At 34.8% G+C, this 144,179-nt stretch overlaps 4 protein-coding genes across 12 annotated transcripts; 2 read left to right on the plus strand and 2 right to left on the minus strand.

Moving 5' to 3' along the window:
• The first annotated feature begins 53,267 nt into the window (after positions 1–53,267).
• LOC120075353 (melanoma-associated antigen G1-like protein) lies at positions 53,268–64,098 on the plus strand. 2 transcript variants are annotated; one of them, XM_039028660.2, is made up of 7 exons: positions 53,268–53,695; positions 53,887–53,949; positions 54,068–54,314; positions 56,194–56,346; positions 56,631–56,736; positions 56,863–56,977; positions 63,807–64,098. In XM_039028660.2, exons 2-7 carry the CDS (start codon positions 53,902–53,904, stop codon positions 63,840–63,842), a joined length of 705 nt encoding a protein of 234 aa, XP_038884588.1. In that variant the 5' UTR covers positions 53,268–53,695; positions 53,887–53,901; the 3' UTR covers positions 63,843–64,098. The 2 variants fall into 2 exon arrangements, with proteins under 2 accessions (XP_038884588.1, XP_038884587.1); XM_039028659.2 differs by having other exon boundaries at positions 53,299–53,695; positions 56,833–56,977.
• A 626-nt stretch (positions 64,099–64,724) lies between these two features.
• Positions 64,725–67,707, minus strand: APRL4 (APR-like 4). Its single transcript, XM_039028658.2, has 4 exons — positions 67,086–67,707; positions 66,412–66,599; positions 66,199–66,323; positions 64,725–65,649 (listed from the first exon to the last, which is right to left on the minus strand). Exons 1-4 carry the CDS (start codon positions 67,287–67,289, stop codon positions 65,207–65,209), a joined length of 960 nt encoding a protein of 319 aa, XP_038884586.1. The 5' UTR covers positions 67,290–67,707; the 3' UTR covers positions 64,725–65,206.
• A 6,684-nt stretch (positions 67,708–74,391) lies between these two features.
• On the minus strand, positions 74,392–89,449 carry MBD8 (methyl-CPG-binding domain 8). Of its 6 annotated transcripts, none has more exons than XR_005481359.2 (3): positions 88,664–89,402; positions 75,138–75,293; positions 74,392–74,831 (listed from the first exon to the last, which is right to left on the minus strand). XR_005481359.2 is itself a non-coding variant. In XM_039029097.2 (2 exons), exons 1-2 carry the CDS (start codon positions 89,327–89,329, stop codon positions 74,808–74,810), a joined length of 690 nt encoding a protein of 229 aa, XP_038885025.1. In that variant the 5' UTR covers positions 89,330–89,449; the 3' UTR covers positions 74,392–74,807. The 6 variants fall into 6 exon arrangements, 3 of the variants coding, with proteins under 3 accessions (XP_038885025.1, XP_038885026.1, XP_090169161.1); XR_005481361.2 differs by having other exon boundaries at positions 88,624–89,402; XR_005481364.2 differs by lacking the exon at positions 75,138–75,293 and adding an exon at positions 82,811–83,002 and having other exon boundaries at positions 88,624–89,402.
• A 36,580-nt stretch (positions 89,450–126,029) lies between these two features.
• LOC120075326 (uncharacterized) lies at positions 126,030–131,024 on the plus strand. 3 transcript variants are annotated; one of them, XR_005481286.2, is made up of 7 exons: positions 126,062–126,524; positions 126,613–126,748; positions 126,852–126,963; positions 127,265–127,307; positions 128,178–128,421; positions 130,425–130,541; positions 130,749–131,024. XR_005481286.2 is itself a non-coding variant. In XM_039028619.2 (6 exons), the coding sequence occupies exons 1-6, from the start codon at positions 126,321–126,323 to the stop codon at positions 130,823–130,825; spliced, it is 816 nt and encodes a 271-aa protein (XP_038884547.1). In that variant the 5' UTR covers positions 126,030–126,320; the 3' UTR covers positions 130,826–131,024. The 3 variants fall into 3 exon arrangements, 2 of the variants coding, with proteins under 2 accessions (XP_038884547.1, XP_090169162.1); XM_039028619.2 differs by lacking the exon at positions 130,425–130,541 and having other exon boundaries at positions 126,030–126,524; XM_090313036.1 differs by having other exon boundaries at positions 130,425–130,767.
• The last annotated feature ends 13,155 nt before the right edge of the window (positions 131,025–144,179 follow it).

Genomic DNA, 144,179 nt, shown 5'->3' on the forward strand with positions numbered 1-144,179 from the left:
GAAAGCAAGAAAACTTATGACAGGAATACATGGTCATCGCATACGCGCTTAACGTATATTGCATATTCTCCAGTCCAACACATGACCATCGACGCATAGAGATTAACGCATAACAAAAGACGAGATCATTTTTCCTCTCCCTTTTCCTTCCAACAACGCCACGAGAAAATTGGGAAGAGGAATAGGAAAAAAATAAAATTAAGGATATTTTGTTAATGTTTTGTTGACGATGATGTAAAAAAATGGGCAAAGTTAATTGAGATTAAAAATGGGGTAAATTTCATTTGGGACTTTTTTAGGCTTCTATGCAACTAAAATAAAGTCTATATCTAGGGGCTACAGTAGAAAATCCTTACATTATTATTTTTATATTATTTAATAAACTTTATCAAGCTTTTGTTATGAACTATATAACTATTAGAGTCAAAGTGGCATGTTCTTGTTTGTATGTGTGATCTTGACTATAAATATGAAACACCAGGACGATGGAGATATATTTGAACGGATAGTCACGTCTTTTGCTATATTACAACTATATAGGTCAATGTCCACGTGATGAGAAAAGGTTTATCCCTACATGTACGACTGTGATCTACATTCTTTGTGCTTTCAAATGTTATCTTTCTCTTTAGCTAGTTACAATTATTTGGATCAATCAAATAAAAAAAAAAAAAATCTATTTTGTTAAAGATCTTTTTAATTTTTTTCTATGTACTTAAATAGAACTATAAATTTCACGTGCATTAAATGTAGTATGGACTAATTTGGTTAAATTTAAAGATTCAATTTTACTTTTTTTTTCCCCTTAACTTTTATGGAAGTAACAATATAATCTAGTCTTTAACAATAATTTTGTAGCAATTTAGTTAATGAATTTCAATATCTACTAATTTAGTTCAGGCATGTTGGAATGTGTGACAATCTAGACTCTTTCATGAAAATCAATATTAAGATCAAATGAGTTTTTTTTTTTTTTTTAATACGTAGATCTATAAACTAACTAGGGATCTAACATGTTTATAAGCAGTATATTGATTGAGTAATATAAATTGTTTTTAATTTTGCTGGACTTTTTATAAAGAGATTAAACTATTACAATTTTGAAAGTACATCTACTAAGTTGTTGCATACTAAAAATTAAGGACTTGTCGTTACAAATTAAAACTATATGGACTAAATTGTTATAAACTAAAATATAGGGACAAAATTGTTACTTTAATGAAAAGTTTTTTCTTATGTTTTATTAATCACCCTTGAAAATTATATCAACGACAATCACACCTACTACTTTTAAATTTGATATTTTATCTCCATGGTAACTTTTTAACTACAAACAATAGAGAAAATAATGGATGTCAGGAGTTTTGATGTCTGGGAAGTTCTAATGTCTGTGTTTGAATGTGCATAATTGTTATGTTTGAGTTGATATGTCTGTGTTTGGGTGTGCAAAGTTGTTATGTCTGAGTTCATATCTCTGTGTTTGGGTGTGCAGAGTTGTTATGACTGAGTTCATATGTCTATATTTGGGTGTGCAAAGTTGTTATGTCTGAGTTCATAGGTCACCCAAGTTGTTATGTCTGAGTTCATATGTCTGTGTTTGGGTGTGCAGAGTTCATATGTCAGTGCTATCTGGTTCGGTTTTTGTCTTCTATAATAATTTGTCTGTATTAACACTATCTTTTTTAAAAAAAATCTTACAATCCAATTATTGTATCCATCCTATTTGGAATAATACATTGATTGCATTTTTTTTATTCTTGCAAATCTCAAGATATGGTATACAGTTCAATTTTATATTATTCATTCCAAATTTCTCATCAAAGAAAGCCAAATGGTTTTACAAAATAGTGTTAATTTAGACCGGATATGAAATTCATTAAATTCATTCCCCTCAAAATATTTTATATAATTTGATGACCTTATACATAATCATTTTACAACTTACTTAGAAATATTTGCATCCATATCTAAGGGCCACATGCCACGGGACATTTGTACATGTCACAAAAAATCAACAAATATATGATACCTATGGAATAAGAGACTAGGGGAAGTTACAAAAAATAATAATAAACCAACTTGCAAACACCGAGAACGTAATTAGTTAGTCTTATCCAACAAACGCATGTAATACCTTTTCCTTAATGGTGGTGGAATAGCTGGAAAATCGTATGTTTGCTAAATATCATTCACTAACAGATCTATGAGGGTTAACTGATCGTCCTCCTCTAAACCCTCAACTTGGTAGATCTGTTCGATGACCACCTGATACCTCTTGAGCTACAATTCATATTTCTCTTTCTGCCATTATACAAGTTTCTCCATTTTACTTTCCTGCACGTCCATTATTGTGCATACAATGTCAAGCATTTCAGATAGGAAGGGAGTCCTCTTGCATTTCGTTCCTCTCGTATCGTTACTTGGTCTAGTATGCCTACTGATGGGTGTATTTGGGAAAACCCCATCCATCCCATCAACGGTCGATATGTTCATGTCAGGTATACTTTCTTGTTGCTCATTAACCTGTGATCCCAACCGAATATCCTTCAAATGTTCATCTGTTGCAGATGCTTGATCGTATGGGGTTTCACTGCCTTCACCAGTGGCCCTATCTTTTCAAAATACGATTGAAAGCTCATCATAGTGGGGGAATGGTTTGTGTCTCAAACCCTTCACGTTAGGATGGGACTACAAACAGAAACGTATATTATATTAAAACATAATATTATATTAGAAAGAGTTTTCCATTGTAAGATAATAATACTATAATTTGTTATCTTACCCGACCCATACATCGAAAACCTTTTTCTCTACTTCCACATATTTAAATTCGTCGTTGCAACTAAATCCCCTGCATGCATTACTCAGCATCTCAGCGATTGCACAATGTTGTCGCTTTAAAAATCTTACATTGCACTCTATTGTCGACAACCCGATGGAACAACTAGGAATTTTTTCAGTAAGTAGATGTTGTAACTGTTGTAGTAACTAGGCTTGAATGTTCCATTATCAGCTTGCTAACCTGTTTCTACCAAGTGCAGTAGTGACTCCACTAATCATGCATCTTCAATCTTTATCCAAATGTGTTTTGTCATTTTCTCACATCCTGTCATTTAGCTACATACATACATATAATTTAATAAAATAAATTGGGCACAGTTAGATAAACAAAGTTTGAGTATGAATAGCGTAGAACGTGTTTCATCATTTACATGAACCAATTAACACAACATAAATTAAGATAATTCAATACAGTAGATTGTTTGAACCAAAAGATAACATAATCTAAAAGTAGGAGGAAGTTATTCATAGTAAAGCTATTTGAACAAGAAACTTTATACTCATGATGCTTGTTTCTATTCATTAAACATTCACATCGCTAACTCATCCCTGAAATTGGTCCATTCATTGGATGTTTCAATAAATGTATATTTTCATCGTCGAGCTCGTTAGATGTAGAATCTTCATCATTCGTTGTTCCGGACATTATAGTTTGGCCCATCTCCCTTGTCATCAGGTTGTGCAGCAGGCAACATGTCGTTATTGTTCTACATTGGATCTTAATTGGGTAGTAGGACTTCCCACATAGTATCGCCCAACGACCTTTAAGTATGCCAAATGCTATTTCTATGCAGCATGGGTAATAATAACATGGGCATGGTATACACATAATTAGTTGGAAAATTATTTGCTATTGAATCCAGATAGTGCAATCACAAAAGTCTATACCCTTGGGAACGTTCAATCCGTGTGGTCAAGAAATTGCATTCCTAAGCACTCTAGAATCGACTGCAGACCTTTCCCACCCTGGCAGCACAAATATGAACTCACCAGTTGAAGAACAAACAGCAAGCACATTCGTGGCCATCTCACCTTTCCGCATATGATAACGGGGATGACCGCCTGCACTTACATTGACCTTGATGTATGTGCCATCCAATGCACCCGTACAGTTCTGTATGGGATCATACATTGACAAAGGGATAAACAATTCCTAGTTTCATAAAAATCTAGAACTTAATATTTAACTAAGAGTGGAATTCAAATTGTTGTAATACCTTAAACCACTTCCACCTACTATCAGTGCAATTGCTTGTGATAGCCTCTAGTTTTTTCAGCAGTAACTCATGGAGTTATAGTACTGCGGTTAGAACGGATCTAAAATGCCTCAAAACAATTTCTCCAGACCGTGTGAACTGTCGTCCAACTACTCGATTCTTAACGTTGTGCGCCAAAATGTGGAGGAAAATTGTCATCATCTCTTGGACATCAACGCATTGAGTAGGTGCTAGACGACTTGTCGTCCTAAGCCTGTTACAGAGGATGGTGAAAGTTCGTCTATCCAGCCACGTGCTCTCACAACATTAAACGTCATTCTCATAAATAAGCCGAAAGAAGAGTTTAGCTGTCTAATTTGATGTCTAATGTGGGAGGCTTGGTTCTCTATTCTACGATGGTTATTTAGTAATAGGACCAATGTTAGAAATAGTTGTTGTTATGATGTGGTGATGATTGAATGGATAATAAATACTTCTTCATTTTCCATATTTTGGGATAGAAGCCTAAATCCCTAGGATACAAAAGGAAAAATAGTTTTATGAGTGATTTGGTCTGAATTGAAATACATTACTACAACTTCATGAGTTATTCGAGGGTTTAACTAGTAAATTAGTAAATTAATCATCTCATCCTTAAATCCATATAAAAAAAGGTAAGAATTTGTTGGGTTTTATGTCCTAAAACTCGTGGTTTGTAAACAATAGAACTTATTCTGAAAATTCAATAAATTGTTATTGAATAGATGTTTTGCTTATTATAAATCCAATAATCCTAAAAGTCCCTTGACTATTACATGAGTATTTGAACTTTATGTGGAGACATAAAAGTGGATCAGGTTCAAGTAAATAGTCAAAATGATCTATAGTATATGAATAAGGTTGGGTACCTTATTTTGATAACACTACTGGATGCGGCCTACTCTGTAGTTGTTACAAAGAGTTGTAAAGTGCTACAAACGAAGTGATCCTAATTCGTACATGTTATGACATGAGAAGTGGGGGTGTCTTGTGCAAAAGGGTTTGTACTAGATCGGACCACGAAATAAGTCACTCTTACTTTATAAAGTTATTTACTGTTTAAGACTAACTATTTCAAAGTGATGACTTGGGTAGCTTGACCTCAATCCTGAGCTAACTATGAACTCTTGTTTATTCGGAATTATCCTTAGATTTGCATAGGTGAGGGTTGGCTAAACAGCGTCGGCTCAATAAACTCCCATTTCAGGGGTAAGACCGGATAAATAGCTGGGGACATAGGGTGCAAGAAGGAATTCACTCTTACTCACTGTTAGAGGATAGTAGAGAGGTTGTTCCCTTAAGTGCTGATTCTGGGTCTTGAACAAGGGGTCCCACCCTCTTATTTGGCCTGAGAGGGACTCAGATTGTTGATTGGATCACAAATCAATTGTTCATTAGAGGATCAATGGGACTTAAGGAACAAGAGGTAATCTCGGGGGTAAAACAGAGATTTGACCCAGCCATTATTACGAATAATCTGTGAAGGGTTAACTTACTAATCATGGTTATATCGAGTGGACATAATATATCTACAGTGAGGGGAGTTCAGCTATGAGCTTTAGTAGAATGACCCATTAGTTAATGAATGAGGGTTAATTCAGTCTAATGAGTTTAGCCAATTAATCTCGGATCGTTGAAGCCCATGATCTGTAGGTCCGCGAGGTCTCCTATTAGCTCGTAAATGGATTAGCTTTAGAGTAACGTGATAAGTTAATTTGAAACGTTCAAATTATAATTAAAGGAATTAGTAATCATATGATATATAATTACACATTTAATTTTAAGAATTAAACAGAATTGAAAAATTAATATTTAAATATGATTTAAATATATGAAGGTGGACTTGTGTACAATTAATTTAATATTTGATATTAAATTAATAAAAATTATTTAAATTGTTTAAATAATTATTTATTAATTTTATTAGAAAAATTAATTTGTAAAATTAATAATATTGATTTTTTAAATCAAATTGTTTTTCTAAAATCAAATTTGGATTTTGGAAATTGAAAAATATACAAAATGGAAAAATGGTTTTTCCATTATCATCTTCAAGTAGCTCACCCATAACCCACCATCCTAAAGCTTCAAGTACTCCAAGCATGAGCTGCATCTCATGCAACTATCTTCTTTGCATGATGGTCTACAATATAATGAGAAGATTGGAGTGAATTTGAGGCATGCAATCTGTTGAACTTTTGCTGAAAAATTCGTGTGAAAAAGGTGTTCTTCAAGTGGGTTGCTGGTGTGAGTTATCCTCCAAGTTCCCTTGATTCAAGCTTATTTTGAGTCTCACAACTCAATCTAAAGCACCAAGAGAATAGTGGGGAAGATCTTGTGGTGTTCTACAACAAGATTTGGAGAAAGTTGCAGCTGGAAATCGAGATTTCAAGAAGACTACAAAGGTATGACTTGAAACCCATTTATTTCTATATAAGCATGCTTGAGTTTCTGCCAAAATTAATGAATTAGAGTGTTTAATGATCGTTGTTACTTCCGCTGCTTGCTGATATAATCCAAAAATTGATATCAAAGAATCATATAAGCATTCAATTCGGTTTAATTTTGGTGTGGTGAGTGTTTTTCATGAGTTATATAAAAATGCTGCACTGATATGGTTTTATGAGTTTTGGCATTTAATTTGTCTTTGATTTCTCAATTAAGTTTATAATTGGCTCTTGTTTGATGAGCTTATATGTGTTCTCAAGAGTCTGTAATTTATCTAGAGTCATTAGAGTTGAAATTAAGTTGTAATCGAAGAAACAAGTGAAGAAGGCCGAGTTGCAGATTCTAGTTTTTCAGCCTCTATTCATATCATTGTTGAGTTCAGTGCTAGATGATCGTTTAGCTTCGGGAGCTAAATGATATGAAGAAAAGTTAGATGATTGTGTATCTATGGGAGCTAAATGATGCATTGAAGTGCTATGCGATGGCGCTACACGATCGTGTAGTTTTGAGCGGCAGCTGAACGATGCATTGAAGTGCTATACGATAGCATTTCACAATCGTTTACCTTTATACGTGCGCTAAACGATTAAGATGATGGCGCTAAGCGATCATGTAGTATTTTTCTGGTGCTAAATGACGGCCCTGCACGATAGTGCTGGACACTAAGCGATCGTGTAGCATTCTCCGACACTAGACGATGGCACTATACGATAGATGGAAGACACTACACGATCGTGTAGCTTGGTCAGGCGCTATATGTTGGCGCTACACGATCAGGCCAACACTAAACCATCGCTAAGACGATTTTCGTCAATGCTAAACTATGAGCCTTAACGAGATATTGAGCATGGAGCGAGAGCACCTAGTTCGACTGGTTCTCTTGAGATCTGGTCCGGTTTAGCCTTAAAAGGTCTTGGCTAGTCCGGTTTAGACTTAGCTGGTCCAGTTCAGATGGTTCGGGTTCGGTTCAAGCAGTTTGGATTCAGTTTGGAGCAGATCGAGTGGTCCGGAAGCGGTCTTGAAGCTGTTTTGTAATAATTAGGCTTTTATTTGCTTTTTTTTTGTCAAAACTAATACCATATTAGTCCATGTTTAATTATTTATGCATTCGATGTATGTTATAATTAAATAAATCTCGTATGTGCATACAGTATGCCATATAGATTTAAAATCTCACCGTAGAAAACATATTACATGCATTGAAAGTATGTTATAATATATTATAATATACAATATGCATGTTAGGGTTTCTTGTATTGAATATAATTGTTATGTTAAATATTGAATGCCTTTATGTATGTTATGGATGTTTAACATGTCTAAAATTTTGTAAGTTGTTGTAAAATTGGGTTAGATGTTTAAAATCCATAACAAAGAACAGTTGCATGCCCACGTAGGTTAACCACTCGTTTTAATAGTTAAAATAGGTCGTTAAAACTTGTAAAACTAGGGTTACAAAGTCAATCGATATATAATCATGTTGAAGGTTAGGGAACTTAAGTTGACGGTCTACGGAACACCTCCTACCTGGGGATTATGGCTGAATTATTGAGCGTTGGTACCGGTTTTATGAGCATACGTGAACGATGTAAGGTAATAAAACGGGGTTTAAATCCATTTATAAGTGTTACACTTGTTAGATCAACACCAACACGTAGCGGAAGAAATCAGGATCCATAAGCATTCTAATTGATTAATTTTGGCATAAAAGAAATATGCTAAAACAGAATTTGATGGGTTTCATGAACATACCTTGGCCGAACCATTGAAATCTCCATTTTCCAGCTACAAAATTCTTCAAATCCTTGTGTAGACCACCACAAGATCTTTCCTACTATCGTTTTGGTACTCTAGATTGAGTTGTGGACTCAAAATAAGCTGGAATCAAATGGAATATGGAGAAAGGTCACAAAACCAACCCATTAAAGAACACCTTCTTCTCAAGAATTTTTCTGAAAAATTCTATCGGTTCAACAACCATTTCTTCACTCTAATCTCTTCAATATATTGCAGACTATCATGCAAAGAGATGTGCTACATGAGATGCAACTCATGCTTGGAGTAAATCAAGGAAGAGGTAATGGGTTCCTTGTAAGCTAGTTGAAGATGAACTTGAAAAACCCATTTTTCATGTTTATGTAATTTTCAATTTCCAAAATCTAAAATTGATTTTAAAATCATATTTTATTTCTAAAATCAAAATTTATTAATTTTACAAATTAATTTCATAAATTAATTTTCTAATAGAATTAATAAATAATTATTTAAACAATTTAAATAATTCTAATTAATTTAATATCCAATATTAATTTAATTTTTACACAAATTCATCTTCATGTATTTAAATCATATTTAAATATATTTTCTCCAATTCCGTTTGATTCTAATTTGAACGTTTCAAATTAACTTATCACGCTACTCTAGAGCTAATCCATTTCCGAGCTAGTAGGAGGACCTCATGGACCTACAGATCATGAGTACCAACGATCCGAGATTAATCGTCTAAACTCATTAGACCCATCTAACCTCCATTCGTTAACTAATGGGTCACTCCATTAAAGCCCATAGTTGAACTCCCCTCACTATAGATATATTATGTCCACTCGATATAACCATGATTAGTTAGTTAACCCTTCACAGGTTGTTTGTAATAACGGCTGGGTCAAATCTCTATTTTACCCCCAAAATTACCTCTTGTTCCTTAAGTCCCCACTAATCCCCTAATGAACACTTGTTTTGTGATCCAATCAAAAAATCGAGTCCCTCTCATGCCAGAGGGCGGGATCCCTTGTTCAACAGCACTTAAGGGAACAACCTCTCTACTATCCCTAAAGCAGATAGGAGTGAATTCCCTCTTACACCCTATGTCCCCAGCTATCTATCCATTCTTACCCATGAAATGCCAGTCTTATTGAGCCAGTGCTGTTGAGCCAACCCTCACCTATTCAAATCTAAGGACAATCCCGAATAAACAGGATTAATGTCAAGTTACCTAGGTCATCGCTTTGAAATAGCCAGTCTTAAACAGTAAACAATGTTATAAAGTAAGAGTGACTCATTTAGTGGTCCGATCTTGTTCAAACTCTTTTGCACAAGGACACTCTCACTCCTCATGTCTAACATGAATGAATTGGGATCACTTCGTTTGTAGCACTTTACAACTCCTTATAACAACTACAGAGTAGGCCGTATCCAATAATGTTACCAGAATAAGGTACCCAACCTTATCCATGTACTATAGATCATTTTGACTATTTACTCGAAAGTCGAACCTGATCCACCTTTATGTCTCCATATAAAGTTCAAGTACTCATCCAATAGTGTTAAAGAATCGTTGATAGGTATGCTTAATGATGTTCTATGCTCGAAATGATGCGATACTACTGCTAGATATGCGTTAATTATGGATGTTCACGTAGTATGTCATGCGTTGTCACAAGTTTCCCTACGATGGAACCAAGTGTAATTCCACCGCAAGTTTCTCGATGTGATCCGAGGTTGAACTCAGGGACTGTTTTAGGTTATTGTGATATGTTCACGATATATGCGACCAGGTTTTCAATCTTTAAAAATGTGTTTGTACAGGTATATAAATTGCGATAAAATAAAGTAAAGTAGTAAAAATGTGATAATAAAATAAAATACAATAAACCTAAGCTAGATGATACAAGATACAGGCTTCATGTTACAAGATGCTGGGGTCAAGGCTGGCTGTGAAAGTTATGCAAAGACGTGGAATGTGGCGGCAAGTCTTATGAACAGAAAAGAAAGAGAAAGATAAATAATATAAACAACGCAAGTTCCTAATTGCGTTGAAGCTAGAAATACTGTTCCGCTCTTCTCTTGGCGTACACCTTTCAGTGATCGGCCAGCTCTCACATGTCTGTGGTGAAACAGAGAATAACGTAATGAACGCAAGGTTGCTTCCATGTCTGGAAGTACTACTCACTTTAGTTAAGCATTCTTCTAACCTTCTCTTGATAGATCAGAATGGCATTTTCACTTCTACTCTCACAGGTGAAGATGTCTTCTAGCATATCTTAGCTAAACGCATTTTATACCTTTAACATAGATTAAGTACTCATTTGATTCATATTAACTATGAGGGGATTAAAAAAACATCATGGAGAAAATGATTAATGGAGGAATGAAAATAGACAGAGAATGGTATATGAAAGCTATCGAAACATTTAATATATCTATTAAGCGTTTGATACATGGTGTGTGAATGAAAAGATAAAGAGCAAGTGAAATACAACGATGAAAGAGATAGAACAGATACAAACAAGTGCCAATGTCTTGGCACTGATTCAATGGAGATCTGCTTTTCGGATAGGATGGATTTGATGGTAGGGAAAGCTTCCCTCTCAGGCTTTCTCCACCGGTAGCAGAGATCTATGCATAGAGCTTCCGATTGGGTATTCGGCAGATTTAGATCTGAGATTCACCTTTCGGCCTTATCTCATCTTCTTCTCGGATTTCTTCACTTAAGCACTCAGCTCAGCCTTTTCTCTCAACAGTTTAGTAGCACTTAGCCCCGCATCAAGTAGCATAAGTTTTCTCTGAAATTTATGGGGTATTTATAAGTGCAGGTCTTTGACTCCGGCCTTGTGGTCCCCACTAATGGTTATGGTAATTCTGAAGATGGAGGGATATTATTTCTTCTGTTATGCAATCATACTGTCAATTCTGCACAACCGTTAGTTGTATACGTGTTTTAATCCTCCGTTTTTGCATTGCTCAGTTGCCTCTTTCGATCGTGGATTTTCATGCGGTGTTGTTTTTATTACCACATGCGGTTGAAAGTTAGCTCTGGATCGACTGTCGCATTGCGCCGTCATTGCGGTGATCATCTCTTCATTGTTGATTGATGGGCGTAATGTGACAGATATGCGTTGATCAGTTTCTCGTGAGCCTTGAGCGCAAGCGGTGACTATGAACAGAATAGAAAGAGAAAGATAAATAATATAAACAACGCAAGTTCTCAATTACGTTGAAGCTAGAAATATTGTTCCGCTCTTCTCTTGGCGTACACCTTTCAGTGATCGGCCGCTCCCACTTGTCTGTGGTGAAATAGAGAATAACGTAATGAACGCAAGGTTGCTTCCATGTATGGAAGTAGTACTCGCTTTAGTTAACGCATTCTTCTAACCCTGCCTCGATAGATCAGAATGGCATCTTCACTTCTGCTCTCATAGGTGAAGATGCCATCTAGCATGCCTTAGCTAAACGCATTTTATACCTTTAACACAGATTAAGTACTTGTTTGATTCATATTAACTATCAGGGGATTAAAAAGACATCATGGAGAAAATGATTAATGGAGGAACGAAAATAGATAGAGAATGGTATATGAAAGCTATCGAAACATTTAATATATCTATAAGCGTTTGATACATGGTGTGTGAATGAAAAGATAAAGAGAAAGTGAAATACAACGATGAAAGAGATAGAACATATACAAACAAGTGCCAATGTCTTGGCACTGATTCAATGGAGATCTGCTTGCCGGATAGGATGGATTTAATGGTAGGGAAAGCTTTAGTCTTAGGCTTGCTCCACCGGTAGCAGAGATCTATGCACAGAGCTTCCGATCAGTTATTCGGCAGATTAGATCTGAGATTCACCTCTCGACCTTATCTCGTCTTCTTCCTGGATTTCATCACTTAAGCACTTAACTCAGCCTTTTCTCTCAACAGTTTAGCAGCACTTAGCCCCGTATCAAGTAGCATAAGTTTTCTCTGAAATCTATGGGGTATTTATAGGTGCAGGTCTTTGACTCCGGCCTTATGGTCCCCACTCATGGTTATGGTAATTCTGAAGATGGAGGGATATTATTCCTTCTATTATGCAATCAGGCCGTCAATTCTGCACAACCGTTAGTTGTACACGTGTTTCAATCCTCCGCTTTTGCATTGCTCAGTTGCCTCTTTCGATCGTGGATTTGCATGCGGTGTTGTTTTTATTACCGCATGTGGTTGAAAGTTAGCTCTGGATCGACTGTCACATTGCGTCGTCATTGCGGTGATCATCTCTTCATTGCTAATTGACGGGCGCAATGTGACAGAGATTGGTTGATTAGTTTCTTGTGAGCCTTGAGCGCAAGCGGTGACTTGGTTTTTTGTAAAACAGGGTAAAACTCAGCTTGTCTTCCATCTTTATGGCGTTAGTGGGTGTAATTGTGATAATTTATAATTATTGTAATTCTAAGCTAATCTTCATACAATCGGTGCATATTTACTAACTTTTGGACGCAATATCTAGATAAGGTGGCATAAATAACTTGTATTTCTACAAATTATCAAATAGTCAAGGGACTTTTAGGTTTATTGGATTTCTATTCAAGTAATAGATCTATTCAATAAAACCCTTATTGAATTTTCAAAATAAGTTCCATTATTTACATACCACAAGTTTTAGGACATAAAATCCAACAATACTTAGATAAACCACATAGACTTAGGGTTGTTTTTATTAGCCGAAAAAGAACTTAAGTATAAATTTACCTAATTAATAAAACACTTCAGTGGGAGTTCAATAACTTCTATATGATAAAGTTATTAGAAAACTTTAGTGGGAGATTAATAACATATACGATACGTTATTTTTAGCCCTCACGTCCCTAAGAGTTCACAGTATAGATTTAAGCAGTACTTTGTGTCACCCTGGGAGTGCCTCCATACGAAAAGTATTTTTTAGCTTAAATCTAGATTTTGGTGAATAAGGGGAAGTATTTCGAACAGAAATCAAGTATACGATTTCAACTGCCATGTCTCCACATAGTTTACACCGTGAGATTCATATGACGCTTCGTGTCACCCTGGAAGTGACCTCCATATGAAAAACGGATATATAAGTCAATAACAAGGTAAACGGGGGAAGTTGTTCATAGTAAATGGGTGAAGGAAATGTGTCAACATATCATGTGGTCTCTTCCGTTAGTTTGGACCGTGAGATTCCTATGTTGCGTATGTTGATTGCTTTAAGCGGCCCTTTGCTAGTCGATTAACGACGACTATCCCCACAGAGGGTTGTAACATAGAATTTGGAACAACTCAAGCCCCAGAGATGGATAAGATCTCTTAGGTCCATTCCAAACCTTGACTCTCCACTTTGGTAGCATAGTTGGGCCCGACCTCTGACGTCTTAAAACAGAGGGTTACACTTACAGAATTATTAAGTGTTAATAATTTCTGACCAAAAGCGGTACCTAAATGACTATCAATATATAAGTTATTCTGGAGACATTATTTAGTTAATAATGTCTTGCTGTAGTATCGTTGCAAATAAATAATGGTTATGGGTACATTATTGTTACTTTGCTAAAACTTGATTGGATTCACTTATAGAATTTGTTTATAATTTCATAATGACGAGTTCGATAATACAATTATTGAGATCAGATAAACTGTTCAGGGATAATTATGTAACCTGGAAATCAAATTTGAATACTATAATGGTGGTAGACGATTTACGATTTATCTTAACAGAGGATTGTCCTTCCGTTCCAAGCTCTAACACAAATCGAACTGTTCGGGATGCGTATGATAGATGGATCGAGGAAAATGATAAAGCCTGTGCTTATATCTTTGCCAGCATATCTGATGTTTTGGCAAAGAAACATGAAGATATGGGTACTGCCAAAGAGATTATGGAATCTCTACGAGGGATGTTTGGACAATGGTCCTTCACCCTAAGGCATAATGCCATAAAGTACATTTACAACAACCACAGGAAAGAGGGGGCCTCTGTTCGTGAACATGTCCTAGACATGATAGTCCACTTTAATGTGGTGGAAGTAAACGGCGTTGTTGTTTACGAGAGAAGTCAAGTCAGTTTTATTCTATAATCTCTTTCGAAGAGTTTTCTGCAATTCTGTACGAATGCACTGATGAATAAAATTGAATACAATTTGACTACTCTATTGAATGAGCTACAGGCTTACCAGACTATGTTAAGAACAAAGGGTATGTAATCAGAAGTAAACGTTACTACTGCTAAAAAGAGAGGAACGTCCTCCAAACCTAATGTTCCCTGCTCTTCACAAAGTAAGAGTATTCCTGTTAAGAAGGGCAAAGGGAAAGGGAAGAATAAACCCGCTGGAAAGAAAGGCAAGAAAAATGCTGCAGACAAAGGGAAGTGTTTCCACTGCAACGAAGAAGGGCACTGGAAGAGAAACTGCCCTTAGTACCTTGTTGAGAAGAGAGCAGAGAAACTAAACAGGTAAACTAGTGCTTAAGGATCACTTACTCAGCTTAACTAGTGGGAGATGTTGCTGTTTGATGATAACTTTACTCGCTTTTGTTATCTTGAAAAGAACAAAATGTATATATTTTTGTTGTAAATGAAATGTTCATTTTCAGAAATTATGTCTGTTTTGGCAACTTCTGTTAAGAATCAAACTATTAAAACCATCTGCAGATATTTAGATATTTAAAAATGGCTAGATCAAAGTATAGAAAGTTTAAACATTTCTAGATCTGATTGTTAACAAGAGTTGTTAAGACATGTTAGATGCATCTTACTCAAAGAGTTGAGAGTACCTCAATGTAATGGGAGGAAAGTGCGACTTCCTGGTCATTATTGAAAATAAGGTGCATTCCCCATATAGTTTAATAAAAAGCCTACTGTACGCTGACTTGTTTACAATGATTCTCTCAGCTAAAGTGTTTGAGAATCACCTAGTAAGACTAGGAATATCAGGTTAATAACCTAGGGCAAGTGGGTGAAATGTAGGGTATGGGATGCCCTAGTTTATTGTATTTCTTTATAAAACTCAGAAACTCAGTCTTATATTGGACATATAAGTTACCACTGGAGTTTTAGTCCAAGTGGGAGTTTGTTGGGTTTTATGTCCTAAAATTCGTGGTTTGTAAATAATAGAACTTATTCTGAAAATTCAATAAATTGTTATTGAATAGATGTTTTGCTTATTAGAAATCCAATAATCTTAAAAGTCTTTTGACTATTACATGAGTACTTGAACTTTATGTGGAGACATAAAAGTTGATCAGGTTCGAGTAAATAGTCAAACTGATCTATAGTATATGAATAAGGTTAGGTGCCTTATTCTGGTAACACTATTAGATGCGGCCTACTCTGTAGTTGTTACAAAGAGTTGTAAAGTGCTACAAACAAAGTGATCCTAATTCGTACATGTTATGATATGAGGAGTGGGGGCGTCCCGTGCAAAAAGGTTTATACTAGATCGGATCACGAAATAAGTCACTCTTACTTTGTAACGTTGTTTACTGTTTAAGACTGACAATTTCAAAGCGATGACCTAAGTAGCTTAATCTTAATCCTGATCTAACTATGAACTCCTGTTTATTCGGGATTATCCTTAGATTTGCATTGGTGAGGGTTGGCTCAACAACGCCGGCTCAATAAACTCCCATTAAGACTGGATAGATAGCTAGGGATATAGTATTGGGGTTAATGCCATAAAGTCTCATGTTCTGTAGTTTGTAAACAGTTTGTACGAACGCTTATGATGTATAATGTATGATATTTAAGCATGTATGTGGATATTTTATTTGCTTTACCATAAACCAATAAACTAAAATCCCTTGTCTTTATGTAACTTAAGCATGTATGTGGTGACATACAAGTGGATCATGTCTTAAGTGATAACCAAAATGGTCTGTAGTATATGGATATTGGAGGGAAACCTTATCCTGGTAACGCTACGGATGCGGCCCACTTCGTGGAATAGTTACAAATGTTGTGACTTGTCACAGATGGTCTGATGCTAATCATTCATGTAGGGGACATGCAAGCGGGGGCGTCCTATACAAAGAGTTTGTATAAGACCTGACCACGAAGTGTTAACATCTCATCCTATAACCCTGTTCATGACAGAGACTTCACTTCACTAGGATGGCCATAGGTAACATGATCTCAATCATGAGTGAGTTGGGAACTCCTGCCATTGAGGGCGGTCCTGTGATTTGCTTGGGTGCGAGTAGCCAGAGCGTCGACTCAAACCTACCACTTTGGGGATTCGTCTAAGAAACTCAGCTACACAAGATAGAGTTCACTCCTTCCCCGAAGCAGAGGTAAGTAGATAGATTGCTCCCTTAAGGGCTGATCCCGGGGCTTGAATGATGTGGCGCTACACACCTTCTTATGGCCCAAGAGGTGTTCACACATAGTAGGATTATGTTGTATTGTTCATTAGAGGGATCAGTGGTACTTAAGAAGTAAGATGTAACTACAGAGGTAAAATGGTAAATTTGCCCAACTGTACTTATGAGAATCTGTGAAGGGTCATTGTACTGATGATTGGTTATATCCGATGGGCATAGAAATGTATTTGTGGTAAGAAGAGTTCAGCTGTCGATCTTTAGTGGAATGTCTGGCAGTTAACGAGTAGTGGATATCGTGGCTAAAGAGTTTAGTTAGTTATTCACGTACCGTTGGAGCTTTGAGCCATAGGTCCATAAGGTCCCCTTGATAGCTAGGATGAAAGTTGAGAATCAGTTTTTGGGTCAGTTGAAATGTTCAAATTGACAAGGAGTTCGATTATATATGATATAATTGAACTAGTTAATTGTATATGATATAATTAAACTAGTTAATTGTATATGATATAATTGACTTTATGTATAAGATACATTAATTTGAAGGAAATTGGATATAAATATGATTTATATCTAGTGGAGGAAAAATACTATGGTTAATATATGATATTAAACCATAGGTTATGAATATAATGTAATTATATTTATTATTTATTAATTGGACAGTTATGGGATAATTGACCGATGACTCTTCTGTTTTCGTAATTGATGAATAAGATGAAGAATCGTTTTGAGACACTTAAATAGCTCACAGTATGTTACGATTCAAGAAGGTCATTGCTTAGTAAATCAGAGCCTATATGATAGTGCTATTTACTGAACGATCGCTTACACCCGCACGCGTTACTTACTAAACGATCGCTTATCTTTTACTAAAAGATCAGCGCGCTACTTACTAAACGATTAGTGTGCTACTTACTAAACCATTACTTATCTTTTACTAAACGATCGGCGTGCTACTTATTAAACGATCACTTATCTTTTACTAAATGATCGTTTAGCACTCGAGCTTTACTAAACGATCGTATAGACGATCGCTTAGCTTTTTCTACACGATCGTATACTTCACCTAAACGATCAAGCATTTTTTCTATACGATAGACGAGTCTTTCTCCCACAGGCTTAATCGTTGTACATGATCTCTTTTCCTCCTCCCCCCTACCAAATCCGAACAGAGCCCACTCTTTGGATTCTCACTCTGAGAATACTGAAGGTTCCAAGTGGTAGCATCGTCCCTTTTATTTATCTATTCGTGTGGAGACTGTTCATGTAGACGATCGGGGTGTTACTGGACGATTGCTTGCTGGTCTAGAGAGAGCGAGAGGTCGTTCGTGGAGAGAGCGAGATTTCAAGTGAAGAAAAGTCTTCAACTGGTATGTTCTCTCGGTCTCTTATTTATTTATCCTTTAAGCATGCCAATAATTTAGTGTTGTGAATGCATATCTGTATGTTTGAATGTATATGTGAAAATTTTGTCACAATGAATTGGAAAGATTTGCTTCCACTCATAGGTACTCTTGTATAAGAGTTTCTTCAATTGGTATCAGAGCACTCGGATTCAGATATTTCAATTTCATTGTTGCAAATAATTGTATTTACATTCTCGGTGGGTGCAACATGTCTACTCTCTGTTATAATTGTGAAATTGTTTGTGGATGTGTGGACTAATGGAGTTTTTTGGGATGAAACCTCGGTTTGTTAAATTCTTTTACATTTTCAGTTAAGTGTAAAGGCCCTAGTGTTTTTGGGTATAACTAATTGCTATCGAGTCTGTAATTTCAAAGTTAGTTTCAATATTGAGTCATTCGTGAAGAAGTTCGGAGCAAGGGTTGCTGTTCTTCGAGGAAGAAGATGATCAAGTGTTGGTCGGGTCATATAGATGATGGGGTAGATAATCGTTGAGTATCGGATGCTCGGGTTTCATTTAACACGTGCACGCACTAGACGATCGTATAGCTCAGTAAGCCTCATCGCTTAGTTACTGACTATACGATCATGGAATAAATCGTTTACCTTTCACGTGTTAAGCGATCGTCTAGAGGATCAGGCTTCGCGGCCTCGTTGTTGTCTATGCGATCGTTTAGCTTTCGCGCTATCATCTAGTGTACACTACACAATCATTTACCTGGAGACGTTTACTAAACGATGGAGCTTCGCCTGGCGGTTCAAGACTCGGTTTGCTCGGTGGAAAATAGTAATAGATAGAATTTTCATTCTGATTTTGTGTTGGTTCATCTCGGTCCATTAATCTGTGGTTTTATACATGCGATGTATGTTTTTTTTATGTCATATGGTATGCACTTCGAGAAAAATCTCACCTTAGGTTATGCATTGGTCATGCATTTTCTATTTATTATAAGTGTTATGATTTAGAGAAACATGATTTAAATTACGTAAGTGCATGCTCATGCATCACATAATATAACAGTTATATTTATGCCTATTTATTAAGCGTGATATTTATAAGCGTTATGAGTACCTCATTATGTAGCAATGTATGTTTTAGTTTCTTTTATAAAGGTTATAAAATGAAATTAGAACTAAAATCAATAATAAAAGGTTAAAGTGTAGCAAATCTATCTGTAAGGGATCTTTTTGTCTAAGGCGGGTTCTGTCTAGGCTGGGGTATCGAAGGTGACCGCAACGAAACACCCCTACCTAGGAACTTACCTGGAAAGGTGAATTAGATAAATTTGATGCATGCATGCAAGTTAAGGGCATTGCATTAAAGAGTTTACATGTGACTACTTGAACTTGTTTTATTTCAAAGATAGAAGTTGTTTTTAAATGACTTAATAATAATTTAGATTATAATCAGTAGCTGAATTTTCTAGGTTAATGAACCCATAGGTAAAACATTCAGTGACAGGTACTTGGGGCATTTGATGCTTCATTTAAACCTCTCGCGTTTCTCCCTTATTGTCCACACCGTGAGATCTATCCTCAACCTCGTGTCTCCCTAAAGGATGGTGTTTGGATAGGCCAATATCAAGGGTGGATGAAGAGAATGTTCATAGTAAGTGGGAGCGGGGGTGCGACAGCATATCCCACAGTCTCTCTTGTTGGATTAAATAAAGTTTCTGTGCATCGCCTCGAAGCACTCTGGGAATGTCCCTCTATAGGATGACTGTTTTGCGCATTTCTTTATCTGATCTTCTGTAAGAGGATATTGTTACTTAGTCTCTTGTCCTAATCTTCTTTTTCCATACAGTGGGCACATTAGGGCGAGACTATGGGGCCGAAAACGAGGGGTTATACTTACACGAAATTGTTAAGGGTTAACAGTTCTGGACCAAACAAATGGTGGTTGTCAAGTTCAGTTTCAATAGCTAGTTTTGCCTAATGGTTGAAAATGTCTCATCCCAGTGAAGGGACATCTGATTACCCCAATGGTGACGTTTGTCCTGCCTCGTCGGGATATCATTGCAAAATATAAGTCTTATCACTTAGGGTACTTGGAAACTGTTTTTACTAAAACTAATTGGTTAAAATGTGGTTTTTCAAAGTCTTATAAAAGTTTATTCGTTTTTCAGCAATAGATTTAAAAATCGCTACAGCAGCTATTAGTTTATTTAGTGCCGAAAAACTGAATGGCCAAAACTATTCAAGTGGAAAATGACGATACTCATCATCGAGGATCTGAAGTTTGTCCTTACAGAGGACTGTCCTCCTATTCCAACTTAGGACGCTACTCGAAATGTTCAGGGGGCGTATGAGTGATGGACACAAGCAAATGAGAAGGCCCGAACCTATATCTTGGCCAGTCTTAGTGACGTGTTGGCTAAAAAACATGAGTACATGGTCTCAGCACATGAGATCATGGAGTCCCTGCGGGGAATGTTCGGACAGCCGTCTGGACAGCTCAAGCACAAGGCACCTCTGTTCGTGAACACGTGCTTAATATAAATGGTCCACTTTAACGTGGCGGAGATGAATGGGTCTAAAATCGATGAGGGCAGTCTGATTAATATTATCCTGCATTCATTTCCGGGGAGCTTCCTCCACTTTGTTGGCAATACGATTCTTAACAAAGTGGAATATACCCTTACTACTCTCAACGAGTTGCAGACTTACCAATCCTTGCTGAAAAGTAAGGAGAATAGGGGAAATGAGGCAAATGTTGTCTCATCTTCTAAAAAGTTTCATCGAGGTTCGACCTCAAGGACAAAGTCTGCACCTTCAACTTCTAACTCTGGAAAGAAGAAGAAGAAGAAAAGTGGTAAAGGGAAAGGGAAAGCGCCTGCTAACCCGCCACCTGTCGTCCAGAGGAAGTGTCCACCTCCGGTTGAAAAAGGAACATGTTTCCACTGCAACCAGGATAGACACTGAAAGAGGAATTATCCCCGCTATCTGAACGAAAGGAAGGCAGAGGCTAAGGCTAAGGCAGACAAAGGTAAATGTGATTTACTTATGTTAGAAACTTGTTTAGTGGAGAATGATGATTCTGCATGGATAATTGATTCGGGCGCCACTAATCATGTTTGTTCTTCTTTTCAGGGGATTAGATCCTGGTGACAGCTAGAGGCTGGTGAGATGACATTGTGAGTAGGAACCGGGTATGTCGTCTCAGCTGTGGCAGTGGGAGGCATCCAGTTAACTTTACATAATAAGTTTCTTGTATTAAAAGATGTCTTTGTAGTTCCTGAACTGAAAAAGAACCTTATTTTTGTAAAGTGTCTGTTGCAATGCAAATACACTCTTTCTTTTAAATTGAATAAATTGTTTATTCTAAGGATGGTGTTGAAATTTGTACAGCTAAGCTGGAAAATAACTTGTATATGCTAAGACCATTAGCCTTAAGTTCCCTCCATAATATAGAGATGTTTAAATATGTCGTAACTCAATCTAAATATCAACGAGTTTCTCCAAAAGAAAATGCCTAACTTTGGCACCTTCATTAGGGCACATAAATCTCAATAAGATTGAGAGATTGGTGAAGAATGACCTTCTAAGCGAGTTAGAAGAAAATTCTTTACCAGTGTGCAAATCTTACCATGAGGGTAAGATGACAAAAACACCTTTTACGAGAAAAGGTTATCGAGCCAAAGAGCCACTAGAATTAGTACATTTTGACCTTTGCAGTCCTATGAATTTGTGAGCTTGAGGAGGCTATGAGTACTTTATCAGTTTTACTGATGATTACTCTAAATATGGGTATGTTTATCTGATGCAACGAAAGTCTGAATCTTTTGAAAAGTTCAAAGTATTCAAGGCTGAAGTTGAGAATGCTTTGGATAGACAGATTAAAACACTTTGATCAGATCGAGGTGGAGAGTTTTTAGATTCGGGGTTCTAGGACTATTTATTAGGACAAGGAATCATTTTTCAACACTCAACGTTAGGTGCACCTCAGCATAATGGTGTAACAGAGAGGATAAATATAACGTTGTTGGACATGGTTGGTTCGATGATGAGTTACGCTTCCTTATCGGACTCGTTTTGGGGTTTCACAGTGGAGACTAGGTATACATACTCAACTGTGTTCCTTCCAAGAGTGTTGCGAGAACACCTCTAGAGTTGTGGAACGGGCATAAAGCTAGTTTACGTCACTTCCGCAAATGGGGTTACCCAACACATGTGTTTGAGGCAAATCCCAAGAATTAATTTAATATTTGATATTAAATTAATTAAGTTTTATTTAATAATTAATTTATGAAATTAATTAAATTTTCATTTTTAAAATCAAAATAGATTTATAAAATCAAAATTTGATTTTTAGATAAAATTGGAAAAATTTGAAAACAAAAACACAAAATAGAAAAATTGATTTTTCCATTATCCATCACCTAAGTAGCTCACACATGAAGCATTAACATTGCCTTGTCTTCTCCAAGCATGAGCTGCAACTCATGCAACTCTCCTCTTTGTATGTTGATCTACAATATAATGAAGAGATTGGGGTGAAAATCGAGCATGTAATCTATAGTGAATTTTAGAGAAAATTTAGTTTAAAGAATGGCTCTTCAACAAGGTTGTTGCAGTGAGTTTTTCTCCTTCATCCCTTGATTCAAGCTTGTTTTGAGTCCCACAACTCAATCTAGAGCACCAAGAGAATAGTGGGGAAGATCTTGAGGTAGTCTACAATGAGATATGGAGAAGATTGCAGTTGAAGAATGAGCTTTGAAGAAGTTCTACAAGAGGTATGTCTTGAAACCTATTTTTCTGCAGAAGCATGCTTTATACTATGCCAAAATTAGTAAATTTGAATGGTTAGATGATCCTTGTGCTTCTGCTATTGTTGATACAATGCTACAATTGATATCAGAGCATCAAATAAGCATCCAATTCGGTTTAATTTTGGTTTGGTGGGTGTTTTATATGAGAAATATGAAACTGGTGTACTGATATGGTTATCTGAGTTTTGGCAATTTAATTCTCTTTAATTTCTCATTTAAATTTGTAATTGGCTCTTGCTTGATGAGCTTGTGTTCCCAAGAGTCTGTAATTTATTTGGAGTCATTAGAGTTGAAATTAAGCTGTAAATCGAAGAAACAAGCGAAGAAGTCAAGTTGTAGTTCCAGAAAATCAGCCTCTGTTCTTATCGTCGCTGAGGTTCCAGTGGCTAAACGGTAGTCTAGCTCTAGATGCTACACGATGTGAAGAAAAGCTAGATGATCGTATAGCAATGAGCGCTGGTCATTGTGATGTTGAACGCTAGACGATCGTGTACCTGCGAGAGCTAAACGATGCGTTCAATTTGCTATACGATAGCATTAAACGATCGTTTAGTTTTGGCTTGGGAATTAAACGATACATTAAATTTACTATTTCTGCATGTCATATTAGGCCTTTTATTTAGAATTATGAGGGTTGTTAAGTAAAACATGCAACAATTATGTTAGGAATTCAAGAGAAAATGACTTTGCGACGTTCAACATTGAGAATCTTGGCTAACCCATTATTATGCGTTATTATGCAATCAATTGACTATTTTTGTAGCTAACGCAGGAAGTGGATGCAAATGCGGAAGCCAGGCTACCACATAGACGACCGAATGTAGAGAAACTCTCCATTACAAAGGCAAACGCATACGATCAACGTATGGGTGTTGCGGTGATCAGCCGCATGTATCCATCGCATAGGAGTTACGATCGTCAAGCGATTGCGGTCATCGTGTAGAAGTTGCGGTATTAAGCGAATGCGGTCACTACACGATTGCGGCTACACGATAACCATAATAGTGGGATGAATGCAAGGTTGGTGGAATGAACACATCAATGCATATTTGGAGAAAACCAAAAGATAATGTTGATATTTCACTTACCACGCCGTCAGCAGTAAAGACTCAGAAAAGGACCAACGCGCCGCTAATGTCAAAATCAGAGCAGGTCCATTAATGCTGTCAGCGATCAAGCTCTATAAATAGAAGCCGCCGAGCATAATTTCAAAGGATCTAAGTTTCGGCCTTTAGGCAGATCCTTGTGATCCAGACGAATGCGTTAGAAGAAAGCTTAAGAGTTCTTCATCTCCTTCATCCATTCCGAGTGACGACCGGAGCCTTCGCCGGAGTTAGATCTCGAGAGAGTCAGCTCCACCGCCCATCCATGGCACCACCGACAGCCTTACACACATCTGCTGAAGCAAGTCATTGCTTTCAGCTAGTCTTTTCATTTTCTCTTCCTTTCTTATATTGTATCGTATTACATTTTAGATTAAGAAATTAATACATTGCGTGTTCAATGCATTTCTATGTTTCCTTCGATTCCATCTCCATCTTTCTTTACTTAGCATCCTTAGCTTTCATTGCATCACTTAGTGAGATTGCTAGAGTATCGCATACTTAGTCATGCGGATTAGAGATATGAAGCATGTAGCAAACCACGGGGAGGTGTGCGTTGCGTGAGTGTGTGAGAAAACCTTATTTGCTTGGTGTGAAGCTGTAGCAACGTCTGTCTAAGGCGGACGCAACGCTTGTCTATGAGTAAAGTCAGCAACAACTAACTGCTCGAGAGGGTAAGTGATTGGTCGCATTAAGCAATGTATGCTATTGTTCACTAGAGATAGGAACAGTAGTCTAAAATCTAAATCTAAGACTTGGAAGAGTAATCTAAAATCCAAATCTAAGACTCGAGAGAGCGGATTGGACCGCATAAGCAAGAATGGGGAACTTAGGAATAAGCTCCGTTTGCTATTACACAACGTATACACCCTACAGATAGGATATTGCATGTGTCCAAGAAGTAAGATACGGTGGCAGTATGCAGTCATCTCGACCCTTTTGCATACACACCGTATACATCCTAGATTTAGGCTCTAGTGTGTGTAGCATGATCGCATAGCTTGCGTTGGCTGAGATTGCCCTTGCGTTCACTCTTAAGGGTTGCGATGAAGACATCTTCACATTTTATCTATTTTTCATCCATTTACTACGCGTCAACAGTTGTCGTGTCTCTACCTCTCCTTCATACTTCTCATTGCATTGTCTGTTAGTTAGGAGTATGAGTAGTTGTAGCATAAAACCCCCCATCATTCTTTTATTCAACCGTCGCATACACATTACCGCATACGTCTAGCTACAAATCCCTAAGTTCGACCTCGGATCATCCGAGAAACTTGTGTTCGCGTTATACTTGGCGTGAACGCAAGAAAACTTGTGATAGGAACGATGCAGAGCTATACTTGGCGTTAACGCATACATTAAGAACATGCATCGCATATTGCGTTCATGTAATTTTAGTCATCAAGTCTTTGATGGCTAACAATTAATTTTTCGTCACCACTATACGATGGTACTATGCGATCGTTTAGCAACGATGCGCACTAAACGATGCGATGAAGTGTTATGCGATAGTGCTAAGCGATTGTTTAGATGCAGAGCTAAGCGATTGTGTAGACGAAGTGCTAAACGATGCGTTAAAGTTTCTATGCGATGGAACTAAACAAATCACTTACCTACGATGCTGAACGACGTGATGATGTTCTATACGATGGAGCTAAGTGATCGTTTAGCTACGACGAATACTAAAACGTGACATGTAGTGCTAGACGATGGTGTTAAGCGATCGTTTGGTTCTATGCGATAAAACTAAGCGATAGCTATATAATAACTAAGTGATGCAATGAAGAGCTATACGATAGCCCTGAACAATCGCTTACCACGATCGTTTATCTTTGATCGATAGCTAAACGATGCGTTGAGTTGCTATGTGATAGCCCCACGCGATCGTTTACCTCTATGCGGGAGCTAGGCGATGCAATGAGTTGCTATGCAATAGCACAACGCGATCGCATACCTTTGTGCGGCAGCTGGGCGATGCGTTGAATGCTATGCGATGGCATTAAAGATCGTTTACTTTTTACGCGCGCTAAACAATCAAGGATTTACTAAACAATTTGGCAAAATGCGAGACGATGGTCGTCATTGTTAAACGATGAGACTTAGTGAGATGTTGAGCATGTGCAAGGGCTATCGGTTCGATCGGTTCTCTTGTGGTCTGGTCTTGTTCAGCTTCGAATGGTTCTTGGTTGGTCCGGTTTAGACAGTTTAGGTCCGGTTCAAGCTACTTGAGTTCATTTTGGAATGGTACAAGCAGTTCGAAAGCTATTTTGTAATAGTTAGGCTTCTATTTGCTTGTTTTTGCCAAAACTAAAACCATATCAGTCTGTGTTTAATTATTTATACATTTGATGTATGTTATAATTAAATAAATCTTGTATGTGCATATAGTATGCCATTTAGATTTAAAATCCCACCATAGGAAGCATGTAACATACATTGAAAGTATGTTATAATTGTTATAATATATAGTATGCATGTTAGGATTTCTCGTATTTAATAAATGTTATATTAAATGTTGAATGCCTCATGTATGTTGTGGATGTTTGGCATGTCTAAAGTTTTATAAGTTGTTATAAAACTGGGTTAGACATTTAAAATCCATAAACAACAATCACGTAGGTTGACCACCTGTTTTAATTGTTAAAACTTATAAAACATAGGTTACAAACTCAACCGGTATATAATCCTGTCTAAGGATGGGGGTACTTAAGTTGACGATATACGGAACACCTCCTACCTGGGGATTATGGCCGAATTATTGAGCGTTGGTAACCGGTTTTATGAGCATACGTGAGTGATGTGAGGTAATAAAATGGTTTATCACTTAGACATCGTAGGTTAAAATCTAATTATAAAAGTTATACTTAGATAATTCATAGACTTAGGGTTGTTTTATTAGCCGAAAAGAACCTAAGTATAAATCTACCCAAAATAGAACACTTCAGTGGCAGTTTAATCACTTCTATATGATAGAGTTATTAGAAAACTTTAGTGGGAGATTAATAACATATACGATACGTTATTTTTAGCTCTCACATCTCTAAGAGTTCACAATCCAGATTTAAGCGATACTTCGTGTCACCCTGGAAATGACCTCCATTCGGAAAGTATTTTTTAGCTTAAATCTAGATTTTGGTGAATAAGAGGAAGTTGTTCAAATATAAGTCTATTATACGATATATAGATCTCAATTGCCACGTCTCCACATAGTTTACTCCGTGAGATTCATATGACGCTTCGTGTCACCCTAAAAGTGGCCTCCATTCAGAAAGTGTATTGTATGAGTCAATATTAAGGTAAACGGAGGAAGTAGTTCATAGTAAGTGGGTGAAGGATATGTGTCAATTTATCCTACGGTCTCCTCCATTAGTCTAAACCGTGAGATTCCTATGTTGCGCCTGCTGGTTTGCTTTAGGCGAACCTTTTCTAGTTGTTTAGCGATGGCTATCCCCTCGGAGGGTTATAACATAGGATTCAGAACAACAGAGGCTTCAGTAAAATGAATAGGGTCTTATAGTTTTGTCTTGGATGTTGTCTTCTATTTCGGAGGCAAATTCATACCGTCTTATAGGATCTGAAAATGGCGGGTCACTCTTACAAGAATTACTAAGTTGTTAGTAAAGATCTTGGCCGAAAACTATAACCAGATGACTATAGGAATAAGAGTTATTCCGGGGATAGTGTTTGGTCAAATTTTTTTGTTTTAGTGAAGGAATATTTGACTGCCCCACGGTAGCGCATATTCTGACTCACTAAAGTATCGTTGCAATTAAATAATGGTTATGGGTACATTATTACATTTTGCTAAAACTTGACTTTGGATTTAGTTACAATTTGCTAATTAGAATTTGATTGAATTTTATCAGCATGTCGAATTCTAGAATACTCACTTCCAATATTTTTAACAGTAAAATCAAATCAACAAACAAGTTATTAGCGATTGATTATACCAAAAGAGTTTTAACAGAGGATTGTCCTCTATCTCCCAACTTATCTGAAATTATGAATTATGTAGATGAGAATGTTGAATTCGAACAACAAGAGAAATATGATTTACTTGTTATCGAAGCATGTTTAGTGGAAAACAATAAAATCTGGATAATTGATTCAGATGTTGCTAATCATGTTTGTACTATCTCATAGGAAACAAGTTCCTGGAGACAATTGATAGAAGGTGAAACAATCTTTAAGGTAGTGACCGGGGAGATTGTTTCAGCCAAAACAGTGGGAGATATGAAGTTAATTATAGGAGATAAGTACATTTATTTGAAAAATGTATATTATATTCCTTCTATGAAAAGGAATATAATTTCTGTCTCTTGTTTGCTAGAACAAAATTATAAAGTTTATTTCCAAAATGGTGAAGTGTTCATCAAAATGGGAAATAAACAGATTTACTCTGCAAAATTAGAAAATAACTTGTGCATGTTAAAACCAACTGAAGTCAAAGCTATTTTGAACATAGAGATGTTTAAAACTGCTGGGACTTATAAGAAGAGGAAGATTTCTCCAAATGTCTATCTTTGGCACTCGAGACTGGATCACATAAATCTCAACAGGATTGAGAAATTGATTAAGAACAGTCTTGTAAACCTAGCCAAAGAAACCCTAGAGCTGATTCACTCAGACCTTTGTGGGCCTTTAAATGTTAGAGTAAAAGGAAGGTATGAATATTTCATCAGTTTTATAGATGATTATTCTAGGTATGGGCATGTTTACCTAATGCACCAAAAGTCTGAAACTTTTGAAAAGTTCAAAGAGTATAAGGCTGAGGTTGAAAACCAATTAGGTAAAAAGATTAAAACGCTTCGATCGGATTGAGGTGGTGAGTATATGGACATAGAATTCTAGAGCTATTTGATAGAACATGGAATTCAGTCTCAACTCATAGCCCCTGACACACCTCAGTAGAACAGTGTGGCATAAAGAAGAAATAGAACCTTGTTGGACATGGTTCGTTCCATGATGAGTTACGCTAAGTTACCAAATTCTTTTTGGGGACACACAGTTGAGACTGCGGTGTATATTTTGAACATGATTCCCTCGAAAAGTGTTTCTGAAACACTTTATGAGATCTGGAGAGGACGTAGAGGAAATCTATATTACTTCGGGATTTGGGGTTGTCCAGCACATGTGTTGGTGCGAAATCCTAAAAAGTTGGAATACCATTCAAAAGTGTGCCTATTTGTAGGCTACCCAAAGGAAACAAGAGGTGGTCTCTTTTATGATCCTCAGGAAGATAAAGTATTTGTATCAACAAAAGCAACCTTTCTAGAGGAAGATTATATAAAGAACCATCAACCTCGCAGTAAGCTAGATATAGAAGAAATGTCCAAAGAAACGACAAACGTATCAACAAGAGTTGTTGATCGAGCAGGTCCTTCAACAAGAGTTGTTGATAGAGCAGGTCCATCAACAAGAGTTGTTGATGAAACTGATACTTCACACCTTCTCAAGAGTTGAGAATGCCTCGTCGTAGTGGGAGGGTTGTGCAACAACCTTACCGGTACATGGGTTTAACTGAAACTCAAGTCATCATACCAGATGATGGTTTAATGGATCCATTTTCTTTTAATCAAGCAATGAACGATGTGGACAAAGACCAATGGATTAAAGTCATGGACCTTGAAATGGAATCTATGTATTTCAGTTCTATCTGGGATCTTGTAGATCAACTGGAAGGATAAAACCCATCGGTTACAAATGGATCTACAAGAGAAAACGAGACCAAGCTGGTAAGGTACAGGTCTACAAAGCTAGACTGGTGGCAAAAGGATTTACCCAAAGAGAGGGGTTAGATTTTAAAGAAACCTTCTCTCCAGTTGCCATGATAGAGTCTAATATAATACTCTTGTCTATAGCCACATTTTATGATTATGAAATATAGCAAATAGATGTCAAAACAGCTTTTCTGAATGGTTATCTTGAATAGAGTATCTATATATCTCAACTAGAAGGCTTTATACAACAAAGTCAAGAGCAAAAGGTTTGCAAGCTTAATCAATCCATTTATGAATTAAAATAAGCTTCTAGATCCTGGAATATGAGATTTGACGTTGCGATCAAATCTTATGGCTTTGAACAAAATATTGACGAATCCTGTGTCTACAAGAAAATCGTCAACAAAACTGTCGCTTTTCTGGTGTTGTATGTTGATGATATTCTACTCATTGGGAATGAGGTAGAATATCTAGCTAACGTTAAGAGATGTTTGGCTTCACAGTTCCAAATGAAAGATTTGGGAGAAGTACAGTATGTTTTTAGAATCCAAATAGTTCGGAATCGCAAGAACAGAACATTAGCATTATCTCAAGCATCTTATATAGACAAGATGTTGTCTAGATATAAAATGCAAAATTCCAAGAAAGGATCTTTACCTTTCAGGCATGGAATTCACTTGTCTAAGGAGCAGAGTCCTAAGACACCTCAAGAGGTTGAGGAGATGAATCGAATTCCATATCATCTACAGTTGGGAGTTTGATGTATGCAATGCTGTGTACTCGTCCCGATATATGCTATGTCATAGGAATGGTCAGTAGATTTTAATCCAATCCTTGTCATGACCATTAGACTACTGTTAAAAGCATTCTCAAGTATCTTTGAAGAACGAGAGATTATATGCTCGTGTATGGTCCTAAGGATATGATCCTTACTGGATACATTGATTCTGACTTTCAGACTGATATTGATTCGAGGAAATCAACTTCAGGCCAGTATTCATTTTGAATGGAGGAGCAATTGTGTGGAGAAGCATCAAACAGAGTTGTATTGCGGACTCCACAATGGAAGCTGAGTATATAGTTACAAGGAAGGCAGCAAAAGAAGCAGTATGGCTCAGAAAGTTTCTGACAGATTTGGAAGTAGTTCCTAACATGCACTTGCCTGTCACTCTCTATTGTGACAACAGTGGAGCAGTTGTAAATTCAAAGGAACCACGAAGCCATAAAAGGAGAAAGCATATCGAATGAAAGTACCATCTCATCAAGGAGATTGTATACAGAGGAGACGTCATTGTCACTCAGATTGCTACCCAAGACAACTTGGCCGATCCATTTACGAAGGCCCTCTCGGCTAAAGTGTTTGAGGGTCACCTAGTAAGACTAGGTCTACAAGTTTTGTTTCACTAAGGCAAGTGGGAGAATTGATGGGTATTGTGATGCCCTAGTTTATTGTATTTGTACATTTTATTCTCTCCATGTAAACTCAACATTGTATATATTTGTATATATTGATCCACTGGAGTTTTAGTCCAAATGGGAGTATTGTTGGATTTTATGTCCTAAAAACTCGCAGTTTGTAAAATGATAAACATTTTCTATAATCAATATACTTGTTATTGATCTCATAAATTGTATGAAAGTCTAAATCCAATAAATGAAGACCCATGACTATTGTATGACTACTTGAACTTTATGTGGAGACATAAGAGTGGATCGTGTTCGAGTAAATAGTCAAAATGATTTATAGTACATGAATGAGGTTGGGTACCTTATTCTGGTAACACCATTGGATGCGGCCTACTCTGTAATTGTTACAAAGAGTTGTAAAGTGCTACATACGATGTGATCCTAATTCGTACATGTTATGACATAAGGAGTGGGGGCATCCTATGCAAGGACTTTGCATAAGATCAGGACCAAGAAATAAGTCACTCTTATTTTATAACATTGTTTGATGTTTAAGACTGACTATTTCACCTAGATGACCTAGGTAACTCGATCTTAATCCTGAGCTAACTATGGACTCCTGTTTATTCGGGATTGTCCTTAGATTTGCATAGTTGAGAGTTGGCTCAAAAGCGCCAGCTCAATATGACTCCTATTTCAGGGTAAGACTGGATAAATAGCTGGGGACATAGGGTGCAAGACGGAGTTCACGCCTACCTAATTTAATGATAAGAGAAAGGTTGTTCTCTCAAGTACTGAATCCAGGTCTTGACAAGAGGCCCCACCTTCTCACTGAGCTAAGAGAGTTTGGTTTGGCGATTAGATCACAAATTAATTGTTCATCAGAGGATCAGTAGGGACTTGAGGAATAAGACGTAATCTCGGGGGTAAAATAGATATTTGACCCAGCTTTTATTACGAACAACTTGTGAAGAGTCGACTTGTTGATTATGGTTAAATCATGTGGACATAATATATCTACAGTGAGGGGAGTGCAACTATGGGCTTTAGTGGAATGCCCAATTAGTTAACGAATGGGGATTAATTTGGTCTAATGAGTTTAATCGATTAATCTCGGATCGTTTGAGCCCATGATCTGTAGGTCTACGAGGTCTCCCTAGTAGCTCGTAATGGACTAGCTCTAGAATAGCGTGATAAGTTAATTTGAAACGTTTAAATTAGAATTAAAGGAATTAGTAATTATATGAGATATAATTATGTTTAATTTTAGAATTAAACAAAATAGGGGAATTTATATATTTAAATATGATTTAAATATATAAAGATGGATATGTGTTAGAATTAATTTAATATTTGATATTAAATTAATTAAGTTTTATTTAATAATTAATTTATGAAATTAATTAAATTTTTATTTTTAAAATCAAAATAGATTTATAAAATCAAATTTTGATTTTTAGATAAAATTGAAAAAATTAGAAAACAAAAAACACGAAATGGAAAAATGGATTTTTCCATTATCCATCACCTAAGTAGCTCACACATGAAGCATTAACATTGCCTTGTCTTCTCCAAGCATAAGCTGCAACTCATGCAACTATTCTCTTTGCATGTTGATCTGCAATATAATGAAGAGATTGGGGTGAAAATCGGGCATGCAATCTATAGTGAATTTTAGAGAAACTTCAGTTTGAAGAATGGTTCTTCAACAAGGTTGTTGTAGTGAGCTTTTCTCCTTCATCTCTTGATTCAAGCTTGTTTTGAGTCCCAAAACTCAATTTAGAGCACCAAGAGAATAGTGAGGAAGATCTTGAGGTGGTCTACAACAAGATATGGAGAAGATTACAGCTGAAGAAGGAGCTTTGAAGAAGTTCTACAAGAGATATGTCTTGAAACTCATTTTTCTGCAGAAGCATGCTTTATATTATGCTAAAATTAGTGAATTTGAGTGCTTAAATGATCCTTGTGCTTCCGCTGCCATTGATACAATCCTACAGTAAAGTCATGTTACGTGAGCTTTCCAACGAAACTATTGAAACTTCAACAAGAGTTGTTGAAGGACCTGTTTCATCAACCAGAGTTGTTGATGATAGTTCATCTGGTAGGTCGGTTCCACTTCAAGAGTTGAGGGAACCTCGATGCAGTGGGAGGGTTATGAACCCGCCTGATGGCTATCTGGGTTTCACGAAAATCCTAGCTATGGTGGCAGATAGTGACGTCGAGGATCCGTTGTCTTATCAAAAGGCAATGGAAGATGTTGATTGGGATGAATGGTTCAAAGTCATGAATCTCAAGATGGAGTCGATGTACTTCAGCTCAGTATGGGATCTTGTAAATCAGCCTGATGAGGTAAGACCTATAGGTTGTAAATGGATCTACAAGCACAAACAAGGTACTAATGGGAAGGTGCAAACCTTCAAGGCTCAACTTGTGGCAAAAGGTTATACCTAGGTGGAGGGAGTCGACTATGAGGAGGTTTTCTCACCTGTTGCCATGTTAAAGTTGATTCACATCCTCTTGTCCATTGCCGCTTATTAGAATTATGCGATCTGACAAATGGACGTCAAGATGACTTTTTTGAATGGCAATCTTAAGGAGACCATTTACATGATGCAATCCGAAGGCATTGCACAAGGTCAATAGCAAAAAGTTTGCAAACTGAATCGGTCCATTTATGGGCTAAAAAAGGCGTCTAGATCTTGGAATATTCGGTTTGATACTGCAATCAAATCGTATGGCTTTGACCAAAACGTTGCTGAACCTTGTGTTTACAAGAAGATCGTCAACAGTTTAGTAGTTTTCTTAGTGTTGTATGTAGACGATATACTACTCATTGGGAATGATGTAGGTTTATTGACTATAGTTAAGAACTTGCTAACGATCCAATTCCAAATGAAAGATTTGGGAGATGCTCAATTTTTTCTTGGTATACAGATCTTTTGGGATCATAAGATCAAAGTGTTAGTGTTGTCTCAGGCATCGTACATTGACAAGATCTTACTCAAGTACTCGATGCAGGACTCCAAGAGGGGCCTACTGTCATTCAGGAATAGAGTCACTTTGTCTAAGGACTTGTGTCCTAAGACGCCTCAAGAGGTTGAGGAGATGAGACGGGTCCCATATGCATCTGTCATTGGCAGTTTGATGTATGCGATGCTCTGTACTAGGCCGGACATTTGCTATGCTGTGGGAATAGTCAATAGGTATCAGTCTAACTGACCAGGCCAGGGTCACTAGACCGCGGTTAAGAACATCCTCAAGTATCTTTGGAGAACAAGGAACTACATGCTCGTGTATGGGTCTAGGGATTTGATCCTTATTAGATATATGGATTCTGACTTTCTGGCTGATAAGGACTTTTTGGAAGTCCACGTCAGGGTCAGTTTTTACTCTCAACGAAGGAACTGTAGTGTGGCGGAGCACTAAGCATGAGTGCATCGCCGACTCCACGATGGAGGTCGAGTACGAAGCGGCTTGTGAAGCTCTTAAGGAGGCCGTCTGGCTTAGAAAGTTCTTGATAGAGCCAAAAGTTGTTCCATATATGTCTAGGCTCATCACCCTCTATTGTGACAATAGTGGTGCTGTGGCGAACTCTAAGGAGCCCAGAAGTCACAGGCGCGACATACATATAGAGCGGAAGTATCATCTGATCCGCGAGATAGTGCATCAAGGAGACGTAATCATCACAAAGATTGCCCTGGAGCACAACATTGTTGACCCGTTTATGAAGGCTCTCACGGTTATAGTGTTTGAGGGTCACCTTTAAAGCATGGGTCTACAGGACCGCCCGCGACTGGACTAGGGCAAGTGAGAGATTTTATTGTACTGGGTTTTTATGCCTTAGTTTATTATTTTGTACTTGTTTTTGTACACCCCACTTTGCTTTAGGACAAGTGGGAGATTGTTGGGGTTGATGCCTTAAAGTCTCGTGTCCTGTAGTTTGTAAACAGCTTGTACGAACGCTTGTGATGTATAATATATGATATTTACTTCACTTCTTGACTTTGCACATTTGGATGTTTTATTTGCTTTACCACAAACCAATAAACTAAAATCCCTAGTTGTCTTTATATAACTTAAGCATTTATGTGGTGACATACAAGTGGATCATGTCTTAAGTGATAACCAAAATGGTCTATAGTATATGGATATATGAGGAAAACCTTATCCTGGTAACGCTACGGATACGGCCCGCTTTGTGGAATAGTTACAAGTGTTGTGACTTGTCACAGATGGTCTAATCCTGATCATTTGTATAGGAGATATGCGAGTAGGGGCGTCCTATACAAAGGGTTTGTATAAGACCTGACCATGAAGTATTAACATCTCGTCATATAACCCCGTTCATGATAGAGACTTCACTTCACTAAAATGACCGTAGGTAACATTACCTTAATTCTAAGTAAGTTGGGAACTCCTGCCATTGAGGGCGGTCCTTTGATTTGCTTGGGTGCGAGTGGCCAGAGCTCTGACTCAAACTTACCACTTTGGGGATGCGTTTGATTTGGGAGCTAGGAACTCAACTACATAAGATGGAGTTCACTTCTTTCCCGAAGCATGGGTAAGTAGATAGATTGCTCCCTTAAGGGCTAATCCCGAGTCTTGAACGATGCAGCGCCACAAACCTTTTTATGGCTCGAGAGGTGTTCATACATAGTAGGACTATGTTGTATTGTTCATTAGAGGGATCAGTGGTACTTAAAGAGTAATATGTAACTATAGAGGCAAAATGGTAAATTGGCCCAGTTGTACTTATGAGCATCTGTGAAGGGTCATCATATTGGTGATTGGTTATATTCAATAAACATAGAAATATATCTGTGGTAAGAAGAGTTCAGTTGTCGGTCTTTAGTGGAATGTCTGGTAGTTAACGAATGGTGGATATCGTGGCTAAAGAGTTTAGTCAGTTATTCACGTACCGTTGGAGCTTCCAGCCATAGGTCCATAAAGTCCCCTTGGTAGCTTGGACACAAGTTGAGAATCAATTTTTGGGTCAATTTGAAATGTTCAAATTGACAAGAGGGAGTTCGATTATATATGATATAATTGAACTAGTTAATTATATATGATATAATTTACTTTATATATGAAATACATTAATTTGGAGGAATTTGGATATAAATATGATTTATATCTAATGGAGGAAAAATACTATGGTTAATATATGATATTAAACCATGGGTTATAAATATAATGTGATTATATTTATTATTTATTAATTGGACGGTTATAGGATAATTGGTCGGTGCCTCTCTTGTTTTCGTAACTAATGAGCAAAATGAAGAATCGTTTTGAGACGCTTAAATAGCTCACAATGTGTTGCGATTCAAGAAGGTCATCATTTAGTAAATCAGAGCCTATACGATAGTGTTGTTTACTGAACGATCGTTTACACCCGCATGCGCTACTTACTAAACGATCGCTTATCTTTTACTAAATGATCGTTTAGTGCTCGAGCTTTACTAAACGATCGTATAGACGATCACTTTGCTTTTCCTACACGATTGTATACTTCACCTAAATGATCAAGCATTTTGTCTATATGATAGACGAGTCTTTCTCCCACTTGCTTGATCGTTGTATACGATCTCTTTTCCTCATCCCCTCTACCAAATATAAACAGAACCCACTCTTTGAATTCTCACTCCAATAATACTGAGGGTTCCAAGTGGTGGTGTCATCCCTTTTCTTCATCTGTTCGTGTGGAGACTGTTCGTGCAGACGACCGAGGTGTTACTAGATGATTACTTGCTGGTCTAGAGAGAGCGAGAGGTATTTCGTGGAGAGAGCGAGATTTCAAGTGAAGAAAAGTCTTCAACTGGTATGTTCTCTCGATCTCTTATTTATTTATCCTTTAAGCATGCCAGTAATTTAGCATTGTGAATGCATATGTGTATGTTTGAATGTATATGTGGAAATTCTGTCACAATGAATTGGAAAGATCCACTTCCGCTCATAGGTACTCTTGTATAAGAGTTCCTTCACATAGGGTATAAGAAGGAATTCACTCCTACCCGTTGTTAGGGATAGTAGAGAGGTTGTTCCCTTAAGTGCTGATTATAAGTCCTGAACAAGGGGCCCCACCCTCTCATTTGGTCCAGAGGGACTCAAGTTGTTGATTGGATCATAAATCAATTGTTCATTAGATGATCAGTGGGACTTAAAGAACAAGAGGTAATCTTTGGGGTATAACAGAGATCTGACCCAGTCGTTATTATAAACAACCTGTGAAGGGTTAACTTACTAATCATGGTTATATCGAATGGACATAATATATCTACAGTTAGGGGAGTTCAACTATAGGCTTTAGTGGAGCGACCCATTAGTTAACAAATGAGTGTTAATTTGATCTAATGAGTTTAGCCAATTAATCTCGGATCGTTGGAGTCCATGATTTGTAGGTCCACGAGGTCCCCCTACTAGCTCGTAAATGGATTAGGTTTAGAGTAGCGTGATAAGTTAATTTGAAACGTTCAAATTAGAATTAAAGGAATTAATAATTATATGAGATATAATTACACGTTTAATTTTAAGAATTAAACGGAATTAGAAAATTAATATTTAAATATGATTTAAATATATGAAGGTAGATTTGTGTAAAATTAATTTAATATTTGATATTAAATTAATTAGAATTGTTTAAATTGTTTAAATAATTATTTATTAATTTTATTAGAAAATTTAATTTATGAAATTAATTTGTAAGATCAATAATATTGATTTTTTAAATCAAATTATTTTTCTCGAATTTGGATTTTGGAAATTGAAAAATACACAAAATAGAAAAATGATTTTTCCATTATCATCTTCAAGTAGCTCACCCGTAACCCACCATCCTAAAGCTTCAATTACTCCAAGCATGAGCCGTATCTAATGTAACTATCTTCTTTGCATGATGGTTTACAATATAATGAGAAGATTGGAGTAAATTTGAGACATGCAATCTGTTGAATTTTTGCTGAAAAATTCGTCTGAAGAAAGTGTTTTTCAAGTGGGTTGTTGTTGTGAGTTATCCTTCAAGTTCTCTTGATTCAAGCTTATTTTGAGTTCCACAACTCAATCTAGAGCACCAATAGAATAATGGAGAAGATCTTGTGGTGTTCTACAACAAGATTGGGAGACAGTTGCAGTTAGAAATCGAGATTTCAAGAAGACTACGAAGGTATGACTTGAAACCGATTTATTTCTGTATAAGCATGCTTTAGTTTCTGCCAAAATTAATTAATTAGAGTGCTTAATGTTCCCTGCTTGTTGATACAATCCAATAGAATTTACATTGGAATTATATTTAAAATCTATGATTTAAATGAAATTTAAAAAACAAAGAGTATCAAATAACATGGTCTTTTATGATTTATATTAAAAACCTATGATTTAAATGAAATCTATTTATTTATTATTATTATTATTATTTTCATAAGTTGGTCAAAGGTCTTTTTTATTTATTTTTAGTACTTTTCATAGGTTGGTCAAAGGTATGTGAAAGTTATTACATAAGTATTCGTTTCAATAATTACTAAAATAAATTGTTTCAAATAAATTGTTTCAAAGATTTTCATGAGTATTCGTTTCAAAGATTAATTACTAAAATAAATAAATAAATAATTTTAATTAAACATGATTATATTAATTGTTTGAAAGTTGTTGCGTTAGTTGGTAAGAGGTTTTCATAAGTTGTTGCATTATATTAGTTACTACACATGAATAAATTAATTAATTAATTAATTAGAATATTGATAATCGACCATAATTTATATATTAATGATTTATATTAAAATAATTTAAAATGATTACATTAATATTTTATATTAAAATAATTAAAAAGGGTTATATTAATTACTGGAATTTATTAAGTCTAAGTAATATATTTATATTTATTAATTAATTAAGCTATATTTTTATTGTTCGATCTTCCGAAAAAAAAAAAAAATCTCACACTTTTGCAAGGTAACTTAGGTAACTTCAATATTAATAAGCATGTAAACATTAAAAATAAGTGAAGACAATACAAATACTAAAAAAAAAATACACAAAAACATGTCAAACAGTTCATGTAATATATCCATTGTAGAAGTAACACACCAAAATTAATAACATCAAAAAATACAATTGAAATGAAATATAGGGGAATACAAAAAAAAGTAACACACCAACCTCAAACTAATTGAATATTCTATAATAGTTTGGGCTGCATAACAAAACGATAGAAAGAAGTTAGAGAAAATCTAGAAATACTTAAAATGTAGGAAGAAAACTAGTTCGAATAGAGAAGTACCTATGTTAATTCTATGAAGTACGATATGGATGAAGTCCACAGGTTGCCGAATTAAAACACAATGAGGCACCCTACCACCCTACCAAACAACCAAAAGTTAGAAACTTAATAATATGAAATAACATAACCAAAAATTATAAAGTAAAGGAGGATAAACCGAAGCTAAACAATTCACCGGATTGATAAAATAAATCTTGGACAATGGAGGTTCTCAACAAATAAAGAAGGACCAATGTTGTTATATAGCGAAAGTAAAGGGAGAGAGGTGATTATTGAACATTAATAACAGCCCCACAAATATTTTTTTTAAAAAAAAGTGTGACCAACCTCAGAATGTTAAATCTACACCATGGATAAATGAACTGAAATCGAGTTAATAAATTGCTTGAGTCCTTAATGAAGTGGTTGAATGGGTAGTGGAAATACGCAAATGAAATAAAATCAGCAAACAATCAGAACACTCATTAATAAAATCAGCAAACAATCAGAACAGTCATTACTAAAGTTGGTGGACAATTTAATAAATGAAGTAACTAATAATGCATAATATTGAAAACATGCAAAAAAAATAATAATAAATAAGACTAACATTCAAGGTTCACTGGGGTATTAGGATTATAACAACACGGAACAATATTAAAAAAGAAACAATAGGTTGCATGTTTAGAAAAAATTAAAATTAAACATGACTGGAAAATCAAAACAAGGCATAAGATTGAAAACGAAAAATTGAAATTAAACATGGCTGGAAAATCAAAACATGGCAAGATTAAAATTGAAATTGAAAATATAAAGAGAAACACACAAAACAAGACAGAATATTAAAAACGAAACAAGAAACAAAACAGTCTCATTAATAAGTTGTATGTTTAGAAAAATTAAACATGGTTGGAAAATCAAAACAAGACATGAAATTGAAAACGAAAATTTGAAATTAAACATCGTTGGAATATCAAACATGGCAAGATTAAAAATGAAACTAAAAATTTGAAGAGAACAAGACACAATATTAAAAACGAAATAAGAAACAGAACAATCTCATCAGTAGGTTGCATGTTTAGAAAAATTAAACATGCTTGGTATTAGATATAAAACTGATTAATTAGATATTAGTCACATTATTATGTTATTCAAGTTTCTATTATGCCCTTTATGGTCATTTTACATCATTATATGATATATAATTATATCTTCATCAAGGAATAAAAAGTATAGAGTTCAATTCTGCTATGATCAAGTATGAACATGTAATGCCCCAAAATTTTTTTGTAATGTAATTTCACTAATTTATATTAACTTATGGCATTTTGGAATTTTGAAAATTTAAAGTGTAGTTGTTGAAATTTAGTTGTTGCGAAGAGAATGTTTTAATTTAATTGTTTATCGGGGGCCTATTGTGGAAATTGGACTTTTATGCCACCCAAAATTTTTTATTTGAAATTAATGTCGAGAATTAATTTCATTGTGGAAGGGAACAAGTTAAAATATTTTGAATTGAAGATTTAAAGGGAAAGAGAGATTAAAAACAAAATTGGAAGGGAAAGAATAAAATAATATAAAATGAGATATGATAAAATAAAATAAAGTATTTTATTTTATTTTATATATTATTATTATTATTATTTATAAAAAAGAATCCTTTCATCTATGCCACCCTCACGTGCAACCCCCCCCCTGATTCCATCTCTCTCTCACGTCTCTCTCCTCTCTGCAACTCACGCCGCTCTCCTTCACGTTGTACGCCCAGCAACCGTCGATATTGTGCCGGTCTTCGACCTCTACCGCTCGCTAGATCTCCTTGTTGCTCGTCCTCCCTCGCCATCAATCGAGCTGCCTCCGCATGACCCACGCATCCGCCCAGCCTTGCCGGCGCCCCTCCCTCGCCGTACGCGTTTGTGTTCAAGCAATCGCCAGTTGCCGCGCCCTCTGTGCGTCGACCTCATTAGATCCGCCATTGCCATCCACGTTTGTCCAGCGCCGTCTAGGCCCTGCCGCCGTCTTGGGTGTCGTCGGATCCGTATGGGTAAGTTTGTGCTATTTCAATAGGATCTATTGGCCATGGTATTTCTCTTCAATCTATTTATGCGCTCTTTTCTGGATTTTAAGGTCGAGGTTTAGGAGAAGTTGAGAAGTTAAAGTGGTGCTGTCAAGGAGAGTTAGGAGTGGTTCCATCTTTTGGGTAAGATTTTTGCTGTTTGGGTTTGTTTTCAGTTGATTCTTGATTGCCCGTTTACTTTTGGCACCAATCGGTTGAGACACTTATATTTTAACTTTAGATTTGAATTCTTGAAGGTATTGAGGTGGTGCTAAGTAAAGTTGGAATTGTTTTAGCGGATTTAATGCACCTTGTACATCACACCTTGGGTGAGTTTACCCGAATTTATTTGCCAATATTTGGAGTATGTGTGATTAGGCCTTGGTTTTAATTTTAAGCTTGGTTGTGTTCTTATGTAAGAGTCGTTACTTGGAGTTGCTAATTTCGCTTGGTTTTCTGATTTTATCTGTGGATTTTCGATTAAGGTAAGTAATCTTACTACTGGAACTGCCCACGGGCCAGGCACTAGATGTATGTTAGCATGACAAATTGATATTAGGACAGAATGATAGCATGACAGACTGATAGTATGACTGACCGATAGTATAATCGATATATGTTTCCGTATGAGGCTCTGAAAGTTTAAGTGTGCATATAAACACTTGAATGCTAGCATGAGATGATATATTATTCCATGAGATTGTATTTGATCTATGATGATGAAATGTTTATGTATGTTATAGAACCATGATGATGGGATGTATATGTATGTTATAGAACCATGATGATGGGATGTATATGTATGTTATAGAACCATGATGATGAGACGTATATGTATGTTATAGAACATGATGATGAGACGTATATGTATGTTATAGAACCATGATATGATACTTGTGATGTTGAGGTCGTGATAGTGTCCTCACCGATTGGTTAGATGCCCACTAGAGGTTGTGTGTCATTCGGGATTCACTAGAGGTGGTGGTTTTCTTTGGGATCCACCAGAGATTGTGTTTCCTTCGGGATTCACTAGAGGTGGTGCTTTCCTTCGGGATTCACCAAAGGTTGTGTTTCCTTCGAGATTCACTAGAGATGGTGGTTTCCTTCGGGATCCACCAGAAGTTGTATTTTCTTTGGGATTCACTAGAGGTGGTACTTTCCTTCGGGATTCACCAAAGGTTGTAGGTCCTATGGGACTTACTATAGGTAGTGGGTATAACCTATGGGACTTACTATAGGTAGTGGGTATACTTAACTACAGTAGGATAAAAAACCAGTTATTCATGTATGAATCGCATAAGGACTAGAGGAGTTTATATGTTCCACCAGAGGTAGGAATCTAGCGGACATAGATGTTTAGCCTGACCCCAGTAGTGGGGTTACTTACTGAGTATTTTATACTCATCATTTCTCATATTATTTTATGTAAGGATAGAGATGCACCAACGACTGACAAGAAGAATCCTTGAATGAGCCACCGGGGACTAGTTTACATGCTTCCACTCATATTTTAATATTTCTTTTATGTTCTACATTTTCAGTTTTGAGATTCGAGACTACCGTTTTAGTTTTGTTTTCAGACTTATTTGTTCCTTTCATGATTTATAGGTACCCTATCTTTTGACTTTAAATATTTGAATTTAATGCAAATTTTTTTAGTTATCCCATTTTTATTTAACATTTATTTCATTATAAAAAGAATGTTGTTTTAACTTACATGCATGCATGCGTTGTAATGGCTTAACTTGAGTCCTAAGGGGTCGGGTCGTTATAGGACAAATATGATCGAGTATGATCGAGTATAATCAAGTATGAATGATCGAGTATGTTCAAGCATGATCTGTTGGGGTTAATGCCCTAAAGTCCTGTGTTCTATAGTTTGTAAACAGTTTGTACTCTTAACGTTCTATACAAAGAATTTGTATAAGACCTGACCACGAAATGTTAACGTCTCGTCATATAACCCCGTTCATGACAAAGACTTCATCTCACTAGGATGACCATAGGTAACATGACCTCAATTCTGAGTGAATTGTGAACTCCTGCCATCGAGGGCGGTTCTTTGATTTGCTTGGGTGCAAGTGGCCAGAGCGCCGACTCAAACCTACCACTTTGGGGATTCGTCTGATTTGGGAGCTAGGAACTCAATTACACAAGATGGAGTTCACTCCTTCCCCGAAGTAGGGGTAAGTAGATAGATTACTCCTTTAAGGGTTAATCCCGAGGCTTAAACAATGTGGCGCCACACACCATCTTATGGCTCGAGAGGTGTTCACACATAGTAGGACTATGTTGTATTGTTCATTAGAGGAATCAGTGATGCTTAAGGAGTAAGATGTAACTACAGGGGCAAAACAGTAAATTGGCCCAGCTGTACTTACGAGCATCTGTGAAGGGTCATCATACTGATGATTGGTTATATCCAATGGACATAAAAATATATATATGGTAAGAAGAGTTCAGTTGTCGGTCTTTAGTGGAATGCCTAACACTTAAGGATGGTGGATATTGTGGCTAAAGAGTTTAGTCAGTTATTCACGTACCGTTGGAGCTTCAAGCCATAGGTTCATAAGGTCCCCTTGGTAGCTTGGATACAAGTTGAGAATCAGTTTTTGGGTCAGTTTGAAATGTTCAAATTGACAAGAGGGAGTTCGATTATATATGATATAATTAAACTAGTTAATTATAGATGATATAATTGATTTTATATATGAGATACATTGATTTGGAGAAAATTGGATATAAATATTGAAGGATCTCTTAACGAAGAGCATCCATGAGTGCGTCAGATCTTTCCAATTTCACCGTGACTGAAATACACCATATACATTCGAACATACAGTTATGCAATTATACAGTAATTAACGGCATGCTTTGAACATTAAAAAGTAAGGGAAAAAGTTCTCATACCAGTTGAAGACGCTCTTCAAGCTTTGGAACTCAACGCAGCGGAAGACCTCTACCCGATCTACTATCGCCCAGCAAATATGTCAGTTGCAGCAGCACGATCAACCACGAACAAATGAACGCAGCAGGGACGAAACCACCAGAAAGGAGCCTTTGGTATTCTTAGAGTGAGAACCCAAAGTGTGGTCTTTGGTGAGTTTGGTAGAGGTAGGAGGAAGTACTAATTGTGTAGACGATAAGCAAGTGGGAGAGAATAGGAAGTTATTGCATAACAAGATGCTTATCATTTAGAAGAAACTACACGATCGTGTAGGTTTTACTGAACGATCATTTAGGAAAAGGTAGACGATCGTTTAGCAAACACGACACACTATACGATCATTTAGAAAAGCTATCCGATTGTTTAGGAACTAGTGTGCGATCGTTTAAGCGTTGAGCGACTATCATATAGGCTCTCGACTTATGCGATCGTTTACGTTTCCACACCAACGCCAAAACTTTCTGATCTTTTTTCGAACTTTTTCAAACTCAGCAAAATGGAAAAAAAAAATCATTTTTATTCTTCGGTTACAATAACTAACGCGGTTTTTCCCACTAACGCACGTCCGAGAGAGTTTTTAGGTTAATTATCATATAATTAACCATTTAAATTATTAATAAATATAATCATTTTATGTTTTTTACCCTATAGTTTGATATCACATATCTACTATAGTAATTTCTCCACAACTTGATATAAATCATATTTATATCTAATTTCCTCCAAAATAACGTATCTCATATATTTAGCCAATTATATCATATATAATTAAACCAGTCCAATTATATCATATATAATCGAACTTCTTCTTTTCAATTTGAACATTTCAAATTAACCCAAATACTGATTCTCGACTTTATCCAAGCTACCCAAGGGACCTAATGGACCTGTGGCTCGAAGCTCCAATGGTCCGTGAATAGCTAACTAAACTCTTTAGCCATGAGATCCACCATCTGTTAACTGTCAGCATTCCACTAAAGACCAACAGCTGAACTCTTCTTACCACAGATATATTTTTGTATCCATCGAATATAACCAATCATTAGTACAATAAGTACAGTCAGGCCAAATTACCATCTTGCCTCTGTAGTTACATCTCACTCCTTAAGTACCACTGATTCCTTTAATGAACAACACAACATAGTCCAACTATGTGTGAACACCTCTCGAGCTAAGAGAATGTGTGTGGTGCCACATCGTTCAAGCCCTGAAATCAGCCCTTAATGGAGCTATCTATCTACTTATCCCTACCTTGAGGAAGGTGTGAATTCCATCTTGTGTAACTGAGTTCCCAGCTCCTAAATCAGACGAATCCCCAAATGGTAAGTTTGAATCGGCGATCTGGCCACTTGCACCCATACAAATTAAAGGACCACCCTCAATGGCAGGAGTTCCCAACTCACTCAAGATTAAGGTCATGTTACCTATAGTCATCCTAGTGAAGTGAAGTATCTGTCATGAACGGTGTTATATAACGAGACGTTAATACTTCGTGGTCAGGTAAACTCTTTGTATAGGACGCCCTCACTCGCATGTCCCCAACACGAATGATCAGGATCAAATCATCTGTGACAAGTCACAACACTTGTGACCATTCCACAAAGCAGGTCGCTTCTGTAGCGCGGGATAAGGTTTCCCTCCTATATCCATACAATATAGACCATTTTGGTTATCACTCAAGACATGATACACTTGTATGGCACCACATACATGCTTGAGCTACATATAGATAACCAGGGATTTTTTAAGTTTATTGATTTGTAGTAAAGCAAATAAAACATGCAATTGAGAAAAATACAAGATGTGAAGTAAAATATCATATATTATACAACACAAGCGTTCGTACAAACTGTTTACAAACTACAGGACACGAGACTTTAGGGCATCAACCCCAACAATTATGATTTATATCTAGTTGAGGAAAAATACCATGGTTAATATATGATATTAAACCATAGGTTATGAATATAATGTGATTATATTTATTGTTTATTAATTGAACAGTTATGGGATAATTGGCTGGCGTCTCTTCTGTTTTCGTAACTGATGAGTAAGATGAAGAATCGTTTTGAGATGCTTAAATAGCTCATGGTGTGTTGCGATTATAGAAAGTTATCGCTTCGTAAATCAAAGCCTATACGATAGTGTTGTTTACTGAACGATCGCTTACACCCGTGTGCGCTACTTACTAAACGATCGCTTATCTTTTACTAAACGATCGTTTAACGCTCAAGCTTTACTAAACTATCGTATAGACGATCTCTTAGCTTTTCCTACACAATCGTATACTTCACCTAAATGATCGAGCATTTTGTCTATTGTTGTAAGGAGAATTATTAGGGATGGGGTTGCGCATGCAATCATGCGTTAGACATGGCTTAAGCTATGCGTTTACGCCCATGCGTCAGAGGTTATGTGTTTGAATAAAAATGTGTTAATCTAGTGTGCAATGACCATGCATTCCTATCACAAGTTTTCTTATGCTCGCGCAAAGTATAACGCGAATGCAAGTTTCTCAGGTAATCTAAGGTCGAACACAGGGACTTGTCACTCAATAATGCTTGTGAAGCAATGCGTTTGAGGCGATGAAAAGAAAAATAAAAAGAAGAAGTTTAATGGATTTACACACTACTCCTACTCCTATCTAAACAGATTAAGCAATAGAAGACTTGCAATGAGAATAGATAGATACACAACAACCATAACGCATAGTGATGTTTATTATCTTAAATCGCTCGAGTAATCCTAGCTCGTCACACTAACGCATTGCACACCTCTCGGTAGTCAGCCGTATGACTATATCTCTATAGTGCATGGTTGCGTCGAACATGAGAGTGTGCCTATCTCTAGGAACAATGCATCTTTGCTTTAGTGCATTCCATCTCTTACCTTCTCAGGCAGTTAGACGCGACTATTTATCTTATAGACAAGCAATGCAACAGCCCATAGACAAGCATTGCTACAGCCTTTCACCAAGCAAAGAGAATTAACTTACTATACTCGCACAACGCACACCTCTTAGTGGGTTGCTACATGCGTCCTATCTCTAGGTTACACGATTAAGTATGCGATCTCCTTTGATAAATAAATGATGAAGGTAAATGATGATAAAGATAAAGATGATGAAGAAGATGGCATTGAAGGAATCAAGAGATGCATTGATTACAAAATGTCTTAATATCTTAAGCTAAAATGTAATACAATACAGAGGATAGAAGAGAAATGAAGGACTCTGCGTCAAGTCTGCTGGTGGTACCATGGATGAATGGTGAAGATGTCTCTCTCGAGCTCTATCTCCGGCAAAATCTCTGGTCGTCACTCGATCTGGTATGTGGAGGTGAAGAATTCTCACTGAAAATCTTGCTCGAGCTCTCACTTGTGATTGTAAACCTCTTCCTTGAGGCAGAAGTTTAGATGCCTTGAAATGAAGGTCGAAGGGGCTATTTATAGGGTTTAAACGCCGACAGCTATCATGATTGCGTTATGTCTCACTGTTGCCTTTGTCGCGGTATGAGCAATGTCACATCGTCTTATCTTGTTGATACTCCCAAGGTATGCGTCTGAGCTTGATTCAGCTAAAGTATCAATGCGTTCTACCCATATTGCGATTGTCCTTCTATTATACTTGTCATTCCGTGGCTGCAATCTCCAACTGATTACCGCATTCGCTTGATCACCGCAATTTTCATGTGATGGACGCATTCGATCACTGCAACTTCCATGCGATGGACGCATTTGATCACCGCATGCATTCGTCTATGTGATAACTCGGTTTTTAGCGCATGCATTTGTCTGCGATTGTTTATTTCCAACGAATGCGTTTGATTCCTGCAATAGTTACAAAAATAAACACTTTGACACGGAGTAACGCATAATATTGGGGTCAGTGAGGATTTAGGTGTTAATCGATGTAAAACTCAATTTTTCGCAAATTCCAAGTATTATCACTGCATTTTCTACTTATTGGTCCTCATAATTCTAAATAAAAGGCTTATAATAACTGACATTTCTGTTAGTTATCATCTATACGATAGACGAGTCTTTCTCCCACTTGCTTGATTGTTGTATACGATCTCTTTTCCTCCTCCCCTCTACCAAATCCGAACAGAGCCCACTATTTGGATTCTCACTCCGAGAATACTGAGGGTTCCAAATGGTGGTGTCGTCCCTTTACTTCATCTGTTCATGTGGAGACTATTTGTGGTAGACGATTAGGTGTTGCTGAACGATAGTTTGTCGTTCCAGTGAAAACGAGATTTGCTATGAAGAGAGTCTTCAACTGATAAGTTTACTTGTTCTCCTATTTATTTATCTCTAAGCATATCGGTGATTTAGTATTAGATGCATATCTGTATGTGTGAATGTAGAAGTGCCAATTGTGTTACAATGCTTTTGGAAAGATCTGTTTCCGTTGCGAAGTACTCTTGTATAAGAGTTCTTTCATGATCGAATATGAATGATCGAGTATGATCAAGTAATTCTTTCTCTGATATTTCATCTTCTACAATTCTAATAGCTGAAAAATCAAAACAAGGTGTGGAATTAAAATTTTAGGAGAAAGACTCATCATTGACCGATCTAAGGTTTAGAAAATAAACCTAAAGTAGACAACGTTCTCTCCCACCAAGCTGCAATTTCTTCAACCAGTCCCTGCCATGCTTTAACGATCGACAACCAAAGAAACACTGAGGACCAAAAACAAACCATACAATGGGTTATAGGTAAACGGAGGACCGTCAAAGCGGCAAGGACATGGTTGAGGAAAAGATTAAAGCGGGAAGGGGGAACAGGGAAAACATCAGATCTGTGAGAAAACAACAGGTTTGTGAAGAAAACAACATATCTATGAAGAACACAATAGATCTGTGAAGGAAAATGAAATGGTGACATACGATATGTGTGAGAGAGAAACGTGGTTAAGGACAAGGTTGAGGAGAAGGTCGAAGCAGCTAGGGTTTCAAAGGATGGTTGAGAGAATAGTTGAGAGAGGCATGAGAGAGGACTATCGATATGCGTGAAGTGGAAGGGAAATGAAACGTGGCATGCGATACGTAGGGGAAAATGAAACGGTGAGATATGAAACACATAAGGACAATTGGCCCACAAACAATTCAAATTTGTGAGATAGGTTAATGGGCCACCAAACACTAAAATGATATTGAAGGAAATCACAAACGGGGATCTCCATGAGTAGCGAAAGTAGATCATTCCAAATTTTATTCAGAACAAACACAAACAATTACAGTCTTATATGGAAACTAACAAGTTATGCATAAACCAAAATTACAACATGTTACAAGAAAACAAAAGGGATAGAGTATGCATACCTTTGAAAAACCATTCTTCAAGTATCCCTAGACCGATCTCCATTGCGTCTATACGATTCTCTCGAATGCAACAAACAGAACACGAACTCCTCGAATGTCCGAATGCTCATCGAACCCAATCGAGTCCAACTCGATCCACGAACTAAGTTAGAACACCACCACAAGTGTTAATTTGATATTCTCGGTGTGATAATCCATGAGTTGTGGGCTCTGTATGATCTTGGCTTGAGGAAGATTGGAGGTATGCGATTGAGTAGATGATCGAGTAAGTGGGAGATATGAACATTGTCTATCGCATAGACGATGTACTTGATCGTTTAGTAAACAGAAGCCTATCGCATAGACTTTGCCACTCGATCGTGTAGCGACAATAAAAAAAGTAACTATCGTATAGTAAACTCAGCTCGATCGTCTAGACTCTCAACGACCATCGCTTAGTAAAAACTCTTTTTACTTGATAGCCTATTTCCGTGAGAACTTTTTGAATTAATCAACTTCTAAATTTTGGAAAATAATTTTCCTTTTATCTCACGGTTACCATGAAACTTCCAATAACCTCACATTCAATCGGTTATTAGAGAAAAAGAATTAATATCATATAATTAATTTAAATATGATAACCAACTTATCATATTATATTTATAACCTATAGTTTTAATATTTCATCATATGAAACATATAAACCATTGTTCTTTATCTATTTTATGGTACTTAATGTAAATCACATTTATATTAATTCCTCCATCTAATGTATCTCATACATCACACCAATCATAATTGAACTTCCTTTTGTTAATTTGAAATTTCGAACTAATCCAAAATATGATTCTCAGCTTAAACCCATTGAGCTATCAAGGGGACCTCATGGACCTGTAGCTTGAAGCTCCAATCATACATGAATAACTGACTAAACTCTTTAGTCATGAGATTCAACATCGGTTAACTGTCGGGCACTCTACTAAAGACCGACAGCTGCACTCTTCGCACTATAGATATATTTCTGTATCCATATAACCAATCAACAGTACAACAGCCCTTCACAAATCGCTCGTAAGTACAACTGGGCCAATTTACCATTTTGCTTTTGTAGTTACATCTAACTCCTTAAGTACCACTGATTCCTCTAATGAACAATAAGTCATAGTCTTACTATGACTGAGTCCTCTCTTCTAAAAAGAGAGTGTGGCCACTATATTCAAGACCCGGAATCGACCCTTAAGGGAGCAATTTATCTACTTACCCCTACTTCGGGGAAGGAGTGAATTTCGTCTTGTGTAACTAAGTTTCCAGCTCCCCAATCAGAATAATCCCCAAAAAGGTAAACTTGTTGAGTTGGCAATCTGGTCACTCTCACCCATACTAATCAAAGGATCGCTCTCATACGTAGGAGTTTCCAAAACACTCAGGATCAAGGTCATGTCACCTATGGTCATTTTAATGAAATGTAAATCTCAATTATCAACGATGTTATATAAAGAGACTAATCATCTCGTGGTTCGGTCTTATACAAACTCTTTGTACAGGACACCCCTGCTCGCATGTCTCCACATGAATGATCAAAATCAAACCATTTGTAGCACTTTACAACACTTGTAAACATCTACAAAGCGGGTCGTATCTATAGTATCACAAGGATAATGTATCCCTTCTCCATTCTTATACTACAGACCATTTAGGTTATTACTTAAGGCATGATCCACTTGTATGTCTCACATACATGCTTAAGTTACATGAAATAATCACGGATATTAGTTTATTAGATATGAGTACATGCAAATAAAAGAATACTTATTTTATTAATAACAATGTGTGTACATAAAGTTTACAAACTACGAGACCAATGGGAGAATTAGGACACCGATCCCAACAGATATATCAACCCATGTTGTATCATCTCATGTTGGGTCCCAAACAGTCCGTAATATGTTTGATAACTATTCTTGTTTCATGTCTCTTGAAAAAGGAAACAAGATGAAACAAGAACAAAAACTTGTTTGATAACTATTCTTGTTTATCTTTTATTGTATTTTTTTCTTTACATTCCCCCCCCCCCCCATATTTCATAGTTTAAATATAATATTCTAATTATATAAAATAAAATATATATAGCCATTAAAATATAAAAAATAATTATCAAATACACATAAGTCCCGATGTAAAATTAATAACTATAATACAATTGTTTCATCATTCATATATTTCTAAAATTTGATTTACAATATTATTTATTATTCAAGTCATTTCTTTTAAATTTTAAATGATGTAGACTCAAATATAACTTAATTATATTGTTATGTAAATGTTATGGTTGTAAAAATATTAAAATGAGCCTAATTGAATATCTTAGTAAACAAAATTCATATATTGCAAAATTATAATTGGTTTCCTATGTAAGAAAAATGTAAAAAAAAAATTACATTACAAAATTCAAAATTCAAAAAGTATCTATATATAAATATTGAAAAGGGAAATTATTTTAAACGACAAAACTGTTGAAAATATTTATAAATAATGGCAAAATATCACAGTTATCTGCAATAGACTACCATCTGTGTTTGTCATAATACAGATAGACACAAATACTAGTATATCGTAGTCTATTGCAGATAGACAGGAAAATTTTGCTATATTCGTAAGTATCTTGGTTCATTTTCTTATATTTGAAGACAACCTTATTGAAAATTTGAATTTTAAAAATCAAAATAAATCTAAATATTTGAAAATTCAAAATTAAATGTGCTATATTTGTAAATATTTTAGTTCATTTTTCTATATTTGAAAACAACTCCATTGAAAATTTGAAATTTGAAAACCAAAATAATATATAAATTTAAATATTCGAAGTTCAAAATTAAAAATTAAATTAACATGTAGATATAAAAAAAAATTAAAGAAAAAGCAAATAAAAAAAATATAAAAAAAATATAGAGAAAAATGAAATAGAAAGAAAGAAAAATAAAATAAAAAAATCTCACGTAAGATTTGATCCCAAAACTATCAAGTTAAAGAAGTATTATGGACAAGCTTCCTCACCAACTAATCAATTCTACACTTTGATACATTTTAGAAACAACTTTAAATAAAATAGAATCAGAACAAGACGTACTTTTTGTAGTTCCTCAATTTTGGCCCAATTTTTAGGAATTTTTCTCAAATTTGAGGAACAAGAAAGTTATCCAACAGGTCAAGTTATTTTAAAAAAATGAGAAACAAAAATAGGAAATAGGAAACAATAATGTTATCAAACGGGTCCTAAAAAGCGAGTGTTATAGTAACCTCCTAGATCATATGAAAAAATCAAATTTCTAAATTAAGAAGAATGAGTACATTTAAATCATCATCAAATTAAGCTCACATTTGCCCATATAATGATTTTAGTTTATATTTTTTCCTTTTCACATGATGTCAAAATCTAGACAAGACGACTCACTTGACCTTCACATATTTTCGATGATAAATTTATGTACACGATCTCTTATTTATAGAGACGTGGACCTAGGATTCCAAATTTCCGATTCTAAAAGGTATTAGGGAGTACTAATTCAAGTATGGGCCGAGATCATGGCCTACGAGAAGCGAGTCTTGATGGGAGGAAAGGAGATTGTTATTTCGATTTTATCTTTAACAACTATCCCAAATTTATGATTTTTGATCCAAAAATAACTCACAACATATAATTTTCATATGATACAAATTCATGGTGGACTGACACAGAGTATGACTCGATTGATATGAAACTATGGATGTCAAAATTTGAAATTCGATATCACCCCACACTTCGTTGCAGGCATTTAGGTCATTTTTCATACTGAAGACAAGTCCTATTAATATTTATAGAGAGAGGGGAAAAAAAGCGCTCACTGCCTGCAGCACAAAACCAGGTCGGACTTCGAAGTGCGCGGGAACATGCCGATTACTGAAAGGGAGAGACTTTAGGGGTTTCCGAAGAATCTCCAAATATCTTACCTCATTTTCGCCGGAAAATGCACCGAAGAAGGTCATTCATTTGAAAGATTCGTGTTCTCTCCCGTTGCTGCTTGGAGCGCTTACATTCTTCTCTCGTCTTATCGTCGCTGAAATTAGTTCAGTTTTGTTACCGGTAGTCTCTTATTCCATCAATACAACCTATTAGAATCATTTTTTGTCCTTGATCTAGTACGACCCTGTTGATATATATACACATTTAATGATTTTGGAAATCCACCGTTGTTTCTGTCATGACTTTATTTCATGATTTTTATTTGTATGTTTTCCTTTGATCTCGAATTGATTTTGAATTTATTTATGAAGGAAAACTGCTGTAGTATGGCAAGTGCAGGAGAATACCTTTCTCAAATGGACATTTCAGAAGAGGTATGAGATTATCCTCTCTGCTTTCTGCCGTACATTTTCCCGTTTCTGAGGGCCCTCCTCTTCGTTTTGCCTCCGGAATGTTGATATTTCTGATTCCTAGAACACTTCTAATTAACAGGAAAAGGACAAGCTCGTAGCGGAAGCTATACGCTATATCATATTCAAAACTCATCAAAGTTCTGGGTGTCCAATCAAAAGGGAAGAACTTACTCAGCTGGTAACGAAAAATTATCGGAATCGGGGATTGCCGGCTGTTGTGATTGACGAGGCTAAAAAGAAGCTGTCGAGCATTTTTGGTTATGAGTTGAGGGAACTTCAAAGAACGCGGCTTTCATCCACTGGCCAAGCGCATTCTTCCCAACAAAGTAAGAAATGATCGAACTTATTATATTATTTCTCTGATAATTGCGGTTGAGATTGTCAAGCGTTGGTGTGATTTCACTAAATTACTGTTCTTCCGACTCTAATGCGTTCAGGTCACCTTACTGCAATTATAACAATCTTTTTTCTTTCTTTCTTTCTTCCTTTTTTTTTTTTTTTTTTTTTTTTTTTTGCAACCATGACTTTTGCAAGTCACCACATGTTTCTTTTAACAAACAGGATATTGGTTCAGTCTCGTTTCGAGTCAAAGCTAAAACCATACAATATTTTCAAAATGAGATGTCTTTTTGCAACTTTAGCAAGTAATGATCTTTTGACTGGAACAAGATGTCCTTATGGTTATGTCCATGTGGGTGAGAAATACCTCTCTCTTCTAAGTAATGATCTTGTTATTACTCCTGTCCATGCCATGGGATGTGCACATGCTCTATATTAAGTGTGGTTCAATGATTAGTTTATACCTTATGCTACACACTCAATCTTAAAAACCAAATATCAAAATATCAAAATATCAAAATATTCAAATTTAATCTCCTCCCAGATACTTTATGTGCCTAGGTTGCTTAAACTGTTCGTAAATTCTTCAAAATAGACATCTGACCTTTCTGACATACAATCCTCTTCATTCATTGCATCCCAATACAAGAACTGGAACATGAGAGTTGGAATTTTTTACCATGAAATTCATTGTTATGGGTTGTAGAAAGTCGTGAATTCAGTGGATGTGTAAACTTTTGAATGGGGTTATTAGATTACAAATTTTCTTAGTTGCTCAATAAGCTCTGATTTCATCCAAGGAGTTACTGTTTGTTTAAATGGAAAAAAAGGACCTTTTGTTACTCGGAACACGTGTCAAAATATACCTATTGTAAAGGCTGCCAATCTTCCATCAACTTGCTGCCCATTTCCTATCTTTCTAACATCTGAAATAGCCATCACAAAATTTCAGCTGCTGAAATTACTCCTTACCCCCTTAACTGGCCATTTTATATTTCTTTGGCGCCTCTATAAAGCTCACTACAGTGTAGAAGTACCTTCCTCTAGGATTTCTGTAGCTTTTGTATACATGGACCTCGGAGGATACCTCAACCACATTCTCTTTGAATGTGCCTTTTCTCAGAGTTGTTGGGCTCTAATGCTTAATACCTATAACATCAACCGAGTGTTCTTCGATTCTTGGAAGGAAAATGTTCATCAGCTCCTTTGTGGCATTAGATGGAATTTGAATGTCTTCTTATTGTGGGCTAATGCTGTCAAAGCATTACTTTACGAGTTATGGATGGCAAGAAACCATTGTATTTTTCAGAATTCTTCTCAAAGCTCATCCTATATCCATGGTTCAGTTCATTTAAAGTCCTCTTCATGGTGCTCCCTATCAAAGGAGTTCGAAGATTTCACCATTCATGATATTTTTTGTAATTGGCAGGCTTTTATTTTTCCTTCATAACTATGTTTTCTATAAGTCCTGCGTTTGTTCTAACTTCCTGTTTCGCTATTTAGTTCTTGTATTTCTTTTGGTCACTTGTTAGCTTCTTTATATCTTAGAGCATTGGTCTCTTTTCATCATCTTAATGAAAGTTGAGTGTTCTTTTCTTAAAAAAAAAAACATGGACCTTGGAGTGTTGTATACTTCATAATCACGGCTAGCCCTTGGTATTCTAATCTATATATTATTTCCATCAGTTATGGCTTGTGTTGTAGTGTAGCTTTTGTCTTCATAGATCTTCATCCATTATCTTTTGTATGCCTCATGGCTAGCCATTAATAGTCTAGTTTTCTGATTACTTCCATTTGGCATGGCTCGCTACAGCGCTGTTTCATTATTGGATCTCACTTTTAACCCGTCACTACACATTTCTTTAGATGTTGCAGATGCAAAATCCTATGTTCTCATAAGCAAGCTTCCTGCTGATATTTACAGAAGGTATGTTGAGGATGTAAATACAGCACACATGACTGGTTTTACTTTTGTTGTAGTCAGTATTGTACATCTTGCCGGTGGCAAAATTCCTGAAGGTATGCTTTCTTAACCCGATGCATACTTTGTAGCTTTGAAAGTGATAGAAGGATAGCTTATGCTTGAAATGGATTTCATTCATAAACTTATTATTTTGTCTAGTTCTGGAGATACCGATTTAGTAAAATACCTGCAAAACACGTTGCTTATCAGATAGTGACGATACATTTATGTACAATTGATCAACTCAAAATATTTCAAAGAATTTCTTAGGGCAAGAGTTCTGATTTTTTGCTTCTCTTTCATCATTTGTTTTATGATGGAACGTGGCAATACTCTGCAGAAAGCCTTTGGCATCACTTGAGACGAATGGGGTTGTCTGAAAGTGATGAAAACCATCCGGTCCTTGGAAACATTAAGCATGCAGCTGAGTTGGTTGTCCAGCAAAGGTCAGTAGGCCCTGTATTATATGATAGGGAACTGCACTTGAGAAATTGTGAAGTAATTTGATGATCATTGAAGGTACAGGAAAAACTGGTTTACAGGTGCCTTTTTACTCTTGCCCTGCTTTGTAGATATCTGCAGAAGGTCAAAGTAAATGCTCCTGAAGGCAATATTACGTTCTACGAGCTTGCTGAGAGAGCTATAGACGGACCAGTTAGTGAAAAGATTAAAGAATATGTAGCACAGGTATGCAGCTTGTAGATTGAAAATAAAGGTTCTTGAGTGGTTAATAAGTCATAGAAAAATTTCCTCATTTTAAGATATTCTTTATTTTCTATTGAAAAATAAAGGGTAGAAGAGAAAACACCAAGGTTACGTGGAAAACCCTAGGTTAGGGAGAAAAAACCACGACAAGATTTTTTTTTTTTTTTTTTTTTTATTAATTTTTTATACACACTACACACAGTACAAGTACAGATATAAATAGCCATAGGTCAGAAACCTAAGACTGTAGACACCAAGTAAAAGACTAAAATGCCCTTAGGGCTAAACAACATTTTGCAACACTCCCCCTCAAGTTGGGGTGCAGATATCAATAAGACCCAACTTGTTAACATAGGTGTCAAAAGTCTGTCTCGGTAACCCGTTGATGAGCACATCCGCAATCTGTTGACTAAACGGAACATAGGGAATGCAGATACTATCGTTATCCAGTTTCTCTTTGATGAAGTGTCGGTCGATCTCAACATGTTTGGTTCTGTTTTGTTGGGCAAGATTGTTAGCAATATTAATAGCAACCTTATTATCGCAATAAAGTCTCATAGGGTCATGACTTTCCTGATGAAGATCTACCATAACATTTTTCAACCAAATTTCTTCACAAATTTCCAAACTCAAGCTCTATATTCTACTTCGGCATTGCTTCTAGCCATGACACCTTGCTTCTTACTCCGCCAGGTAACTAAATTTCCTCACACAAATGTACAATATCTCGAGATGGACTTTCTATCAGTAATAGAACCAGTCTAGTCTGAATCTGTGTAGGCCTCAATGCATCTTTTGTCATGTTTTTTGAACACGAAGCCTTTTCCAGGAGTAGACTTCAAATATCTCAGAATCCGTGTAACTGCTTCCACGTGTCTTTCAGAAGGAGCCTGCATAAACTGACTGACCAAACTAACTGCATACGATATATCAGGCCTGGTACGTGAAAGATAGATCAGCTTCCCCACAAGACATTGATATCTTTCCTTGTTAACAGGAACATCTTCTACAAATTCTACCAGATTGCTATTGACTTCCACCGGCGTATCTACAAGTTTGCACCCGGTCATTCTAGTTTCTTTCAACAAGTCCAACGTAATTTCCTCTGAGACACAGAGATCTCTTCCTTTGATCTTGCTACTTCCATTCCAAGGAAATATCTCAATCCACCAAGATCTTTAATCTCGAACTCATCTGCCATCCTTTGTTTCAACCTGCCAGTCTCCGTTGAATCATCCCTTGACAAGATGATATCGTCAACATAGACAATTAGAATAGCTACCTTTCTTGGTGTCGACCTCTTAGTGAACAAGATGTGATCAGAATGCCCTTGAACAAACCTTTGGAACTTAACAAAGGTAGTGAACCAGGTTCTAGGAGACTGCTTTAGGCCATACAGAGACTTCTTTAATTTGCAAACTTGATTACCAAACCGTGCTTCAAAACCTGGAGGTGGGTTCATATAGACCTCTTCTTCTAACTCACCATTCAGAAACACATTTTTCACATCAAATTGATATAAGGGCCAGTCTTGATTAACGACAACCGAGAGAAGAATACGAATCGTGTTAAGTTTTGCCATAGGTGAGAAGGTTTCTAAGTAATCCACCCCATATGTTTGAGTGAACCCTTTTGCAACCAACCTGTCCTTATATCTATCGAGAGTCCCATCAGACTTATATTTGACAGTGAACACCCACTTGCACCCGATTATTTTGTGACCTTTTGGAAGAACGACCAGATCTCACGTTCTGTTTGTCTCAAGTGCCCGCATTTCCTCCATAATTGCGGCTCGTCATTCAGAAACTTTCAAAGCCCTGTGCACATCGCTTGGAATCATCACGGTATCCAGACTAGTAGTGAAGACCTTAAATCTCGAAGACAAGTTACTGTAGGACAAGAAGCTTTTCATAGAGTGCTTGGTGTAGGATCTCGTCCCCTTCCGTAAGGCAATCGGTAAATCTGTACCCGACTGTTGCACATTTTCAGTTCCCTGTATATCACCTGGTAATTCACTACCACCATCGATCTTGACTTTATCAGAGTTCACTACATCACCTTCAACACATTCATTATCATCAAGAATAGAGGTACCTTGAGTTGGTTCCAGTTCTGACTCTTGGGCAACTTCCGGTGGAGCAACAGGGGGAACTATTTCGGGAACTATTTCCTTTCGGAGATTCTTCCTATAGTAGGTTATCCAGGGCAATTGTTTCGTAGGAAGGACAGGGTCATTTGTTTCAGGGATAGGCTCAGGAAACAGATCTATAGGAAAAGAGTAGGTGGATGTGTTAGCCTCTTCACTAGTGGTCTCCCCGTGAAGAGGACTAACGGGAAAAAAAGGTTTGTCCTCTAGAAAGGTGGCATCCATGGTGACAAAATACTTTCGAGAGGAAGGCTGAAAACACATGTAGCCCCGTTGATGAAGTGGATACCCAACAAACACACACTTTTGGGCCCGAGGTGCAGACTTACTTTGATGAGGACCATGATTATGAACAAAAACGGTACAGCCAAACACCCTAAGGGGAACATTTGGGAAGAGGCGAGTGGACGAGAAAGACTCTTTAAAATACTCTAGGGGGTTTGGAATTTGAGCACACGAGAGGGCATTCGATTGATGAGATGAGCTGCAGTAAGTACAACATCTCCCCATAGATACGAGGGTAAGGATGCAGGTATCATGAGAGATCGGGCTACTTCAATAAGGTGGTGGTTTTTTCGCTCTGCCACCCCATTCTGTTGAGGGGTATAAGCACAGGAATTCTGGTGGACGATGCCTTTAGAGTTTTAAAACTCACGAAGAGACTGATTAATAAACTCACGTCCATTGTCACTTCGAAGAATGACGATTTTGGTATTGAATTGAGTTTCAACGGTAGTGTAAAATTGTTGGAATACCGCCGTCACTTCAGATTTGTTCGTAAGGAGAAACACCCATGTAAGACGGGTGTGATCATCAATAGAGGTGACAAATCACTGTTTACCTGACACAGTTGTGACATTAAACGGACCCCAAACGTCAATATGTATCAAATGGAAAGGTCGGGAAGGTTTATAGGGTTGAGAAGTAAAAGAGGCCCTAGGCTACTTTGCACGAGTACAAACATCACAAGATAAAGACACACATCCACATTACGAAATAAGTGGTGAGACAGGTATTTCATATAATGAAAGCTTGGATGTCCAAGACGAAAGTGTTATAATAAAAAATCAGTTTCAGAAACAGTATGAGAAGATAACAAACTAGTCCTAGATAAACTTCTAGAAGAAGCATCATCGAAAAGGAAATAGAGCCTCCTATTGTGCTGGGTAGTGCCAATCGTCTTCCCTGAACTCAGGTCCTGAAATAAAATATCATCTGGTGAGAAAACAACTTTGCAATTCAAATTTCTGGTTATTTTACTGATTGATAGCAAATTGTAAGATATCTTTGGCACATGTAAAACATTATGCGAAATCAATCCCTGAATTGGAGACAAGTGACCCTTTCCGGCAACGGGGGCAAAAGACCCATCTGTAATTTGTATTCTCTCATTTCCAGCGTTTGGATAATGGGAGAGGAATTAGTCAGATAATCCAGTTAAGTGATCAGTCGCTCCTGAGTCAAGAATCCAAGATTCATCCCCCTCAATAAAGAAACTAAAGGACTGAGAAGTACCTGATTGGACGATATTGTCGGTTCCAATTGTACCTGGATCAACAGGGCTGGTCACCTGGGGAGCACCATCAACCGCTTCACCGATGAAGGCTCGACTGGATTTAGACTTATCATTTGGAGGACACCGCTTGTCATTTGGTGGATGACCGTGTAATTTCCAGCATTGGTCTTTTGTGTGCCTGGTTTCTTACAGTGTTCACAAATTGGAGGGGACTTTCCATTCTGTTTGTCATTCTCAGATCCAGACAACTTGACTCCAAACGCAGCAGAGTCCAAGGTAGTGGTTGCTCTACCATTCATAGCGCTGGTTCTATCCTTTTCTAATATGACTTCTGAGCATACTTCCATAAGGGACGACATCGGTCTGTCCCAAAATCCGGCTCCGGACGGTATCAAATTTCAAGTTCAAGCCAGTCAGGAAATCATAGACACGGTCAACCTCCTCAATCTTCGAATACTGAACTCCGTCGACTGGGCAATCACTTCGCGACACAGATCCATTTCTTGCCACAATAGTGACAATTTATTGAAATGGGACATTACATCAAGAGTCCCCTGCTTGCACTCATGTACTTGTTTCCTCAATGTATAAAGCCGTGAATCGTTCTGTCTCTTCGAATATAGTTTTTGGACAGCTTCCCAAATATCCCGAGCTAACGCTGAATAAAGTAGGAGCTTTCCGATATGAGGTTCCATACTGTTTATCAAAATCGAGCGGAGGAGGGAATCCTCCCCCTTCCACATACGTTCCTGAGGGTCCCTAGGGTTCGGTCTTGGTATCTCCCCGATTAGATACCCGAACTCTGCTGGCCCTTGAGGACCATTTTCACAAATTGAGACCAGGAAAAATAGTTCTGGCCGTTAAGTTTTTCTCCGATGGTTATCCCTGCAAAATTGCCCACAGAACCAGACATAATGTTTGTAATAGGTAAAGTAGGGTAAGCAGTTACTGATGTTTCTAAACATAACGAAAGACCAGAATACACATTTGGATGCAAATCGGTCGGAAGACTTGTCATGGATCTAAAGGCTGCCCCGAGCGCAGAAATCAGCTGCTGCAAATTAGCCAATTGTTGTTGAAATCCCATGGTCCCGCCATAATCCACTGACTCGACTGGAAATGTAGTAGCCATGGGTTGTTTCTGCCCATAAACCTCTGAAAATGTCGTTTCGGATGGCATGGAGGAAGTGACCGACTGAACAAGGAATTGGGCCTGATGAACCAGTTGGACCGAGTTCGATTGGACCAGCTGGACCGGAAATTGGTTTGAAGAACCAGGCAGAAGAACGCCTGGGTAGGTCAAATGGGATACAACTGCAAGCTGTCCGATCAGTGGAAGGCCACGGTACGACTATGCGACGGAGGGAAAGGGGTTGGCTGGATCTGGCCCATCGGCGGCCGACTGATGCTGCACGAACAGCTGGGGCGCGACTACTCCTTCTCCAATCGGTTGCGGCTGGACCTGTAGTGACCCAAGTAGAGATCACAGATATTGGTCGACGACAACCCTGATTTCAGCACTTTGGGAATTTTCCACCGAAGTCTCATCTCCTGCTAGGGTTGACGACTGAACTTCTTCTATCCCATCTACATTCTCATCACCGTGCTCTGATACCATATTGAAAAATAAAGGGTAGAAGAGAAAACACCACGGTTACGTGGAAAACCCTAGGTCAAGGAGAAAAAACCACGATAAGAGTTTTTTATTAATTTTTGATCCACACTACACACTGCACAATATAGGTACAAATATAAATAACCATAGGTCGGAAACTCTAGATTGTTGACACCGAGTAAAAGATTAAAATGCTCTTAACAACATTTTGCAACATTTCTATCTGGAAAAAAAAAATCTTAAACAAGCATGAAAATGAAATGCAAAGTTCCCCTAATCTTTTTACCAAGCCATTTTGGATTACTGGCAAAATATAGACAAGTTTTTTTTGCCTATGAGGGAGGATATGTTTGGTATTGTCCGACAACGGGATTATGGGAATAGGAAATCTTGGAATACAGGAATAGTATGGTTGGAAGCAGTTGGTATATATGAAATGATATTTGCAGAATGTGATTTAAATTTTTAATCATCTATTTCTATTTTAGATATTAACTCATATTATTTTGATTAATATTATTTTGTACAATAAATTTTAAAATGAATAATTTAAAATTTAAAAAATAAGCATAAGTTCTCATAAATTTGCTCTTTTAAATTTATTATTTGTTTACTTTGAGGAAGACTTGAAAGAACACAAGGAATAAAATCTCCATAATCTTATTGCCGAGTCATTTTTGAATGTTGGCCAAAAAGATATACAGGATATCAGTGTATGAAAAATTAGTTTTGCGTAATTTTTTTAATAGCTCGAGAATTGTACATAATGTGGATGGTTGGATAGACGAACCAACGCTATTATGAATGATCGAAAAGTTTTGCATAGTTTCTCAAGTTGCACAAAAGTGTACATAGTGTAGATGGTAGGATGAATAAAATCAATGCTGCTTTGAATCATCCCCACCCGCAAAGATTTGGAGTTTATCTGTCTAAAGTGATAATTATCTGGTTTATGTTAAACTTATAAACACCTATAACCTTATGTTATTCACTTTCTGCTTATATTTTCAAAAGGCTAGTCAAGTTATAAAAACCAAAAAGGTATTTTTAGAAATTTATTATTGGTTTTGGAATTTGAATAAGAATTCAAACCTTTCTTGAGAAAGTTGAAAATAAGATAGTAGGAAATTTAAGGAGTAAACAAGCATAAATTTCAAAAACAGAAAATTGGAAACAAAATTGGTATCAAGTGGGATCTAAAGTTAACCTCATGCAAGCATCAGTTAAGATTGCTGGTGATTTGGGTTTGTAAAGTTGCAAGACATGAGTTATAGTTTTGTCGAATCTATTATGTGCTGTGGCATATTAGCATCACCGACGACCATGAACATTAGATTTTCCAGAAATTTTATGCCTGTTATTTAATTTAATTGAACTTCATGATCTGACAAACGATCTCTGTCAGCAGAGGCAACCTGAGCTGCACCATTAAATTAGAAGATTGCTTTGTTAGGAAAAATTTTATTCAGACATTATCTTATATTATCTTATAAGTATGGCTATGATTTTCCTGATTAGATATTCATGCTTGCAGATTGTGAATACAAATGTTACTGCAGCAGACAGCTAGCCAGTGTCTCAACTTTTCCTCCAGCTAACTTGATAGATCAAATGGATTACTTGCCATTTTGGAACCAAATGTATCTAGTTAATATATGTGCCTAAGGCTTGATGATTCCAATTGAATATGTTGTATTCATTGCATTAAATACTGTTTGTTACTGTTATTTAATATTAGGGTGGAAGAGCCCATCACGGTCGGTATCAGCTGAATGGTTTTGTTCTACATACTTGGATGTGATTGTACATGTGGCTCTATTTGTCCATCCCCTCTTGACTTGACTAACCACAATTTGGTTTAATTTATTGCATCATAAAAGCATCGACATATGGTAAGTTGCTATGAAATTGGTAGTCTAGTACGACTAGGCTAAATCTTAAGACGAATACTGGAGGTTGTAAATTCTTCAGGTGAGGGTGTTCTGTTGAAAGCTGGACGGCTTGTGTCTAGTAATAACCCTCCCATTGAAGTTGAATTTGATGCTCTAGAAGTAGTTAAACTTCTCAATAGAGAGGATAGTTCTTTAGCTAAATTCAAGATCTTCATTGAAGATATATATACTTTTTTTTTGGGTTGAAAATGCTATTAATATTATACATTTTTGTGTAAACAAATCTGCTCCCTCCTCTCATGGGTGTTCATTCTTTAATCTAAAAAGATGTTTTTTGAAATGTTATTTCTTTGTTTGATTTAGAGAATTGGAGTTTGGGAGATTTTGATTGTTTGTCTTGCGCAAAAACCTATTTGATCCAATTTGTCTATGATGAGTTCAAAGGAGACCCACATCAATTGCAAATCCATGAATGGCTAGAGGGCAGATAATTGTTTCTCATACAACAGTTACTGATTACATCTGAACACCATAAGGGTAAATCTTCAATGATGGAACGATTTTGAGGCCTTGAAACAACTCACTTTACAACATTTAGTCGCTAACACTGACGACATTCGAGAACAGAAGTAGATGTAGAATTCGTCCGACAATGTTACAAACACAAGGTTTTGGGCACAATAACCTCCAGTTAGCAGTACAAAGATATGAAAAGAATGAACACTACTTCAGAACCTACCCTACCACAAATGACTGTGGCATTCGCAGCCCCACAAGCAAGAAGTTACACAGAAGGGAGGGAAAGAGTCTGTTGGTTATTCATTCCTATACACAAATTGGTTCAGACATCATTTGCAGATGCGTAACAAATTTTGAACTAAATCCTACAACAAAAAAATAATTTGATTAGGACGCGTATCCATGTTTTACCTTTGTTGACGAGATGTTGAACCCAAAAACTACTCGAGGCTCCAGATGGCATTTTCTGCAGCTCACCACAGTACCATCCCATTAAGTGATTTGATGCACATCGACAACATTCTCACTGGCACACCCGACTACTAGAGCTTGCATCACCGATTGAAACTGTGGCAAAAGACTTGGCCCAAGCCCTGGCATTCATAGCCCCTCCTTGTAAATTGCTTCTCTTGCACGGATCCTTGAAATGGCTGAATAACTGAATTGCTCCTTTCAGGCATGTCAAAGGTCGTTCCCACAAGGTTCCCAATCTCATGTTCCTAAGGTGCCTTCGCCAAACATATCGGGCATAGACTAAAAGAGTTGGAAAGAAAATATACATCAATCTCATTAGCACAAATGCAGTGGCCAGAGCCAAATATGTCTCTTCCCGAAGTAAATTTTCTGGAGACCTTGCCCATGAGAATGGACAATTTTCCTGCTCACTGTTATCATCATGCTTCTCGTGATTCCATACTTGTCCGATTCTATCTGGAGATATTTGATCCAGTGATGCGGTCTGAATGCCTATAATGAACAGGTAAACCACGACCACTAATATCAAACAATAGAACTAACACAGCATACAAAGTTGGGAGGATAGAATGCTATTCTGCATATTGATGCAACATTAATATTTTCAACAACTTGCACCATATGTGGGTGTCAGTAACTACTTATTAAAGTTTTCTTTATTCATCCAATGTCAGTGCCCTAAAATGAAGGGGGCTTCAAAACCACCACAAGGCCTTCTTAAAAAAATCTACTATGAGATTAGCAAAAGCTAAAACATGAAATTTTATCATAAATCAATGCGTCAAAGAAAACATGTCCAAGAATCAAGATTCGATGTACTTTAATTGATATACAGAAAAGATGGAAACATATTATCAGCAACTTAAAATGAATATTAACAACACGTTCCTTAAGTAACTGAACTGTTTCTTACATAAAATGAAATCTGTTAAGCAAAACAATGTAGACAACTTAACGTGAGACTACACAAATTCAATTCTATGAATCCAAGATAAGTATTATTTTCATGGAAGAAAAATTTAGAGGCAGCATAAATCTTACCAGTAACGTCATTATAGAATGCAACAAGAGAAGGGAGAGTTCGAGAACCATAGTAGCGAGCACGCATTGTAGAATTTAAAAGGAAAAGTGTAGGAAAACCATGAACCCCATATTTAGAAAGTATGCTGCAAGGAAATATGGATTATGTACAGATAAGTAAAAAAACACGATCAAACAATGAAAACTTGAAAAAGTGAGAGTTTAATATGAAACCTTGGCCTGACAGCTGATTCTTGGATTGCAAAATGCGGGATAGAAGGATATAATGAGGATAGTATTGAAAAACTCGGCCTAAAGGACTTGGAGAACGGGCACCAAGATGCATAGAAGAGCACTGCGACGTATTCATAACGGTTTTTATGTACCATATTCAGAGCCATTTGTAATGAGGCTTCATCTCCCTTCATCATAGAAAAAAACAAATTGTTAATTATCCTGATAATTATAACAGTCTGCCTCTACCTAAACTTAACACTCCAGCCGTTTTCCAAATTCAATGTGAAGAACACAAATTCCCAATTCTTGTAATTGCACCCAAAAAAAAAAAAAAAAAAAAAAAAAAAAAAAAAAAAGAAAAAGAACCCAAAATTTCAGAAGCAAAAATGCTTAGGATCCATAGTCTTCTAAGCTTTATTCAGTTTTGTGCTCCAAAAACAAACTATCAATAACTTGACTAACAGAGGCAGATAGTCTATAAATCTTCTTATGAATCACAATTCAACCATAAAATTTTCGAAAAGAAAACTGCAAATCGCGTCAAATCCACATCCTAGAGAGTGAGGTAGAAGATACCCTCTACCCTAACACGATGGTCTTAACAACATACAAGTTGGTTCAGATAAGTCCAAAAAACAGAGAACGAAAAGAAAAAGGAGAAAGAAAGTAACCTCAGAAACACCAATAAATTCATAGTGCCCATCCCGACCATGAAAAGGGCAGTTCGAGTTCCAATCCCTAAAGCGAAAGATCGTATCCAGAAAAGATTCAGCAGGGCAGAAGGGAGCTGAATCGGAAACCCTAACCGAGTGGGCGGAACCAAACATCAGGGGAAAGAGAAGAATCCCCATGACCCAGAACCCGGGGGTCCTCATAATAATCACAAGGAACAGAGAAATGGAGGAAGAAAAGTGGAATCAAAAGGGGGAGGGAAGGGGAAAGTGAGAGAAACAGAGAGAGAAGCGCATTCTAATGGGTCAGAAACAAGATCGAGCAGGATCTGATGGGGGGAATGAGCATCTGGGGAAGCCAATTTGGCTGAAAGGAAAAGGAAAAGGAAAAGGAAAGGAATTGAATTGAAAGAGAGGAATTTTGAGGGCTAATGGCATATGGATGGATGGACGGAAGGTGGTGGGTGGAGCGAACCAAAAGATAACGAAGGCGGTGCGCACTGCGCACTGCTTACTTTGGGAAGGACCGTCTCTGATCTGTCTCAACGCGCTCACGCTCCTCTTCCTCTTCATATTATTTTCCCTTTAATTAAATTTTGTATAATAATATTCATAATAAAACATCGTATTTACACCATATATTTCAAAAATATCTTTGATTTTTTTTTTTTTTTTTTTTTTTTTTTTTTTTTTTTTGCAGGGAGTGCTTTTAGTTTTTTTTTTCCTTGACAAATTTATCTTTTTTATTATTTTCATTCTCGATTTTTATATATATTTCTCTATTTTCGAAATTTTTAGAGCTACATTTATTAGGGAGGGTGAAGATGTATTTAATATGATTTTTTCATATTTTCAAATGGAAAGAGAAAATGCATTTATTTATTGAAATTTTTTTCTTTTATTTAATGTAATTGGAGAGAGAATATGCATTTCATGAATTTTTTTATTTTTTTTATTTTTGTTGGTTTTACATATATATATATATATATATATATATTGGATTCATGACTATTTAAAATATACCATAAAACATTTTGTTAGGTATTTGAAAATATTCTAACCAATATATGAAATATATCCCAATATATAAATTATACCACAATATATAAATAATATTGACTTAATGTTCGACAATCGCAGTATAGATCATAAATTTCATTTACATTATATATATCCATTCAAGTAATCAGAAATCCCAACACATCAACATATGTATATATCAAAATACACATAAAATCTAAATAAAAAAAAATAAAAAAAAACTCTCAATTAATTTTTATATTCTAACAAATATGTTGAAACATTGTCAATATACCTTGGAACATATACAAAAATAGGATAAATAAATATTTCAATATACAAAATTAAGATAATATATTGTTTAATCGAATTTCTTTATCATTTATTGCACAGTATATAAATTGCATATTGACTTAATATTCAACATAAATCATAGTAGATATCAAATAAACAACGATATATACCACATTATATAATTCACATATCATGTAAATGAATGCACATTCCTTTGGGGTTTATAACATATATATTTAGGGTTAAAAAAAAGTTCTCCTCGGTCTTGGTGCAGCTATTTTATTAGGCGGCACGAACAAAGTCCATCTTTATCTCTCAATCTCATATAGGGTTTATAACACATAACCCTCCATCTTCATCTCTTATTATTTTTCAGCTATGGCCGCAACGGATCTGTATAGTAGTTGGATCTTGGTGCTCGACACAAAAGAAGGGAGTAAACCGTGAATGGGAGAGAGAATCAACGAGAGGACGACGGATTACCTCATCAACTAGATGTTGATGACGATGGAAAACGGTTGATGAATGAGGACAAACGACTGATTCTGACAGGACGAATGACTGGTGAATGAGGACAAATGGCATGCGACAAACTGGTGAACGAAGGTCGAATTCGACTGGTGAACGACGACGATGGCGGTCGGCCAAATCCAATGGGCGAACGACGATAGTGGAGGGGTATGAAATCGCCGAAAAGAGAAAAGAGAGGAGGAAGAAAGGGGAAATGGAGGAGTCGATGATTTTTCTTTTTTAAAAATAAACATTAATGAGCATGAAGCGCTAAGCCTCCGCATGAATGAGAGCGAATCACAATTTATATATATATATATATATATATAATGTGTGTGTGGGACCAAGGGTTAAATTGTAAATAGCCAAAAAAAATCCAATAAGCCTTTTTTATATATATAAAAAAAGAAATGTTCAATACATTAATGTAATATAGTCTCTATTTTAAGACTTTATGTCGAAACCCATAATTAATAAATAAATAAATAAACTTCCAATTTTGTGAGTCAACGTGTACATGGGTTGGGTTGAGTGTATTTTTTGAACCACCTAAAAAATTAGGATTGATTAGGTTGGCAAAGTCTTCAACCCAACCCAACCATTTAAATTCGGGTTGGGTTGTCAGGTATAACTTTTTTCTTTTGAATTAAAAATATGTAAATTTATCTACAACACATGATTAGTAACTAAAATTTCATAAAAATCAAATGTTAAATACCAAATATCTATGATATTTATTACCAAATTTAAACAAAAACAAATAAAAGAAAAATATCACAAACTAATTAATACAAAGTAATAAACTTTAAATAAATATATATATATAGCCCAATTTTTTCTTTAGCCAATCCGCGACCCAACACAACCCAACCCAACAAAAAATATAAAAAATTTAACCAAACTCAACCCATGAACAAAACTAACCTAACTCAATCCTTATATTTGGGTTGGATAGTTTAGATTGTTCGTGGAGTTATTTGAACACCCTTAATGTCAACCGATGGATAGCTCAACAAACATAAAAATATTCTAGCGAATCAAGAATTTGTGATTCGAATCTCCCAATTTCTTATTGAGCTAAAGAAAAACTTTCAATTTTGTCTTATATATGCGTATTTAGTCTCTTGTTTAAGTTTTGTGTTACTTGAGATATGTTAATATCAGCTTATATCATATATTTATTAACTATAAATTTAGGTTTGATATCTAATGAGACTTTAAAACTTTAATTTTATATCTAGTAGATTTGTGAATTTTAAAAAAATTGAAAGTTTAGAGTTTGTTTCTTAGAGAATTCGAAAAGCATGAGATTTAATAAAAACATAGTTGTATTTCATGTTTTAAGATACTCTATAGTAAATTTAAAAATTGAATTCTAAATTAAATCATTGTTTTAAATGTGTTTGATACTATAATATAAATCATAAAATAGTTGTAGTTGTCCACTAAATATTAGTTGATAATAAACTATTATTAATTTATTTATGAACATGTCTTATGTTAAAAAAAATAGTATAATTATTATTTTACAATATTATATAATTTAAAATACATTATATATTACATGTTTTGATTTTTTTAAAACAAATTGAATTTATAACATAATAGATTGTATTTTTCAATGTTTTTATCTTCATTTAATATAATCATGCATTTTAAATATTAAAACTAAAAAATATTGGATATACTAAAAATATAAAAATATTGTTTTTAAAAATTGCACTGTTTGGATCATAGAAACCATAAACAATTTTCAAAAACAAAATCCGAGTTATTTGCTGGACACATATTTATTGAACTCAATGAATTTGAGAATATAAAAAAGAATTTGGATTGCCAACAAAACACACTCTTATAAATTAAATTTGTAATTTTGAAATTTTAAGAACCAAATAAATCCAAACAAACTTAAGTAAACATATAATTTAACTAATTATTTATCACCCTCGTCTTCCATTTTGTTTTTTATTTTCTTCTTAGTTATATGCAATGATTAAAATATCGATAGATACGTCAAATATATATATATATATATATATATATATTAATTGGACGAGTCATCGATATCGCTAATATTTTCTATAACTGTGCACAAAACATTTATTAATTGCAATATAAATATGAGTACTAATAATAAGATCTATATCTTAATTTGGAAGTAGAAGCAACTTCAATTATTGATTTAGTTTTTTAATAAATTCATTTATTTATAGAAATATTCATCGGTATCGATATATCCTTGAAATTGGAGTCTCAATATCGATATCGACCTCATTTTAATCCTTGGTCATAGGTAAAATTTAAGTTTAACTATAGGTTTAGTTTATGAACTTTCATGTTTGTGTAAAATAAACCATTGAACTATATTAAAAAAAAGTGTTTACTAGGTCATTAAACTTTAAAATTATCAAATAGGATGAAATTTTAATTTTGTGTCGAATAGGGCCCTAACATATTGAACACTTTTTAAAAATAACGTCTCTATTAGACCCAAAATAAGATATTAAGGTCCTATTTGGTAACCATTTTGTTTTTTAAAATTAAGCCTATAAACACACTTTCACCTAAAAAATTCTACATTTGTTATCTACTTTTCACTAATGGTTTAAAAAATCATGCCAAAATTTGAGGATTAAATTTTTTAAAAAAAGTAGATTTTAAAAAGTTGTTTTTGTTGTTAGAATTTGACTAAGAATTTAACCATTGAAGATGAAATTTTCAAAAACAAAAACAAAAAATGAAACGGTTACCAAATGGGGCCTAAACTTTCAATTTTGTGTTCAACAAGTTTGTGACTTTAAAAAAATGCCAAATAGGACAAGGACCATACATAGAATTTAAAATTCAAAGACTTACTATTTCTAAAACTAAAATTCAGGGATATATATATATATATATATATATAAAAGTTGAAAATTCAAACAACTATTAAACTTATTTAATACAAACCTGAAAATTCAGGAAGTAAACTAAAATTTTGCTTAACTGCATATATTTGGCCTTGACGTAATATCAATTTCATCTTTGTAATTTTAAAAGTTTTGGATTTAATTATAGTTTGAGTTTTGTTTAAACTTTTCAATTTGATGTCTATCAATTGGATGGTCTTTTTTTTTTTTTTTTTTTTTTCCTTTTTAATAATATATGTGAAAAGGGAGTCAAATCTCTAACATTGATGTCGATAAGTTGCTCATTTTGGCAATTGGATGTTTTAGTTGTATTAATTGATTTGATAATATTCAATTTTGGAAAATACTTGGGTGCAGCTCTGGTGCACCATCTGCGATACTCAATGAAAAATTGATATTTGTCATTTAAAAAAAAATAATTATTTTTTTTTTTTTTTGTATATGTACAAAAAAAAATGAGAGTATAAAACTTAGGTGCAGTAGTATTGCTCTTAAATTTTACAATTTGATGGTTTTTTTAGGTGGATAAACAATGTTGAACCTATGTGCAAGCTCTAGCTATCGAATTTGTAACTTAACCCAAAATGAAAAAAACTTACAAAACAGTTTAGGTTATTTTGATTATAATTTTTATTTTCTATTTTTGAAACATTTCGACAACATGCAGGATGGGGGAGTCCGAACCTCTGACATCAAAATTGATAGTACAACTATCATGCCAGTTGAACTATGCTCATTTTGTTTTAAAAATATTTTTTTTTCTTACGTTGGCCATATCAATTCAACATAATTCAACTAGTTATCAATTTCTTCTAAACTTTGATTTGTATTAATTATTTCATTTTTTAACTCGAACTTTCATAGGAAAATTTGAGCTGAAAGATTGAATCACACCGGATAAGAAAGGCGTTAATTTAAGACCTTATTGCCAATTTATAAATATTTCACTTGATTCGGTTTAAAATAATTAAACTCAATATTACCTTAATAAGATTATTCTTCTACCTAAGTTCCACCAAGGTAGCAAGAAAAAATTATCATGTAATTCTTTCTAATAAGGAGAGAGAAATAGAAGGAGATGTAGGAGATGAGAAACCACTCCTATTAACGAAAAAATAACACTATTAGAAAAGACCTTTGGCGAGTTGGTATCGTCCTCCGTCTAGGATTTGTGCTCCCTCTTTCTAATAAAAAAATAAAAAATAAAAAATACCACTATTCATTTGATTTTAATATATTTTTTTAATGTGATGTTAATCCATGCATTTAAAGAAATCTTCTACAAGTAAAAAAGTCGTGCGATGACCAAAATAAATTCATTAATAAAAGTTAAAAGTTTTAATCATAACATCATTAATTTGAGGTCTTAAATTATATTTAGAAGTATAAACAATGGATTTTGTCTTCTTGAATTTTAGGTAGGATCTTATTTGGTTTCATTATATTTGAAGGGTAGAAGAGGTACACAAAAATATTGTTAAAGGAGTTTGAAATTTGTCAGTACATAAGAGAATGCAATTAAAAGGCTTGCACAATGATAACAATGATGGAAATAATTTCTTAAAAAATAGTGATGGAAGGTTTACCAAGTGTCCAAATATACACTACTCCACTGCTTTGACTTTGGGATTAGGATATTTTCTATTGTGGTTGTGGCAAATCACAAACAACTATGAACACCCTGAGAATATTTTATCTTATTTTTTTGTCACTCTTATCTGAGCATATTATTTGTATTTAGTTTGTTCTTGAAATATTATTTTATTTTCTTTCTCAAAAACAAAAAGAACTATAAAAACCCTTAAGGTAAAACAAAACAAACATCTTTCTATTGACATATCAACATTTTCGTAGATTTAACATTGATATGAAGAGTAAATTGACATTTGCATTAGATCATATAAAATCCATGAAACATGAAAAAAAAAATCAACAATTTAAATATTATTGATATGAATGTAAATATAAAATATTTAACTTTAGTTTAAACAACGTTGAATATTTGCTTACTAATTTAAATATTATTATTATTATTTTTTATACTTATAGTTTTTCCAAAAATATCTATTGACACCAATGTTATATCAATATTTTCATCTATTTTGGACTTCGATATTTCCATGGAAGTATTATAAACCTTAAATATTACCCCAATGTTCAAATTTGAGAGCTCCTGGATATATATATATATATATATTTCAAACTTTCCTTCCTTACATCCTGTTGAGGACACCACAAGAATAGGTAATAATAAAAGCCTTTCGTAAGATTAGAAAATAATAAATATTGGACTTCCATGAAATCAAGTTCATTATCTAAGAATTCAAACCTACAGTTAATTGTTTTCTTTGAATTTAATTGAAAACATAATATCTAAACATAAAAATAATTCATACAAACATACTGATCTAGACATGAGCAACTCCTTGGCAAGATTGACATGAAATTATTAATGAACTTTTATGATACAAGCAGAGAGAACATGAAACCTTTGATGTGAAGGGCTTATGACTCAGCTACATTCAACAATCATATCGTCAAGCAAAATCAAGGGATAATAGCAACAAAGTAAATGAGTTTCCAATGAAATCAATTCAAGCAACTGGGAATAATATTTCGAGTATAAATCTTGTTACAATTGCACCGTCAAATTTTGCTCTAACACTTGAGTAGTTCAAGCAAAGACATAGTCCAACTAAAAATAACTTTGATAAGATTACTAACTATGCACAGTATCTTTCCTACTTGAGTGACAAAATTGTAATCTTAATAACTCCAATAAAGCAGCAAGGTGTGTAAAGAAGAGCCATATCAGCATCGACTCGTGCATAGATCTTGTCTCTCTCTAGCGAGAAAGCAAAAGTTTCCAGCCGATTCTGTCTAGCAAAAGATTCGAGATCATTCTCCTTCATCAGCTAGGTTAATCATAACCAATTATCTAAAAAAATCTATACACTTCAGCTTAGTCTACATCTCTGCCCACGTCTGCCTAAGCTCCTAAAGAACTATGATCCTGCAACGCAATTTAGTTAATTATTAGTAAGGTCGTGGTGGGGTGGGAAATTAGACTAAAATTGGACTGTTAGAATGGATGATACTCATGAAGAAGAATGCTAACACAATCAATTTCTGTTGCCACATGAGAATCTTTTGTTTGTCTTTTTTTTCCCTTACATATATATATATATATATATATATATAATGAACCAAGAAAAAAAGAAAAGAAAAAAGTACTCGGGTATACAAAAAACCAAGACCAATAAAAAAGAGCCCAACAATCAAAGAGATACTCTCAATCTCTCATCAAGTAAAATTAAACCTTTTTGATAATTACAAAAAGTCTTCGTCACAGAGAATCTTGAGAATCTTGAACAGTTTCATTCCTCCACATTAGGGTTTAGTAGTAACCGGTCTTGATGACACAAGAGAGTCTTTGAACAGCTTCATTCCACCACATTATAAATTACGAAGTACCCTGAAAAACTAACCAAACTGTGAATGGGTTCATGTTATCCTAGGTGACCATTTTTGCTTGTGGTAACCATTGTGGAAGTGCTTTCGACTTTTTCACTAATAAATCAATTCGTTAAAATGTTACTAGATAGAAGGAAAAAGTTGTCATGAGTGTCTTGATGTGTAGAGGTATTCTTATAATATAGAAAAAAGTGTCTAAATAATATTGTGGTGATGTTCATGTACAATAGAGTTGGTTAACCAATATCAATAAAGTTTAAATCCTACGCACGGTACATGCAAAAACAAGTAATGGCATCAATGCCATGGATCCTAGAGGAAGCAGAACTCAAGTCTCAAAGACACTCATTTTTGTAATCATATGCTTGCGACAAAACGGATTAATCCACCAAATTGAGCAATTAACAGCAACTAATTCTTTAAGCAACATGAGGCAGCTGACTCTCAATGACAGGCTCAGTTATCATTTCTAGTATACCAATGAACACCATAGATATTATCTGCAAATGCTTTCATAACATCTCTCTAAAGAGTTTCCTTTCATAGCACGGACATCTAAATCCATTTGCTAGCAAGTCCCCAAACTCTTGAGGGAAAAAGCTCCTTACTTAATAATAAAAAGTTGCCTTCGTAACCAAAATAAGACCCATCCCATGCAGAAGCCTCTTATTATCTTCCTGATGCTAATAACCATGGATGAGGTCCAGCTGAAAGCCAAGATGCTTTTGAAGGTCAAGACTTCAAACTATATCAAAAGTTTTGGATGAAATTAGAGTCAAGCATTACCTTGCAGAAAAAAGACAAGGTGTATGTATGCTAGCCAAAACATTCATAATTATCACAATAGTCATAATAAGGAATCTTATTCATGTTCTTACTTCATTCAGCTATAATTTTGGAGAGAGGCAAATAACAGATGGGATGTTTTGACAACACTAATTGGGCTCTAATAGCTATTCTCTCTCCCTTGGAAATCCAAGTCTTCTTCCATTTAGTTCACCAGGCAAATACTTACATCGATCTCATAAGTTTCATACCAAATCCCATTGCTCTTTCGAGAAATACGAGACATCTACTCTATAACACATTCCCAAAATGCAGAGTAGGATGTCTATCAAAAGGGATACCAGAATAATTGAAGATGCTTTTCTTATTTATGACCTAGTACAACAACCCTCCTCGCAGTTATTCTATTCGATATGTTAATGCTAGCTATAGAGAACTTAAGACGATTAATATGCAAACCTGAATTCTTTTGAAATTCTCCTACCATTAACTTCCAATTAGAACATTCTTCCTCCGTAGTGGTATATAAATCACATCATATACTATTATCTGGTCCCAATTTAAATAAAAACAACCACGGGGTGAAAAAGGAAAGGAGGGGAAATGTCAGAAGCATCCATCTTGGATTTCAGCTCTAGTAATAACATATTGTTGGCGAAAATTCAAGTTTTAAAAAAAAAAGAAAAAAAAAAACTTTGGCCGAGAATCTCATGTTGCTTAATTTTGAAATAGGAGTCTCTTTCTTATACTTTCACCTTGAGTTATGGGTTTGAGCCCCAAGGAGTACCCATGTTTTAAAGGGAGTGAGGAGATAGGTAAATATAGGTATGGTGGACATCCCACACGTGCACCACCACCGTCTATCTAGTTGGGCGTGGCGTGGTGTGAAAAAAAAAAAAGAAGGGCATCGGTCAAGTCTTCCATGCATTAGTCATCAAGTAAATGTAACCTCAAGAGGATGAAATTGGGTTATATGGTAAGAAAAATCTCTCACCGACTATTTTGCTATTCAGTTTTGTTCTTTTTTCTTCTTGTGGGTCTATCCAAAAATGGACATGTACGAAGTTTTTGAGAATTTGGGTTCTAGAAGTTTTGGTGTTGCTAAACTTTTGAGGCATAGAGAGACCAAAGAAGCTTGTCACCATGAATTGAACGTGGCTGTAAGGTTGATGAGAATGTAGCAATAGATATTATAAACCATTGATGGCTTCGGCATCCAGTTATATAATTGGTTTTAAGGAGGTTACGACTGCCGTTCGAGACTGTTCGCTGCCATGAAATCCTGTCTGTCGGAGGGTAGCCGGTTCCAACACATATCCATCTTTTGTAGAAAGAATACAACCAATTAGTATAACCTCCACGTATATCCAAAACCTTTTCCCTGCATAACTCAAATTTTCATCAAGCTATAACCTCTGAAGAAAACTCATTCATACATCTATTAATACCATTCAAATAACATAACCATATTATGATAAACACCTAGAAAAGTCTCTATTTCTTTTCTGCAAGAATTCAACAGACTAATTACCGCAGCTAGGAAATTTTAAAACGTATCTGGTTATACTCTACTTCGTATCTTGTCTAATATTTTGAAAATTTGAGTTGGAGGAGCCCAACTCACATTAATTGACATCCACATCACTCCAAAAGAGGGAAAAAAAACCTATTGACAAATTCTAACTTAAGTTTTGTAGAGGTCATTTGGTAACATTTCCACCTATCATTTTCAAAATTTAAAAAACTTGTAAATTTGCTGAGAGTTTTGTTAAATCACAAATTGACCCAAAAGTTTAAGTTGATGTGTGAAAGTAAATTTAATATTATATATAACACTCTACCCTCACTTGTGGGCTTGAAATATGTAGAAGACTAAACAAGAGAAAATCTATATTAATCAGAGAAGAAATAACATTTCTGGTAGAGATGTTCATTTCCCCATGAGGAATGGGGGAGGGAGGGAGTGGGGGGACCGCATGCTAAACAAGGACAGAGGGAATGTATTCCCCAATCCTAATCCTCCTCCCATCGCCAGCCCTCCCCATTTGCCTATTTTTAATTTATTATTATAATTATCATTATGTTATTATTATTATTATGGTATAAATATTATACTTAAATTTTAAGTTTTATTATTCAATGGTTGGATATGTTTTAATTAAATATTTAGATTTAGGTTATATATAAATGAATAATTTGATAAGAAAAATTATTTCATTCTACCAAGAAATTTGAGTAATTTCTTCTTAAATTCAAGTTCTTCCCATTGAATTAATCATTTAAATGAAAACTTCTAGTGAAAAAATAGCTATTTCAATTAGTTGTCAATAGTAGTTATTTTAGTCAATTGTTTTTTTTTCAAAAAGATTAAAAAAAGGAAAAAAATTTCCACAAGAACCTGATCCCTATAAAATTAAATGGCAAGTTTCACAAGAATGGAGAATGAAATAGGGAGCGATGCTAGCCCCGTGGACATCTCTAATTGTAGGGGTTTAAGCATAGAACCTCCTGCTTGGATACCATATCAAATCATTGATTGACCAAAAAGCTTAAATTGATGGGTAAAAATAAATTTAATATTATATTAGTCAAGTTCTAACCCCTTTTTCTCATTTTAATATACTTCCCAAAATTGTATAGAAATTTTGGAAACAAAAAAACATGGGAACTCCCATTTTCTTCCCTTAAAGAAATAAAAATGAAAAGGCACTTAAAAATTGTTTCTTATTTTTTTAAGGAAAAAAAGAACAAAGAAACATAAAGGTATTTCTTGAACCCTTTTTTTGTTCCTTGTCTCCCAAATTTTACATTAAAAAATCAAAGCTTTTTATGAAAAATATTTCTTTTGAAAAAAACCAATCGACTAATAATGTTGAAATATAAATCTTTAGCATTTATTTTGTATTTAATAAGTAAAAACAATTGAATAATGCTTTTACTTATGTTTTTAAAAAATTAGAAACAAAAGAAAAAAAAAACAAAAAAACAATTTTGAAAATGATTATTCAAAATGAAAAACAAAAACAATAATTAATTTATGTAAACTAGCCCAAATACTCACATATATAAATAACTAAATAAAAAAGACAATAATTGATTATGTAACCTGACTAGTTAAGGAAGGCATATACTAAGTATGTTCAAAGGAAGTCCAAAAGTCAACCCTCCCGTACTGATGTTGGTATGTCAATTTTAGAAGCCAAGTAGTCAACGTTGTTTTGCGATTTTGCAAAACCAACGATCAACCAGTCTATTCATCCCACTCAAATGACAATCAATCGATTGATCGGATATATATTATATTAAAAAAAAAAACTAATTTCACATTTTAAATAACCCTAACATTTTCAAGATTGGTGCCCAATACCCTAACTCCACCTTTAGTTTTCTTCCTTCTTTCCTCCTTATCCACCTTTCTCTTCTACTTTCTTTCCTTTCACTTCCATGTCATAGCCACCTTCTCTCTTATATCTGTGAGTATCTAGACCAACTTACATACACTTTGACTAATCTCACAGAACAACCCACCTGATCCTACAACATTTTGGTGTGAAGGAAACTCATAAGATATTAAATCCTAAGTAGATAGCCAACATGGATTGAATCCGTGACCTCTTAACTCTTTATCAATGAGAATCTTTCTCTTCTTTCTCCTTTCTTTCCTTTCTTCTTGTTGCTTTTTATGCGACTGCCACTAAAGTTCAATCAATGTTGTCGCAAATCAACCTATACAAATGGCATATGAAATCAATTGAACTAACCAACCAATTAGTCGACAACATCATGTCACAAAAAACTGGTTTGAGCATCGATTTTAGCTAAATATTGATGTCATCAACCGGTGACATCTCAGTTAAAAGATCAGAGGTTAGAACCCTCATTCCATATATTATTGTACTAAAAAGAAAAAAAAAACCATATTAATTAAGTTATGAAACATATACAATTTCCAAAAATAGAAACAAGAAAGTGTTATTAAACATACACAATTCTAAAAAATTAGAAACAAGAAACGATTGCGAGTAACAATAATATAACTACACGACTAAATAGTTTCTAGTTTCCTATTTTTGAAAATTTAAAAAACTATTTTTGAAAATTTGAAAAACATAAATAAGGGATAATTTTATTGCCTCTTTTTTAAAATAGAAGATGAATAAAAAAATTAAATTAAATATAACATAGTAGTTTTGAAATTTTGCATTAAAAATAATTTTAAAATAGATTCTTAATATTTTAATATAATATTTGAGAGAACACATAACAATTATCAAACGAATCATCGTTTCTTTTTCAATAAAAACTAATTTCCTAACACAATTTTTACTCATTTTACAAAAAAAAAAAAAAAAAAAAAAAAGAAATAGGAAATAAAAACAAAAACAAAAATGTGAAATGAGAAACAAGATCTTGACTGCCGAGGAAGTTACCCACTCCTGACGGTCCCATGCAAACCATCGGGCTAACATCAAGTTCTGTCGACGGTGTTCTGACACAACCATCGACATAACTTCACAAATTCTCACAATATTTAATCCAATACTCATAGGCCGACGGTCCTTCGCGTACCGTCGGGCTAACTCCACAAGGTCCGACGGTCTTCTGACGAGTCCGTCGGCATAACTTCACAAATTCCCACAACATTTAATCCAATACCCATAGGCCAACGGTCCTTCGCGTACCATCGGGCTAACTCCACAAGGTCTGACGGTCTTCTGACGAGACCATCGGCATAACTTCACAAATTCCCACAATATTTAATCCAATACCCATAGGCCAACGGTCCTTCGCGTACCATCGGGCTAACTCCACAAGGTCCGACGGTCTTCTGACACGATTGTTGACATAACTTCACAAATTCCCATAATAGTTAATCCAATACCTATAGGCCGATAGTCCTTCGCGTACCGTCAGGCTAATTCCACAAAGCCCGACGGTCACTCAAATACCGTCAGGCAAATCAAGACATTCCAATAAATCGTTTCATTTATACTTCTTATTTTCTAAAAATCAAACTACTCTCAATGGTTGCTCACCATCGGGAAAATTTAATAATATCCCATATTTTCTTCCATTTTTCTCTTTCATTACATCCCGACGGTGCAGAACCGATTGGAGAAAGGGACTTTTCCTCAACGGTGTTGCTTTGACTGTCGAGATAACAGAAACATTGTTCGATGATCATGATACCGTCAAGATAGCTAAATACGCTCGACGGTTGGTTATTAGACCGTTGGGATAGATGCATTATCCCGACGGTAGTAAAGGACCCGTCGGGTTATTTTTTTCTCCATGGTGAAAACTAAGACCTACTTGTCTAAAAGTTATTTAGGGAGTATTTGGGTCCCCTACTTGTCTTGGGTGGAGTGGATCTCCCATCATAATAGTTGAAATTCCCAAATGTCATAACTCACACTTGGCTACATTCAAATTATTTACAAACTCTCATGATGTTTACTATTTTATAATCATTCTCTCATACCAAAATAGTTTGCATTCCAAACACAAACTACTATAACCCATAGACTATAATAACCAACTCAACGACCTAAACAACTCTTTAGGATTTTGTAGGAGATGTTGAAGTTGTACGAGATAAAGTTTTTTTATCTTCCAATTAGGCATGCCCATTTTCCTCGAGAGTATATCCTCCGCCCAATGCCCTCGTCCTGATCTTGTTAGTTTGCCCCATTATTATTGTTGTTGTTCCATTGTTCCATATTTAAATTTCAAGTTTTATTCTTTTAAGTGATAATTTGATATCTTTGAATCAAATTGTTGAACATTTTGACTTCATATATGGATAATTAGATAATTTGATAGGTTGATTATTTTGTTTCTATTAGAAAGTTTAAAAAATTCTCTTTAAATGGAGATTGATTATGTGAAATTAACCATTTAGATGATTTTTTTTCGTGGAAAATTAACAGTTTGATAAAATAAAATAAAATAAGTTTGGTTTAATTTAATTGTATATTAAGAAAAACAAATAAATAGAGAATAATTCCCCATTGGCAGTCCAATCCCAATAAGGAACCACCGCAAAATTTAACAAGGAATTTTTAAAATTTGCAAGAATGGAGAATAAAATAGGGACGAGGAAGCCATCCTGGTCCCATCCCATCTTGAGCATCTCTACATCTAAGGGTGAACAATAGGTGTTTGATATCAATTTTGGGCTTAATCCAACATCGACCACAACATGTCAATTTCTAGCTACCAATTTTGATCGATTTTGGAGGGGGTGTGATGTCAGTCAACCGATCGCACTAACAATCAGTCGATTTTGGTCTGCTTCTCTTTCATCAAAATGAATGAAAAAAGAAGTTTCGAAGGAGAAAAAACAAAAGAAAGTAGAAGAAGAAACGAAAAAACGCAAAATGATTTTGATTTAGAAATTGGAAAAAGTTGGAAATTCAAAAGTCTGAAAAATTGGGGGGGAAACGACATCTAGTGATATTTTAGCAATATATCCAAGATATTTTGACGATGATCCGCAATATTTTTGTAGTATTTCCACGTTTTTGTAAAGATATCAATGATATATCCATTAAACAATATATTGACAAGTTTGGCAATTTTTCATGGATATTTGGGAAAAAAAGATGTTAGCCCCTTTCTCTCGGATCCATGAATTTAACAAAATTTCAACGGTACATTGTCGAAATTTCGCAATTTTTTCATCATTGAATATACACGCATATTTATACAAATAGATAGATATAGGATTACCTTTTCATCTCAAATTCTTTCCCTTTTTTTTTCCAATCTTCTTTGGTAGCTCGTTTCCTCCATTTATTATCCCCTTCTCTTTTCCTTTCTTCTTTCTCTTTTCTTTGACTTTTTTTTCCCCATTTTCACGTTGGTGTCAACCAAAATTGATCAATTGTCAACGTGGTCGATCAATCAGTGTAACCAACCTCACTGAAATTGATGGCAAGAAATTGACATATCAGTTGCCATTGTTGATTTGAGTCAAAACTCGATGTTGACCAATCGACGATCACCCCCAATATTATAGGAAAGGTTGATTTATACTCCATCGAGATATTTTCTATGGTAAGAAGCACATTAAATAAACAAATTTAACTATGGCCAAGAATAAGTCGACCAACTAGGTTGATGAGAACCAAAGTATCCAATTATTCAGATCGCAAAACGATGTGGCTGATAATTTTCTTATGTTAGATGAAGGAAAAAGAAATTAACTACTATTACTTAATCATTCCTCCAAGAGTTGAAGGCAACCACAGTGTGCCAGCCACATTGAATAATAATGTTCTTCTCGTGGTACCTAATAACATTTCTGCCATATATCCCAATACTATGTCTATCATTCCTCCCCCTTCATACCTAATTCTAAACATGTAATGATAGATACATTATCCGAAAGAAAATTTAAAATTCATGGATTAAGCATAAAGATTTAATATTAGAAAATTTAAGAGGCTATACTATAAATAATCTGTAACAAAAAGGCCATCAACCCAAACTAGAGTTTAAATGTCAATGTCAACCTAAATGTCAAAGACTCAATTGTATGAAAATGTTGATGTTGATAGATATTTCTAAGAAAATATGAAAATAAAAATACATTAAAAATTCATCAAAACTCATAAATTAACAAACATTTCACACTATCAAGATAGTGTTAAAATTATTCGATATTAATAATATGTCAATGTTAGCAATAATTAATTGATATTTTTGTTATATTGGCTCAATTTTTTTTTGATATAATGAAAATGTCAATCCATTGCTAAAGTTGATGGGAATGTGATGTTAAACCCATCGACATGCAAGAATATCAATAAAATTAATCCGCAACAAAAGAACATTAGTTGGTTAAAAAAATATTTCCTTTATTTTATTTAATTTATAATTAATTATTTGAACAAAGAAAATAAATTTTATGGAAGAAGAACAAATAATTAATTCATTGTTTGTCTAAAAAAAATTAATTCATTGACAAATTTACTCCACTTATTCTCATTTAATATAAATCAATTAACTCCCAAATTATTTTTTATGCTTCAAAGAAATATTATTTATACCAATTAATAGAAGTAAATTTTGAATGAAATAATAAATATTATCAAAGATTCTAGTGGAGAAATAACCTACAACATCGAACATAGAAATTTTATTCTCACACATCAATTTCTTAAACAAACTTAAGAGCATGCCTATTAAAATTCGTGTCAATCTGACATTTCTACATTTTCATAGATTCAACATCAACATTTCTATTATATCATGAAAAATCTAAAAAATATAAAATAAACAAACAATAAAATGTACTATCCTAAATATAATATAAATATATATTTACTCACTTATAAAGTATAAAAATTTAATTAAAGTATTTTGAATTTTTCATTTTTAAATTTTTTTCAAAAGTATCCATCAACATCAACATCAACATGGTATCAATATTTTTATGGATAGTTTTGTAAATTTGAGATCTCAATATTTCTGTCGATTAACCTTGAAAGGCTGGGTCTTGTCTAATTTTATAATGGGTGAATAATTTAGCGTGTGGGCTTTTCCTTTTTTGTGTTTTTGTCTTTATTTTTAAGTTACTTTTTTTTTTTTTTTTGCCTTTTGTTATTTTAATGAATTTTTGAGCTTGAATGAAGATGGCCTTGGTGCGTTGTTCGCGTGTCCAATCCGAACATCGCGTCGAATCCTTTTAGAAACCGTTGGACCCCACCCACATTACACACCCACGCTGACACTTGGCATAAAGCAACAATTGCGTACTTCCTACACACTTCGACATCAGCTTTCAAGAAAAGCTTGCAAACGAAAAAAATCTTTAGACCCATTTTTAGTTATTTAAAGATCTTTTTAATGTTATTGACCCAAAAAAACCCATTTTGGTCAATAACATTGTCAATAGCAAGCTTTATACTTAAAAATATTATAAGCTCATTGCTTGCAAAATTTAAAGGGTTACTGGGTCGAACAATGTAAATTCAAATCAACAATCATTTTCTTAAGAACCACAAATCAATGGGTTTTTTTTAAAAAAAAAAAAAAATTAAAATTCTCCTTTTCTCCTAGCTATACCTCTCTCTTTCTTGCTATCGTTCCCTTTTCCCATTCGTTTTCTCCCTATCGCTCTAAACTGAATCCTTCACAGCCATCAAACTCATGAAGTACTAGGAATGTTTTTATCAAAACTTCTTCACGTGCCACCAAAGCCCCGCACAAAATCACTATCCACGACATGTAATTTCTCATCAAAACATTTTTCAACAAAATTTCTAGTTGCTCGGTTGCACTTGAAAGGACCAATATCGATCCTCAAAATGATAGCTTTCATATCGTGCATGTACTTTAACTTCGTAATCTCCATCATTGTAGATCTCAAGAGTTAAAGAGAAAGAGGGAGCAAGAGCTGGAAAAACATCTGCCATGTTCCTCATCTAATGATGCAATTAGGCTAGTGGAAAGTCGACAGTGGTAGTTCAACCATTGTTGGACTCTTCTCGGACGGTTTCAATGCATAGTGTTGTTGATTTGCAGTGCTTTGTCTTGAGTGATCGTAATTTATCAAGTGCTCTATCTAATCATCTCTTAAGTCCAAAGAAAAGGAGAAAAGTGCTCTAACTGATTGACTAAACAACTTTTCAAACTTCACAACTATCAGGACTTCAAAACTCCATTCCCGATGTCAAACACTTCCTAATTGTGTAATGAAAACAACAATTCAACCAATCTCTAGTTTTTGTTGATATGAAGCAGTCTTAAACTAGAAAATATGGAGCTCAACAATATTAACCCTCAAATGATACCCAAGAACCATACAATAATTTTCTTGAAAGAATCCACCATTTCCAAGTCATCTCCTCTCTTTTTAGAATGCTTGTAGTTAGATTCCCAATAAAACTTGTGAAAGTCTGAACTAAGAATAATTGTCGGAATGCACAAAGTCCCATATTGGTTAGAGAGTAAAGTGATCGTGGGTATATAAGCGAGGACAATTATCTTCATTGATATGAAACCTTTTGGGTGGTTTAAAAAACAAAGTTGTTTATATTCAAAATGGACAATATCATACCAATGTGGGCATACTTGGAGATTTGCATTGTCAATATAATAATTGACCCACTCTTCCTGGCTCTATAGGGTGTTTTCGGCAACCTATCATCATTGCATAACATCTTCCTTGTCCAAAGTATTGCTTATTAGTTATTTGCTTCGTATCTCCTGCTTCACGAAGAGATTTCCTGAATGATGAATCCTCCCAGAACTATACCATTGGTACATCGAAATCATCAGTATATTCCCACGTGGAGCCAGTACTTCAGTAAAAATATTGGAGTCTATGGCTCTTAGATCACAAAATTGGGTAACCTTCTTTCTTTCATTCTTTCTTTTTTTAATAAGAAAATCTCTCAGCTACTAGCATTCACTATATTTAAGAATGGACTAATTTGATTGACTGGTTCAGGAATCAGAATTGAGACTTTTGTTTAAACTACATGATAAAGTGGAAACTAAAACTATAGCTCAGATATCATTTTCTTGCATTTTAGACCTCGTTTGACAACCATTTGATTTTTGACAATTAAACCTATAAACATCACTTTCATCGATTGATTTCTATGTTTTATTGTCTACATCTTCTAAGTTTTTTCAAAATCAAACCCAAATTTTGAAGTGAGAAAAAAGTAGTTTTCAAAATCTTGTTTTTGCTTTTGAAAATTGGCTGAGAATTCAAATGTTTGAGTAAGAAGTTGTAAGAACACAAGCACGATTTTCAAAAACTAAAAACCAAATGGAACCTTGATCACTATACTCAATATTTCATGAACGGGTGGAAGGTTTTGGTTGAAATTGTGATATTCTGGAAGAAAATTTGAGCTTCAAATGAGAGCGGATTGAATGTGCAGGACAATTCAAATTTCCACACAGAAGCAATTTTTGCATAAGGAATAAATATGTCTACTTCTGGGTCTCTCTAATATACTTGGAAGATCTTTTCAGGTAAATGGGTGCTCCTTATTCTGTCAAGACTAGGAATTACGAAATTATAGCTTACTTTAGAGGTGAAGAGCTCGAGTGAAGGAAAAACATGGGCACGAGTTCTTGCTACTAATGAAGGCTTTTTTGAGAAGATGATTCCCTTTTAAAAAGGGAAATTTTAAATATGAAAAGATGAAGGCTTCTTGGAAGAGGAGAATTTAGAACCTTAAAATCTTTTTCAACTAAGATTTTTTCTTCATCAGCAAATTATAAATTTTACAATTGTTTTTAACTAATTGTGCAAGGGACCCACAGTCCAATCATCAACAAATTAAAACCCGGTGGTAAAGTAACATAGTGATTATTTACCCCAGGATATTAGGAATGGTAATGAATTAAAAAAACTAATACTCACTCTTTTTTTCCTTTTTTTTTTTTTTATAGGAACTACCTTTGTTAACTAATTTAATTTATATCTTTGAGTGTTTAGGCTAGCTTGCACATACCTAACTGATCTCATTAGATGATACCCTATATTTGATGATGAAGAAAACTTAGAGGATTTGAAATCTTAAATAAGTAGACACTATAGTTTGAACTCATTCTCTTTGAGCCCGTCTAAATGGATACTCCATCTATACAAAAATTAGTATTTTCTTTATATAATAATTTGCTTAGTATCTAACCAAGGCTTGTTAAACCAATTTTAACTTAATATTAATTAATAGCATAGGAACTTAGTTTACTCAAGTGGTGAGGTGTTTTTGATTGTTTAGTGGTGACTTATATTTGTTTTCGAAACGAATTATGGTAACTTCCAACTCTCATGGCATGGTATCCTAAAAATTCAAGCTAACCCATAGTTGGAAAATGCTGGATTCTAACAGCTAACCATCCAATTCACCCAATTGTTAGAACCCAAGAGAGATGAAGGATTCTAATAAAACAAGGAAGGAAATCTGATGCTCGATTTCAAGGAATTTTAACATCAATGAAAAAATGGTTGAATTAAAAGGCAAGCAAATTCAGTAAACTAACAAGTAAAAAATGAAAACACGTCAGACATTTTGCAAACAAATATTACCAAAACATATAAATTCAGACATGAAGAGTCTCAACAAGAACAATAATATAACACAAATGAGAAAATAAATGCATGCACTAGTAATGAGAAGAAAAAAAAAGGAGAAAGGAAAAAAGAAACAAATCAAGAACTGATCATTAGGAAAGAAAATAACAAAAACTGGAAAAAGAAATTCGAAAACCTAAATAAATTGCATAATAGATTATCAACAAAAAGTGTACTTATTTATTAAAAAATGAAAAAAGAAATTGGAAAACCTAAATAAACAACAAACATTTTATTTTTATTATTTAAAAAAATCGAAAATCAAAGTACTGTTATCAAAGCATTTTCTTTCTTTCTATCTTTCTTTCTTTTTCGAGAGAAGTTCAAAAAATTATTTCGATAAACTTGAAAAACAAATAGAAAGCAATTTATATATAAAAAAAAATAAAGTAAAGAAGAATCAATCAAATTTAAAGAATGAACAATAACAGTTTAATCTTACATCTACAGGAAGGTCGAAGCGACCAGGTTCACAGCATTACCATTACGATCTCCTCCTCCTCCTCCTCCGCCGCCGCCGCCGCCGGTTTATCGCATCCGCTTTTGAATTCCGGAGCCGCATTTCCATTACTCTGAGCAAACCGATTGCTATCCTTCCGCGGTCGACCTCTCCGCCGCTTAATCGGGGCGTAACTGCTATCAATAATATCAACAGGAATACTTTGGAAAATAGCGTAGGAAGAATCAGGTACCGATTCGTCGTAAATATGGTTAACAAGTACCAGGTCCTCATCTCCGTCGCCGTAGCTATCGTTGACGGCACAATGAGGATCTCCAACAAAGAGTTGCTTAAATAGAGTAACAATTTGAGCGCTCTCTGTATCAAGGCGGTCAGGGGATTGAGGGCGAATTGTGGAGGAGGATGAAGAGGAAGAAAATTGGGGTTTGCGAGGGGCTAAACGGAGACGAGAATAGGTTTGTTTACGGCTACCAGCGGACTCATTGAAGACAGATCGATCAATTTTGGGGATTAGAACGTCGTCTTCGTTGTTGGATTGGGAGGTTGAAGAAGAAGATGATGAGGATGAGGAGAAACGGGAAAGACAATAGAGCTCGGATTGAGAGAGGAGACGGAGATCTATGATCGGAAGAGGATTCATGCGGAAACTATCGTTGGAAGGGGAAGCAACCATAGTTGTGGAAGCCATGGATATGGCATGAGGTTCTGTAAATTGCGAAAAAAAGGGAGGGAGAGTTCGAGAGGGAGAGGGAAAAGCGAAAAGGAGCAGCGCCACAGTTAAAAGGGAAGAACCGGTTTGAAACTGGGCCTTGGCCCAGTTTATTGCGTGTGGGTCGGCCTTTTTATTTTCTTGAATTTACAAGATGGTCCCTCATCTTTTTTACTTAATTCTCAAATTTTGGTTTTTATTTTTTTAAATTTTTTTTTTAATTTTACCTTTGGCGTATTAAAAATTCTCAATTAAGTATTTTTTTTCTTAAAAAGTAGTTAAAATTAATAAATAAAAAATTGATATGTTAATAAATTATTGTTTTATTAACCTATCTAGACATGTGAACATGTTACTCAGATGTTACTTAATACCTGAAATTTATGTTATTTAATAACGAATCTAATGATTAACTAAGGTTTTTGCTCAAAATAATACATCCATGTGTTGATATGTTAATTAAAAGAATAATATATTGACAATATAGCATATTGTCGGGCAATTTTGATAGTTTTTCTTTTATTATTTAATTGGCAATTTAATACCCAAAATAGATCGAGGAAAAACCCAAAAGATTATGGACTGCTTGACTTATTTATACTTTTTTTCCTTCCTTTAAGGTTTATTAGATCATAAGCATGGAAAGATATTAAAGTCAAACTTACGGTTTGTGAGAAAAGCATAGTGGAAAAATTCGATGGAATTTTCGAGATTTCGATAGACTATAAATATAGGGGAATTTCAATTTTTTTCCATTTCTCGAAATTTCGATATTTTTATAAAAAAAAATTAGATTTTTTAAAATTTTTTCTAGCAATTAACTGTGCTTATTTTCAAGAAACCACATATTTATTTTTTACTTAATTCAAGCTTTTTTTTTCATTAAATTTTTACATCATTTCATCTCAAAATTGAATTCAAAATTGAGAAAAATAACATATACTTATTTTTAACTTCATTCAAACAGTTTTCATTAAATTTTTGCATCATTTCATCTCTATGCATCCCACTCTCATCATACACAAACAAAAATGATTAAAATACTTCAAAAGAGTAGTAAAGTGAATTTGTCATGTGGCAAATAGTGATTGAATAATTTGGTAGGTTGCACAAAGATAGATGTAATCTTCGATACAACTAAATATTTTCCTCTCTAATATTCCTATCATTTTCTCTCGAACTATCCGCTTATATAGTTTTCTTTTTTTCTTTCTTTTCCTTAACGTTGAGTTATATTTAATGTTATGCTTTTTATATCTCTTTTATGTTTAATGTCATGATTTCTATATCATTATTATGTTATGTAAGTTTAATGTTATGATTTTTCATTTTTGTACACATCATTTTATAATAGGTAATTTACAAATATCTCATGTCTTTTAATTTTATAATTAATTATCAGTATTTGATATTGTTTAATTTTATAATTATATTTCTTTTCTTTTTTTAATTATCGATATTCGATATTATTAAACTATGTCTTATTTCACATAAATGTTATTAAAAATGGCAATTGTAGTCTAATTCGACTACAATCAAAGTTTTATTAACTAACTATAAGAATTATCATAAAGTTTTATGAATTTTTCATCCATATAATTATTTTCATATGTATTTTCATAAAATCAGAATTTTAATATTTTTTTCGATATTGATATTTTGAACCTTCCATAATTATTTGTGCGTGGTGGTTTGCTAAAAATGGTGCATCGTCTTCTTTGTTTAGCTTTTTACTCGTTAAGAACACTTCTACAAATTTTGCCAGAGGTTTTATTAAAAAATTACAAAAATCGTTCACGAGAAGGACTAATAATTTTTTTTTTTTGTCAGGTATTCTAATTTGCAGAAGTAGCAATCACTTATTTTGTAAAAATAACAAATGCTAGAGACTTAACGCACACGGAATCTAAACAACCATATGTTTAATATATCAATGATCTACTTGTTCAATTTATTTAATTGAATTGTGTTATTTTATTTACGTATTTAATTTAAAAAAGTTAAAGAATAATAATTAATTGAGTTTTATTATTTTTCATCATTATTAAATTCAATTTAAAATTTCACTTCGTAATTAATTTTAATAGACTAATGCTAAAAACTGAAAGTAGAGGTTAAAAGTGTAAATTTTGAAACTTAAGGACCAAACGCTTAAACCTTAAACTAATGGGGGAAGAAAAATTTAATGTATATCAACACTCTACAAATGAATATCAATTATTAATTAGAGAGCAAATAACGTTGCATAATATTTCTTCGACCACTTGTAAATTTACCAATTGACCCAAAAACTTAAGTCGACGGACAAAGATAAATGTAATATTATACCATCTACCATCATTTTTAAATACGGTTACGATACCTTTGAGGTCACCTATTTTCAAATCGATCTTTAACCACGTGCATAGCAAATTATGAAACATCTACCAGTCAAGTTCAACTGGCACTTTTTTGCTTCAAAACACTTGCCATTAATACTTCTCATGATATTGTTTATAAGTTATACATCTACATGAAATCTTCAAAAGCCAGTATAATTCATTTATATGTCTATTTAATATGCATCTCACCATGTTAAATCAAATTATGTTAATGTGCTTCTTCCAGTGCATGCTAACGTAATAGTTTATGGTGAATTACACAGGGTTGAGGTGATAATACACGACACAACAAATTTCGTCGAATCGTCAATAATGTCGACGACACAACTGAAATGAGATGCTCGAGTTATAGAGAGCGAAGGCGACAATGACAAACGATTTCTAGTGTGCCAAAAACCAATCTTGAAAAGGTTAGCAACCTAATAACAAATTTCAATGATGGAAAAGGCTGAGGAATGAATTAGCCTTGCAATTCATATATGTATTTCATTTTCTGTGTGTGGAATGGGAGAACCTATTGAATAACCTTTAGAGCAAGATGGCATCCAAAAGTTTTTAAAAAGGAGAAAATCTGAGGAAACGTACAGTGGATGTAACCACAAAGTTTATAGAATCATGTAAAGACATTAACAATTTGTAGAAAAAATATAATGGAAAATAATGAAAAGGTTAAATTTTCTTAAAGGTTCAAATCTCCAAAATGTTGTTTATTCTTGATTTTCATATCAACAGTTCACACTAAAACCTTGTATACTTACTAGGAACGGGAATTTGGAGGTGCTTGCTAAAATTAAGGAATGAGAATTGTTGATGCATGTTTCTCGACTCACTTTGGGATTCTGGATGTGTAGACGAGTTGACCTGTAAAACAATTGTCAAGCTACACTCTGATATTTAAGTTAGTAAATGAAGTATTCAGTTCGACTAAATACTTGCATACCTTTGGAGGTGGTTTCATTGGCTTATTCATAAAACTAGCCATCCAACACATAGTTGGGGCTTGCCTTCTGCCAACACAGTGTCAGTGTGGGGAATGTGTTGAGATAACAATCACCTTGACTAACCCATTATCTCGTTCGTGAAAGGGATAGCGTTCAACTCAATTGTCCCAACATTCTAGACCTAACTTTCTTCTTTAGACAATGTGTGAAAACACTTAATCACAATGACCCTAACAAGAACAAAAAATGGATTAATACACGTTAGGATAACAATCAATTATGATAAAACTAATGGACTAATTGATATATAAATTGAACTTAAAAATTAGGCCCATTAATATGTTCAACATTAGACATGGCCCAAAAATAAAAAATTTGTGGTCAATGATTCATGTGATGGAGGAAGAACCACGTAGCTAAAGCACTCAAAAGGGTAAAATCACATTACCCTCATCAGATCTTATTACAAGTAAAAATTTTTAGCTAATTTCTCTTACAAATCTCCACATTGAGCAAAAAACTTTTCATACATTCAATTTTTTCTTGTAGCTTCATTCTTCAGTTGGACAATCTACTATTTTTAATAGATCTAGACAGTATTCGAGTTTGAACCGAAGCACGACTTTAGTCAGAAAATCAGATAAGTTTTCTTCTATCTTCACCTTTTCAATTTTGATTTCGTCATTCTCTACCTCGTCTCTAATAAAGTGTGAACGTATGTTCACATGTTTGGTTCTGTCATGAAATTGAGGATTTTTAGTTAGGCAAATAGCACTCTGATTGTCACATTTAATGCTTACTGTCTTCTGATTGAAACCAAAATCTGATAATAGTCCTTGTAGCCATTTAGCTTCTTTTACAACTTCTGTTAAAGTGATAAATTTTGCTTCTGTGGAAGATAGAGCCACAATAGATTGTAGGTTAGACTTCCAGCTGATAGTATTCCTTCCAAATTGAAAGACAAACACTGTGAGTGACCTTTTTTTATCTAAATCACCAGCAAAGTCTGAGTCAGAGTAGCCTATTAGACTTGGACTAGTTGTCTATATAAAAGGCCCTTCTTTTGAGTGTCCACTAGGTATCTAAATACCCACTTTGTTGCCTCTCAATATGCCTTCTCTGGTTTCCCATATACCTATTCACTAAGTTGGAACAGTGAGCTAAATCAAATATTGTGCATACCATCAAGTATATTAGACTACTTGTGGCACTCGAATAGGAAATTCTCTCCATTACTTTCTTTGTTCTTCAGTAGATGGAGAGTCTTTGGCAAATAGTTTAAAGTGTTGAGCTAGGGGGTGCAAACAGCCTTGGCATTTGTCATATTGAACCTCTTTAATACTTTAGATGTATAGTCTAACTGACATGAGAACAAATCTCCCTTATTTCTGTTTCTGTGGATCTCTATCCCTAGATTTTTTCTTGTAGCCCTTAGGCCTTTCATATCAAATCCCTTGCTCATGTGAGCTTTAATTTTATTTAATTTACCCATATTACTTCCTGCCAATAACATATCACATATATATAGTAGAAGATAGATTTCTCCCTTATTTTCACACTTCTTTATGTAGACACAAGAATCATAGTTGTTTCTTTTGAACTATAGGCTCGATATAAACTCATCAAAACGCTTATACCAACACCTCGAAGACTGTTTAAGCCCATATAGGGAATTTTTCAGCAAACAAACTACATCTTCTGACCCCTTTTTCTTGTAACTTTCAGGCTGAGATATATAGATTGTTTCTTCTAGCTTTCCATGTAGGAAAATTGTTGTCACATCTAGCTGTTTTAGCTCTAGGTTTCTGCAAGCTACAAAGCTAGGAGCACTCTTATAGAAGTATGCTTGAGGAAAAAATGTCATTGCAGTCTAGTCATTCTCTTTGAGTGTACCCCTAGCTACTAGTCTAGCCTTGTATCTCACTCCACCTTCATCTACGTTTTCCAACTTTTTCTTAAATAACCACTTGCAGGACACAACTTTCTATTTAGAATGTAGAGTAGTCAAGGTCCATGTCTCATTTTTATACAAGAAGCTCATTTAACTGTTCATTTCCTTCACTAACTGTTTGCTTTCCTTATTGTTAACTGTTTCTTTATACCTTTTAGGTTCATCATCACAAAGGTTAGCATAAGCAACATAATCATCCTCTTGGTACCTTTGTGACGACCTCCTTTCCCTTCTAGTTCTGTCTCTTGTTAGAGTGTAGTCTGTTAAGTCTTAAGGTTCTTGGGTTTCTGCCTCTGTCTCTGTCTGTTTTTCTTCAGGGTGATCAATTTGAATAGGATTGAAAAGAGTTTGAGGAACATTAGAGAATTCTAACTCAGGGTGGCCTTGAGTCACTGCTCCATCACCAATTTTAGTTGGTTTAGAATCTTTAGAGTCCATATAGAGTACTTCTTCTCTGAATACAACATTCATGCTGATTATACTTCAATTAGATCTTAAACCCTTTAGTTCCTTCTGGATAGCCAATGGACATACATTTCACAGCCCTAGGTTGAACCTTCCCCTGTTTGACATGAATATAGCCCACACCGCCAAAAGGTTTTAGAAAAGATAGGTTAGGAGGGTGGTCTGACCATGCTTCTTCAAGTGTTTTAAAACCAATAGTTGTACATGGACTCCTATTGATAATAAAGTATGTTGTAATTGTTGCCTCTGTCCAAAAAGATTTTGTCACCTTAGCTTCTGACATCATACATCTAACCCTCTCTAGGATAGTTCTATTCATTCTTTTAGTTACTCCATTCCGTTGTGGGATGTAGCCACTGTTTCGTGCCTAGTTATTCCATTCTCAGAACAAAAACAATTAAAATCACACTGCCTAGGAACTCTAGACCATTGTTTGTCCTCAGGTATTTAACTCTACTATTAAATTGATTCTCAATAATAAATTTCCATTGTTTAAACTTATCAAAGGTGTGGTCTTTAGTTTTTAGTAAATACACCCAAACCTTCCTTAAGTAATCATCTATTAAGGAGAAAAGATACCTTGAGCCACTCCATGATTATGTCCTTGCAGGTCCCCACAAATCAACATGTATGTAGCTTAGAATTTCAATGTTTATGTGAGTCCCCTTCACAAACTTGTCTCTTAGACTTCCCATAGATACAATGTTCATAGAAATTCAGCCTCTTAGTACCATTTGACTTGATCAACCCTTGTTTCTATGGCTCTTGAATTCCCCTCCTACTTATATGTGAGAGTCTTCTATGCCACAAATCAATCTCACCCTCTTCACGCTTTTGTGCTACAAGTGTTTAAGCTAACAATGAAACATTTCTCAAAATATAGCCCATTAGACTTCACCCCATTTAAGATAGGTCTTCCATCCTTTGAAAGCTCTAGGCTTCCATTCTTCCCAACAAACACACAACCTTATTCATCAAGCATTCCCATAGAAATCAGATTCCGTCTAAGCTGTGGAACATGCCTTACTTCTTTGAGAAGTATGTCTCTATTGTCTTGGAGTTTAAGCATCACTGAGCCTATTCCAACCACCTTATAGCCATGATTGTCTCCCATGAATACTGTAAAGGAACTCGATTGAAGAGATCCTTGAGCGAAAGCGGATCGTTTAAATTTCATTAATTATTGAAAATAAAATTTGCAGTAAACATATAAATAGATTACAACATGCTTTTTACAAGAAAAATGATTTCAAGATACATTACTTTTGAAGACTTTTTCCTTCACATAATCTCCCTCGAACAGTCACGAACCAACAACTTCTTGAAGATCTTCTTCAAGATTTTCTCGTACCAAACAAACCGGACACAACCACAAAGAGACCTTGGTATTCTCAGGGTGAGAACCCAGGAGTGGTGGGCTCTGACTATTTTGGTTAGGAGGGATAATTTGGGTGGAGAAAGGAGAAGATTGAGAAAGCTCTCAAGAAATCAAGATCACAGAACATTTCTCAATCGTTCAACAAATTACAACGATAAATCGAAGAGGAAGAAGAGAAAATCAATTTTCTTTTATTCCTCTTCCCATAAAATTAATAACCACCCATTAAATGAAGAAAATCAAACATAAGGATTTCCATGAGCAGGGGAAGGATCGTTCCAAATTCCATTCGAAATTGAACATACATAATTATAGTACAAGAAACGAAAACTAATAGGTCATGCAACAACTAAAAATTACAGCATGCTGATAAGATAATCAAGGGATAGAATATACATACCTTTGAAGACTCATTCTTCAAACTCCCTCGATCACTCCAATGCGTCCAAGAACAGCACCTCAGCCCCCGAACACAACGATCGAAACAACAGCACGATCACAACGAACACGAACCCAGAACGGCCTCCAGAACCTCGAAATTAATTGAGTTGAGTGAGGACACCACCACAATGGTTACCTTGGTATTCTTGGTGTGAGAATCCAGGAGTTGTGGGCTCTGTATGGACTTGGTTAGAGGAAGAGACAGGAGGACATGAGGAAATTAATCGAGTTTTTTTTCTATTTTATGGCACTTAATATAAATCATATTTATATTAATTCTCCACTTGATGTATCTCATACATCACACCGATTATATCATATATAATCGAATTTCCTCTTGTCAATTTGAACATTTCAAATCAACCCCAAGAATTGATTCTCAACTTGAATCCATTGAGCTACTAAGGGGACCTTATGAACCTGTAGCTTAAAGCTCTAACGGTACGTGAATAACTGATTAAACTCTTTAGTCACGGGATCCACCATCCGTTAACTATTGGGCACTCCACTAAAGATCGGCAATTGCACTCTTTTCACTACAAATATATTTTAGTCCATATCAACCGGTCAATGTGATAACCCTTCACAAATCGCTCGTAAGTACAGCTGGACTAATAGCTGAACTCTCCTTACCACAGATATATTATGTGTCCATCTTAACCAATGAGCAGTGCGACAACCTTTCACAGGTCGCTCGTAAGTACAGCTGGGCCAATAACCATTGCCCCTGTAGTTACATCTAACTCCTTAAGTACCACTGATTCCTCTAATGAACATAAGTCATAGTCCTACTATGACCGAGTTCTCTCTTCCAAAGAGAGGTTGTGACCACTATGTTCAAGACCCGTAATCAACCCTTAAGGGAGCAATCTATCTACTTACCCTTGCTTCGGGTAAGGAGTGAATTTCATCTTGTGTAACTGATAAAAGTGTTCGTGGGTTGGGTTGGGTTGAAGGACTTTTTAGACCCAACCTAATTGTTCAGGTTCTAAATTTCTTCAATCTAAATAACTTGTTAAAAAATGAACCCAACTCAACCCAATCCAACCATGAAATATTTAGGTTGGGTTGGTTCGGGTTACTCGAGTCATTTATTTAAATTTTTTATAAAAGGAAGTAAAATGTTAATACGTAAAAATTCGATTTAACTATTTTCATATATAAGTTAAGATTAACAACTCAATTTCAATTCATATAATGTATAATCTTTTTTCAAAGTGCAAAAAAAAAAAAAAAAAAAAACTATTTATAAGAGTTGTTGAAGAATAAATTATCCAAAAAACTTATAAAATTAAAGAAAACTAAAATAAATATAGTATATCTAATTGTACATAAGCAATATAATATATATATATATATATATATATATATATATATATATATATAATATATATATATTTTAAAGTTAATAATAAGTTCGGGTTGGTTCGGGTTATTTTAGGTGACCCATGAACCAACGCAACCCATAAAATTTTCATTTATTTGAACCCAACCCAATCCAAACCATTTGGGTTGGGTTGTGTTGATTCGATTTTATGGGCCATCTGGTTTTTTGAACACCCCTAGCAACTGAGTTCCTGACTCCAAAATCAGACAAATCCCCAAAAAGGTAAGCTTGTTGAGTTGGCAATCTGGTCACTCTCACCCATACTAATCAAAAGACCGCCTTAAAGGCAGGAGTTCCCAAAACACTCAGGATTAAGATCATGTCACATATGGTCGTTTAAGTGAGATGTAAGTCTCAATTATCAATGGCGTTATATAAATAGACTATTCATCTCGTGTTCCGGTTTTATACAAACTCTTTATATAGGACACCCCCGCTCGCATGTCTCCACATGAAGGTCAGGATGAACTATCTATAGTAGTTCACAACACTTATAAACCTCTACAAAACAGACGGTATCCGTAGTGTCACCAGGATGATGTATCCCTCCTATATCCTTATACTATAAACCTTTTAGGTTATCACTTAAGGCATGATCCACTTGTATATCTCATTTACATGCTTACATTTACATACAATAATCATAGATCTTTGTTTATTGGATATGAGTAAATGCAAAATAAAATAACTCTTATTTTATTCATAACAATGTGTATAATGTTTACAAACTACGAGACTCCGAGAGAATTAAGACACCAATCCCAACACTAAAGTGGTTGGGGAGAAAAGATGGGGAAGCTATTATTCAAATAATAATAAAATAATATAAATAAATATGATAACTAACTTGTCATATTATATTTATATTAAATTATGTGTTATATCAAATATAACATATAACCTATAATTTTAATATTGTATCACATACAATATAAACTATAGTTTCTTTTCTCTATTTTATAATATTTAATATAAATCATATTTATATTAAATTTAACAACCATGAATCACATTCACAGAAAATATATTTGAATCTCATTCAAATATATATTTCCTCCCATTAAACTATAATGTATCAAATACGTTATGACAATTATATCATATATAATTGAAACAATTTAACTATATCATATATAATTAAATTCCTATATTAATTTGAACAATTCAAATTAACCCAGAAACTGATCTCAACTAAATCCTTTTGAGCTACCAAGGAGAATTTATGGACCTGTAGCTTGAAGCTCCAACGGTACATGAATAATTAATTAAACTCTTCAATTACATTATTCACCATTCGTTAACTATTAGGCACTCCATTAAAGATCGATAGTTGCACTTTTCGTACTACAGATATATTTATGTGTCCATTGGATATAACCAATCAACAGTACGATGACCATGTTGGGATTGGTGTCCTAATTCTCCCGGAGTCTCGTTGTTTTGTAAAGATACACATTGTTTAATGAATAAGATAAGTGTTATTTAATTCTGGCAGTTACTCATATCCAATAAACAAAGCTCCTTGGTTATCTTATGTGAACTTAAGCATGTATATGTACTATACAAGTAGATCATGCCTTAAATGATAACCTAAATAGGTCTGTAGTATAAGGATTAAGGTGGGATACCTAATCTTGGTGACACTACGGATACGACCCGCTTTGTAGAGGTTTTCAAGTGTTGTAAACTACTACAGATGGTAGATCCTAACCATTCATGTGGAGACGTGTGAGCGGGGGTGTTTGATACAAAGAGTTTGTATAAGACCTGGACCACCAGATGACTAGACTCTGTATATAATGCCATTGATACTAGAGACATACGTCTCACCTAAACGACCATAGGTGACACGACCTCAATCCTAAGTGTTTTGGGAACCCCTGCCTTTGAGGGTGGTCCTTTGATTAGTATGGGTGAGAGTGACCAGATTGCCAATTCAACATACCTACCTTTTTGGGGACTTGTCTGATCTGGGAGCTGGGAACTCAATCCACAATATGGAATTCACTCCTTTCCCGAAGCATGGATAAGTAGAGAGATTGCTCCCTTAAGAGCTGATTTCGAGGCTTGAACATAGTGGCTACAACTTCTCTTTGGAAGAGAAGACTCAGTCATAGTAGGACTATGACTTATGTTCATCAGAGGGATCAGTGGTACTTCAGGAGACAGATGTAACTATAGAAGTATAACGGTTATTGACCCAGCTGTACTTACGAGCGATCTGTGAAGGGTTGTCGGGCTGCTCATTGGTTAAGATGGACACATAATATATCTGTGGTAAAGAAAGTTCAACTATCGTTCTTTAGTGGAGTGCCTGGCAGTTAACAGATGGTGGATCCCATGACTAAAGAGTTTAGTCAGTTATTCACGTACTGTTAGAGCTTCGAGCTACAGGTCTATGGGTCCCCTTGGTAGCTCAATGGATTCAGTTGAGAATCAGTTCTTAGTGTTAATTTGAAATGTTCAAATTGACAAGAGGTATTTTGATTATATATGATATAATCGGTATGATGTATGAGATAAATCTAGTGGAGGATTGATGTAAATGAGATTTACATTAAGTACCATGGAATAGAAAAAGAACTATGGTTTATATGTTTCATGAGATGAAATATTAAAACTATAAGTTATAAATATAGTATGATAAGTTGGTTATCATTTATATTTATAATAATATTAATTATCGGATAATTAATTGTTTTTCTTTTAAATAACCAAAGTAGTAGGTAGTTATTGAATCATGGTAACCGTGAGTTTAAAAGGAAAATGGTTTTCCTATTTTCAAAAGGTTTTTTTTACAAAAGATTGAAAAAGTTTTGAGTTTTCTCTCCGCGCAAAAGAAACTCACGTAGTCGTCAAGTAAATACGAATTTACTAAATGACGGTTGGGCAAGCTAAACGATCGTGCAGTATTTACTAAACGATCGCATAGTTTTGCTAGATTATCGCTTGCCCTAAGTAAATGATCGTGTAGAGTCTGTAGGCGACAGACCGAGCTAAACAATGAACTAAACGATCGCATAGCTTTTGCTAGACGATCGCTTAGCTTTATCTAAACGATTGGACATCGACTTATACGATAGGTCTCCCCATCTCCCACTTGCCCAATCGTGTATGCGATTAGTGTTTCTTCCATTTGTCTGCCTCATACCAAGTCCGAACAAAGCCCACCCTCTGGATTCTCACACCGAGAATACCAAGGTAGCCTTGTTGGTGGTGTCATACTCAACTCGACACCGTCGAGGTTTTCTGGAGGCCATTCATGTTGCGAAGGAGTTCGTGACCGAGGAGATCTTTGAGGACGAGCACGAAGTGTTCGTGCTGTGTTCATTGCGGTGTTGCAGTCACGTAGATCGGGCGTTCGAGGTTGCTATTGTTCGAGCGTTCATGCGTAACGGAGCGTCGTGACGCTTCTTCAATTGTTCGTACATTCTACTCCTTGTTCATTTGTTGTTCATGCTGTAATTTTTGCATTTGAATTGTATAACCTTTTGTTTGAAGTCAACTGTAAATATATGTTCATTCATGATTGTAATTTGGAATGGTCTTGTTCCGCTGCTCATGGAAATCTCAGTTCCGATTTCCTTCAATTGGTATCAGAGCCAGGTTCTTTGATATTCCAAATTATAGATCTGAATCGAACGCATTTTTCAGTCGCGGTGGGTTTTTGCATTTGTGGTTAACCACTTTCTACATTTGTGGATGAATTTGATGAACGTTTCGGGTTTAAATTGCCTTTTTGTTAAACTTTAGTTTTGACAAAGTGTTAATTGTAAGGGTCCCTGTGTTTTTGGACGAAATTAGCTTTGCAATCAAGTCTGTAATTCGAAAAGTTCGAGTTCGTCGAGTCGTTCGTGATGAAGCTTTGGTGCATGGTGATGCAGTTCTCAACAAAGAAGAAGACCAAGCGTTGGTCGGATAGTGTAGCCTCAGGTAAACGATCGTTGGGATTTAACTAAGCGATCGTTTAGATATTTTTTTCTAGACGATCGTGTAGTATTTCTAATCGATTGTTTAGCCAATGCTAAGCGATGGGGTAAATCATTTACCATATCGTGTGGCGTTGGTTGCGCGATCGCATAGGCACTGGAGGTTGACGATCGTAGTGGGAGCATGCGATGCTCGTCGTTTAGTAGAAGGCGCGCGCTAGACGATCGTGTAGTCAGCAAGCTTCATCGCCTAGTTACTACCTATGCGACCGCGCGTATGCAATACAGAGATGCTAGCTAAGCGATCGCTTAGGCGATGGTGCTTCGCGGCATCGTAGTCGCTTAGACGATCGCGGAAGGTGGGTACTGTGCGGAGTGCGCTAAGCGATCGTGTACTTCAGACTTCATCCCTTAGTAAAGGTACACGATCGTGTAGTAATAACTAAACGATCGTTTGGATTTTTCTAGACGATCATGTAGTAAATGCTAAATGATCGTTTAACTCTGGGAGTACTGGTAAGCGATAGAACGAAGTGTTTGTTATATCGTGTAGACGATCGTGGGTGCTTAGTACATGATGGTTGGAGAAACGATGCTTTGCCCGAGCGGTTCAAGATCCGGTTCGCCTGTTTAAAATAGAGACTCCTTGTCTTTATAATAGTTAGCTTTTCTTTTTGTATTTTAAGGCAATTTTACCCAGTTCATCAACTTTGATTACTTATACATGTGATGTGTGGTGCTTATATACCAAAGTGTTTGTCATATAGTTAAAAACCCACCTTAAGTTGTGCAATTATTCATGCATCATGTATTATAAATGTTATAATATTGCATGAAGAAATTACTTGAAAGCATGTGCATGCATCATGAAATATAAGAGTTATATTTTGCCTGCAGCGAACATTATCATGCATCATCCTCTTATTATAAATGTTATAGTCTAAGGGTGAATGGAAGCATGTCTTGCTTGTTTCATTGCCATTTTATATAAGTGTATATAATAAAGTAGCAATGAATGGACAATGCATTGAGCATGAGACTTAGGCTGTTTATAATCGTTATGAATGCCTTGCATGTGTTAGCTTCGTATTGTGGTGATTGTTTTCGTTAATAAGTGTTATAAAGGAAATTAGAACTAAAATCAATAATTCAGAGTTGCATACGGACTTAGGGTGAACTCAAGTTTTTTAAAAGGGTTTTAAAATTGAATGAGATAGACCTAAGTTCAAATGGTTCTAAAGAGTTTAGTAACCTAGATTAATCATAGGATTAAATTGGTTAGGATAAAAGATTAAATTTTTTGTAAACCTATCTATAAGGGACCGTTTGTCTAAAGTAGTTTCTGGCTAGGTTGGGGTTCTTAAGTTGACGAAAACGTAACACCCCTACCTGGGAACCTACCTGAAAAGGTGAATTAGATAGATTTTCAACAAGCATGCGACGTTTTGGTCAAAGATTCCGTTAAAGAGTTTAATGGATGATGATCAAAAGTTGTTCAACTATCCAAGGTCAATGTTACTCTTGGGAAAAACTAAAAGTCATTTAGTTAACATCCTTAGCCGTGTTTTTTTCTAAGTAAGCAAACCCTAGGTTATAAAATACTCAGTGGGAGGAAGAGACCTATCAGATATGTCTATGATTCCACTCATGTTTCTCCCTGTATGTTCATGCCGTGAGATTCATGCTTGGCCTCGAGATGCCCAGGATGTATCCCCCTTCAGATGGTGTTTGCATGAGTCAATATCAAGGTGGACGGAGAGAGTATTTATAGTAAGTGGGTGAAAAGTGTGTGTCAACACGTCCTATGGTCTTTGTCATTAGTTCACATCGTGAGATCATTTTATACGCCCTTGTGTCGTCTTTGGAGCGTCCTCTTTCAGATGAGTTTTGTGCAGTTGGTTAATATCAAGGTGAACTCCAGAAATGGATAGGGTCGCTTTAGGTTTTGCCCAAATCAGATTTTTTCCTTTCGGATTGGCCTTTTGGGACAGACCTCTAGGGCTTAAAATGGAGGGTCACACTTACGGGAGATTGTTAAGTAAGTTAATGATCTTTTGACCAAATCAATGATGACTTGTCGTTATAGGAACAAAAGTTGTCCTGGTATTAATGACTAGTTGAGAACTTCTCAATTCAGAAGTGGGATAACACACCTCCTTTCAACGAATTTTGTCCTAAACCTTTGAAGCGTCATTGCGAAACTAGATGTCACACGGGGTTCATGTTAGTTTTGCTAAAACCTTATTGGATGTTGTTTTATTTTACAACGGGTATTTGCTTAAAACCTAACGTTGGTCAATGTGTTTTTTTATTTTCAGCAACTCGTTAGTATTTCCGTTTAAAGCTTTTAAAAATGACCAATTATTTACAGTGGAAAGAATCATGTGAAACGAATTTCGTGGCGAACGACCTCGATCCCACTACTCTCCAAAAGAGGAGACAAGACGGTAAATACGATTTATTGGTCTTGGAGACATGTCTGGTAGAGAAAGATGATTCTGCCTGGGTCCTCGATTCAAGTACTACCAATCATGTCAGTCTCTCTTACCAAGGATTCAGTTCCTGGCAAACGTTGCCACAGGGAGAGATGACTGTTCGAGTCGAAACTGGTGACGTTGTTTCAGTTATTACTGTAGGTAGGCTGAAGTTATTTGTTGACAAGAAACGTCTATTACTGGATAATGTTTTTGTAGTACCTCATATTAAGAGGAACTTAATTTCGGTTTCTTGTCTCATTGAACAAGGCTACACCGTCTCCTTTTCTAAGAATAAAGTGTTTATTTTCAAGAATGGAATGGAGATTGGTTATGGTTCAATGGAAAATAACTTATATGTACTAAGGCCGTTAGTCATAAAAGCCTTGTTTAACACTGAAATGTTCAGTATGGCAACAATAGCTAAAATACCAAAGGTTTCTCCAAAGGAAAACGCCCATCTTTGGCATCTTAGGTTAGGTCACGTCAACCTCAATAGGATTGAGAAGTTGGTGAAAAGTGGACTTTTAAAGAGTTTAAAAGAAAACTTCTTGTCGGTATGTGAATCATGCCTCGAAGGCAAGCGTTCGTGCACAATCGTTGAGGACGAGCGTGAAGTGTTCGTGCTGTGTTCGTTGCGGTGTTGAGGTCGTGTAGATCGGGCACTCGAACATTGGCTCGAGGTATTTTCTCTACCCCTTCTTACCCTGAAAAAACAGGGGCACCTTGCGTCCTTGAACCGATAACCATCTTTCGGCTAACCTAGCCTCCTCCGTCCCTCGGGACCAACAAGGGGTAGTACAGGAATATTCACCTGTTGTCCATCGACTACGCCTTTCGGCCTGCAAGTGTTGGATTCAAAGCTGGTGTTAAAGAGTTCGAGGTTGCTGTTGTTCAAGCGTTCGTGCACAATGGAGTGTGGAGACACTTCTTCGATTGTTCGTACATTTTGCCCTTTGTTCATTTATTGTTCATGCTGTAATTTCTGCATTTGAATTGAATAACTGTTTGTTTGAAGTCGACTGTAAATAGATGTTCATTCATGATCGTAATTTGGAATAGTCTTGTTCCACTGCTCATGGAAATCTCAGTTCCGATTTCCTTCAGTATTTTGGTTATATATGATATAATCAATATGATGTATGAGATACATCTAGTGGAGGATTGATGTAAATGAGATACATCTAGTGGAGGATTGATGTAAATGAGATACATCAATATGATGTATGAGATACATCTAGTGGAGGATTGATGTAAATGAGATACATCTAGTCCCTCTATGGTCGCAATCTCTATTTGTTCACTGCGTTCTCCATGCGTTGGATGCATGGGGTTACTGCAACTTCCATGCGACGCATGGGGTTGCCGTCTGCGTTTGTCTTTTGCGGTCGCCTGGCTTCAACGCATGCATTTGTCTGTGATTGCTTATTATCAACACATGCGTTTGATTCCTGCGATAGCAACAAAAATAGACACTTTGGCACAAAATAACGCATAATATTGGGTTAGTGAGGTTTTAGGTGCTTATCGACGTAAAACTCAAATTTTCACAAATTCTAAGTATTATCACTACGTTTTCTACCTGTTAGCTCTCATAATTCTAAATAAAAGGCTTATAATAACTGGCATTTCTGCCAGTTATCAGCTTGTTTCATTGTTGTTTTGTATAAGTGTTATATAAAAGAAGTAGCTATGAATGGACAATGCATTGAGCATGACACTTAGGCTGTTTATAAGTGTTATGAATGCCTTGCATGTGTTAGCTTAGCATTGTGGTGTTGATTTCCGTTTATAAGTGTTATAATGGAAATTAGACCTAAAATTGATAATTCAGAGTTGCATGTGGACTTAGGGTGAATTCAAGTTTTTTAAAAGGGTTTTAAAATTGGATTGAGATAGACATAAGTTCAAGTGGTTCTAAAGAGTTCAGTAACCTAGATTAATCTTTTAAAATCGGTTTAATAGGATTAAATTGGTTAAAATAAAAGATTAAATTTGTGGTAAACCTATCTATAAGAGACCTTTTGTCTAAGACGGGTTCTGGCTAGGCTGGGGTTCTTAAGTTGATGGAAACGTAACATCCCTACCTGGGAACCTACTAGGAAAGGTGAATTAGATATATTTTCAACAAGCATGCGACGATTTGGTCAAAGACTCCGTTAAAGAGTTTAGTGGATGATGATCAAAAGTTGTTTCATTATCCAAGGTAAAAGTTATTCTTGGGCAAACCTAAAAGTCACTTAGTTAAAATCTTTAGCCGTGTTTTTTTCTAAGTAAGCTAAACCCTAGGTTATAAAATATTCAGTGGGACGAAGAGGCATACCTCATATGTCTATGATTCCACTCATGTTTCTTCCTGTATGTTCATACCGTGAAATTCATGCTCGGCCTCGTGGTGCCCTGGATGCATCCCCCTTCGGATGGTATTTGCATGAGTCAATATCAAGGTGGACGGAGAGAGTATTTATAGTAAGTGGGTGGAGGGTGTGTGTCAACACATCCTCAGGTCTCTGTCATTGGTTCACACCGTGAGACCATTCTGTACTCCCTCGTGTCGCCATTGTACGCCCCCCTTCGGATGGGTTTTGTGCAGTTGGTCAAGATCAAGGTGAACTCCAGAAATGGATAGGATCGCTTAAGGTTTTGCCCCAATTATATTTTTTCCTTTCAGATGTGCTTTTTGGGGTGGACCTCTAGGGCTTAAAATGGCAGGTCACACTTACGGGAGATTTTTAAGTAAGTTAATGATCTCTTGCTAAATCAATGATGGCTAGTCGTTATAGGAACAAAAGTTGTTCTGGTATTAATGACTGGTTGAGAACTTCTCAATTCAGATGAGGGATAATTGACCTCCCTTCGATGGCTTTTGTCCTAAACCTTTGAACCGTCATTGCGAAACTAGATGCCACACGGGATTCATGTTAGTTTTGCTAAAACCTTATTGGATGTTGTTTTATTTTACAATTGGTATTTGCTTAAAACCTAACGTAAGTCAACGTGTTTTTCTTTTCAACAACTCGTTAATATTTCCATTTAAAGCTTTTAAAATGACCGAATACTTACAGTGGAAAGAATCGTGTGAAATAAATTTCGTGGCAAATGACCTCGATCCCACTAGTCTCCAAAAGAGGGGACAAGACAGTAAATATGATTTATTGGTCTTAGAGACGTTTTTGGTAGAGAATGACGATTCTGCCTGGATCCTTGATTCATGTGCTACCAATCATGTCAGTTCCTCTTACCAAGGATTCAGTTCATGGCAAACTTTGCCACAGGGAGAGATGACTCTTCGAGTCGATACTGTTGAGGTTTTTTCAGCTGTTGCTGTAGGCAGGCTGAAGTTATTTGTTGACAAGAAATGTTATCTATTACTGGATAATATTTTTGTAGTTGCTCATATTAAGAGGAACTTAATCTCGGTTTCTTGTCTCATTGAACAAGGCTATACTATCTCATTTTCTGAGAATAAAGTGTTTATTTTCAAGAATGGAATGGAGATTGGTTATGGTTCAATGGAAAATAACTTATATGTACTAAGACCATTAGTCATAAAAGCCTTGTTTAACACTGAAATGTTCAGTATGGAAACAACAGCTAAAAGACCAAAGGTTTCTTCTAAGGAAAACGCCCATATTTGACATCTAAGGTTAGGTCATATCAACCGTAATAGGATTGAGAAGTTGGTGAAAAGTGGACTTCTAAAGAGTTTAGAAGAAAACTCCTTACCGGTATGTGAATCATGCCTCGAAGGAAAGATGACCCTGTTAGAGTTAAACAACAAGCAGCAAAAGTATCAAGGATCCATAAGCATTCTAATTCACTAATTTTGGCAAAAACTAAAGCATGTTGTTCATAAAAATGGGTTTTCAGAACATACCTTTGAAGAACTCTTCAAGAAAATTGTCTGTTCAGTTGCTGTCTTCACTTGATATCAACGTGAACCACCTCAAAGCCTTCCCTACTATGCTCTTGGAGCTTTAGGAAGAGTTGGGACTCAAGAACAACTTGTAGATGTGGAGAAACAATGGAGTCTCACAACAGCAAGTTGAAGAAGACAACTTCTTCTTCACCACGATTTTTCTCTCCAAATTCTTTATTCATCTCCATCTCCAACAACTCCAATCTTCTTTATATATCAAGATGAACATGCAAAGAGATAGAGTGCAAGGCTTGTAACTCATGCTTAGAGAATCAAGGTAGAGAAGATGATGGTTTGTGTGTGAGCATAAAGATGATGATAATGGGAAAAAAAATCATTTTTTCCACTTTGTGCCATGCAAAATGATTTTTTCATTTTCCTTTTTAAAATAAAAAATACTTTTAAATCATTTTATTTTAAAAATGGATTTTTTAAAATTAATTAATTTAATATCAAATATTAAATAAATTTTTACACAATAATCATCTTTATATATTTAAATCATATTTAAATATTTTTTCTCTTATTCCGTTTAATTTAAACGTTTCAAATTAATTTCTCAAGCTACCCTAAAGCGTACCCATTTACGAGCTAGCAAGGGGACCTCGCGGACCTAAAGATCATGGGCTCAAACGATCCGAGATTAATCAGCTAAACTCACTAGACTAATCTAACCCCCATTCGTTAATTAATGGGTGATTCCACTAAAGCCCATAGCTGAACTTTCCTCACTGTAGATATATTGTGTCCACTCGATATAATCATGATTAGTAAGTTAACCCTTCATAGGTTGCTCGTAATAATGGTTGGGTCGAATCTCTGTTTTACTCGAAATTACCTCTTATTCCTTAAGTTCCACTGATCCCCTAATGAACAATTGATTTCTGATCCAATCAATAAATCGAATCCCTCTCAGGCCAATGAGAGGGTGAGGCTTCTTGTTCAAGGCCCAGAATCAGCACTTGAAGGAAACAACCTCTATACTAACCCTAATCGGGTACGAGTGAATTCCCTCTTGCACCCTATGTTCCCAGCTATTCATCCGCTATTATCCTTAAAATGGAAAGCTTATTGAGCAGAGACAATTGGTCTACTGCCACCATTTGCAGATCAAAGGATAATCCCGACAAACAAGAGTTTATAGTTAGTTCAGGATCAAGGTTAAGTTACCTAGGTCATCGATTCGAAATTGTCAGTCTTAAATAGTAAATAACGTTATAAAGTAAGAGTGATAGATTTCATGGTCCGATCTTGCACAAAACTCATTTACACAGGACACCCCCACTCCTCATGTCTCAACATACACAAATTAGGATCACTTCGTATGTAGCACTTTACAACTCTTTGTAACAACTACAGAGTAGGCCGCATCCAATAGTGTTACCAGAATAAGATACCTAACGTTATTCATATACTATAGATCATTTTGACTATTTACTCGAACCTGATCCACTTGTATGTCTGCATATAAAGTTCAAGTACTCATATAATAGTCAAGGGACTTAGGTTTATTGGATTTCTAAAAAACAATATATTCAACAACGACTTTATTGAATTCTTAGAATAAGTTCTAATGTTTACAAACCACGAGTTTTAGGACATAAAACCCAACAGATCAACTGACCTTTTACTGGAAAAGGTCACAGAGCCAAGGAAGCCTTGGAGCTTGTACATTCAGACCTCTGTGGTTCAATGAATGTTAGAGCTCAAGGTGGGTATGGATATTTCATCTCTTTCATATATGATTATTCAAGGTACGGGTATATCTTCCTAATGCAATGTAACTCTGAAGCTCTTGACAAGTTCAAGGAGTATAAGGCTGAAGTTGAAAACTTGTTAGGTAAGAAGATAAAAACACTACAATCTGACTGTGGTAGAGAGTATATGGACCTCCAATTCTAGAACTATATGATAGAACATAGAATTGCGTCCCAACTCTCAGCCCCAGGTACACCTTAGCAGAATAGTGTATCTGAAGGAGAAACAGAACCTTGTTAGACATGGTTCGGTCTATGATGAGTTATGCACATCTTCCAGAGTCATTTTGGGGTTATGCAGTGCAGACTGCATGTTATATCCTGAACAACATTCCCTCGAAATGTGTTTCTGAAACACCTTTTAAGTTACGGAGAAGCCATAAAGGTAGTTTACGCCACTTCAGGATTTGGGGCTGTCCGACACATGTGCTAGCAACTAACCCAAAGAAGTTGGAACCGCGTTAGAAGGTTTGCCTCTTCGTAGGCTACCCCAAGGAAACAAGAGGTGGATACTTCTATGATCCAAGTGAGAACGAAATGTTTGTTTCCACAAATGCTATCTTCTTGGAAGAAAACCACATGAGGAATCATCAACCACGAAGTAAGCTCCTTTTACGTGAGATCTCAAGTGAGACTGAGACTGCTGAGGGTTCAAAGAACTTGTTGAACAGGCCGACAGATCAATAAGAGTTGTTAAGGACGGAATGTCTAGTCAACCAACTCGAGAGTTGAGACTGCCTCGACGTAGTGGAAGGGTTATGAACCCATCAAATCGTTACATGGGTTTGACTGAAGCCCAAAACGTCATTACAAATGATGGGGTCGAGGATCCGTTGTCTTTTAAGAAAGAAATGGAGGATGTTGACAAAAATGAATGGGTTAAGGCCATGAACTAGGAAATGGAGTCTATGTACTTCAATAACGTCTGGGAGCTTGTTGATCCACCTAATGGGGTAAGACCTATTGAGTGTAAATGGATCTACAAGCGAAAGAGAGGTGTAGATGGAAAGGTTCAAACCTTTAAAGCTAGACTCGTGGCAAAGGGTTATACCCAGGTCGAAGGAGTTGACTATGAGGAAACTTTCTCACCTGTTGTCATGCTGAAATCTATCAGGATTCTCCTGTCCATAGCCACATTTTATGATTATGAAATATGGCAAATGAACGTTAAAACTGCATTTCTTAATGGTAATCTTGAGGAGACCATCTATATGACTCAACTAGAGGGGTTCGTAGTTCCAAATCAAGAGCCAAGAGTTTGTAAGCTTAATAGTTCCATTTATGGGCTGAAACAAACATCTAGATCTTGGAACATCAAATTTGACATTGCTGTCAAGTCGTTTGGCTTTGATCAGAACGTTGATGAGCCTTGTGTTTACAAGAAAATCATTAACGGCTCAGTAGCTTTCCTGGTACTATATGTGGATGATATTCTACTCATTAGGAATGTGTAGGGTATCTGATTGACATTAAGAAATGCCTAGTTGCCCAGTTCCAAATGAAATATTTGGGTGAGACACAATATGTTCTAGGGATCCAGATTATTCGGGATTGCAAGAACAAACGGTTAGCCCTATCTTAGGCATCGTACATTGATCAAATGTTGATCAGGTACAGGATGCAGGATTCCAAGAGGGGTTTGTTACCCTCCAGACATAGAATCGTTCTGTATAAGGATCACTGTCCTAAGACACCTCAAGAGGTTGAGGAGATGAGATAGATTCTCTATGCTTCTGCTGTAGGAAGCTTGATGTATGCAATGTTGTGTACTAGACCCGACATTTGCAATGTAGTAGGGATTGTCAGTCGGTATCAGTCCAACCCAAGATTTGATCATTGGACGGCGGTCAAGACGATCCTCAAGTATCTTCAGAGAACGAGGGACTACATGCTCGTGTTTGGAGATAAGAATCTGATCACTACAGGATACACAGACTCTGACTTTCAGACCGATCGAGATTCTTGCAAATCGACATCGGGGTCAGTGTTTACTCTGAATGAAGAGGCTGTAATCTGGCAAAGCTTCAAGCAATGATGCATCGCAGACTCCATTATGGAAGCTGAATACGTAGTCAATTGTGAAGCAGCTAAGAAGGCTATTTGGCTAAGGAAGTTCCTCTCAGATTTGGAAGTTGTTTTAAATATGGATTTGCCTAGACACTGTATTGTGATAATAGCGGGGCTGTGGCAAATTTGAAGGAACCTCGGAGTCTACGTCGGGGTAAGCACATTGAATAGAAATATCACCTGATCAGGGAGATTGTGCATCAAGGTGATGTGATAGTCACGAAGATCGCATCGAGGCATAACGTTGTTGATCCCTTTACAAAGACCCTCACGACTAAAGTGTTCGAGGGTCACTTGGAGAGTCTGGGTTGCGGGACATGCGGAATGTTGTCTAGGGCAAGTGAGAGATTATACTAGGGTATGACCTAGTTTATTGTATATTGTACATTTTTATATTGTATTGTACGTTAGTCTCCCGAGTCATTAGAACAAGTGGGAGATTGTTGGGATTGGTGTCCTAATTCTCTCGGAGTCTCGTTATTTTGTAAAGATACACATTGTTTAATGAATAAAATAAGTGTTATTTAATACTGTCATTTACTCATATCCAATTAACAAAACTCCTTTGTTATCTTATGTGAACTTAAGCATGCATAATTGATATACAAGTGGATCATGCCTTAAGTGATAACCTAAATTGGTCTGTAGTATAATTATTAAGGTGGGATACCTGATCCTGGTGACACTACGGATACGACCCGCTTTGTAGAGGTTTGCAAGTGTTGAAACTACTACAGATGGTAGATCCCGACCATTCATGTGGAGAGTGCAAGCGGGGGTGTCCTATACAAAGAGTTTGTATAAGACCTGGACCACGAGATTAGACTCTGTATATAACGCCGTTGATACTAGAGATTTACATCTCACCTAAACGACTATAGGTGACACGACCTTAATACTGAGTGTTTTGGAAACTCCTGCCTTTGAGAGCGGTCCTTTGATTAGTATGGGTGAGAGTGGTCAGATTGCCAACTTAATATTCCTACCTTTTAGGGGACTTGTCTGATCTGGGAGTTGAGAACTCAATCCACAAGATGGAATTCACTCCTTTCCCGAAGCAGGGATAAGTAGAGAGATTGCTCCCTTAAGGACTGATTATGGGGCTTGAACATAGTGGCCACAACTTCTCTTTGGAAGAGAGGACTCAATCATAATAGAACTATGACTTATGTTCATTAGAGGGATCAGTGGTACTTAAGGAGTTAGACGTAACTACAGGGGCATAATGATTATTGGCCCAACTGTACTTACGAGTGATTTGTTAAGGGTTATTTGTCGCACTGCTGATTGGTTAAGATGGACACATAATATATCTGTGGTAAGGAGAGTTCAGTTGTCGGTCTTTAGTGGAGTGTGATAGCTGGTAGAAATGCAAGCTATTGTAGCCTTTTACTTAGAATTATGAGGGCTAACAAGCAGAATATACGTTGATAATACTAAAAATTTATGTGAAAAATGAGCTTGCGACGATCAACACTAATAATCCTTGCTAACGATCAACACTAATAATCCTTGCTAACCCTATATCATGCATTATAAGGTGTCAAAATGTCTATTTTTGTAGCTATCGTAGAAATCAATCACATGCGTTGAAGCCAAACCATCACAAATTTAATTGCATGCGTTGATGCCAGACCATCACAAGGTTGATCGCATACGTTCATCGCATGGATGTTGCGACTACAGAGTAATAACCATGATAGAAGGTTGATTGCAAGGTGGGTGGAATGCGTTGGTACTTCGGAAAAAAAAAGCATGAACGCATACCTTGGGAGTATAAAAAAGGTGATGTTGACATTTCACCTACCATGCCAAAAGTGGCAGTGATTCAGAGTGGGACCACTAATGCTGTCGACGATTGAGCTCTATAAATAGAGCCTTAGAGCCCAAATTCAAGGAATCCGAGTTCTGCCTTAAGGCAGATCCTTATGATCACAGATGAAAGCGTGAGCGAGACATTCTTCGAGGGTTCGTCATTCCTTCAACCCATTCTAAGTGATGACTGAAGCTTTGTCGGAGATAGAGCTAATCGCTTTTGGTCCCGGGTTGCTTTTTCCAATAAATGTTGGTTACATTTCTTTATGTTATTTGTACCAGTCGAGAGAGACTACTTCACCGCCCATCCATGGCACCACCAGCAACCTTGACATACATCTGATGGAAGCAAGAGATTGCCTACATCTAGCCCTTCACCTCTCTTCTTATCTCTATATTATATTACATTTTGGCTTAAGACATTAATACATTTTGTAATCAATGGATCTCTTTATTTCTTTTGACACTATCTTCATTATCTTCTTCTTTATCATCCCTTACTTTCATTGCAACGAACAAGTAAAGATTACAAGCGTTATCACATACTCAATCATGCGACATAGAGATATGAAGCATGTAGCAAACCACCGAGAGGTGTGTGTTACGCGAGTATAGTGAGTTAATCCTCTTTGCTTAGTGTGAGGCTATAGCAACGCTTGTCTATGAGCTATCGCAATGCTTGTCTATGAGCTTATTAGCTGCGATTAACTGCTCGAGAGGGTAAGTAGTGGAGCTCACTAAGAAAAGTAAGCAGTGTTCCTAAAGATAGGAATATTCTTTTGCTCAACGCAACCATGCGTTATAGAGATATAAGCATGTGGCTAACCGCCAAGAGGTGTGCGATGCATTAGTGTGGTGAGCTGGTATTACTCTTGAGACCAAGCTTAATGATGGGTGAATATATCCTCTCCATTCTATTTATTTTTTCATGCATCTTATTACGCGTTAACAGTTGTCGCGTCTCTACCAATTCTCATAGTCATACTTCCATTGCTCAATCTATTTAGTTAGGAGTAGGAGTAGCGCATAGTCTTTTAACTTCTTTTTTCTTTTATTCATCGCCTCAAACGCATTGCTTTGCAATATTTAGTTACAAGTCCCTGAGTTTGACCTCGAATCATCCCGAGAAAATTGCGTTCTCGTTATACTTGGCGAGAAAGCAAGAAAACTTGTGGCAGGAATGCATGGTCATCGCATAAATTCTTAAACACATATTGCATATTTCTTAGTCCAACACATGACCATTGACGCATGGAGATCAACGTATATCATAAGATGCACGTATATTTATTTTTCCTCTCTCATTTTTCCTCGCATCAAAGTGCCTGGCAGTTAATGGATGGTGGATTCTGTGACTAAAGAGTTTAGTCAGTTATTCACATACCGTCGAAGCTTCGAGCTACAGGTCCATAAGGTCCCCTTGATAGCTCAATGGATTCAGTTGGGAATCAGTTCTTAGTGTTGATTTGAAGTGTTCAAATTAACAAGAGGTATTTTGATTATATATGATATAATTGGTATGATGTATGAGATATATCTAGTGGTGGATTGATGTAAATGAGAATTACATTAAGTACCATGGAATAGAAAAAGAACTATGGTTTATATGTTTCATGAGATGAAATATTAAAACTATAGGTTATAAATATAGTATGATAAGTTGGTTATTATTTATATTTATAATACTATTAATTATTAGATAATTAAATCTTTTTCTTTAATAACTAATTGAGTGGATGGTTATTGGTGGTTCATGGTAACCGTGAGATAAAAGGAAAATTGTTTTCCTAATTTTAGTAAGTTTTTAAAAAATGTTGAAAAATTATTTTAAGATTCTCTCTCAGAAAAACATCTCACGAAAGCTTGTCAAGCAAATACAGATTTACTAAGCGACAGCTTAGGTGAGCTAAACGATCGTGCAGTATTTATTAAGCGACAGCTTGCCCAAAGTAAACGATCGTGTAGTATTTGTAGGCGACAGATACTAAGCTATGTAATGAGCTAAACGATTACTTAGCTTTTTCTAGACGATCGTTTAGCTTTAGCTAAACGATTGGGCATCGACCTATGCGATAAGTTTCTGTCTTCTCCCACTTGCTCAATCGTGTACACGATTGATCATTCCTCCTTCATCTGCCTCATTCCAAGTCTGAACGGAGCCCACCCTCTGGATTCTCACATCGAGAATACCAAGGTAACCTCCTTGGTGGTTTCATACTCAACTCGACACCGTCGAGGTCCTGTGGAGGCCGTTCGAGTTCTTGCTAGAGTGTTCGTGACTGAGGCGATCGCTGAGGACGAGCGTGAAGTGTTCGTGCAGTGTTGCGATCGTGTTGTTTGTGAGAAAGAAGCGTGGAGACGAGTCTACAAATGTTTGTAGCTTTCGCTTTGTTCATTTATAATGTTCATGCTGTAATTTCTATATTGATTGCATAACTATATGTTTTGTTTACGACTGTAATTTGTAATGTTCATTCATGATCAATTTGGAATGATCTATATTCCGCTGTTCATGGAAATCTCGAGTTCAATTTCCTTCAGACCCTTCACAAATTGCTCGTAAGTATAACTAGACCAAATTACCGTCTTGCCCCTATAGTTACATCTAACTTTTTAAGTACCAATGAATTCTCTAATGAACAATAGATCACAGTCCTACTATGACTAAACCCTCTCAGACCAAGAGAGAGTGTGATGTTACATTGTTCAAGATCCGGAATCAGCCTTTAAGATAGCAATTTATCTATTTACCCCTGCTTCGGGGAAGAAGTGAATTCTATCTTGCGTAACTGTGTTCCCAGCTCCCTAATCAGATAAATTCCCAAAATGGTAGGCTTGTTGAGTCAATCTGGCCACTCTCACCCATACAAATCAAAGGACCACCCTCATAGGCAGGAGTTCACAACTCACTCAGGATTCAAGTCATGTTACCTATGGTCGTCTTGGTGAAGTGTAAGTCTTTATTATGATGTTATATAATGAAACTAAACATTTTGTGGTCCGGTCTTATACAAATTTCTTTATATAGAATATCCTCTCTCTCATGTCTAATACATGAATGATCAAGATCAAATCATTTGTAGCATAACAATTGTAACACCTACAAAGCGGTCCATACTTGTAGTGTCACTAGGATAAGGTACCCAACCTTATTTATCTACTACAGACCATTTTGGTTATCACTTAAACATGATCTACCTGTATATCTCCATATACATTTTTAAGTTACAAAGATAACCTTGGATGTTAGTTTATTAGTTTGTGGTTAATGCAACTAAAATATCACATATTTTATAGACAAAATGAATAAAATATCATATATTTTATTAATCACACAAAGAGTTTGTTCATACAATGTTTATAAACTATAGGACCCCACGAGATTTAGGGCATCAACCTCAACATACTGATCCACCATCCCATCATTTATAGGAGATAAACCATGCCTTTGATGATGTCATATGACAGGTACAACCTCACTCTGACATCCAGTCTTATTTAGATTCATGGCCATTTGCTATTTCCTCAATGGTCACAAGAATTTATGTGAATTCAAGTCCATCCTTCCCAATAGAAACATCTCTATTCCCATGTTCCTTTAGCCTTTTAAAATCATTTATGTATGGTTTCTTCCTTCTGCCAAGATAATCTCTTTTGAAATGTCATTCTTTATGGCAAAAGAAACATTTTAGAATAGATTTATCCCTCTGTGCATGATTCCCCTTCTGAAAGTTAGATTTCCCCTTTCTTGAGAAAGATTTTCCTTTTGTAAACAGTGATTCAGCATCACCACTACTCTTGGATTCAACTTTAAGCTCTAACTCCTTACTTCTCAAGGTTGTGATTACATTTTCAACATAAATTGAATCTCTTCCATATTTTAGTGTTGTCTTCATATCTTTATAACTCTCATGTAGAGAGTATCAGGATTGCAGCCTCATTGTCTTCTCCCAGCTTGTCCCCGATTTTAGCAAACTTATTTGTGAGTTTCATATCTTTGAACTCATCAAGATTTGCATCTAAGGACTTTGAAGAACTAATTTTGAAGGAAAACAATTTCTCCTTCACATATAGTTTGTTAGGCACATCCTTCTTCATATAGAGCTTCTTCAGCTTCTCCCATACCTCATAGGTTTTGCTCTTGTTGATGACTTGTCTTAGCACACTGTCTGAAATATTCAAAATTAGTGCTCCATAAGCCACTTGCTCCATATTCTATCTTTCTGATTCCATGAGAGTTTCGGGCAAAGATTTAGGATCATCAAAAGTCCTTAATTCCTTCTGTGAAGCCAGAAAAGCTTGAATTCTCTTCATCCATAGTTGAAAATCCCCATTTCATGTGAATTTCTCCACCTCATATCGAGCTACTGCCATTTCTGACTTTCTTGATATTCTTGATAGGTTCTTGGAGCTTTCTTGGAGCTTTCTTGGAGGTCTAGCTCTGATACCAGTTGATAAAACTAATGGGTTAATTGATATATAAAACAGAACTTAAAAATTAGGCCCATTAATATGTTCAGCATTGGACACGACCCAAAAATAAAAATTTGTGGTTAGTAATTCGTGTGATGGAGGAAGAACCATGTAGCTGAAGCACTCAGAAGGGTAAAAATCACATTACCCTCATTAGATCTATCATTTATGAAACTTCATTCTCTCTAGGATTTAACTCTCTCTCGTTTTCTTTCTTTATGAGTGTTCTTGTGGTTTTTTGACAAAATCAAAGAAGAGAATAAAAATTTCAACATGCATTACAAAGAATGTAGAGGTGAGAGGAAGATCAACAGAATGGTTTAAATGGTTCGACCATAAAGACCTACATCCACTGTTAAAGGTATGAGAAATTCTTTATTCAAGCTTCTAAGTTGTAATACAAATCTTTTTCCTCAACTAATTACTCATATGTTTCAACATATTTATGATTTAGTAATATTTAAGTATTTATACACAGAGAGTTATGTTTATAGTAGTTAGTTTGTTTCAACTAACTCTTCTGACTGATATTTTTGATTTGTTTGAGAGGTGAACTGGTTGAAGTAGCTTCAGTTGGATCTTGAGCTGAATACAGGTAAAATTTTTAGTTCATTTCTCTTACAAATTCATTACTCAATTGTGATCAATATCAATATCAATTAGATATGAGAAAACAAATAGAAAAAAATGGATTATCTCCTTTCTCATCTACTGGTATGATAAAAATATAAAAGAATCCAAGTGGATCCAAGGTAGATGAGATTCCATCAAAAGTTCATAAAGCTAATAACTACAGCAAATATTGTGGTTCTCATATGGGTCATGTGCATGTGGAAGTAGTATATATATAGACAAAATAATGGCATTTCCATCAATGTCATGAACAAATCTAGTCAGAGAGATGTGTTAGTAATAATTTTATCGTCAAGACATTGAATACCTGAATGATTGATGATAATATTATATATATATATACATAGCAGCTCAATATATATGTCTTTATGATATAATTAAGAAGTTTTCTTTTGAAAAAACAAAGAAGTTTCAATCTAATGGTTTTGGCCTTTCGGTCTCTAATATGAGATAAATTTTTCAATTTGAATTTGGGCACATAATCAAAATTTTATCCCATAACAAGTTCCACAAAATCTATTACAGAATTTTATTCCAAATTGAACACAAACTTGGATAGATAGAACCAAACATTTAGCTTATATTAAACTTGGACACATTTCATACATTAACCCAAATATTTTTAAAGAAAATGTAAAATCCAAATTCAACTCAAGATGAGTTGATCTATCATAGAATTTTATTCTAAATCGAACCAACTTTTGGAGAGATAGAAGTTAATAGTATTCCAAACTTTATTCCAATTATTTTTTAAAATTCAAATCATTTAGAGTTGATCTCAAATTTAAAAAACTTGTCACACTCTTATTTAGTTCTAGATCGAATTTGACTGAAACTAAATAAATTATGAACGAAAATTTGAAATCAAATTTATTGGTATTCAAAATTTTGATCGAAACATAGCTCTAATTGTATTGCATAAGAAGAAAATAGCAAAGAAAATAAGTATATAGACTTTCAAGCTGTAGGTTAAACAACTATGCAACACAAACATAGACAAAATAATCTTGGACCTCAAACGACACTTACTTTAACTCCACATATTAATTAATTCCGATACTAAACAATTTCAGACTTAAAAACTCCACTCAACAAACACTTTATCTAGTTTTCTACTGCGCGGACTCAAAGTTAGATAAAATTAAATAGAAAGTTTGGACATAAAAATGAGAAATAAACCTAGAGGTAAAAAGGAATACTCAATTAGCTGAGTGATGGGAGGGTTTGTATTATAGGAGACTCGAAAAGTAAAATAAAATAAAATAATTGTTGAAGAAAGTCAGAAATAAGATTGGAGTCGTGTTTTGGGGTATGATAATTATGCCGCTAACTTCTTTGCACATGCAATGATGAGCGTGATTGAAGGCTTTCTGAAGGAATTTCTTTTGTGAATTTTTGCAACTGTGGTTTGTCTTCAATTGCAAATGCATGGTTTTGTTGACCTATTAGATTCCATTTTTCCCCTAAATGTCATACTAATCATCTCTAATTAATCATTGTTTGTGCCTTATTCTACTTAGTTTGGTGTTTCCAATTCGATTACACCTAGATTCATGACCAAATTGTGACACTTGATATACCAGAAAATTTCTAATTGTGAGATAGGACTTTTGGTGGACGGCAAGTGGATCCATAAAAAATTGTTATATTCAGATATAATATAAATTAAGACTACATGATTGTTTGGTTGTAATTTTGGTTGTTAAAAAATCAACCACATAACCATTACTTTCACCCATTAATTTATATGTTTCGTTTTTTACTTTTTGACCACCAAGTTTTTTAAAATTCAAAGATGGCAATTTCTAGATATTTGTTTTGGTTTTTGGAATTTTGTTAGAAATAATAATTTTTAAAAATGGTTTTTTTAAGAGAGATCAACAAATATCATGTAAAAAAAATGGTGACAAAAGAAGCATAATCTTAAAAAACGAAGCTTCTGTTTGATTCGCAATCCAATTTTTGTTTTATGTTTTCAGATTTATTGAGTTTGGTAATATATGTTTGGCAGACAACTCGAATTCTCTTTTTAAAAATTGTTTTCGAATTCTGTGAACCAAACAATGTATAACAACATTTTCATGTTTTCTTCTTATAAAAATTTGAATTTTAAAATTTAAAATATAAAATTATAGTAAATATAATAATATTTAGAAATATAGTATATCTTGTTGCAAACCCAATTCAATTTTTTTTTAAAATAAAATATGTAGTATGTAATGTATTATAAATTAAATTGGGTTAAATTCCAAGTTTAGTCCCTATGATTTGAATAAAGTTAAAAGATAGCCCATTTAATTTTAAAATTTAAGAATTTAGTTCAATAATTTGATATAACTTCATATATAGTCCCTATAGTTTGTTAAATTCTTTTGTCATACAGACTCTTTATTATGAAGCTTTTATCAAACGTAGGGGTAAATTCTAATCATAAACCCTGCAACCTAAATCTTAATTTATTTCAAACCATATAGATCAAAATTTCAATTACTTATAAATTATGTAATATTACAAAACAATAATTACACAATTTTTTTAGCATAAAATATGTTCATAAATAAATTAATAATAATTTATTGTCAACAATATTTAGTGGATAATTACAACTAGTTATCCACTTGTTTAAATTATAATCTAATTTCGGAACTTTGCTATCATATACATACTTGAAAACATGAAATACAATTTTATTTTTCATTTAATCTCTTGATTTTAAATTTCTATTTTCAGATTCTCTACCAAACAGGTTTTGAAGTGATTATCAAACATTTCTCTTATTTTGAGTCAACTCAACCATGGGTGACTTCAGAAAAAAAACGAATACAATGCATAACTAAAATTTTAATAAATGATAAATATTCTAACAAAATATAAAATTTTCACTTTAGATGACATGGTTTTGGAAAGAAAAATGGTCAATAACCATATTATAGTAATAAAAACATATATTTTCTTTTTCAAAATAAGATGTCAACTGATTAAAAATATTTGTTGCGAGTATATATGATTTCTTATATAAATGTCAAAAGATTGAAAATAAGATATTGACGGATGGTATGTAGACTTATTACGATATTATAAATAAAATTTATATTTATATTGAAAAAGTAAAACAAGACAAAATTTAAAGTTTGAATTATATGATTAACTAAAAAGTAAAAACTAAAGTTCAGCTAGAAAAAAAATTAAATACTAAAATAGTTGCCCAAATTAATTTATATAAGAAAGTGAAATGACAGCAATTAATAAATATATTAAATAAATATAATTCACTCTTTTATTAAAAAGTAGAATATATTTTTTATCAGACATTATTAATTTATATAATTAATTATTCATTAAATTAGTAGATATTATTTAAACATACGATTTTCGGTGGCCTTAGTCCCCAAATAGCCAAATACCGCCCAACAAAATGTGGTCATTACATTGTTCTTTTAATAAACACATTATGTTAAAATGACCAATGTCTCGCGCCAACAACAAAATTTTAATTTCAACATCTTCAAAATATAATTCATTCAAATTAAATTTTTTTTTTTTTTAAAAAAAAAACTAGTTTAGTCTTTTTTTTTTTTTTATTATTTTTTTTTTAACCATGTGATTACTTTTGAGTTTCTTTATTTTGTTGTCTATTCTTAAAAACGATTTTTGTTGACATGTAATCTTACTCGAATGGTGATCTTAATATGATATTCATGATTGCCACTCCAACTTAACTTGCAAGACAAAATCTCATCCATGTGCATTGTTGTGCCCAACACACTCCGATGCATAAATCAATGTTAGCTGAAGTAATATTGAGTCAAACACAAACGATTTTTCATATCTTGGAGGAGGTGTTGTTCTCCTATTTATACTATCATTCCCTAACACCTTCTCGAGTCTTGCACTCCAAGGCTCCATGGAGTAGTTGGCTCGAAGTAGGGTTGACAATCAGTCAGTTGGTTCGTGGTTTCTTCTCATTTTTATGTAAAAGATTACCTCAAATGTCAATGCGATCTACAGAGTAATCTCTTTTCTTTTCGTTAAATGTAGATGCAACAATCCCTTGGATTCATGTTCATGAATTTTGCCAATTTCCCCCATAACCATTTCAAATTTCAAATAGAATTTTCAAAAAAAAATAAAAAATAAAAAATAAAAAAATAAAAAAATAAAATATTGTTATTGTTTTCAATATTGGACTATAAATTCAAATGTGTTATCAGTAAGAAAGATAATCTTTGTAATAAAATAGCCAGAAAACATTTTTCTTTTTTTTTTTTTTTTTTATAAAAAATAGTTATAAACAGGACATTAACTTTAGATTATGATTTGATTTATTATGATTATTATAAAGAACCAAAGAATTTTCAGTTTGGATTTTGTTTGGTTTGATTTTGTTTTTCAAATTTTTGACAGAGACCTCTACTAATTGGAGTTGTTTGTTTAGTTGACAAAAGTAGGTAAATTGGGTAGTGGTTGCTGTTTCGAACCCAAACAATTTATTAAGAATCCCATTCTTGCTGTCATCAAAGCTTTAATCACTTTGTATCGATGACCAAATTACAATTTATTAAGAATCCCATTTTTTCTGTCATCAAAACTTTTAATTACACTTTGTCACGATGATCAAATTACATAATTAGCTACCTAGCTAACACAAAACATAGTATTTCTTTTACATATTGGCTGATCATTCAATAAATTCAAGAAAGTTTATTATAGTTTTAGCTTAAAGGTATAAATATTGTCCATTCCCGTAGGTTTCTTTAATAAAGTACTTCAATTTCTCATTATAAATTAGAGAGTAACTGTATCAATAATCTCAACGTCTTATATTAAATATATACTAAAGTAAGAACAACACGTAGGTGCATTTTATTTTTGTGCATCTCACTCTCATCGCACACATAAAAAGTAGTAATAAAACATTTGAAAAAAAAATAAAGATAATTTGCCACGCGACACACTATAATTTGAAAAATTGTTGGGATACGTAAAGATGGATACAACATGTTATACACCTACATATTTTTCATGAAGTAATATATTTTGCAAACATTTGAAGTCATGGGCTAAAAACTCAAATATTGTATTGTATATGTGAATTGAATTTAAACTCATTATTCAAGAATTACATTTGATATAATATTATTTTTTTTACTCATTTTAAAGTTTTAGAACTAAAATAGCATTTTAACTTAAATAATACTAATCTTATAATTGACATGAGAAACTATATTATTCATAAAAAAATGATTTGAACGTGAATTTAGCTCAACTAAACTCTTGAACAAAGCATTACAAGTTTAATGGGTTGTTTCTAAATATAGAAAAATGAAACAAAATATTTATAGATAATAGTAAATATCACAATCTATCTATGATGAGTCACGATAGATTATTATCTTATCTATTGATAAATACATAATTTATGGTAAATAGACGAGTATATTTTGTTATTATTTATAAATATTTTTATTATATTTTTATTTAAAATAACTTTTCAAATTTAAATGGTCTAGTGTTGTAACTCAAAAATAATAATCACAATCATAAAGGGGCATCCAAAAGAAAAATGGAGAAAGATAACAATTTTTTGGAAAGTTATTGATGGAACAGCATTATCTTATTGGAGATGGTGGGATTATACTATTTTTCTTGGACAGAGTGGCCAGTTTTGTTGGCATATTTCAAAATTTTAATATTATTTAATTTAAATTAAGTGAGAGAGAAAGAGAATTATCCAGCTCTTTTTACAAATCGATTTATATAGATATATTAAATCTTTATACTAAACTAAAACACAACTTAACTAATTTAAGCAAATACAACAATGTAGAGGTTAAAAATTTAAATACTTAAATAAAGTAATCTTAATACAGGTTTGTTCTATTTACTATCTTAAATTTTTGCGTCAATCAATGAATTAATATTGATTTTTACTCGTTGGATTCTTTTTCATATTTAAGCTCACGAGTATAAAGTTTAATTTACTTTACTCATAAACTTAAATTTTTGGATCAATTTTTTTGAAATAGGTATTCATATTTATTAAATAAAAGTTATTTATTATTATAATTATTATCATATTTCAGAGTTCAAATTACAAATATAGTCCTTGAACTTCTAACGTTATATCTAACATCTATTTTAAAAATAGCTTCTAATTTTATATCTAATAGATATCTAAACTTTAAAACTACCCACAAATCTCTAACTTTTAAGCTTTGTGCCAAAAGATCAAACAATTTCAAATATATTGGATACATTTTTTTTAACAACATAAAAGTGGAGATTTCAAAACCTCTCAACTTTTTTTTAAATAATCAATTAGAATAAAACTTGGCTATCAGACTCGAGGCCTTAATTCTCACACCCATTTATTGTCACAAAAGAAAAGAAAAAAAAAATTACCATTGCTCTAGTTTTTAGATTGTAAAAAATATTAACTAATTTAGAGGTAAAATTAAAAGTTGACATGCATGGTCCTGTTTTTTTCTTTTTTTTTTTTTAAAAATTATGAAGGTTTGCTTTCGTATCCCACAATTATTATACTAAAAAAAATACCAATTAACTATATTCTAAACATTTATGGTTGGATAACTTAAAAACTCCAACTAGAAAAGAAAAAAAAAAAATCCGAATCCTAATTACCGGCGCCATAGTCTCTGTTCACAGCTGTTAATTTATGGACATTGCAAGGGGCCAACAACAACAACAATAACAATTAACAACAACCTTTTTTTCCTTTCTTTTTTCCTTCACTTCAAAACCCCTTTCCCTTCAAACTTATAATTTCTTCTCCCATGGCCGCCTTCCTCTTCCTATCATCAATCTTTTCTTAATTTTTCTTTCTTATATTTATGAAGAACATCATCATCATCATCTTCAAAAATACCCTTCCCCATCCTAATTATTCCCATAATTAATTATATTACCAGCCTAATTCTTCCCGAACTAACCAAATTCATATGGCTGATAATAATAGTTTCCTCCTTAATCGTCCGGCGCCGCCCTTCGCAGGCGACACCACTTGGACCAAACTCTTCGTCGGAGGTTTGGCTTGGGAAACCCAATCCCATGAAATGCACTCTTTTTTCCAACAATTCGGAGACATTCTTGAAGCTGTCATTATTCAAGATAAACACACCGGAAAATCCAAAGGCTACGGATTCGTAAGTTCCCTTTATTTCCCTTATTTTTTCTTTTCTTTGATGATTTTAATTTTAATTTGTGTTCTTCTAATTAAATTAAATTAATTAGGTCACTTTTAAAGACCCTGAATCCGCTAGAAGGGCATGTGCAAATCCAAACCCAATTATTTGTGGTAGAAGAGCTAATTGTAACATCGCCGCCTTTGGCCGCCCTCGTCCTCCGCCTCCGTCGCCGTCTTCCGGAGGTGATCTCCCCGATGAAACTTAAATTAACTTTACTAAATCTATGGATTAATTAATTAATTAACTTATGTATTTATTTATTTATCTATTGCTGTATTTTAATAGGAAGAAATCAAAGTGGAAATCTCCAAAGTACAACTCCTCCGGCGGTTGCAGGCTCTTACGGTGGATTACGGCCGCCGTTTCCGCCGCCGCAGCTTATATTTCCACAATATAGGTATGTGAGTTAGCTATTCCTAAAATTCCCAGAAAATTTGAGCTGTAAATGGGAAAAAAAAGTAACAAAATTGGGTAGTTGGTTGCATGGCCCTGCCATAGGCAACAGTATTTTCGATGGTGACAATGTTTTTAAGGAAAAACAATTTACCTCGACAAGAAGTCAAATGTCTGTCCAATTTCAGAAGGAAAAAATAAAAAATAAAAAATAAAAAAAGCAAGCTTCGTCTTATCCATTTCCATTTCTATTATTATTATTTATTTATTTATTTATTTTTATTTTGTTTTGTTTCCGTTTGCAGATACCGATCCTATGCCCCAAATTACACCGTTCCTTACCCCCAAGTAAGTTTCTTCTTTCTATTTTCAGCTATGTTTGAATTTTGCTTAACTATTCAATTTTTTTTTTAAAATTAAGTTTATAAATATTATTTTCACATCTAAATTTATTTTTTTGTTACTTACTTTTATCGATTTTAAAAAATTAAGTTAAAATTTAAAAATTAAAAAATAAAAATAACTTTTAAAAACTTGTTTTTTATTTTAAATTTGGCTAAGAGTTTAGCCATTATACTTAAGAAAGATACAAATCATGGTAACAAATGAGAGGAAATAAACTTAATTTTTAAACATAAAAAAAATAAAAAATAAGATAGCTACTAAACATGGTCTTAAATTTTGAGTTTATTCTATTTTGACTCAAATAAATCTTTAAAATATCTATTTTAGTCATTGCACTAAAACAATCTTGATCTTTACATATATTTTATTTTTAATAAATCAATCCCTAACTGTTTGATTTTTTTATTTTTATATTTTAGAAATTAAACTTAATCTATTGGTTTGTATGTTTTGTTAGTAATTTTTTTTTTTTTAATATTTCAAATCATAGTCAAATTTTAAAAACGAAAACAAAGTAGTTTTTAAAAACTATTATTAGAAATTAACTAAAAATTTAAATATTTACATAGAAAAGGTAAAAACATGAATAAGAAAGTATGTGAAGAGTCAGTAAATTACGCTATTTTCAAAAATAAAAAAAATCAAATGATTGTATCAAGAATTTCAAAATCATTAATTTCTTTTTTAAGTTTATAGATCTAATTTGACATTATTTTAAAAATGGAAGGGATAAAATAGAAAAATGTTAAATAGTAATTAAAGTAATATTAGAATTAAATGTTGAAAATTGAGCTAAGGTAAATGGTTGTGCAGGCTATTTACAATCCACAACTTCAACAACCACAAATGTACCAGCAATCACCATCTTCATCACCATCTTCTTCTTCATATTATTTTGGCTATGGCTATTCTTCTTCTTCTTCTTCACAGCATCCAAGAGGAGCATTTTCACCATTATCATCATCACCATCATATTTTCCCTACTATACAAATTACACCCACATGCAACAAGGCTTGTTCTACACTCCAATGCATCAGATCATTACTCCAAGTACTGGTAAATTATTATAACTATATTCATCATCATCATCATCATCATCATCATATTAATTAATGATATTCTTTTAATTGCATGAGCATCAGCATGTGACATTAGATTATCTATATGAAATGAATTTCATCATAATGATTATAATTGAACTGATTGAATTTGATTAGAATTATGGGGCTATTGTATTGTGTTAGGAAGAGAGGCACATGGGTTAAGGCTGAGGCCATGTGATGAGTGAGCTGTCTATTATACCCCATGAAAATGGGTGAATAGAAAGTCATGACAGATTGGAATCACCAACATAAATAGTGACTCCCAGCTTTTTTTTTCCAATTCTTAGTTTTGGCAAATTTGATCCTATAATTAAATAATAATAATAATAATAAAACTGGGTCTCTATTATTTGATAAAACATTCCTAAATAGTTCTTACAGTAAAAACTATTTATGAGAATTTTATTAACCGTAGAAACTATTTATGGGATTTTATCTAAAAGAAATGACTAAATTCTAACTTTTAAAACTACATTACTAAATTCTAAGTTTCTCTAAATCATAGCGACCAAATTTATAATTTCTTTAAAAATTAATTATAAGTTTAGTTTTTAAACTTTTAAATTTGCCTTTATTTAATCTCGAACCTTCAAAAGTGTGTAGTAATAAATCCATAAGGCTCCATTTAATAATGATTTTATTATCTATATTAAAAGTTTTGATTGTTTTCTCTCCATTTTTTTCTCAAAAAACACAAGTTTCTCAAAACTAGTATTTTTTTTAGTTTTCAAAACTTCGCTTGGCTATTTAAAACACTATTAGAAAGAGGTGATGTAGTATGTATTTATAAGTTTAATTTTAAAAAAAGATAGTAAAAATACCAAGTGGTTATCAAATGGGCTTAAATTTTTAAATTTGTTTATTTGGGTTGTAAACGTTAAAAAATGTGTAGTAGTCCCTAAAACTTTTAATATTGTGTCTGATAGATCTTTGACCTCTTCGATGATTTTTTTTCCTTTTTCTTTTTTAAATTACGACTCTACTAGGCACAAATTTGAGAGTTTAAAGTCCGATTACACATAAAATACAATTTTATATACGATCTATAAGATAATTTTTACAAATTTTGTATACGTGAGAGGGGTTTGTTAGACATTTTGAAAATATAGGATTCTTTTAGACACAAATTGAAAGTTCAGAAATATATTAGAAATGTTTTAAAGTTTAGTAACTCCTTAGATGCTAAATTTTGAAGGTTAAAAAATATGTTAGACAATTTTTAAAATTTAATGATTTTTTAGACACAAAATTGAAAGATTAAACTTGTAATTTTAATCTAATAGTAATGAAATATTAGCAATGTTGTTGTGTTTGGTGCAAGCATTTGTAACTAACAGTTCTCTTAATTTCAATGTTTGAGAAAACAAATTTTACAAATTAATTATTTTTGAGATATGGGATGTGAGTTGTATGTAGGGTAATTTCATGAAATTTAAAGTGAAGACAAAAGAAAATTCATGCAGAGCTTTTCTATTATTCAATATAGCAGCCTTTTCCCCATGATTAAACACAACCAACAAGAACATACAGTAATTTCTTTTTAAATATATATAATTGTTAGAATAATATTGAATCTATCATTAATAAGGACATGTTCTCTCTTTAATTTTAGCTTTAAATCCAGATTTAATTCTTTTACCTTTACTTTGGTTCATTTTAACTTTCAAAATGTCAGTTTTAGGTTCAAGTGACTATAATCTTTTATGATCATTTTTATCTGATTTTTGTAATATAGATATTAGCATGATACTTCATTAACTAAATTTCTTAAAATGTAGTTACAAATTTGTATGGAAAAGAACTTGTCGTATATAAAATTTATTCGTTAAAATTTTGAATATGATGTTTCAAAAGTAGCATGCTTAAGTGTTAATTTATCTTCCCAATATATATGAAGTTTTTTTCTTCGTTCTTAGATCAACATATACATATGTGTGGTTGTCTATTCAATTGTAGGGGTGATCATCGATTGATTGGCGTCAGTTTGCAACCACCAACTTGTCGATTTTGATTGGTCGGTCGTCGGTTGTGGGAGTGTCTATATGAAACTGATTGACCGACCACACAAATGCGGTTGGTCGATTTTGATTGATTTTGTTCCATTGTGAAAAATTGCAATCACTGATTTTTAGGTTAAAAACATACGATTGAATATAGTTTCGGATTCTAGAAGTTGAGTGATTAAATAGAACTCGAACAAATTATAAAATTCTGGAGTTGAAATTATATTTTTGTACCCAAAAACATATATATTGAGTAGAAAACTTGTGTATATTTCAGGTTGGCAGACTCCACAGCATACACCAACGGAGACAGAAGCTGGGGCCAGTGGCTCCAACAGTCCAAATACTTCATAGAAATTATCTTGTTTATATTATATTCAACTATATTTTTCTAAAACATTCTTCTATATATTATGTTAATTATCATCATTTTTTAGTTAGGGCATGGATCATTTGTGCCTTGCAAAATTTAGTCCAGTTAGATGAGGGACTTCATTGATTTAAGGTCAAATTATAGAAAATACCTCCCAAAATACTTTGTATTTTTTTAAAATATCTTTAAACTTCCAAAAATTTTATTTAATGCTCTTAAACTAAAAAAAACAAGTTTGATTTTATTGAAATACTCCTGATCATTCAAAGTTTCATTTAATATCCTTAAAATTAAAAAAAAAATCATAAATACCCTTATCATTAATACATTGCTTTAAAAATACCACTAAACTTTTGAAAATTGTATTAACATTCCAACATTAAAAAAAAGAGACTTAAAAAGTGTTCTTCTCATCAATATATGGATGATTTTGTAGTAGATTTACACTCCATTTAACTTCTCTCTTCAATTTCTTCTCTCTTCTCTATTTCAATATATGACCTAAAACATATCTATTTTTTCCCCTCTTCTTCAATGTATACCATCTCACTTCATTTCTTCCATTCTTCCATCTAAAAAATTATCCACTTAATCAAGGTCTTTGTAAATGTTTTCCATTCCATATACTAACCATCAGTAAGAGCACTTTTTAACTTTTTTTTTTTTTTTTTTTTAATTAGAAGTATTAATTCAACTTTTGAAAGTTACACAGTACTACAAGAAATAATGGATACAATAGCGAACGGAAAAAAAACTATAAAAGACCTTTCATAGCCTTTTTCGAAAGTCCTAACAACCCATATTATTAAAAGTCTAGACTTTTTATAGCCTTTTTGTAGAGCTATAATAGAGTATGGAGATATAGCATGTATGTATGGCTATAATGGATGCTATAATTGCCAATGGAAAAACGCAAAAAGAAAAAATCCAAAATCAAATAAAAAGAAAATGAAAATAGATCTAAGTGAGTAAAAAGAGGAAAATCACACTCACCAAAGTTGTAACCGACGGAGACGATGGAAAATCAGTCGTCGACGGTAGAATGCGGGCGCACATTTTAGAGCATTGCACGTAGTTGAGAATGATTAAGAGAGGAATGAGAACGATATCGGTTTCAACGGTTGAAAGTTGTAATTTGAGAAAATAAGGGTTGAGATTTGAGAGAAAGAAGATTGAGATTATGTGTGGAGAGACGAAAAAAGGAAAGAAGAGAAATAGAGAAAATGAAAACATGGGTTTATGTGTTTGAAGAAGGGGTGAAGCGCACGCCGGCCCCCAAAATTTTGCGTGTTTGGGTGGATAACTATTTGAGCGCATCCCCACAATTTGGTTTTTAACATTTTCTTTTTTCTTTTTTCTTTTTTTTTTAGAGTTTCTATAGCCTATTTTTAAAAAGGCTATGTCCAAGAGCTATAATAAGTCATATTCGTTGTAGTGTATATATTTTTTAAACATGGTGCTTATATTTTTCATCCATATATTAACAGATATTTTCAACTAGATTTTAAAAGAAATTTTCAAAGTTGATAAGTATTTTTGAAATAAATTAGTATTTATGATTTTCCTCAACAACGAACTGTTATAAATATTTTAGAACTCTCAGAAAAAGAAATGTTTAAGGGTATTTGATGAAGCATTTGAAAGCTTAGAATATTTTCGAAATTACAAAGTTTCAAGGAGTATTTTAATTTCTACAATGTAGTTTAGATTTATTTGGTATTAAGTTTATTTTCACTTCTTAAAAAATTCGGAATAAAATCTTATTAGTGTTATATCACTTATCAGGCAGCTAATCTACCTCTTAGGCTTCTCATAGCAAACTAAGTTTCTTTTGTAATTTTCTAATTATTTTGATTAATTAGTCAATTTTAACTGTAAACTTCTGATAAGTGGCGAGATTAAAACTTTCTCAAAATCAAATTATAAAATTGTCCACCAAAGTAATAAATAATATAGATTCCATTGTTGATGGAAAGATTTTGTTGAAACAAAATTCGGTCATATGTCCTAATAAAACTGTAAACCATTGAATTTTAGGGACAATTAATAATTAATATGTGTCCCTAAATTAAAATTTAGATACAAACAAATGGCAAACTAAAAAGATGTTATGGGTCTCTTCCTTGGTCGTTTGATCACAACAATAGGTTTTATTTGATCCAATGTTGATTAATCATCGAGTATTATTATTTGCCCAAGAGCCCAATTCAACCTAAAATCATAAATAAGTCGTGCTCGGGTAAGTTAAGTTGATATATTCTCAGTCCCAATCTAATTTAGGTCTATGACAGAAAGTTATGCCAAATAGATGTCGGTTCTGTGCTTAATTTTGGCGCAAGTCTAAATCCAAATGATGGACCCAAAAGTATCCAGGGCCAAGCCCATGTAAATACCTCAAGGAAGCTCTATAAATACAAGTCTTACCTTTCATTTGAGATGATAAAAGAGGAGAAGATTGAAGACTCTAAAGCTCTAAAAAGATTACAATTCTCCCAAAGTCTGAAATACTACACTACTACAAATTTGACCTTTCTTGATGTACAAATTTTTTGTTTTCTTGATGGTCATGGTAAAAGACCATCGAGAAAAATACCTTTCTTGACATAATAAACTTTGATATTTGACTTGCAATGCATGCACGTCAAGAAAAATACATTTCTTGACACAAAAATACATAAGTTATGTCAAAATGGTGAATTTCAGATTTTTGGATTCGTTGATGGGCAAAATCCATAAAAAAAACCCAAGAAGATGCATAACTTGACATTCAATGTGAAGGAAATCGGACATGAGGATTTCTATGAGCAGCGGAAGGATCGTTCCAAATTTCAATCGTATATGAACATTACAATTACAATACAAAACGAAAACAACATCCTATACACAAAATAGAAATTACAGCATGCTTTACTACACGATCAAGGGAAGAAACACACATACCTTTGAAGACTCATCTTCAACCTTCCCTGATCACGAATGCTCGTTCACAGTAAGACGGCAACACGAATGCTCGAACACTTCGACCGCTAGACTGCACGATCTACAGCAATCTCGAACACCGTGATCACCCGGATCACGAACACAACGAACGGCCTCCACAGAACCTCGACAGTGTCAAGTTGAGTATGACACCATCACATAGGTTACCTTGGTATTCTCAGTGTGAGAACCCAAGTGTGGGCTTTGTGTGGATTTGGTTAGAGGCAGAGCCCGGAGGAGAACAATCGTGTAAACGATTGAGCAAGTGGAAGATGGCAAAGGTCTATCGGATAGATGATGCCCAATCGTTTAACAAAAGCTATGCGATCGTTTAGTTCATTGGCCAGCTGAGTGTCTATCGGTTAAAAATACTCCACGATCATCTAGTCTCTCCTAGCTATCGTTTAGTAAATCTAATTCACTTGATAGACTTTTCGTGAGAACTTTTCGAGAGTGGAAATCTCAAATCAACATTTTTCAAAATTAGGAAAACATTTTTCTTTTTTATCTCACGTTTACCATGAAAACCATCAATAACCTCCCACTCAATTGGTTATTAGAGAAAAATAGATAATTATCAAATAATTAATATTATTATATATATAAATGATAACCAACTTACCATACTATATTTATAACCTATAGTTTTAATATTTTATCTCATGAAACATATACACCAGAACTCTTTTTCTATTCCATGGCACTTAATGTAAATCTCATTTACATTAATCCTCCACTAGATGTATCTCATACTTCATACCGATCATATCATATATAATCGAAATACCTCTTGTCAACTTGAATATTTCAAATCAACATCAAGAACTGATCCTCAACTTGAATCCATTGAGCTACCAAGGGGACCTTATTGACCTATAGCTCGAAGCTCCAACAGTACGTGAATAACTGACTAAACTCTTTAGTCACGGGATCCACCATCGTTAACTACCAAGTACTCCACTAAAGACCGACAACTGAACTCTCCTTACTACAGATACATATATGTCCATCTTAACCAATCGGCGTTTTCTGAATAATTTTGGGCCTAAAAATAAGTTTTCAGAAATCGCTCTTACCCGACCAGGCTTCATACGATGGTGACCGGAAGTGCTTTGCTAGTCGGAAAAATCATCAAAGTATACCAATTTTCAGTCGGGCACATGTAAATAAGAGCCAATTCTCGACCGGGAGAATCTTAAAAACAACAAATATATACCAATTTCTGGTCGGGTGGATGCAAATTGATGCCAATTCCCGGTCGGGCGCATGCAAAAAACAATAAATATATACCAATTTTCGGCCAGGTGCATGCAAACTGGCACCAATTTTCGATCGGGCGCATGCAAAAAACAACAAATATATACCAATTCCTGGTTGGGGGCATGCAAATTGGCGCCAATTCCCAGTCAGGCACATCTTAAAAACAACAAATATATACCAATTCTCGGCTGGGCGCATACAAATTGGCGCCAATTACTGGCCGGGTGCATGCAAAAAACAACAAATATATACCAATTTCGCACGCAAAAAGACAACAAATATATTACTAATGATTGCAAAATATCATCCAAATTCACAAAAATATCATGCAAAAAAAAAAAATCCATACATCACTCAACAGTATTAAAAGGTTGATTGCATGTCGTTTTGTTATGACCCCGTTGCCCACATCTAGAACACCTGTGGACTTGACGAAATTCACCTGCAGAAGGAAATCTTCTTGTTGGTGGGCGACCTACCCTTGGAACTCTTTTTGGAGGCAATGTTTCAACATCGACGAAGGCCGATGATTGTTTCCACTCCGAAAAGTGTCCAAGTGGTCGTATAGGTTCAACATACGTAGCCGACACTGCATCAATAGAGTATACCCATGAACAAAGAGAGATAGGATCAATATTCCGAACCCTGCATTCAGCAATGGCGTGTGAACAAGGGATTTCATAATAATCAAACTTGCGACAAGTGCATGTTCTTATGTGAATATTTACACGGCCTCCCAAACCTCCATCTATCACCACGAACTCATGTTGGTCAATCGGTCTAACTTCATATCTACTTGTTTTGTCTATCGCGTCACGAATTATTGCCATCGCATAGTCCGATAGTCTTGATGTACTATTTGATGCATCCGTTCGACGTCTGTAATACAACTCCTGTAACCAATATTTAATATGGTCTAGAAATGCTGTGATTGGTAACTGTGGTGCATCTTTTAACATTCCGTTTATGCACTCGGCGAGATTTGTTATCATTTGATTGTACATTTTATTACATTGGTACACCTTAGCCCACCGCTCAAGACCAATATCTTCTAGGTATTTACGTGCACCTGGATACCCTGCAAATTGACTCCAATGGTAGTTGAACACAGACTCACGACTTTCCTTGACTGCATTGTCGAAAATATCTTCATTCTTAAAATTAACTAATAAATTAGCTTTCAAGTGATGGATGTAGATACTATGAAATACTTTGGGGAAGATCGTGATAGTTGTCTTTTTTATGTTAGGGTATCTATCTGATACGATAACTAAATCATGAACTTGCCCAATTGCACATCTTAATTGTTGAAGGAACTACATCCAAGATTCATCGGTTTCTCCACCAGATATACTGAATGTGACTGGGTATATTTGATTATTTCCATCAACCTCAGTTGCGAGCAAGAGTTTACCACTGTACTTACCCCTTAAATGTGTTCCATCTACAATTAAAACAAGGCGAATGCAGTTCAGAAATCTCCCTAATGGAAGCACCAAGAGCCATAAAGACGTGCTTGAAATATTTATCTTCTTACAGATCATATTTAAATGCTGAACCAAAATTTTCAATTTGTAAGGCTTCACCAAATTTAGATAACTTCTTGTACGATTCTTCTGGTGACCCCCAAACAAGCATTAATTCTTCTTCCCTTGCCTTCCATATCTTGTCGTAACTTAAACTCACACCATACTCTTGTTTTATATCCTTCACAATGTCCTTCGGTCTATATGAACGACTAACATCTTCAAACTTCGACGAAATTAAATATCCGAGAACCCAACTAGAAGCTTGTCTATGATTGTTAGTCAATATTTCATTTCTACATGTCTGGACATTGTCATACTTAGAGATCTTAAATATTTCATAATTTTTCAATTTAACAGCTCGAAGTCTCCATTTTCATTCTTCAACTAAGCATATAATTTTGTATAATATTGTGGTCGAATTCTTCACCCTAAACTGATAGTTACCTCTAATTTCTAACATAGATAACCATGTCTTTAAATCCTTCTTAAATATAAATATGTCACCAACTTGCACATCTTCAGAAGAATAGACTGACCTGACATGATGATTGTGCTACTAGAAGGATGTGACAAGTCACGACCCGTTGCATGTGACGAGCCTCCATAGTCTTCGATTGTTCATTCTTCCGCATGAGGTGTATGATGGGTATTAATTTTGGGTTCCTCTCCATCATCCTTCTCCTTCCAAGACCAATCATTGAAATATTGATCTTGGTCTACATCATCCTCTAAGTTATGAGTCGCCAAATTACTAGGTGACGAAGTTGAAGGAAATCGGACATAAGGATTTCTTTGAGCAGCGAAAGGGTCGTTCCAAATTTCAATCGTATTCGAACAGTAATAAATTACAGTACCAGAAACAGAAACATACGGTCATGCATAAAGCTAAATTACAGCATGCTTTTCTAACGATCAAGGGATAGAATTTGCATACCTTTGAAGACTCATCTTCAATCTCCTTTATCACGAACGCTCGTACAACCCACAAGACTGCAACACTCGAATGCTTGTACTCCTCGAATGCTCGTATTCCATGATCTCCAAGATCACGAACAATCAGCAACCGCCACACGAACACCGCGAACTCAATGAATGGCCTCCGAATAACCTCGACTAGTGTCGAGTTGAGTATGACACCACCATAATGGCTACCTTGGTATTCTTGGTGTGAGAATCCAGAAGTGTGGGCTCTGTGTGGACTCGATGAGAGGCAGAGACCGGAGGAAGAACAATTGTGTAAACGATTGAGCAAGTGGGAGATGTCAAATTCTATCGTATAGACGATGCCCAATCGTTTAACAAAAGCTAGGCGATCGTTTAGCAAAAGTTGCATGGTCGTTTAGCTCATTGGCCAGCTGAGTGTCTATCGTATAAAAACACTCCACAATCGTCTAGTCTCTCCAAGCTGTCGTTTAGCAAATCTAATTTACTTGACAACCTTTCTGTGAGAACTTTCCGAGAATGGAAATCTCAAATCAACATTACTAAAATTAGGAAAACGTTTTTTCTTTTATCTCACGGTTACCATGAAACCACCAATAACCTCCCACTCAATTAGTTATTAGAGAAAAAGAGATAATGATCCAACAATTAATATTATTATAAATATAAATGATAATCAATTTACCATACTATATTTATAATCTATAGTTTTAATATTTCATCTCATGAAACATATAAACCATAGTTCTTTTTCTATTTCATGGCACTTAATGTAAATCTCATTTACATTAATCCCCCACTTGATGTATCTCATACATCATACCGATCATATCATATATAATCAAATTACCTCTTGTCAATTTGAGCATTTCAAATTAACACCAAGAACTGATCCTTAACTTGAATCCATTGAGCTACCAAGGGGACCTTATGGACCTATAGCTCGAAGCTCCAATAGTACGTGAATAACTGACTAAACTCTTTGGATCCACCATCCGTTAACTGCCAAGCACTCCACTAAAGACCGACAGTTGAACTCTTCTTACTACAGATATAACATGTGTCTATCTTAACCAATCAATAGTGCGACAACCCTTCATCGATCGCTCGTAAATACAGCTCGGCTAATAACCGTTATACCCCTGTAGTTACATCTAACAACTTAAGTACCACTGATCCCTCTAATGAACATAAGTCATAGTCTTACTATGACTGAGTCTTCTCTTTCAATGAGAAGCTGTGGCCACTATGTTTAAGCCCCGGAATCAGCCTTTAAGGAAGCAATCTATCTACTTACCCCTACTTCGAGGAAATAGTGAATTCCATCTTGTGTAACTGAGTTCTCAACTCCCAAATTAGACAAGTCCTCAAAAAGGTAGGCATGTTGAGTTGGCAATGTAGCCACTCTCACTCATACTAATCAAAGGACCACCCTCAAAGGCAGGAGTTCCCAAAACACTCAGGTTTGAGATCATGTCACCTATGGTCGTTTAGGTGAGATGTAAGTCTCCAATATCAACAATGTTATATACAGAGACGAATTATCTCGTGGTTCGGTCTTATACAAACTCTTTGTATAGGATACCCCCGCTCGTATGTCTCCACATGAATGGTCAGGATCTACCATCTGTAGTAGTTCACAACACTTGCAAACCTCTACAAAGCAGGCTATATCTGTAGTGTCACTAGGATCACGTATCCTATTTAGGTTATCACTTCAGGCATGATCCACTTATATATTTCATGTACATGCTTAAGTTTACATACGATAACTAGGGAGCCTTGTTTATTGAATATGAGTAAATGCTAGAATGAAATAACTCTTATTTTATTCATAAACAATGCTTAAGTTTCCATTCAGAGTGAACATTGACCTCGATGTCGATTTACGAGAATCTCTATCGGTCTGAAAGTCAGAGTCCGTGTATCGTGTAAGGATCAGATCCTTATCTCCATACACGAGCATGTAGTCTCTCGTTCTCCAAAGATACTTGAGTATCGTCTTGACCGCCATCCAGTGATCAAACCCTGGATTGGACTGATATCGGCTGACAATCCCTACTGCATAACAAATGTTGGGTCTGATACACAACATTGCATATATTAAGCTTCCAATAGCTGAAGCATAGGGAATCTGTCTCATCTCCTCAACCTTTTGAGATGTCTTAGGACATTGATCCTTAGACAAAACGATTCCATGCCTAAAAGGTAACAAATCCCTCTTGGAATCCTGCAGGGGCTTTGGATCTCAATTAAAGTATACATCTTATAACAAGATTATACTCATCTGACATTATACCATTTATTCTATAAACTTTGATCTGAAATTCATTATAGGTCATGCCCAACTCAATGTCAAACCCTCACATGTCTCCTCCATTATAATCATTTTCCCTTTCATTCCAAACGCCGCCAAAACAAATCCAAACACGAGACATTTTCCTAAAATTTATATAAAAAAAGTATTAATATAATGTAGTTAAAGAAAAAGTAAAATGAAAAAAATGAAAAGGCAAAATTAAAAAAAAGAATGATTCTGTTTTTTGGCTTGATCGTCCATCCGGCCGGGTAGAACATCGGGCCAGAAAACAGAATCATGCTTTTTTGTGCGCCCGACCTGGCTAGGGTTGACTCTACTGGGTCGGACCCGAGAAAGACCCGGTGAAGCCCGATCGGGTCACCCGATGAGGGGTCAATCATTTTATTCCATACCCGATGAAGTCTGATCGGGAATCCAACTTATTCCAACATTTATTTTGCTCCCGGTGAAGTCCGGCTGGGTAATTTGAACTCATTTTCTTTCTAACTGGTGAATACTCGATGAAGCCCAGCCGGGTATCAAACTTATTCCAACATTTATTTTGTTCCTGGTGAAGCCTGGCCTGGTATCTTTAAAAAAAATCTATTTTTTTAATTTTTTTTTATAAATTTATAAATAAATATCAAATGCAGGACATTATTAAAAAAAAAAAAAAAAAAAAAGAAAGAAAGAAAGAAACAATCAACAAAGCAAGCATAAATCAAACTCCAAAAATGTCATTTAGTTTTGTCAATTTTCTCAGAAATTAGTGAACTATTGAGAATACATACAAAAATGAAATACATACCTTATTACGACGGAGTATACAAAATTACAACTTCGTAAAATACAAGTCTTGGACTTGACGAATTTCATTCTGGAAACAATTTGGTGAAGAGAACTTTTTGTGGGGTTGTAAACTAATCAAATTTGGTAGAGAATTTTTGGTGTGGATAATTTTTTGTTAAGGGTTTATGGATAAATTAATTTTAGGTGGAGAATGTGAATTAATTTGGTAGGTTGGTGGTTGAAATTGACAGTGTAAATTTAATAAAGGACATAAGAGTAATTATACAACTATGTTTACATCATTTTCATCCTCAAAGATATAAAAAAACTTGTTTTCAAAAAATAGGTAAAAAAACAAAATGAAACTTCCAATAGGTCATTTTGGTAAATTTTCTCTAGTCTTCCTCCCTCATAGGTTTCTTCAATCGCCGGCCACACCATATGATCATCAGCGATCGTTGAGAATCGAAAGGCATGATATTTGGTTCTTCGTCCGACAAGCAACATGACTTCGACGACCAAAGCAGCGTGCAAATAACTCACTGCGTGCACTGACTTCATCCTCGTTGACGTTATTGCCGGCGCAAGGAGTTTCGGTGGCGAACCACACTCAAACAACCTCAGATATACCATAGCCACTTTGTTTCGAGTCAGATCTGCATGGAAATGACCTTATTGACTTCGGATTTGAACACCCACGACTCAAATGTCTTTGAATCTGATTGCCCATAGCTTGTCGAGGTCAGATTTGTGGATTTGAACTTGTTCGGGCATAAATTAACAAAGACCCAAGCCTTTTGATGAGAAATTTATACGGATAGGTCAAATTTTTAGGCTCCCGAAATTTGATCATCTTTAAAAAAAAATTGAAAATTGACCTTTTGATGATGTCAATCACGTGCGAACGTACATTTTGAGCCCAAAATAGTACGATTTTTCGCTTTTTCCTCTAGTTCCTTCATCTCGTTCCTCTCGCTCCTCAATTCACGTTGCTCTCCATTATTTTTTCCTTGATTTATCCCATTCTTTTGAATTCTTTCTCTCACTTCTTCCTCTTGTTTCTTCCTCTAGTTTTTTTCCCATCAATTTTATTGTTTTTGTTTTGAGTTTTTTCATTGATTTGAATTTTCTCCCGCTTCTGATTCACTCTCCTCTATCTCTATCTCACTTCTCTCTTCCTCCAGAAAGAAAACACATAAAGAAGAAGAAAAGAAAGCTAGAAGAAGAAAGAAAAAAAGAAAGGCAGAATAACGAGAAAGAAGAAGAAGAGGAAGCGAAGAAGACTATAGGGATAAAGTGGTAATTTTACAGATGGATGATGTAAATAAAAGGACACTTTTCATTTGTTTTTAAAAGTGAGGCCAAGATTCATTTGGATCTCTTATTTCAGGACCTCTATGCAATTCTTCTCATTTTGATGGGTTTTATTGAATAACTGACTTACTCTAGTCTATTTTTAATTTAATTGGAATGTTGAAGTATAGCCCTAGTCATGAAAACACCTATCTATGGTTGTGGATTAAATTAAATATAGGAGAGAATTCTAGATAATGTCGAAAGTATTTTGAATAAACTTTTATACAAGGATTCAACTCCATAAATTATTCTTTAGGTAAAAACTTGGAAAAGAAAATGAAAATCTGAAGATAGCTGCATGAGATGCAAACTATTTTGCTAAATGTTTCTTATGGGTTACTTGATAGAGTGAAAGAAATCTTATGAGTTATTATTATTATTATTATTATTATATATATATATTGGAGAGTGCTTAGTGAAAAAGGAAAAGAAAAGAAAATAAAGGAAAGGAAAAAGAATTGAAAATCCCCCCATTGGTAGAATGAAAAGACGAAGAAGGGAAAAGGTACAATAAAATAATTTTAAGGGACACTTGCAAGCATATCAAAATAAATTCTAAAAATGAGGCTCATATCCACATAATATAAATTTTACAAAAATAACAAAACTGGTCGGTCCAACCCAATTTAAATGAGGCATTAAAACTAAAAAGTAAAAGTTGTCCTCACTAATTCACAGACTTATGCTCAAAATTTGATTACTATGTTATTGTCATCTGATTACATTATATTTTTTATCAATTAGTTAGGCTTCTAATAGCTGATTACATTTTGATTGTCATCTGATTACTTTCTATTTTTTGACACATAGTTACTAGTTTCAAATATTGCTATCTTATTGTCTTATGTTAACTTTCTATTCTTTGACACATGGTTGGTTGTTTATGATAATGTCATCTAATAGCCACATGGTTGCCATCGTCATCCAATCACCTTCTATTCTTTGATAGTTGTTTATGATATTGTCATTTACTTGTCTCCTAATTATCTTCTGTTTATCAGCTGATTACCTTATAATCTTTGACACAAAGTTAGTAATTTTTTATCTTGTCATTTGATTACCTATTTTTTTCAACTAGTTAGTAGTTTTTGGTTGCCTTTTGACTACCTTCTATTTTTTGTCACATAGTTAGTAGTTTTAAATTAGGCACTAAAACGGAAAAGTAAAAAATGCCCCCACTAATTCAGTGACTTCAGCCTAGAATTTGATTGTTATGTAATTGCTATGATTGTTATATGATTATTGTCTAATTACTGTCTAATAATTAACCAATGATATAGATAGTTATCTAATTGCAATTTGATTATTATCTAATACTAATTCTTAATGTTACTTTATACAATTTGATAACGATTGCTATGTTGTTGCTATTTGATATTGGTTTTCATCTGATTGTTATCTTATCTTGATTGCTAATGATATTAATTTGTTATATGATTGTTGTCTGATTATAATTGTCAATGATATTGATTACTGTCTGATTGTTGTTTGATTATTATTGACATTGATTGCCAATTATGTCTATTGTTATCCGATTGTTTACTTAAAAAATAAGTTGTTGATTAATGATTGGAAGATTTCGAACATGGGATAGTCCATGTTGCAAATAGGCATCATCTACAATACATCCAAAACAACAATCAGCCAATAAATCAAAACCTCAATACAAAACACATCCACAAAATTGTAAGAGAAAATCATACCTCAACTTTCCCAAGAATAATGCAATGCCAAATCATCAAATTCACGGCCGATCAGGCATCGTCTCCGATTTCACAATAAAGCTCTAAAAAATACAAGAAAAATCATGTGAAAAATCAACACAAAATCAAGGGTCCTTCCCAAAAGAGGAGAGAAAGAAAAATAAGAATGAATACCCACATGGGGATGATTCTTTAACCATGAGTTTCGCTCCTTCGCAAGACAACCGCGTGCAATTTCTCATAAAAGCAGAATTTAACAGAAATTGAAAGAAGAGTTTTTTTTTTGTTTTTTTAACAAAAGATACCTCATTTTATTAAAATGAAGCCATTAAGGAAAAATTACATGAAAAATCCTTCATGGCCAAATGAAGGAAATATGAGGGAAATTTTTTCACCCAAAATTTTGTTACAGATTCAATTCGAGCATGTTGCGAAACAAAATCTGCAAGCCTATTATAGAGTTTGGGAACAAAATTGA

This window comes from Benincasa hispida, chromosome 4 (assembly GCF_027475165.1).
Source record: "Benincasa hispida cultivar pf3 chromosome 4, pf3_genome.v1.1, whole genome shotgun sequence".
Taxonomy (NCBI): domain Eukaryota; kingdom Viridiplantae; phylum Streptophyta; class Magnoliopsida; order Cucurbitales; family Cucurbitaceae; genus Benincasa; species Benincasa hispida.

Bases quoted from the DNA above. Each gene is read 5' to 3' on its own strand.
- LOC120075353 (XM_039028659.2), top strand. From the start codon at position 53,902: ATGGCAAGTGCAGGAGAATACCTTTCTCAAATGGACATTTCAGAAGAG. The intron at 53,950-54,067 runs GTATGAGATTAT...TCTAATTAACAG, and splicing joins AAATGGACATTTCAGAAGAG to GAAAAGGACAAGCTCGTAGC. The intron at 56,347-56,630 runs GTATGCTTTCTT...AATACTCTGCAG, and splicing joins CGGTGGCAAAATTCCTGAAG to AAAGCCTTTGGCATCACTTG.
- APRL4 (XM_039028658.2), bottom strand. From the start codon at position 67,289: ATGAGGACCCCCGGGTTCTGGGTCATGGGGATTCTTCTCTTTCCCCTG. The intron at 66,600-67,085 runs GTTACTTTCTTT...TCTATGATGAAG, and splicing joins AATTTATTGGTGTTTCTGAG to GGAGATGAAGCCTCATTACA. The intron at 66,324-66,411 runs GTTTCATATTAA...ATTTCCTTGCAG, and splicing joins GAATCAGCTGTCAGGCCAAG to CATACTTTCTAAATATGGGG.
- MBD8 (XM_090313035.1), bottom strand. From the start codon at position 89,329: ATGGCTTCCACAACTATGGTTGCTTCCCCTTCCAACGATAGTTTCCGC. The intron at 76,038-88,663 runs GTAATGCTGTGA...CTTTTGATATAG, and splicing joins AGGAGGAGGAGATCGTAATG to TTTGAAGTCTTGACCTTCAA.
- LOC120075326 (XM_039028619.2), top strand. From the start codon at position 126,321: ATGGCTGATAATAATAGTTTCCTCCTTAATCGTCCGGCGCCGCCCTTC. The intron at 126,525-126,612 runs GTAAGTTCCCTT...TAAATTAATTAG, and splicing joins AATCCAAAGGCTACGGATTC to GTCACTTTTAAAGACCCTGA. The intron at 126,964-127,264 runs GTATGTGAGTTA...TTCCGTTTGCAG, and splicing joins CTTATATTTCCACAATATAG to ATACCGATCCTATGCCCCAA.